General features: G+C 39.4%; 2 protein-coding genes and 2 long non-coding RNA genes across 4 annotated transcripts; all 4 read right to left on the reverse strand.

Moving 5' to 3' along the window:
• Window positions 1–13,257: 13,257 nt before the first annotated feature.
• LOC311289114 (uncharacterized protein) lies at window positions 13,258–105,605 on the reverse strand (the record flags this gene model as incomplete). Its single annotated transcript, XM_084406871.1, is given in 70 exon segments — window positions 13,258–13,379; window positions 13,618–13,707; window positions 13,806–14,006; window positions 14,139–14,453; window positions 14,569–14,640; window positions 14,763–15,065; window positions 15,239–15,556; window positions 15,633–15,956; window positions 16,068–16,382; window positions 16,501–16,812; window positions 16,934–17,242; window positions 23,659–23,754; window positions 23,853–24,023; window positions 24,113–24,427; window positions 31,796–32,098; window positions 32,404–32,721; window positions 32,759–33,121; window positions 33,226–33,540; window positions 33,771–33,957; window positions 33,960–34,087; window positions 34,350–34,610; window positions 34,694–34,993; window positions 36,168–36,482; window positions 36,624–36,926; window positions 37,660–37,974; window positions 38,711–38,890; window positions 47,723–47,782; window positions 48,053–48,148; window positions 48,247–48,447; window positions 48,566–48,880; window positions 49,063–49,134; window positions 49,242–49,544; window positions 58,882–59,199; window positions 59,276–59,599; window positions 59,692–60,006; window positions 60,115–60,429; window positions 60,569–60,883; window positions 61,552–61,851; window positions 62,250–62,564; window positions 62,741–63,037; window positions 63,556–63,870; window positions 63,958–64,260; window positions 64,517–64,831; window positions 81,528–81,587; window positions 83,572–83,727; window positions 83,848–84,150; window positions 84,330–84,407; window positions 84,676–84,822; window positions 85,221–85,538; window positions 85,683–85,997; window positions 86,116–86,427; window positions 86,553–86,861; window positions 90,015–90,080; window positions 90,212–90,271; window positions 93,585–93,680; window positions 93,779–93,979; window positions 94,084–94,398; window positions 94,772–95,068; window positions 95,541–95,858; window positions 95,896–96,258; window positions 96,370–96,684; window positions 97,094–97,408; window positions 97,612–97,926; window positions 98,014–98,310; window positions 99,261–99,425; window positions 99,592–99,894; window positions 101,553–101,867; window positions 101,975–102,277; window positions 102,417–102,746; window positions 105,306–105,605. Coding segments are annotated over 70 exon segments (17,460 nt in total). The 5' UTR covers window positions 105,364–105,605.
• LOC311288817 lies at window positions 47,169–47,618 on the reverse strand. Its single transcript, XR_014627015.1, has 3 exons — window positions 47,558–47,618; window positions 47,387–47,455; window positions 47,169–47,219 (listed from the first exon to the last, which is right to left on the reverse strand). It is a non-coding gene; the product is annotated as an uncharacterized lncRNA (long non-coding RNA).
• On the reverse strand, window positions 87,868–89,915 carry LOC311288816. The gene is made up of 4 exons (XR_014627014.1): window positions 89,845–89,915; window positions 89,646–89,696; window positions 89,448–89,510; window positions 87,868–89,261 (listed from the first exon to the last, which is right to left on the reverse strand). It is a non-coding gene; the product is annotated as an uncharacterized lncRNA (long non-coding RNA).
• Window positions 105,606–112,165: 6,560 nt separating the features above from the next.
• On the reverse strand, window positions 112,166–120,087 carry LOC311288788 (scavenger receptor cysteine-rich type 1 protein M130-like). Its single transcript, XM_084406384.1, has 19 exons — window positions 119,893–120,087; window positions 119,393–119,707; window positions 117,844–118,143; window positions 117,283–117,597; window positions 116,819–117,133; window positions 116,401–116,715; window positions 115,966–116,289; window positions 115,572–115,889; window positions 115,033–115,329; window positions 114,737–114,805; window positions 114,203–114,517; window positions 113,898–114,098; window positions 113,704–113,799; window positions 113,448–113,507; window positions 113,183–113,251; window positions 113,012–113,080; window positions 112,810–112,860; window positions 112,639–112,701; window positions 112,166–112,455 (listed from the first exon to the last, which is right to left on the reverse strand). The coding sequence occupies exons 1-19, from the start codon at window positions 120,008–120,010 to the stop codon at window positions 112,406–112,408; spliced, it is 3,660 nt and encodes a 1,219-aa protein (XP_084262510.1). The 5' UTR covers window positions 120,011–120,087; the 3' UTR covers window positions 112,166–112,405.
• Between the last annotated feature and the right edge of the window lie 21,451 nt (window positions 120,088–141,538).

The raw sequence follows: 141,538 nt of genomic DNA on the forward strand, positions 1-141,538 counted from the left end.
TTTAACTCTGGGGGAGTTGTAAAATGAGCCTATTTCCAAAAAAAGTGGAGTATCCCTTTAAGACAATTGGTGTGTCCGAAATGTCTGAGTAGGTACTACATTTGAATTTGAATTAACTTCAAAACCTTTAAAATAGTACATTCTATAGTATGGGTAGTATAAATGAAATTTGCAAGTCATACATCCACCATGTTGTTTCTGTTATGTGACCTAGTAGAGTCATTAAAGTAATTGCAGTCGCATTGCACACAATGTTTTTTTGTCTGTCTTTTTTGTTTCTTTGAAACGGGCCTCTGAATTGCAAATGTAGAAAGTGGTCCATTAAGAATGATACTGTATCTTCAGAGAGAAGATGGAAAAAGCTCTGTATGCTGCGCTGTACCAATTTTTCAGACAATTTACTTAATGGCGTCACACTGTTCAGATGTAATTAGGCTTTCTCTGATATTTAATAATTAATGACACAGACAGAGTGGGAAAGAGAAAGAGAGCATGAGAAAGAAAGACCTCAAGCCAATTAAGGAGATGAAAGGTAAGATGTTTGTCAAACCGCCTCATATTTGATCAGTTTAAAGTGAAAAATGCTTCGACAATATGATGATACAGACCTATTGTGTTTATGGATTTACTATATTTTTTATATACTATATATAAAATTCTCAACATTTAATGGCTGTGAAGGAGACGTTGTGAACAATTCATGTTCAGATACATGTGTTTGACCCACATCAAGGCCCCATTTAACAAGAGACCAGAGCCAAATGGCTAAAAGAGAAGATAGAAGCACCAGTCAAATGATGCACGTATTGAACAGTACAACACACAAAAGGAGATGCTGCTGAAAGAGGCAATGCTTTCTATCTTACCTTTGAGCCTCGGACTGCTAAAAGGTGCTTCATCAAAAGCCTGGTGCACCTAAGAAAACCTTGATCTGGCTGACAGGCAACTGCCATTTCCTTCATCTCTGTGGATATCAAAGAGTCGTCTGCCTCATCGGTCTGCATCCATTCGGTCTGTTGGAGAAAGAGAAGGTAGAAAAAAACAATTGGACCTAATGTTGAGCTTACATCTTTGTTTCCATGCATGAGCAATTAACTGTGAAGACCCTACAATCCCAAGGCAAATTTATTTAACACATTTAGGCTGTTGATCGGCCTATTAAAATAGAAGGAATGGCATAAAATCAGCCGGTCATTATCGCAAATAAACCCTGACAGAGCAAGCAAGTGGGGTTTATTATGTTATGCGAAATTGTTCTTGATTACACTGTTAAATGGATTTGAGCTTTTTTATACAAGTAGAAAATGGCATGAGATTGACCGCCTGGGTCAAATTTTAGCATCATTATACAACAATTTAAACACAGAATGCCACAACTGACCAATCACAATCAAGTATCCCATTTTACATTCTAAGAAAAGACAGTAAAAAAGGGTCTAATGTAGCGTGTTAATATGAAGACATTTTCAAAATTGTTTTTTCACAGGTATTTTGAAATGTCCATAAACTTAATGTCCTTGCAGAGAATGACCAACCCCTTTTCTGTTATGAAGTTTTTCTTACAGTGTAATAATGCATGATAATCCAGTGTTTTGTATCTTTTGTTACAAGACACCATCAGATTGTGCATTATTTGGTTCCGACTGTATATGCTTTACTATCACTTTGAGCTCATCACTTGTATGACAGAGCCCACATAATGCAAGCTTTTAGCTCAAAAACATCCTAAGCTACAGTACAAAATGTGAGAAATCTCGGTTTTCATTTATTCCTCTATAATACAATGCCTCTCTTCCAGCAGGTTTAGAAAGGTGGTCACATGATATATCTGATTTTGGCCTACAAACTGATTAAAAAAAAAAAAAAAAAAAAAAAAAACATCTCCATTAACTGCTAGACCTCTCCAGACTCAAAATAGCATGATACCGGTCTGCTAAAAAAACAACAACGACAGAAAACCAAGTAATGTTGAATTTGGGACAGCATGCTAGCATTCTACTCGTACTATTTTTGCTATAAGCTATGGTAAAAGTAGTAAGAGTATAGTATACTAGTATGTGATTGCAAAATCAGCATAAGTCTCCATCAATTATTCTAACAGCAATCAAGAATAAAGTATTACAGGAAGAGTTTCAGGGCACTGTCATTACAATGCACTCTTGGCTCCCATTATAGGAATGATTGGACATCTGAGTGGAAAAAGCCTGCATGCTGTTTGCATCTTGTAAAATCTACAGTGCATTTAGTCTCCTAAGATAGAAGCTGCAGGGCCAGCGTGTGTGAATGTGTTCACCTTGTCAGTTTAATTGTTGAACTGTCACTCGACAAGGCAACAAGGCTCCATTTGTATCCCCTTAGGCTGACGTCTGACATGTTCTCCATTCTAGCCATTTCTGGAAACTAATGGAAGACGTAGATGATGATTGTGAACTACTTGTGCCTTGTTGGTGTCTGAGAAACTGGTTTAGAGTGAGAGTGAAAGTGTTAAAATGAAAGTCCTAAACTTTTTTCTCATATTGCTCAATTCTTCAAGGGTTACATAACTCTAAAATGAAAATTTTGTCATCATATACACACACAAAATCTTATAGAATGATAATTATATCATAAAATGTATTAGTATGTTTACCTAGATTTTTATTGTATTATCCGTTTTTATTGTAATTTTAGTTTAAGTTTAGTTTTTGTTTCTATTTCTTTTTAGCTTTAATTTATTTTCTATTTAAATTTCAGTTTGAGCGATTTCAAACATTTATTTTAAGGCATTTGATTTTTTTATTTATTTAACTTTTTTCCATCTAAAATTTAGCTTATGTTATACTTTATTTCAATTACCAGAAATGGTTTTTAATAGTTGTAGTTAACAATAACAACAATGAAGTGGACCCCATTAACTTCAATTTATGGACAGAAACACTTCAGCAAACATTCTTCAAAATATCTTCTTTTGTGTTCAACAGAAGAAACTCAGTCAACAATTCACTGTAAAAATAAAATGGTTTAAACTTAAAAAAAAGTACGTGTTCGTGCTGCCTTCAATTTTTAAGTTTAGTCAACTTGAAATGTGAAGTTGTACTAAGTGACAACTTGCATATTTGAGTTGAGTAAACTCAAAATACTAAGGCAGCACAGACACTTACTTTTAAATGACAGAATTTCCTTTTTTAGGTAAACTATCCCTTTAAACTCGATATAACAATGTTGTTTAGGAGAGAGTCACATATAATAGTTGAATTCACTCTATATCATCAGTCTGAACGGTTTGATTAGTCCACTTAAACACAGAGTGATGACTTTTAGACTTTTGCTTAGGTAGCACTAAAACACAATCAAGATTTAAATGGGTATCGGGCCTGTAATTATGCTTCTATTGCATCTAATAACACATCAGGTGGTGGTAGTCAGCTGCACTGGTTTGGTGTAGGTATGATGAGGACTTCTCACCAATGTCCTTAATACTGAGGTCAAAATAAAGAAAACTTTCTAATGTGCATGTCTGAACAATTTGTTTGTCAGACTGTACATTTTCAGAGCAAGAAAGAACAGCTTCAGTCCTAATTGGTATTTGAGCAGGTCACAAAGACCTCGCAGAAAATTCAACTGCAATGTTTTGTCTCATACGGTTTGAGTTTCTAATGCTTGTTGTCATATTTACACTCCAATTTGCATTTATCCTTTTCACTTTCAAAGTTAAACTTGTAGCCTCTTTCTACAAACATTTAGAGCTCGTTTTTGTTGAGTGAAGTAATCCCTGCACTGGATTTGAGCGGACAGCATTTTAGCTCAGCCAAAAACCTATCCTGTGTTGAATCTGTCACGCTGCCCTGTCTTTGATTTTGCATTAGCGCTGTCCTGATCGGTGTGAGCCAGAGGTTATTCTGTGATATATGAGTGTTGTCATGTTGAGGGGACGTAGTGGACAGGGAGCTCATCTCTCATTAAGAGGATCGTTACAGTCATCCTGTAATGCTTCACAGATATTGTGGTTCATGGATCAATCATGGAGCTACAGATGATTTTAATGCTGAAAACGTGTGGATGGAATAATAAGCGGAAAGATAGGTAGCAATGCTCTACTCATAACACCCCCAGAGAAAATGTGAACACAATGCTTCCATATGCATGTGACTCAAACACCGCATGTCACCTTCTGTAATCGTCAGCTAAGAGCTGTCATGTCATTTGAAGGTTTAATTATTAGAGGGCATCACACTTCTGCTTCGTATATTTCACACATTCTGGTTGAGTATTCACTGTCAACGTGCCTTATCTGACTGCTTGCCTGCACTGACATTCTCCGTAAAAAATGCATTGAATTTCTCAGGATAAACTGCACATCCTATCTATACACTTCAATCTATATTTTCAAAACATACGCTCACATAAGCATGAAATGACTAAAAACAGGCATGAAAATACTATACATTCTGCCAAATAACAGTTTAAAGCAGGTAAAAAGTTTTCTACATAATGTCAGTATATAATACAGTATGTGTATACACACACACACACACACACACACATACATACAGTGGCACAGTATAATTGATATATTCAGCCTTTATTAAAAAATTATTAAAATTGGTTAAAGATTTTGTAATATTGCAGTTGTGCTTGGAGTCAATTGTTTTATTTATAATAATGCAATAAAACATGCCAAATCGATTGTGCTAGTACATTTTTGGCCTCGCTGTCATACAAAGAAATGATGCACACAACTTGAGTAATGCCAAGGAAGGAGAACTCCTTCATGCAAATGTTTGCATAATTAAATAAAACCATTAATTTTGTCAGATAGATACTTTAACAAAGTCCAGTGTTTTGTTCTTCCAAATATAACATACTCATCATATTTTGATGGTTTAATCAAACTTGTAGGGTCATTAAAAACAAATATCTCCTATGGACATCACTTTTTGCCATCTGTATACATACAGTATATATAATATATTGAATATATACTAAGCTAATTTTACAAATGAAGATGTATTTTTGTTTTAATAAAGCTACTAGCCGTTTTTTTAAGTATTATTTTTCACTACAGGTTTTACCACTATAGTGATTGCTCAGAGAATCTCTATGACTGTTCTCAATGGAGATTCTGCTGTTTGTTGTAAACAACTTAATCCATTACTGTCTTTATTTCTAGAAACTCTGGCAGGAGCTCTTGCACACATAAAATGCAGCGCCTACTTTCCAAGCCACTGACAGAGGAGCCGGAGGTGGATGTGTATTGATATGAGGAACCAGAAATAGACATTTTGCCCCTTGGATCAGAGAGCAGAAATCATCTTTCATTAGAGCTCTCTTGGCTGATGTCCTTTGACACACAAACGCACACATACAAACTCATGAATAAACAAGACGGGTTAATTTGTGTGTGTGTGTGCATGCAGGGTGAAAACAGTTCAAATAGGGATCCAGTGCAAACAAAGGGCGTGAATCATCATCTAGCTATTTGAAAATGATCGACATATTAAAATGCAAACTTTTTAAAATCCGTTTAACACTGGCACTAAGGCACATTTTAGAGCAACATAGATCTTAAATAGTTTGTGTAGATTGGGGCAAAGGGTTTAATGTTGAAATGTTCAATATTTTTCTTATCCCTACATAATATGCAAAGTAGCCATTTGTAGGCTGATTTCGCTGCAAAAAAGGGTAAACTGTGGCTCAGTGTTTGCTTGAGCATCCCAACTAGCCTTTATTTTTTATTACATTTAGTGACACACTTCATTTTTAATGATGTTCTAATAAAGCAGGTAGATTTTTCAAGACATCTCCAAATTGATTTAGCATGTGCCCTATCCAGGCTACTTCTCCGGGATTTGTGAAGGCATCCACCGTATGTGTTATGACAGCATCCCTATATCACTTACAGAGCTCCAGCTCTAATTCCCCGGAATTATCCATTTGACTTTGACTCGCAATCACTTCACGTCGGCAGCACTAAAAACGGTTTTTAATCCAAACATGTTGCATTCAGACAGTCAGTATAGTCTTGGATTTAAGCATGGTTGTCTATTCCTGTTACTGAGTCTAATCTGAGAATGCTAGGTCGTAAATTGCTGGCAAGAACAAAGAAACGTGATGGTGAATTTTAATGATGACATTCATTATGTGATCGATGAAGAGTAAGCCATCATGGTAAATACAGCCCAATGTTTCTCTCCTGCTGTCTGCACACACTGTCCTGCTGTCAGAAGCACATAAATGGGCAATTTGTAATACTAAATGGTAGGGGTTTAATGATACCCTCATGTCACGATTCGATACATATCACGATACTGATTACTGAACTCACCATACGATATTATTGTGATACTCCAAGACATATGATAAAAGGTTAATAATTTTTTTTACTGTTGATTAAAATGCTAAATTTGTGGGTGTACATGAATAGGCTTGGACTTGGTGCTGATAACCTAATGCACAGGACAAGGTTGACACCAGAATAAAAATATTCATGATTCTTTAGCTGAAAATACAGAACTATTTTAGACAAATATGCTTGCACTCTGTCACAGACTAGATGTATTTAAAATAATATAGGACACTTTTTACTGGTAACATAAGACATTTGGAATTATCAGGACCCACAGATATTCCCCCATTGCATTATTATACATTATATTCAACATTATACATAGTAGTTTAATGTAGTACTGACACTAAAACTCTGAAAACTTGATTTTTTGATTTTTATGCACAATTTGTCACTATCCACAATATATATTGTTGCATTTTTGTATTGCGATATACAGTATTGTTGTGATATGATATATTGTTACACCCCTACTTTGGATGGATGGATGGATGGATGGATGGATGGATGGATGGATGGATGGATGGATGGATGGATGGATGGATGGATGGATGGATGGATGGATGGATGGATGGATGGATGGATGGATGGATGGATGGATGGATGGATGGATGGATACAGACCGACAGACAGACAGATTCTAATGAAAAAAAACAAAAAAAAACATGTAATAAATATTACAATCTTTTTTTTTTTTCGCATGTCAATTGCCCAGTGGCGCTCAGTAGCTAAGCTCTGACCATAGGCAATGGTATTTCTATGAATGAATGTTCGGACGCCCACTCCACACAACATGAGTCATTGACTGGGACTTGATGTTCTCAGAGTCAGTGTGGGAGCAGTTAGATCACTGTTTGCAAGACATAACCCAAGTTAACTCTCACAGACATTCACACCAAAACACACACACATTAGACAGATGTACCAGAATTTGAAAAAGCTAACATCGATGCTTGAAATTAAAGTAGCATTTCTTCTTGATTAATCTTAACATTTGGCTGTTTAAAAGTCTGAGATTATTCATTACATATGTAACTGTCATATATATATATATATATATGACAGTTACATCCATAGCCTCCTTTCTCATCCATCGGTGCATGTGACCCATTGCAACAACACTACAAGCAATTACTTTTCCTACTCTGCAAACTCCTAATTTTGTCTCTAATCTCATCTAAATAAAAAAAGCTGGTGATTCTGGGGCCTTGAAGTATTTAGCAAATATCTTTAGCATAATATGCCCTAAAGTGAGACTGCTAACCATCTGGCACATAATCATCAGGCTTTTAACAGCATGCAAAACATCTGTGGTCAGAGTTTGATGTCCATTACGGGAAGGCAAAGCTCTACTATTGGCTTGAGTGGTGACAGGCTGGGAATCTGAGAATAAGGACCATCAAGGGGGAGGTAGATTGATGCCCTCATGGTCAGGCTAAAGCTGTTTGATACTGTCGGCTAGACACAGGTCCCATCTCAATTTGGTGAGCAGCGGAGATAAGCCTGCCAGTGGCGTGTGCTGAGCCGGTCCATCCGTAGGTGCCAAATAGAACGATAAGAAGGCCAGTGTGAGCTGGAGGGTTACAGGCATATCTTGCCTGCACTGTAAATTTAGTATTTTAGTATATGGTAGCAATGTGCAAAACAACCTTCCAATATAAGACGGCACAACAAACTCCATTTCCAACTCATACAAACATAGACACATAATTAAGTCTCTCTGCAAATCACTTTGAACTTTGAAAGGTCATAAAATGAACAGCTGTTTATAAATCCTCCATCCATCCATCTATTATTTCATTACAGGCTGGGAAGTTTAATGGAATGTTTAAGCCGCGGGGTGTAAAGATAGTTTTGGAGTTGCTTATTGTGGATTTGGCCTCCTGCGTCTCTATGGAAACCCCCGTCTGCTTCTGCAGTCTCTGTAAGAATTTAATAGGTATACCTGCGTTCCCAGGGTGACCAGACGGCAGACGAAGCTGGTGTCAGTCACAGCTGTTCTTTGAGAACACATCCTTTATTGCCGGAGCGCACTCAAGATTTAATTGCTTGTGAGTAACACTTCACACATTACAATATCATCCAGCTGAATTGCAGTGAACAGACCGTCACTAATGTTGTAATAATTTGAGCACAATATCTGTATTGCTCTGGTCTATTGACCACAGCAGAGCAACAATGCCATAGTTGTGAACTTCTTTGGCTGTTTTATAGGACAGCAATTGGAGGAACGTGTAGAATTCAATATTCATTTTTTAATAAAATTAAGTTTTACTTATACAGCATGATGAAGAATGGATAGAGAGAAAAGGGGACTTAGACATCACAATCACACATTTGTTAGTATTTTGATCTGCTCAGTCAGTCACATGTTTCCACCTTGTGATCAAAACATGAATTGCAGCTGAAATTGTGCTGCTGTAATTTCATCTATTCATCTATAGTCACTTTCAAGCATACAGTACAGGTCTCAAAAAAGTTTTGGGGAAAAAATCTGCTTTTAATGTTTTGAAGGAAGTCTCTTATGCTCATCAAGCCTGAATTTATTTGATCAAAAAAAAAAAAAAAAAAAAAAATTATATTGTGAAATATTATTGAAATTTTAAATAATGGTTTTCTATTTTAATATACTATAAAATATAATTTATTTCTGTGATGCAAAGCTGAATTTTCAGCATCATTACTCCAGTCTTCAGTGTCACATGATCCTTTAGAAATCATTCTAGTGTGTTGATTTGATACTTTTATCAATATTATTTTCTGGAACTTGTTATACTTTTTTCAGGATTCATTGATGAAAAAAAAGCTTAAAAAGAACAGCATTTATTCAAAATAGAGATCTTTTCTAACAATATAAATCTTTACTATCACTTTTTATTAATTTAACACATCCTTGCTTAAAATTTATTTTTAATTTCTTTCAAAAAAGAAAGAAAAATATCTGTCCCCACAAACGGTAGTGTATAGCCTATTATTACAAAACAAAATTTGTTTTTTTAATAAATGCTGTTCTTTTTTTCTTTCTTTTACTTTTTATTCATCAAAGAATCCTGGAAAAAAAGTATCACAGGTTATAAAAAAAAATATTAAGCAGCACAACTTTTTCCAACATTAATAATAAATCAGCCTATTAGAATGATTTCTGAAGGATCATGTGACACTGAAGACTTGAGTAATGATGCTGAAAATTAAGCTTTGCATAACAGAAATAAATTATATTTTAAAGCACATTCAAATAAAAAAGTTGCATTGTTTTAAATTGTAATAATATTTCATAATATTGCTGTTTTTTTTCTGTATTTTTTTATCAAATAAATGCAGGCTTGATGAGCATAAGACACATATTTTTAACAACAAATGGTTCCAAATTTTTGACCGGTACTGTATAATACTTGTAAATTTCATGTTCATTAAAACTAATTATGGTAAGATAAGATGGGGGAGTAAATGTATAATTTATTATTAACAGAACACAAGTAGGCCTACAATAATACAACATTCATTGTGTGATAATGACACAAGACAGGCAACTAATGTTGCAGTTCAACAGCTTAAAACTGAAATCAGAGGAAAAGCAGCATCAATTGAACGGCTTTAACAAACATATCTCCGTAATGACAAAATAAATAAGATCTCAAACCTGTAAGATCCAACCTGTATATTCATATCCGGAACACCTTTCTTCAGACACAATACTTGCGCTGAAACAGGGCAACAAAGGCAGTTATAACCATTTTATTCACAACTCTAGTCACAAAACACAAACATAATTTAGCATGATAAACAAACTCTCAAATCTTAGGCTAGGAAAGTCCTTCCCTCATTCATGTTTACTCTGTTGTAGGTTAGCTAAAAAAGAGCAAAACACTAACACATTTTTTTAACTTAGAATTGATTACTAATAAAACTGTCAAAACAATTACTTATATCAGTGTGGTCACGGTCATATAATACTGTCATTTTGCCTCGTCAACACGTGTTTAGACAGGATATAACTTACATTTTCTTGTATTGAGCATACATGATGTTATAAATCGTACGAATATTTGTATCTTCCTAAACACCTTCATGTCGTCCTCGTCTGCAAACTTAATTCGACCAATCAAACACGCCACATGCGTTTCAGCAATTAAAGGGACCGCAGTCATTTTGATCAAAACCATACACTCGTTAAAAATTAAATATATATTTTTTTAGTTCAAATAAATTCTATTAAAAGTTTGCGGCGTCTGTATTGCGAATATGCTATTGCTAATTCAGACTCAATGTTAGGGTGCAAATGCCAGATGCCCCTTACCCTATTGATCGTAAATATGTTATCATCATTATATATACATTAATAAAATAAAATGATAATGGAAACTCAATCATGGACACACAAAAAATGTTTTAATCAATTATCATTACATTTTAAATATTACAATTGAAGGAATATATTTATTATACATCATGCACTGCAATGTCGTTGTATTGCCAGAAGATGGCAGTAAAGAAAAGAATATAGGCCTACTCGTTATTTTAGTTTGTAGTTTTTTAAGGGGAATTTCTTTAGGAAAGAAGATGCCTAGACCTCAACACACAACATTACAGATATACTGTAATATCCCACTTTACTATTTACTGCACTGCAATCACAAATGACAGAACATGATCAAGATAGAGGTATTCATTTCACAGTTGATACGATACTACTGAGGAAAAGCTCTTGCATTTCATATTTTGTTGTTGTTGTTGTCGTCTAGACGAAGTCTAAATTATGCAATCATATAGCTTTATGGTTTAAGCAATAGCCCATCGTATGACTAACTTTATTGATATAATTTAATTAGTTTTTAGTCGGGGCACTATGCACAACCACATATTGTAATAAAATAAAATAATACATTTTAATGATGGCAGTTGAAATGTAGGCTATTGGATGTGACGTAGCTATTTATACTACACAAAGCTCAACATATTCTCTGGTAGGGTCTTTATTTTTGGTTCGTTGGCCACTTATTTCCACGACATTAATTACCCGCACTACACCGTGACCATAGACAGTCCTCCAGGACCACGGACAGCGACCGCTACAATTTAGCTCCAATGTAAAGCGGATTCCGGGAGGAAACACTGGCCACTGGAAGGTACTTATACGACAGAATTAATAAAATTATATTTCATTAACTTTCGAGACATGAAATCTAGACAGGGAGTTTTTTTGCATTTCTCCTGGTTATATAAAAAGATGAAGGCAATATTTAAAACATGTTGATTATACACTCCTGGGGGGAAAAAAATGGCTAAACACTAAGCTATTAATTGTCTTAACCACAAATCATTGGTCAGGAAATTAGCACAAAATTAAGCAAATGCATTACTGAAAGAGCCATTGCTGTCACAGAAAAAAAAACATCAACGACAGAATTAAGTTTTTTGGCAGAATATGGGAAGTGGTGATGCTCCAGAGGCATTGTCTTCTGAAATCTGGTGAGAAATATAATAATAAATGCATCTCTACCACAGTGAAGCAAGGAGGAAGAGACTGTGTCATTGTGTGGGGAGCCCTTTTAGCTGCTGGTATTGGTGAGCTGCTTTACTTTGAAAAGTAATTAATGCTTTGAAGTACAGGAGAATATTGAAGAATGGCTTGCTTCACACAAATGAAAAGTTGTTATCTAAAGAGGAATGATCGGATGTTATTTTTCAACAAGACAATAATCCTGCCAAAATTGCAAAGACATCCAAGAAGTGGCTTGAGAACAAGTCCCTCAGGCCTGGTCAGAGTCCAGATTTGAACTCTATAGTGAATATTTGGTCTCAAATTAAACTCAAATGAACATGAAGACATTTTCAACTACTCATGAACTGTTCGAAGCCATTAACATCTACATTATTTGTGCAATTTTTGCTAATTTCCTGACCAGTGATTTGTGATTAAAATGGTTAAGACCATTAAAAGACCACTTAATATTTTGCCATTTTTGGCTTGTACCTTTTTTTCTTTCTTTCCAGAAGAGTGTTTATTACCTGATATAAAAAAGCTCCAGGAAGCAAATAATAATAATACAATTATTATAAGAAAAAAACAGTAGAAGCAGTAATTGTAGGCAGTTCACACACAGTCTTTCTGTTCATTTGGCTCCTCTTCAACATTCTCTGTAAAAAAAAAAAAAAAAAAAAAATTTAATCTCTATAAATTTTGCAATATCATCAGATTTTACAGTCTAGACATGCACCAGCTGGTGACTACTTGAGCTGACAGCCATTGAAAATAAGTAAGTTCTCCAAGTTCTTTTAGATGAAGTTGGTTGCTGGAGGTGAACGTTATAAGACACATCTGATTTAAACCCCCTCAGACTCTTCCCTTAAAGCTCCAACATTTTGTTCACAAGAGATGACATCTTCATAATTCTTCAGCGTTTACTCTAAAGATGTACAGCAGATGTAAATATTTGTCATATCAAAACAAACCGTGAAAAACTAGACTGTAAAAATCACCTTCTCTCATGGTTGTGGCATCATCATAGGTCTCATTCGTGCTATCTGTGTCAAAATAAAGAGATAACATCACTGTCTCTAAACAAGCACTAAGTGATATCGGCTCTCCTACTTCATATTTATTTTGAAGTAATAATTTATGGAAAAATTCTCACAATTGAGTATATCAGTGATTGCATCATAGTCCTCTGGAGCTTCTTTATTCATTTCGTCTGCATCAATTAAAAATAAAGCATACCAATAAATCATACACTCAGAAAAGTCCGTTAAAACCGGGCACAATATACTGTGTTAAAATCAGTAAAAAAATTACAGAAAATTCTGAAAATGTCTATTTTTCTAAAATGTTTTATTTATGTATTATTTTTTTATATTTTTCTTACATCGTAGAACCAGTATAACAACCAAAAAGTTGTTAAATGCTAAACTGCATTCAGATTTGCTGCATGCAGTTAAGAAACGCTGACATGGATGTCTCTCCTCACACTAACACCTGTGCGCGCTCTCACTGACTGCAGTACAAACACAGCGCTGTGGTTTTCACTGCTGAATTCAGTGGTTAACGGCAGGAAGCCTAACAGGATTAACATTTCTTAACTTTAACTGTCAAAAAGACCTGTAGAATCATTAAACGTCAGGATGGTAAAATAAAATAGAATTAACAAATACTTTCATCGCTTTGACTATTCACATAAATCAGATAGCTATCCGATCTGAGAAAACGCATGAAGTGGCCAGGTGTAAACAGCCCCCTACAGTATAAATAGTTTTGTCATTATTATTAATAATGGTGATCATTTTAGCAGCCTCACCCTTCTGAGTGATGAGACTGTGTCTGGGCCTGTAATGGACCTCCTCATAAACGGCCTCAGTCGTCGTCGTGTGTCTCCTCTTAGAGAGAGCTGTGAGTGTAGACAGACAAACCTGCTGTCAGTTCACAACACATGACTGATCACACACTGAATAACACACAATATGACAGTCTCTGGATCTCTCCTACCTCTCCTCATCACTCTGTTCTGCTGAATCAGTATAAGCAGTGGCACTAAGAGCAGTAAGAGCAAAACTCCCAGTACAACCACAAGCACAGAGAGAGACACTGGAGGAGTTTGTGGAGGAGTGACTGATGTTGAGCGCACTGTCTGAGAAACTGGAGGAGAAGATGATGTTGTTGTGGCAGGAGTAGTGGACTCTGACAAATCTGGCAAAACAGACAGAAAAAAATCATCCAAGTTCACAAAGTATTTGCAAAGTATTAGTATTAGCATTAAACTTAACAATATTAATAATTATTAAATAATTTGACTAATATTGCACAGTGTGTTGCAGTGACCTGCACATGTGAGTCCAGCGTGCTCTTTGTGGGAGCAGTCAGTGTGGTTCTTCAGGGAGAGAGGACAGTCCCACAGGTGAATCTCATTCCCTCTGCACTCGACTCTGTTCAGCCACACAACACCTTCACCAGCACCAAAGACTGAATTCCCATCAGCCCTCAGTGCTGCTCCACAACCCAGCTGCCTGCAGACCACCTGAGCATCGCTGATGTCCCACAGATCAGCACAGACTGAACCCCACACAGCGTTATGATACACCTCCAGCCTCCCAGAGCACCGGCCCAAACCTCCACTCAGTCTGAGAGGAACATGGTCTAAAATGTACGTATCATACCAGATAGATAATTCACAAGTATACATCTGTTCGAAGATAAAGCAATTAGGCAAGCATATATTAATGCTCTCATTTGCAGAACATAACCTACTCACTTGAACACTGTCTCTGGTGAGGAGATGCTGAACATGTCAGACGACTCTGAGGAGAATCATCACTCTGTTTATCTGAGATTACAAAGATGAAAACTAAAATAACTTTAACAACATATGATTATAGTTTACTGTAAAATAAACACTATAAAATTAACAAAAATTCATCATGATTAAATCATTAAAGTAAGTCTTACCAAAGCAAGTGATATTGGCCACCTCATTATCATAACAGTTGTTCTGGCCCCAGGGTAAAGATGGACACTGCCACAATGATTTGTCATGTTTTCGACATTTAAGATGATCTAACCATTTAGGAGCAGATCTCAGTCCCTCTGAATAACTGGGTTCACTGCCAGATCTTCCACAGTTCAGCTCTTGACAGATCAGACTCGCTGTGTCTCTGTCCATCTGGTTTACACACACATTACCCCAGGATCCATTGTAGAAAACCTCCACATTCCCTTCACAGCCCTCAGTTAACCTGATCTCTTTAAACTCTAGATAGAAGATGTTAAATTCAATTCAGTTATTTTTTATTTTTGTAAATTACGGTAACTAAAAAACGATTTGATTCCAAATACTACATTAAAATTATTTTCTTGTTGTATATTGAAAGTAGCAGCTGCTGGTCAATTTCTTGCAATGATTCCTAAAATGTTTGAGACTTTACCTGAGCACACGACTCCTACGTCCTCCTTGTGTTGACAGTCATGTTTCCCCCAGCCTGGAGAAGAGCAGTTCCACAGGGACGTCTCATTCCCCTCACACTCCACCTCATCCAGCCAAATGGGTCCAGAACCAGGACCAAACCAGGCTGGTACCTGCTGGTTACTGAGGGCCACTCCACACTGCAGCTGTCTGCACACCACATGGGCATCTTTAATATCCCAGGAGTCATCACACACTGTCCCCCATGAGCCGCTGTGAAAAACCTCCAGCCTCCCTGCACAGTCTCCCCCAGAACCCAACAGTCTGATGGACCCGCGACCTGATATTCAGAGAGAGAAAAACACATTATTGATCACTAACAACTGAAGAATCTGCCCAGATGTTGTTGTTCTCACCAAGGCAGGTGATTGACAGCTGTTGTGTGGAGCTGCAGTTGAGAGTTTGTGGAGAGCTGCAGTTCCCCAGATGAGCTTCACTCCCAGAGCACTGGAAGCCCGTCACACACTCATGACTGTGTTCAGGACTGGATGAAGAGGAGCCGGAGAAGTTCAGCACAGAGCCACAGCCCAGCTGTCTGCAGACCACAGAGGATTCAGTGAGACTCCAGGAGTCCAGCAGAACTCTCCTCCAGACCTGATGGATGGAAACTTCCAGCTCCCCCTCACACTGTCTCTCTCCAGACAACCGCACCAGACCGTCATGAACAGCCAGAGAGGAACCTGAGGAGAAGATCTCATGTTTTACTAAAATAAGACTTGTGTTTCAACAATATAAAATAGTGTTTATATATTATATAGAGAGTTTTTCAGTAGTGTGTCAAATAAGTTTACCAGAGCAGACGACTCCAACATCTCGTCTATGAGAACATTCAGCTCGACTCCATGAAGAGACGGAACATTCTGAGAGTTTTGTTTCATTCCCGTCACAATCAAACACATCAGCCCAGATTTCACCACTTCCCTCTCCAAACCAGTCTGATCCCACAACAGACACAGCAATCCCACAATTCAGCTGTCTACAGAGGACACTGGCAGCTCTCATATCCCAGCATGCATCACACACTGTGCCCCATTTACTGAAGTACTGACGTTCAACTCGACCAGAACAAGAGTCTGAGCTGTTTACCAGTCTGAGATCAGTGTAACCTGCACAAAATGTATTGAAACAAAACAAAAGTTTAAGGACACTTACTGCTCTTTAGAAAAGATATTTAATCTCTTTATGTTTGCAATACATGTAAAGAGAGGTCAAATATTACTTAACCAGAGCATATTACTCCTACAGCATTGTCATGGGAACAGTGTGTATTTGAAGAGTTGGATGTAGGACAGAACACAAAGTGTGATTCATTTCCTCTGCACTGAATCTCTTGTGTCCACATCTGAGCGTCTCCTTTGCCAAAAGCATCTTCTCCCAGCACCTGTACAGGAGCCCCACAGTCCAGCTCTCTACACACAACCTCTGCATCCTGCTGGTCAAAGGCAGCGTCACACACTGAAACCCACTTCTTAATTTGAAGTATCTCTAATCTCCCAGCGCACAGATGAGATCCATTAATGAGTCTGGGGAGGCGACCTGTGTTTTTAAATTACATAAATAAACAACATTATAACTTTTTCAAAATTAAGATAAGGAAATTAATTCTGTTCAGTTTCTTTTGGTAACAAAACATTTACAGTAGGAAGAGCAGTCTTACCTGAGCAAATGACTCCAGCATCTTCATTATGACCACAGTTATTTACACCCCATTGTTTTGATTTACACTTCTTCAATGTTGACTCTGATCCAGTACACTTCACTTCATCCATCCATACTGGACCTGATCCTTTTCCAAAGTGAGCATCACCAACTGCACGTAATGCTCTATCACAGTTAATCTCTCTACACACCACTCCAGCAGATTTTATATCCCAGCCATCATCACACACTGTTCCCCACTGACCATCATGAAGAACCTCCACTCTACCAGCACAGGGACGGTTACTACCAACCAACCTCACGTTGCCTGTACACAATATTCGTTTATCTATAAGAGTCCATAAATTTGTTTGAAATTATGCTGCTTTTTTGCAGTTCACTTAAATAGTCCTGTGGTGTGAAAATCTTTTGCATTTTACTCAACATGAAGTCATAAAAACTGCATGTATAATATTAAAACACATCAAACCACAAGGCCATTTAATGCAATTACAAAAAAAGAAAGAAAAAATAATCAGTGAAAATATTCTTCCATGAGCAAATTCTTTAAAATAAAATAAATCAATATCAGTAAGTGAATATAAACAATAATCTATATAAATGAAACTAAGAGAAATTTAACATTACAAAACGTATTGATAGTACACAGGAAGATCCTTGTGTTAAATATAAAACTATTTAATATGTTGAAAAGAACTGTTTGGCCCTTTAATTCAAGGTAAAATACCTGCACTGGTGAGTGTGACGACTGTGGACATCAGAAAGATTGTCAGACAGCTCTTCATCTTCCTCTTCCTCTGCTCTGCTCTTCAGGATTAACTTTTCATCAGCTCTCTTTACAATTCTGAAGAAAAAGAGACTCTTGTCTGCTCTGGTGAGAAAGATAAAGGTAGAGAGAGGGGAGGGGCTTCTGACGACCACCAATCACACTCAGAGTTAAACTTCAAGAGAACAGAGACAACGACAAATCAGCCAATATATCTCCATATATATCAAGAGAAAGCCACTGTTGATGAACGGGACTCCTCCTCCACCTTACAGACACTTTACTGAGGAGACACACACATGATGATAAAGTGCTGACAAAGTCACCCAGCTGTCATGACAGTGAATGTGGGAAACACTTCAGTGTACATACAGCGCCAGAGTCTGACACCTGCAGAGAAGAGATACAAGCACTGATAACTAACTGCTGACCACAAACACTGAGAACACAGAGAGACATACAGTATCAAATCACTATTCCAGAATAACAGTATACAATATTTCATTGAATTTTATTGAAGTTTTGCATTTTGTGTGCAAAAAACATTGAAATAAAATGTTACAACATTCCCCAATTTCACAATAACAATAATAATAATGGCATAATATCCATGCACATATTCCGCCTGATTTTAATTGCTAAACAGAAAACATTAAAATCAATTAAAAATAATAAAATTGGACAGAAATATACAGCAAATGTATGCATGTTGGGTATGACTGATTGTCAAAAAACCCTCTGCGGGACATAAAGTGAACAACATGCTCTTCTGCTCAGTTCAAAGAGTCATTACATTCTTTTGAGGGAAAGATCCTTGATCACAGCTGCTGTTTGTAAACTTACTTCCCAAAGTACATTCCAACGTTCTTTAGCAAAATATACTGTATATGTTCACCATCAGTGGGTCTACATTCAATAGGAATATTATATTTTTATAAGTAGCTGTGAAATGTTAAAGACTGGAGCAGTGGAAGTTAAATGGTGAAGCATCTGAAATCATAACAATTATATACAAAGGAATTGAATGTTGTGATTTTTTCCTTTTTGTTCTCTCAAATTGTCATGTCTACATCATATAAATGTTTCAGTGCAATGGGATCACAAAAACGTAAACGTCTTTTTTTTGTTGCTGTAAAAAACTTCTGGAAAGATGTAATTGTAATTGATTTAGTACATTTCAATACAAAATATTACATGTGCTTACATATGGTGGATAGCAGTTAAAACGTATATGCAGCGCCAGGCGCAACGCAAGTGTTTCGCAGTTATCATTTTTATGTCCTGCACCACAGTGTTTAAATAGCAAATGCATTTGCGCCCAACTGAATTTTGAGGGAACTGAAATAGACTGCGCAATATATTTTTTGTTATTTAAAGAGCGCGTTAGTAGGCTAATGTACATTATACTAGGCGGGTCCACAACACGTCCACTCTGCTTTTTACACACAAAGGGATTCGCAGCAGCACACAAACATGCCAAATATTAAAAATAAAAGGATTACAGTGTAAAAGATTAATATTGTGTACATAAAGATATAGTGGAATCCCGCTTGTCCCGTAGATGGTCTGCTCGTGCGTATAACCTCCGTCATGTAAATAGCAATCCGCCATGGCGCGAGCGCAATTGGCTTTTAAAGGGAATGGGAGATGAGACTCTGGTTGGTTTATTTCACGTTACGCCCAAAACACACCCATTACTCATTAAGAGAATAGTGACAACCCTTTTAGGCCGCGTGCACCGACCATTTTTTCCCCATCCTTAAACTGGCAAAAGTGGATTCAGACACGCCTTAAGTGAACGTGTTAAGATCGTTAAAATAGGGCCCTTAAACTTTGCAGAAAACTTAAAAGCTTTGAAAGGATTTGAGGCAGTGGGTGTGGTTTCAGTTATAAAGTCCCTCCCTGTTTTCCTGGCTCCTCCCCCACATCATCATAGTCTGTTATTATAAAACAAGAGCAAAACAATTTATCAATATATGCTTTAAAAAGTATTATAAATGAACACATCAATATTGCCAATCAAGTTAAATGAGCTATCATAATCACAGATATCGATATTATAAAGCGATTATAAAAAATTAAACGTAAATCCAGTGTAAGGTAAAAAGGTGTCAGTAACATACCAAACATGTCACTCATATATTCCCTGAAATTCTTCACATCATCATACTCCTCCTGAACACCCTCTGATATAAATGTTTCAATTATTAATTACATTTGTAATTTAATAATAAACATAAGTTTATTTGCCACAATAATTTGAAGACAAACAAACAAACAAAAAAAAAAATTTATTTGAGAGAGTGATTTGAATCCCACACCTGCTTTATCATTGGAGAATTGTTGTACAATGATGACATCATCATAGTTTCCTGGCAAGTCAAAATTGACAAATAGACAAAATTAAATTAAATGTATCCATTAAATGTGCACGATTTGGGATTTTGAAACAGTGCATAATTAAAGATGCATATAAATCTATATTGTTAAAACCTGTAGAAATGATAATAAGAAATAAACCTGTATCACGAGATCTCAGTCCAACAGTGATTATATCATCATAATTCTCAGGTGTGATTTGCTGCTCTTCTAAATGAGTTAACAGCAAGGAGGAAATAAACAAAAACTGCTTTAACTATTCAGAGGTCCAATAGTTCATTTAATTTAGTGAAATGAGTTAAAGTCACTGACCTTTATTTGACCCTTCAGTGGTGGTGATGTCATTATAGTAGTCAGGTGCGGCTCCTCCTGCAGAATTTGCTTAAAAAAAAAGAAAAGAAAAAAAGGTTTAATAAATCCTTATCTGAATTATTACGTGCTGAATGGTTTATATAATTTCAACCCAGTTAAGATAACCAGCTAAGTGAGTGTTTTTGTTTGAGTCCTCTAACCTGAAAGAAGCTCATCAGCATCTTCATACCCAGAATGCTGTTCTTCAGAGAGGACACTTCCTATTATGGAGAAGTAGATTCATCAGACACGTTCACAACCGTAAATCAGCCAATATCCCCACTTCCATCGAATCACAACACTGTATCAGTCTTAATTTTGACAGCAAATTTTTATTTCATTTTAGTCATAGTCTAAAAAGGTCATTTGTTTTAGTCATATTTTAGTCATCTGATTTTTTTGTTTTGTTTTAGTTGACTAAATATCAAAATATTTTAGTTGACTAAATCTACAGTAGATTTAATCAACTGAAATCTAATGGGTTTGGTAAAATTGTAATGCATCAATTAAGCATCTCTTAAACTTCCACACTCATTATAATACTCCTGGAGAAAACATTAATCTGTTAAAATAAATGATATTAAGGTTTGAACATGCAATGCAGACACAGATTTAACTGCTGTGACATATAACATGTCTTTATTTGTCTTAGAATGAAATAAAACCACTTCTCATAAAGAAACAAGAACATGGTCTTCTTTTTAATTAATGATGCATTCTTTATAACAACTTGCATACAACATACATTCTTTCAAGCAGACATATTTATTTGTATAAATTAAATATAGATTGATCCTTATTAATGCTAAAGTTATTCAGTCAAGAGCATTGAGTGATTTTCTCTTTTTCTTTTGCTGTTTGATTAACATTAATGACGGACAGCAGCAGCAGGTTATTAGGCTGCTGTCACTTTAAAGGTAGGGTAGGTAATCCTGTTCAGAAACACTTTTTTTTATACTGGGTGAAATGGTCCTTCCATCCTGAGAGTAGTCAATACATTATGTGTTCAGAAAAAGGAATTAAAAAAATCAGACCTCTGTAGCAGCTGCAGGACAGTAAAAACTCTGACCAATCACTGCCATTCGGTGCGAATGTAAAGAACCAATCAGATGCCTTCATGTCTCGTGCCCGAGCCCCACTGCGCGCGCTGCCCTGCGTGCACTCATCACATGTCACCGTTCCCGGAAATATTCAGCTCAAAGCACCTGCATATGCAGTCAGCGAAGGCAAACAAGGCAAAAACTACTTCCTCGGACCCTGCCCGCACTCTTGAACGACCTCCTCTGCTTCGCCCTCAACCCCGGACCTGTCCTCGAACCGACGATGCGGTACTTGTCTCCGGACTACGTTAGTCTTCATTAGAGTCAACAATGTTTTCATCATGGAAACTCTTACATGCAAAACACCGTATATGTTATGAATCTTACACGAAATTCACCTTCATCACAGTGTAACTGATGGTAATGGAAAAACGCGTATCAATGCAACCTGTTTTTAGTTTTGCCTTATAAATATAGCTCGTTACCTATAAATATAGCTCGTTACCGAATCAAACTTTACCAGTCTCGATATGCTAGCTTGATAGTGAGTACTAAAATAAATCTTATTTGTTTATATTCATAGTGATAAAGTTAGGTATTTTATTACATGTGATTCTGACATGATGTCACTGTATGTACTGCGCTCCTTCCTCTCCACTCGTCTCAGGTAATAAATGCGTCTTCCAGCTGAGCCTGAGCGTTTGGCGTCGCGTGTTCATGTGTTTTGGGGGCGTGGCTTTGGAAGGAGCTCAGAAGGGAGGGGGTGGGAGTGAATGGAAATAATGAGCTGTGTTTATTGCAGATTAAAAGGTCTACAGTCACTCGATTTTTATATTTTCTTTTTCAGAGTACTTACATTTTAATTATGTATTGGTATATAAAGACAGTTTAAACAAATTTGGAATGTTTTTTTTTTTAGAAAAATCCTACCTACCCTACCTTTAAGGCTGAATGCATGAATCCAATACACTGAAACACAGCCGGTATTCTCCACATTTTTACGTTCACTTAAGACATACCCAATAGTGTGTACGTGAATTCTCAAAACTGACATTTTAACATAATTTTGTGTGTATTTGTCCGCTCAAGCGCAAAAAGGCGCGAAAGAAAGCACAATTCTCAATACTCGTGGGCTGTGTCTGAGAGACACTTTCGGTGTACGCATAGAAAACCGGACTGAACTGAGCTCACTTTCGCATTGTCACCACTGATCTATTCACTGCTTGCTGCTCCCGCCGGATCAGCACGTTACAATTCAAATGTGTGCATCTACCATACGACATAAGCTCTAACTGGATCTCTTCCCATATTGTCCCTCTGTAACATTTTCGTCTAGTATTTATTAATTGACGAAAATGTCAATAGATTTTCGTAATAGTTTTTGTGATTTTTATTTAGTTATCTAGTTTTCGTCAGAGAAAAAAATCTTGTTGACAAGAATAATGACGAAAATTATTCGTCAACGAAATTAACTCTGCAATTATAATTAACACCTGTATCATTTTAGATAACACAGAAAACTCCCACAAATGGATCTATGTGATTTACTCTACTCACCACTATGCACAGGGCCGCAATAACACAATCAGAGGCTCTGGAGCTTTAACTCTCAGTGATTTTTCCACAACAAAAAACAGTCATCACACCATACATCACAAACCAAATGTATCTAGCTCTGCTGAATATAAAATATGCTATTTAAATATATAGTTTTAAGCAATTATGTATCCATCTGAGCCCATGTGTCCCCTGTTTTTTAAACATAACATACAAATAACAAAGGACATAAGTCTCTCAAGATGATCAAGTCTCCGTCTAAACTGGCATCAAATCATGAATTTTAGTTTTGGTGGTTTAATCCTGCGAGGACTCATTTCACATAGTGTATGTGTTGCTTCATTGAGTTCAGGAGCAAGTAAAACCTGAGTATGTTTGTTTTATTTGCTCGCCTAAGCAGATTTTTTTGTCACATTCGGTACTTGGGCTGTGTTAATTTTGCTGCTCAGTGAAGTTGTTTAAAGAAAAAAATTATGTATATATATATTATTTTTTTTAGCATCACTGGAGTCCTAACCCAGCATGGGGCCCTAAGTTCAGGTAAGCCTGTGCATTAATGTGGCCCTGCCAATGAATAAAGTGATTACACTTTTTGATCTCCACAGATCAGACTCTATGACATTTACTCACCTCTCTGAGTGAAGAAACTCTGTCTATTAGTGGGTCTGTGATGAAGCTCCTCATAAACGGCCTCAGTCGTCGTCCTGTGTCTCCTCTTAGAGAGAGCTGTGAGTGTAGACAGACAAACCTGCTGTCAGTTCACAACACATGACTGATCACACACTGAATAACACACAATATGACAGTCTCTGGATCTCTCCTACCTCTCCTCATCACTCTGTTCTGCTGAATCAGTATAAGCAGTGGCACTAAGAGCAGTAAGAGCAAAACTCCCAGTACAACCACAAGCACAGAGAGAGACACTGGAGGAGTTTGAGAAACTGGAGGAGAAGAAGATGATGATGTTGTGGCAGGAGTAGTGGTAACTAACAAATCTGACAAAACAGATACAAACACATTAAAAATCCTGCAAATAGATTATTAGCATTAAAATGACTAATATTACTCAGTGTTTTGCTGTGACCTGCACAGGTGAGTCCAGCGTGCTCTTTGTGGGAGCAGTCAGTGTGGTTCTTCAGGGAGAGAGGACAGTCCCACAGGTGAATCTCATTCCCTCTGCACTCGACTCTGTTCAGCCACACAACACCTTCACCAGCACCAAAGACTGAATTCCCATCAGCCCTCAGTGCTGCTCCACAACCCAGCTGCCTGCAGACCACCTGAGCATCGCTGATGTCCCACAGATCAGCACAGACTGAACCCCACACAGCGTTATGATACACCTCCAGCCTCCCAGAGCACCAGCCCAAACCTCCACTCAGTCTGAGAGGAACATGATCTAAATCACAGACAAGTAGACACATTATTGGCCAACAGAGTTCTGTTAGAACAGCGACACATACAGTGGGGTATGTTTGTGTTGTGATATTGAATCCTGTTGGCATACCCAGAACAAAATCACATACATACAGTGGGGAGAACAAGTATTTGATACACTGCCGATTTTGCAGGTTTTCCCACTTGCAAAGCATGTAGAAGTCTGTAATTTGTATCACAGGTACTCTTCAACTGTGAGTGATGGAATCTAAAACAAAAATCCAGAAAATCACATTGTATGATTTTTAAGTAATTAATTTGCATTTTATTTAGTGGTGGGCATAGATTCATTTTTTTAATCTAGATTAATCTCACTGTAATCTTGGAATTAATCTAGATTAATCTAGATTAAAATGGCTCATTTGAATGTGTGCTACCCAAATAATGACTAAATAATGACTAAAGGGCATGTGTTTCTTAAATACAAAGTGACATTTAAAAGAACTTGTGAAGAAATGACAGAGATTGTTTTCTTTTTTATTAAAACTAACATAATAAAGTATGAATTATTATTATTTTTTATTTTTTTACTTTGAGCAATGATGGAGCTATAATAGACTCTTCTTAGGAGCATAAAACAAAACAGCTCCTTGGAAAAATTTAATGTAGCCTAATATTGTAGGCTAGTAGTTATAAACAAAGGTCTATTTTTAGTTCAGATTAACATTTGAGGGCAGCAATTTTATTCATAATGTCAAAATAAAACCAACGTAATGTTACTTGAAAGCATTATAGCCTACTATTCCTGCTAAACGTCCATGGTTGCAGTTAGTGTTACTACAGTAAATCCATGGTAAATGTTGCAGATCTGTGGACACTGGATAGTTAATTCATGGCACAATGTTTCTTCCTGGCTTCCACGCACTGTTTGATCCGTTAAAGGGATACTCCACCGTTTTTTCATATTAAACTATGTTATTCCCTTAAAGAGCATCTTGCAGGTTAGAAGACCCAACAAGTCAATGTATAGAAAAATAATGTAGGAACTAGATTTTCTTTAAAAAAAATTATAAATATGCTACAGTGGCTTCTGGAGTCGTTTTTGTGAGAAAATTTTACTGAGCGATTAAGTGCACGCACTGAGATGAGAGTATGTATCAACTCGTCTTAGTTAAGGGAATAACATAGTTTAATATGAAAAAACGGTGGAGTATCCCTTTAATAACGGAGAAATGTGAATGTTTCTAGATCTCGCAGCGATGTTATTACTTCTGTGGCGAATTCAAATGCTTTCTTTACTGGATCTCTTATTAGCGCTGTGTAGTAACAGTGTCGCATGATCACGATCAGCTCGCGCTGCTTTGGTCCAAACTGATAAACAACGGTCTGTCAAGCACACAATAACGAGTAGCTCAGGGTTTCGTTCCACTTACATTACGTTTGCCATTTGATGTCGGACAATGTTGTGGTTGCGCCAGCGTCTCTTACATTATGAGCGCGCGTACCACGCGCAACCCGCCTACTTTTGAAATAACGAAATTTTGGTCGTACAAATTTGTACCGAACCGAATTCGGCTAGGTATACATCCGCGCTAAAATATCAAGGTGAAAGTCATCATAGCTTGCGTAGTATAGACCCAGCTCCCAACCCAACTTTGAGAAGATTAGAGTCTCACGCATACATGCCAACCCTCCCGATTTTTCCGGGAGACTCCCGAATTTCAAAGCCCCTCCCGAAAATCTCCCGGACCGACCTTTCTCCCGAATTTCTCCCGATTTCCACCCGGACAACAATGCTACACCATCCGTCACTGGGCGCCGTTTCAGACCAAACGCTTGCGCTCCCATGGCGTCTGTCGTTGCTATGCAACCAAACTGCGCTCTCCATGATGACGACGAAGAAGTATCAGCAAAGGATTAATTGATTTCTAGCCCTTGCATAGAGAGCCTAAGTCCCGCCCCTCCGCTTCCGGCTCATGGGACCTTATTTCGGAAAAAATATGCATGGAAGTCAATGGCGAGAGACAACTTATCTTTTTATTCCGTCTGAACTGTGCCCTGAACTACACATATGATGTTTGTCAATTTAAAAGATAATTATGAAAGTCAAGAAAGTCGCAGTTTGTCATAAAACAGAAGAGTAACGTTTAGTTTTATGTGAAAATCGCTCAATGAACTACATCTCTCGTCTCGCACTATATGTACGTCACCAACATGGTCTCGTATGTGTGTATTCTGGCTCAAAACACTCAGGCATGACGGCGTTACGTTACGATTATAATGTAAGACTATAGAAAAAAATGACAGATGTTAGCTTCAGTAAAGTTAGCTTCATTCATTGAGAGAAAAGGTATGACGTCACATGTGCGCCTTCTGGGTTTGTAGTCTTTGTAATTACGTATTTTCACAGTCTTATACCTCAACAGTTTTACATCAAGCTGCGACTTTCTTGACTTTAAAATGTATCTTTTAAATTGACAAACATCATATGTGTAAATCAGGGCACAATTCAAACGAGATCAAAATATTTGTTGTCTCTCGCCATTGACTACCATACAATATTTTTCCGAAATAAGGTCCCATGGTGGTCGACCGGAAGGGGAGGGACTTAGGCTCTCTATTAGCTTTACTACTAGATATATTTCTGGAGATGAGAAGGAAAAACCCGCCTGGAAAAACTAGCGCATCACATTGCTTCCATTATGAGCGTGCTCGCCGCGGCCGCGCGCCTACGGTTGAAATAATACGACCTTGAGCGCGAAAAAGATGCGATATGTGAACGGCCCCTAGAAGCTGACGTCTGAAATGAAAGGCAAGAACAGCTATTTATTTAGCTTTAGACTGTTACATGAACATTTTAAAATGAAATGTCATAATTATAATGTTTTGAGAGTTTACTTATGTAATTGTTACATTAGGCTATGAATTAATAAATGTTTATTGATAAGATCTAGCTATTTCATGTCTTTTCATTTACAGTAGCATGAACCACGAGTAGTCGAGTAACTCGAGTATTGTTTTGATAAGAAATCGACTAGCAGAAATCAGTAGTCGTGCAACCCCTAGTAGAGGAGTGTTGTTGTTATTGTACAAATTAGGGTCTAACCTCCTGAGGAGAGAAGACGTTTGTGTGTGTGATATATATGACGACCCCCCCCCCCCCCCCCCCGGTCCTTTTGAATATGTGATATATATGACCCTCCCCTCCCCCCCTTTTGAATATCTCCCTAATTCTGAGGTCTCAAGGTTGGCAAGTATGCGTTAACGCCGATAACGGCCCACCACTAATTTTATTGCATGACAAGTATTTGATAGCCTACATCAGGGGCCATATTCACAAAGCATTTTATCTTACCACTAGGAGTACTCCTAAATCACACTAAAAGATTTTAGCTACGAGTTTTCTCTTAAAAGTTATTCACAACGCCTTTCAGACCTACTCTTAGTAAAGAAAAATGACAACTCCTAAAAGAGGGAAGGCTTGTTCGACTTGAACTGGCGCTGCACAGACCGATCGGTGAATGACATCAAAGTACCGCAAGAGCGAATAGAAAGTAGACGGCTCCTATATGCTTTTGTATTTCTCTCGCGGTACTTTGATGTCATAAACCGATCGGTCTGTGCAGCGCCGGTTCAAGTCGAACAAGCCTTGAGTCTTCGTTGCTATGGATGACGTCATTACTCATGCACTAGCTTGACTGAAGTGATCACCTTGATTGGCTGATGATTGTAACGCGGGAATGATTCCAAACACCTCCCCTACGATGATGAGTGACAGGTGACAGGTCTGAGAATGCGTGCGCTACACAAGTAGTGCGAAGGACGGAAGATGATGAATAACTGAATAGCCTAAATGAATAAAGAGTAAGGCTAAACAAATAGCCTAGTAACCTAATGAAACATATGGATTGATGCAATATCTTTGCAACATTATTGAATTAATCTGTCACTATATGCCTCTGCCTACGTTTGCAAAGAGAAGAATATTTTAATTTGATTCACAATGAAACGTTACAATTAGTTTACATGCAATTAGTAGCCTAGTTTTGGCTGTTGTTGGTGGCGTTATTGCATCCCTAGTTATGCCTACAATACAAAATTGTTCCCTTGCGATTGGAAGCTCCTGTAGCCGCCGCATACGCATTTCAAAACATGCATGTGAAATGCCACAAAAAGCGGTTTGTGAATAGGTCTTAGTGAGTTAGGAGTCCTCTCGACTTCTTTAAAGCTGTCCCAGACTTAGGTGCTACTTTTAGGGCTAAAATGGTTTGTGAATTACTCTTAGTCAAAAAAAATTAGGAGTCCTAAAGTTACGAGTGACACGCCCATTATTTTTAGGAGTTGCTCCTAAATTCGCCAGTTAGGAGCTACTTTTAGCCTTAAAATTCTTTGTGAATACGGCCCCAGAAAAGCAGAACTTAATATTTGGTACAGAAACCTTTGTTTGCAATTACAGAGATCATACGTTTCCTGTAGTTCTTGACCAGGTGTGCACACACTGCTGCAGGGATTTTGGCCCACTCCTCCATACAGACCTTCTCCAGATCCTTCAGGTTTCGGGGCTGTCGCTGGGCAATACAGACTTTCAGCTCCCTCCAAAGATTTTCTATTGGGTTCAGGTCTGGAGACTGGCTAGGCCACTCCAGGACCTTGAGATGCTTCTTACGGAGCCACTCCTTAGTTGCCCTGGCTGTGTGTTTTGGGTCGTTGTCATGCTGGAAGACCCAGCCACGACCCATCTTCAATGCTCTTACGGAGGGAAGGAGGTTGTTGGCCAAGATCTCGCGATACATGGCCCCATCCATCCTCCCCTCAATACGGTGCAGTCGTCCTGTCCCCTTTGCAGAAAAGCATCCCCAAAGAATGATGTTTCCACCTCCATGCTTCACAGTTGGGATGGTGTTCTTGGGGTTGTACTCATCCCTCTTCCTCCAAACACGGCGAGTGGCGTGTAGACCAAAAAGCTCTATTTTTGTCTCATCAGACCACATGACCTTCTCCCATTCCTCCTCTGGATCATCAAGATGGTCATTGGCAAACTTCAGACGGGCCTGGACATGTGCTGGCTTGAGCAGGGGGACCTTGCGTGCACTGCAGGATTTTAATCCATGACGGCGTAGGGTGTTACTAATGGTTTTCTTTGAGACTGTGGTCCCAGCTCTCTTCATGTCATTGACCAGGTCCTTCCGTGTAGTTCTGGGCTGATCCCTCACCTTCCTCATGATCATTGATGCCCCACAAGGTGAGATCTTGCATGGTGCCCCAGACCGAGGGAGATTGACCGTCATCTTGAACTTCTTCCATTTTCTAATAATTGCACCAACAGTTGTTGCCTTCTTACAAAGCTGCTTGCCTATTGTCCTGTAGCCCACCCCAGCCTTGTGCAGGTCTACAATTTTATCCCTGATGTCCTTACACATTGTGGAGAGGTTGGAGTCTGTTTGATTGAGTGTGTGGACAGGTGTCTTTTATACAGGTAACGAGTTCAAACAGGTGCAGTTAATACAGGTAATGAGTGGAGAACAGGAGGGCTTCTTAAAGAAAAAATAACAGGTCTGTGAGAGCCGGAATTCTTACTAGTTGGTAGGTGATCAAATACTTATGTCATGCAATAAAATGCAAATTAATTATTTAAAAATCATACAATGTGATATTCTGGATTTTTGTTTTAGATTCCGTCTCTTACAGTTGAAGTTTACCTATGATAAAAATTACAGACCTCTACACAGGGCTCGAAATTAACTTTTTTACTTGGTAGCACTGGTGCTCCCAACTTCAAAAAGTTAGGAGCACCAGCAAAAATTTAGGAGCACCCACCAAAAATTAAGGAGCACCACAACTACAAATTATATATTAACAGATTTTATTTCATCCTGTGGCCAAGATTTGAAATTTGGTCTTCTGGCTCCATATCATCTCACCCCGATGATATTGGCACATGATTTGTCATTTGACATAAATTTAGTGAAGGCAAGCTCTTCTTTGGCGATGGTGTATGCGGTGTTATATTCATAGACAGTATGGTTATATTTGACGTATCCTGCCGATTAAAAGCCTTAATAATCGAACCTGATGAACCTGATTTGTTTGCCACACACCTGTCCCTGCATTTTTTGCTTGGCACTTGGCACTCTATTGCTATTAATATGCTGTATTAATCTTTGTTAATCTTAGTTAATAAAAATACAGCTGTTCATTGTTCATTAATGTTACTTCACAGTGCATTAACTATGTAAAAAAAAAAAAAAAAAAAAAAAACAACAACAATGTATAGGCTATTAGTAGCCCAAATGTTGAAATTAACATTAACAATAGTTATATTAGTTAACAAATTAACAAAGTGCAGTTTTTTTAATAGTACAACTGTGTTAACTAGAATTTAATAAGTGGAACATTATTGTAAAGTGGTACCGATTTGTTATACACCGATTCAGACGTCTCGTGAGTGTGTTGGACAGATCAGTTGTTTTAACCATTCATTAAAGTGAATCGGTTCAAATGAGTCATTAGTTCGCGAATCGGAGTGTCATTAGTGGAAGTGTAGCATACGGCAAGCCTTGTGTGATTATCCCGGTAGTTTATTTTTTAGCACAATTCACACTCCACGGTAATTTAGGAGAAAAAAAAATCTCCGAATGCTCCACGTGAAACTTCGGTCTTCCGCCCTTTTTCTATCGTGTCAAATGATTTTGATTAATATGCGCGGGGGAGAGAGAGCAAGACAGCGCGCGCGCGGCCGGGGCTTTCTCTCGTCAAGCGCAGCAGTCACTCACGCACCGACCAAAGGCTTTGGCGGCCGCCAAAAAAAATCAATGCAGGAAAAACCCCGGGATTGGTTATATAACGTTGGATAGAATGACGGTCCGGCCATCGCGTATCAGCGCACATAAGGTACACACTGTGAAGTAATTTGCAAACGTTTTTAAGAGAAATGAAAACAGGTCGCATCACAACCATTATTTGCACTCGCACAAATGCTCCCAAATATATTTTTAGGTCGCACAGATTAAATTTCAGGAGCATATGCGACCAAAATGGTCGCAATTTCGAGCCTTGCCTCTACATACTTTGTAAGTGGGAAAACCTGCAAAATTGGCAGTGTATTAAATACTTGTTCTCCCCACTGTACATCACATATTGCTGTTATGATTTTTATGTTCTTGTACATCAAATTAACTTACTTGTTCTTTAACTTAACTGTTAACTTTAAATTAACTTACTGTTCACTACAGTAGGAGCCGTACACTGTCTCTGATGTGGAGATGTGGAGCAAGACAAATGATGGAAATCATGACTCTCCTGTTCTATAATCACAATCACAATATTATATACACAATTCATAAAAAGGATAACTGCTATTTTTTAGTGATGGAAATTGCATCAGTCTTACCTGAGCAGGTGATTTTGGCTACTTCATCTCTGTCACAGTCATTCTGTCCCCAGGGTAAAGATGGACACTGCCACAGATTTGAATCATGTGGTCGACATTTCACTTCATCCAGCCAGTTACGAGCTGATTCCAGTCTTGGTGTAGAATCAGACACAACACCAGATCTTCCACAGTTCAGCTCTTGACAGATCAGACTCGCTGTGTCTCCATCCATCTCATTCCAGCACACATTACCCCAGGATCCATTGTAGAAAACCTCCACATTCCCTTCACAGCCCTCAGTTAACCTGATCTCTTTAAACTCTATACATAAATGGGAAAAAGTACATTTTTAAAAGTGTGGGTATTATGGACACATAAATGTGTTGTTAAAGTTGTTAACAAATACAACCTTTGATTTTAATAATTTATTAGTAGATGTTGAAATTAATATTAACTAAGATTAATAAAAGCTGTAGGAATATTGTTAATTTTAGTTTATGTTAACTAAGGTTAACTGATGTTAACTAATGAAATTGTAAAGTGTTAACTTGAAGTTTCTTAAAATGTTATATTCATTACATGTTTAATTTAAACACATATACTGTATAGAAGCATGCCATGTTTACCTGAGCACACGACTCCTACATCCTCCTTGTGTTGACAGTCATGTTTCCCCCAGCCTGGAGAAGAGCAGTTCCACAGGGACGTCTCATTCCCCTCACACTCCACCTCATCCAGCCATATGGGTCCAGAACCAGGACCAAACCAGGCTGGTACCTGCTGGTTACTGAGGGCCACTCCACACTGCAGCTGTCTGCACACCACATGGGCATCTTTAATATCCCAGGAGTCATCACACACTGTCCCCCATGAGCCGCTGTGAAAAACCTCCAGCCTCCCTGCACAGTCTCCCCCAGAACCCACCAGCCTGATGGACCCGCGACCTGATATTCAAAGAGAGAAAAACACATTATTGATCACTAACAACTGAAGAATCTGCCCAGATGTTGTTGTTCTCACCAAGGCAGGTGATTGACAGCTGTTGTGTGGAGCTGCAGTTGAGAGTTTGTGGAGAGCTGCAGTTCTCCAGATGAGCTTCACTCCCAGAGCACTGGAAGCCCGTCACACACTCATGACTGTGTTCAGGACTGGATGAAGAGGAGCCGGAGAAGTTCAGCACAGAGCCACAGCCCAGCTGTCTGCAGACCACAGAGGATTCAGTGAGACTCCAGGAGTCCAGCAGAACTCTCCTCCAGACCTGATGGATGGAAACTTCCAGCTCCCCCTCACACTGTCTCTCTCCAGACAACCGCACCAGACCGTCATGAACAGCCAGAGAGGAACCTGAGGAGAAGATCTCATGTTTTACTAAAGTAAGACTTGTGTTTGAACAATATAGTGTTTATATATTATATAGAGAGTTTTTCAGTAGTGTCAAATAAGTTTACCAGAGCAAATGACTCCAACATCTCGTCTATGAGAACATTCAGCTCGACTCCATGAAGAGATGGAACATTCTGAGAGTTTTGTTTCATTCCCGTCACAATCAAACACATCAGCCCAGATTTCACCACTTCCCTCTCCAAACCAGTCTGATCCCACAACAGATACAGCAGTCCCACAATTCAGCTGTCTACAGAGGACACTGGCAGCTCTCATATCCCAGCATGCATCGCACACTGTGCCCCATTCATTGAGGAACCGAAGCTCCACTCTTCCAAAACAAGAGTCTGAACCGTTTACCAGTCTGAGATCAGTGTAACCTGTGCAAATAACTTTTGTCATTACAAGGCACATTAAAAAAAAAACTTCTATCCTACAACATATCTTGATAGGGAAAAAAATCATTACTTAACCACAACAATGCAAAAAAAAAAAAAGAGAAAAACTTGGGAGAAGAAAGTTTTGTAATATAATTCATTAAAGATTGCAGTATATCTTGCATTTTAATGATAGAGAATTGATGAAGAGACACTGAATATTGATAATTTACCAGAGCAGATTAGTCCCACATTATTTTCACTGGTGCAGTTGTGTTTGTGTGATGATGATATTGAGCAAAATGATATCTGAGACTCATTTCCTCTGCACTGAATCTCTTGTGTCCACATCTGAGCGTCTCCTTTGCCAAAAGCATCTTCTCCCAGCACCTGTACAGGAACCCCACAGTCCAGCTCTCTATACACACAACCTCTGCATCCTGCTGGTCAAAGGCAGCGTCACACACTGAAACCCACGACTGATCATCAAGTATCTCCAACCTCCCAGAGCAAAGATGAGGCCCACCAGCAAGTCTGGAAGGTTTATGGCCTGTTTATATTACATGAATCACAAAACAAAGTAGACATAAACAAATAGTACACATGTAATGCAAACAAAACATGTAACAATACAGATATGTTAACTTAATACACAAAGTTTTCAACATAAAGCATAATCATTTTTTGCGTAAACATAAACCATTGGTAACAAGTAGAAAACACAAGGGTGAAATGCTTTTAAGTCCAGCATTATTTACCTGAACAGATGACCCCGGCATTTGAATAGTGAGTACAGTCATGTATGCTCCAACCTGATGTCCCACAGTTCTTCAGTGTTGACTCTGATCCAGCACATAACACATAACTCATCCAGATAGGTTCTGATCCTTGTCCAAACTGAGCATCACTCAGAGCATCTACAGGTTCTCCACAGTCCAGCTCTCTACACACCACTGCAGCATCAGGCATATCCCAAAAATCACCACACACTGTTCCCCACTGACCTCTATGAAGAACCTCCACTCTACCAGCACAGCGACTGTTGCCACCCACCAACCTCACATTCTTTTTATCTAAGTGACAGAAGAATAAAGAGAGAATAGACATAAAAGGTAAAAGATTAAAAAGAATAAGAATCTCATATTTTATTTCTTACCAGCACAGATCAGCCCCTGGAAATTATCATGTGAACAGCTGTTTTTATGTAAGGATTTTGCACAGAGGTGAATCTGAGACTCATTTCCTCTGCACTGAATCTCTTGTGTCCACATCTGAGCGTCTCCTTTGCCAAAAGCATCTTCTCCCAGCACCTGTACAGGAGCCCCACAGTCCAGCTCTCTACACACAACCTCTGCATCCTGCTGGTCAAAGGCAGCGTCACACACTGAAACCCACGACTGATCATCAAGTATCTCTAACCTCCCAGAGCAGCGAGAACCTCCAACCAGCCGGACTTCTGAAAGAGCACAGACAATTATAGTTTTTCTCAGTCACCTGATCCAAAGTGAAGTGAGCAAGTCTTTTATATGCTGAAGAAAAAGCTTAAGGGGTCTTGCCCCCGAATCAAGCAGGAGCTGAAGATGGCTACAGTACAGCGTCACACACTGAAACCCACGACTGATTGTGAAGTATCTCTAACCTCCCAGAACAACTGGAGTTTCCGATAAGCCTGACACCTGAAGTAGCAAGAGATAAATAACCGTTTTTTGTTTGTTATCTAAATGTCATGAATTTCTACCACACCGAACCATTTATTAATGTGAAAAGGAAATTAATTAAATGCTTTACACTGTAAAAAATTTGTAACACTCCCAAATCAAAAATTTCAATTGACCGATAACATCTAAATTTTTCAATTGGCCCAAGTGAAAATCTGTACATTTAATTTTAGAATTTACAGAATTTCACTTGGGCCAATTGAAAAATTTAGATGTTATCGGTCAATTGAAATTTTTGATTTGGGAGTGTTACAAATTTTTTACAGTGTATGAAAGATTAATTAAAATGGATAATTCAGTTAGAAAAAAAACACTGTCATCATGTCCTATGTAGGGTTGCAGGGATGCTGGAGCCTATCGCGTCTCAAGGCAAAAGTAGGGAAATACACATGATGAATGGCCAGCCCATCATAGAACTAACACACACAGACATACACATTCACATTCTCACTAATACTGTACCTATGGACAATTTACTGTCTCCAATTTACCTATCCTGCATGTTTGTGAGGGAACTATTAATTCAAATCCAAATGACTTTCTTTTCTTCCAATGAACACAAAAAGCTCATTTTTAAAGAATATCCTGGCCAGTGGCCACTCTTTTGAACATAATGGAAGTGAGTTAAGACATGCTATCAAAGCAAAGAAGAAGAATCAATTTCATTCTGTTACTCACACAAAAACTATTGGATGTAATTTTATTTTAAAAAAATGCACAAACCTCATTTACCACTTCAGGATGTTTCTTATTTTGAATCTTGAAAATAAAACACCTTTGTGCTCCACAGAAAAAAGCAATTCTGATTTGGCCTAACTTGAGAGTGAATTTTCCTTTTTGGGTGAACTATCCCTTTAAGGCAGGTGGATCTTGAATAATATAAAAACAGAATTGAGGTTTGGAGCAGCTTACCTGAACAGATGACTCCCACATCATTAGTATGATCGCACTGATATAAACCCCATTTTACTGATCCACAGTTCTTCAATGTCGATTCTGATCCGGTACATAACCTGCGATTTGGCCAGATTGGTCCTGATCCTGGTCCAAAATGAGCATCACCAAGAACATCTACAGGTTCTCCACAGTTTATCTCTCTACACACCACTGCAGCTTCAGTCATATCAAAGTCAAAACCACACACTGTTCCCCACTCTCCCTTATGAAGAACCTCCACTCTACCAGCACAGCGACTGTGACCACCAACCAGTCTTACTCTCATATTGTCTATATAATGAATAACAAAAATAGAGAGAGATAAGAAAAATATACAGACAAACAGAAAGAAAAATTATCACACAAAGTGAAAAAAAAATGTATAGTTTAGTTAAATACATTTAAAAAAAATATATATATAATAACTCTAACCTGCACACACCAGATCAACACCAGTGTTGTCAGAACAATTGTTTTCATGTGATGGTGATGTTGGACAGAGGTGAATCTGAGACTCGTTTCCTCTGCACTGAATCTCTTGTGTCCACATCTGAGCGTCTCCTTTGCCAAAAGCATCTTCTCCCAGCACCTGTACAGGAGCCCCACAGTCCAGCTCTCTACACACAACCTCTGCATCCTGCTGGTCAAAGGCAGCGTCACACACTGAAACCCACGACTGATCATCAAGTATCTCTAACCTCCCAGAGCAGCGAGAACCTCCAACCAGCCGGACTTCTGAATAAGACAAACAGATCAACAAAATCATGGCTTATTTTAAAGGTATATAGCAGGACAGATTTCCACCCCCAAAGCCCTGTCCCGAATGGAGCATTTAAGGTGCATTTGGGTTCTTGCAGAATAGTAATGGCTGCTGCTTGCGAATATCTGAGAGTTCCACAGGTCCATCTGGGACACAACCTCAGATTTTCATAACTGTACACTGTATTTAGTTTCCCACTTTACCAGCTAAGAATGCGATACAGTAAGTAAAGCTGTAAAATGTTGTGACAGTTATTACAGTCATGTGAAAAAGAAAGGACACCCTTTAGAATTTTATGGTTTTACGTATTAGAAAATTGACAAAAAAAAAATCACCTGGTTGTTAGCTTAGTCGTTAGCAGTAAGGGTGTACTTAGTTTGTCACCCACGTGTCACGTGTTGTTGTTCATCTGATGTTGTATTTACCTAATTTTAAGGACCGGATGATTTTTTTTTATTATGTCCTTATACGTAAAACTATAGAATTCAATAGGGTGTCCTTTCTTTTTCAGATAACTGTGTGTTTAAATGAAAACAAATTCATGAAAGGAAAAAAATATATATAAGATTGTACAATTATTATATACAGTATCTATTTTTATATCACAGTTATTTTAACAGAAGAGAAGGTGGAAATAGTCATGTAAAATAAAAATGATTAATGCTTTTGACAAGTGTTTTGTATAATAATATACAACTTTTATCTTACCTGAGCAAATGACTTGAGCGCTCTTATCAAGACACTCGTCATGAAAACTCAATTCTATGGATCCACATTTCTTAAGAGTAGACTCTGATCCACTACAAATTGCAATTTTCATTAAGACTGGCCTTGATCCCAGTCCAAACTGAGCATCACCCAGAGCATCTACAGGTTCTCCACAGTCCAGCTCTCTACACACCACTGCAGCATCAGCCAAATCCCAGCCAACATCACACACTGTTCCCCACTGACCTCTATGAAGAACCTCCACTCTACCAGCACAGCGACTGCTACCATTTACCAGTCTCACATTTGTTATGTCTGAAATGTAAGAAAGAGAGAAAGGCAATAGAAAAAGTGAGTTGAAATGTAAAATATCAAAATAAAAGACAAAAATGCTCTGCTGCATTTTGAATTCCTACCAGTACACAGCAAAACAATGTTGTGCGCATGTGAACAGTTTTCATGTGATGGTGATGTTGGACAGAAGTGAATCTGAGACTCATTTCCTCTGCACTGAATCTCTTGTGTCCACATCTGAGCGTCTCCTTTGCCAAAAGCATCTTCTCCCAGCACCTGTACAGGAGCCCCACAGTCCAGCTCTCTACACACAACCTCTGCATCCTGCTGGTCAAAGGCAGCGTCACACACTGAAACCCACATCTGATCATCAAGTATCTCTAACCTCCCAGAGCAGCGAGAACCTCCAACCAGCCGGACTTCTAAATAAGACAGCATAGATCAACAAAACATTGGCTTATTAAAAATTATTTGTTGAATTGTTTTTGAATGGCTAAATAATGAAACATTTTAACAATTAACATCAACTCTTAGAAACCAATATGGAAGCACAAAACTTTACACACAGATATGACTTAGAATGTAAAATGTGTAAAATGTACTTTACCTGAGCAGATGACTCCAGCATCTTTACTATGATCACAGTTGTGTTTTTCCCATCCTCCTGATCCACACTTCTCCACTGTTGACTCAGATCCAGCACACCATACATAACTCATCCAGATTGGTCCTGATCCTTGTCCAAAGTAAGCATCACTCAGAGCATCTACAGGTTCTCCACAGTCCAGCTCTCTACACACCACTGCAGCATCAGCCAAATCCCAGTCATTGTGACACACTGTTCCCCACTGACCTCTATGAAGAACCTCCACTCTACCAGCACAGCGACTGTGACCACCAACCAGCCTCACATTTACATGGACTGATGCTGAGAGAGCTGACACAATGAGAGAAAGATAAAGGAGAGTGGAAGAGAGGAAGAGAAAAAAAACATACATTCCGTGAAAAAGTGTGAAGAGTTTTTGATTTTAATATTTCTTCCTGTTTTCTCTGTGTAGTGCAGTGGACCTCTTTAGCTATTGAAATAATATTGTGTAAAAGGATTGTGCAATACGGAAGCCCTAAAGTGCCATGCATTATTCTCTTTTCGGTCTTGTTTTTTTACAAAAATGTTTAATCACAGCTTAATTTTCTTTAGGATTTCTATACTGTATACATACACTGCTTAATCATGGATGAGCAAATAGTTTTATCTTTGAAAGGGGAAATATATTATGTCAATTAAACACCACTTCCAAATTAATGTTTATCAAATCAGAACTTTATCGTTGTAGACACTATAGTGACTATTTCTATTTCATTGCTAAGTGAACTCAAGGGACTGAGATTTCTGTACAGTTATAAAATGATGTTTGACAAATGCAATTGAATAATTTACAGTTGACAAAATAAACTTTGTTGACAATTTTATGTCATGTAAAAATTAAGCAGAGATCTAATAATCCAATGATCTGTAAATAACAAATGCATTTATTATTATTATCATTTGAGACACCACATTACAGTCATACTTAATTTTAAGTATTTGAAGAACACAATACCGAATTTCTGAAGAAACTTCACTTTCATTCCTTGTCTACTTACCAGCTGTGATGAGTATTATAACTAAAGACAGTAAAATGAGTGTCAGGCATCTCTCCATCTCTCCATCTCTTTCTGCTTGATTAATTCAACATCCAGTACAAGATTCTCCGCACTGATGATACAGAAGTACAGGCGTCCTCTCTCAGCCCCCTTAATGAGAGAGAAAGAGGTTTAAAACCCTCCAATCACACTCGCTGTTACCTTATTAGACAGAACAGAGGAAATCATCAAACAACTTCAGTGACAAATCAGATCAGGCTTTAATGATCTTCTCCATATATATCTAACAGTCAGTGCTGATGGGCTCCTCCTCCCCACCCATCAAGACTGAGGGGATGCAGAAACACACACACACATATTTGACTGACTTACAGGATACAGGAAACTCTCCAGTTATTTACAGCATCAAAGCCCAACACCTGCAGAGAAGAGATAAAAGCACTGATAACTAACTGTGAACACTGTCTATTAGATATGTTAGCATGACATTAACCAGTAACAAAAAAGCCATTAAAAATGTAAATGTTAACCAAGAGCACAGTGCTAACTAACTGTGAATGTCCTACACACTGTCTATTAATGTATACATGTTAGCATGATATTAACATGTAATAAACTCAACTCTGTAAAATGGATACTATTGTAAAATGGCATTTAAAAAAATAAGTTAATAAATGCTTGCAAGAGCACATGGCAAAAGTTAGTTCTAATTACACAGAGGGGTGGAAAACATCACAATATTTATTTTGTGACACCCTCCTTCAGTGTATGTTAAATAATTGCTTTGACTAATGTGAAATTGACCTAATTCCACAAAAGTGGTTTCAGATGGCCCACAAAAACCATAACCATAGTAAGGATAAGTATGTTGTTCACATTGTGACCAGTAGAGAGAGCCAGTACTACAGTACTGTACAGTACAGAACTACAGTATCTGCCAAAGCCCTCATATACCCTCATATATTGAGTATTTTACAGTTTGGATGAGAGCTTTTTAGGTAATTTCTCTTGTGAAATGGCAAGTATATAAAAAAGTAAAAAAGTAAAATAAAAAAAAAGTCAGGATTTCTGAAGAAAACACTTTTAACTTTTAATGATATCAATAACCTATAAAAAGTTTGGAAGTAACATGCGAGTGATGCCATAAGATTTATAAGCTGTTTTCCTCATGGGGACCAAAAAATGTCCCCACAAGCACAAGGTTACAAAGGATATTGCATAGATTCATACTTTCATATCCATGTAGCTCCCCATCACAGACCGTTCTAGAGATTTGCATTCGAAGGGGTGGCTTACCAATATACAGTCCCACCATTTGGACTGACCCAAATGACTGCTCCGTGCACCTTCATGATATGCGCCCCTCTCCCCCTGAGACGGATGGGAGTACTCCTCCTGAATTACCTCAATGATTGATTGCTTTTAGCCCAATCGAAGGAGGAACTATGAGCGCACAGATCTATGCTCCTCAGTCACTTGGAGAGTCTGGGGTTCAGGATCAAGCAGAGCAAAAACTTGCTGCCCCGTATCCCAGAGCCAGCGCATCTGGCGCTTTCAGGCGAACGCACCCCGTCCGAGTTCAAGGTATACACGGCAGCTTTCACAGCGTACCACACTCCTATAGCTGGCCAGTCAGTTGTAAAGCCCTGCATTTCACTAGTTCACACTTACAAATAAGTCAGATAGAATAAATGCGTATTTGGCGTGCTGTCCGAGGAGAGGGCTCCGGGCTCGGTATTCGGCCCGAACCCAGAGTACTCCCCCCGTATTCCTGGCTGTGAAAGAACAAGCCAAGGGTGAGGAGTCGGGGTGGTGGAGGGATGCTGAAACTATCAAGGAAGTTAGGTGAGTTGACAGAGTGAATATATATATGCTTCCTCTCATGCTGATAGGGTAGACATGGTAATTGTTTGATGAGATGATTGATAGATTGGTTGATTGATTGATTATTTGAACGTGCTCCTCCCGAACTTTGTTTATAAAACATCATTTCAGTCCGAGCCCGACGGGCCCCGACTTATTTACACCCCTAGGGCCGGGCTTCGGGGCAATTTTCATGTCATAGTTCACACACTGGCCGGGCCTCAGGCCTGTTTTAGGCTTATCCTTCTTTTTATATTTTAGACATTAATTAAAAGAAAATATGAGAAGTTGGCGATGGGAAAACAAACATAGAAAGACATTTTATAACCTATCACACTGACATATGACTGACACATGACAGTCTGCTCACGCAAACGCACACAGAAAGTTTCCTGGCGGCGCGACCCACGATTCACATTAGACTGGCTCGCTCTGTGTTTAGTGTCCCCGCCAGCAGCAGTAGTGAGCTCTTCAGCGCAGATGGAAGAGTTATAGAAGAAAGGAGGACTGGATTAAAACCTTCCACTGTGGATGCTGTGCTTTTTCTCCACGATGCTCTGTAAGCGACTGTTCTTAGCCATGTTAGGAGGCTGTCTTGTTGTTTTTCGTTTGATTGGACTTTATTTTCATTAGTCTAACTGTTGGAAACTATTGGAAATAAGAATGGCCATGTTCTGTAGTGAAGACTTGATTTTTGAGGTAAGATAACCTGCATGTTTGTTTTTTATTTTATTTGTTTAGATTGTATAGCTCATTTCGTTTGCAAGCGCTGTTGTGACTGCGAGCAGCAGAGAAGCCTGCCTCAGCTTTTCAAAAATGTCGTTTTACTGTGGTTGTGATAATAAACGTTTAAACTAACTGTCTGTGTGATATGCTTGAATTGTTGTATATCTATGGATTTTATTGTAGCCAAGTAAAAAGTGTTGATTTGAGAGGCTAAACTGATCAAACATGTTTAACTCGCTGTCGGCTGCTTGGTCGTCATAAATGTATTTATTTTTTAGATAAATCTAGGGCCTAGATTTGAGGCCTGTGCAGGGCTTTAGTCAGTTGAGACCCACGACCTGGTGGTCAGATTTCTCAGAGGGGCCAGGGGGGCTAAATCCGCTTCTAGGACCTGTCCATTGTCTTGAAGGCACTTTGTGGCCCTCCATTTTAGCCACTTCGACCTTCGGCCAGGCTGGTTGGCTCTGGCATCGTTCAAGCGAGTTGGTGAGCTGCAGGCTCTTTCAGTGGACGCCTCCTGTCTCGAGTTTGGGCCCAACGGCAGTAAAGTCGTCCTTAGGCCCAGATGAGGCTAAGTGCCTAAGGTGCTTTTCATGGCCTTTGTACCACAATTGCCCATGTGTCCATTGCTGATATCTGTGGGCCGGCTGGTTGGTCCTAACCGTCCACCTTTGCCAGATTTTATAACCTAAAAGTGCCTGCTCTCCAGGCATGGATTTAGTCTGCCTATTCGCTTCCCACCCTCTGGGGTTTTCTCTAAGTGGCATTATGACCCACGGGCTCAAAACTAAAAAAAAAAAATCAAAAAGAAAACTTAAATAGGCAGTCAGCCCTGCCTGTTTTGCTGGGCTGAAAAGCCATTTGTCTGTAGGTGCACAGACGTGAACCAATCAGGCTTCAGTATTCGGAAAACTCAGTTCCCTTTCAAGGGAACTCGAGCTGCGTCGAGAAGCTGTGGGAACGCCTCTGTGTGATTGCACCATGAAGCACGTATGAAATCAGTACAATGGCGTGACGAAACGTCATGTGACATTAATCGGAAACTATAAAGCATACCTGGAACAAATCTCCCTTCAGTGCCCTCAGGGGCCGTTCTGCCAACCCCACAACCTCGTGTGCTTTGGGACACAGCGGTCTCCAGCAAGTTCTAGTCTCAGTGTCTGACTCGCAGTAGGAGGGTTTAAGAGGGGTCAGTTCGGTTGTTTCCTGCCGGTCATCCGTTTCAGGACACTGGATTGACTTCTCGAGCTATACTAGAGACCAGTCTCGAGAGGCTGGTTCCTTTAGTAGTCTCAGCCGTAGTCATCTTGGGATAAGACAGATCTGAGGACAGTCATTATCTCGAAGAAGGCTTCGACAAAGAAGTCCTGACGGAGAGTCCTCTGGAGATTTCCCTCAGGGGGGACCTTTCTCTCAGGCGAGCGGGTTGATCCTTCACCCCCATCCAGAATTGAGGAAACTTTGGGCTTGGGCTCTGAGGGGGCCCAGCTCATAAGTTCAGGTCTCTCAACCGAGATTGTTGAGACCATCCTCCACTCCAGAGCTCCCTCCACGAGGAAACTCTACGCCTTGAAGTGGTTATTTTTTTTACTTCCTGGTGCGGAGGGCACCAGCCGGACCCAGTTATCTGCCCCGTGGGTGCAGCGTTTCTCCGCAGGTCTATCCCCCTCCACACTAAAGGTGTACATGGCGGCCTTAGCTGCTTACCATGTCCCTTTAAGTGTTGTATCCTTGGGGAGACACCATCTAGTAACGTTTCCTTCGTGGCACATCGTGGCATTGCCAGCAACAGCCATTTTATGATTGTTTGTGGTTTGGTCTTAGTGACTTAGAAGTCCTCTTGACTACCCCTAACTTTTCAAAGATTTAGGAGCTGGTTTAAGTTCTAAAATGCTTTGTGATTTACTCAGAGCAATATTTTGTCCAAAATTTAGGACTAACACGCTAATCATTTTTAAGCGTTTCTCCTAAAAAGTAGGAGCTACTTTTAGCCTAAAGATGTTTTGTGAGTACGGCCCTTGATCTCTTTAAACTCTAGAATTAGATAAAAGTTCAATTCAGTTATTTTTACTTTTGTAAATTAACTATAAAACGATTTGATTACATACACTACATTAATATTAATTTCTTGTTGCATATTGAAAGTTGCAGCTGCTGGTAAATTATTTGCAATGATTCTTAAAATGTGTGTGACATTGCCTGTGATGAACCTCTACCAGCACAAGGACCATCACCTCCAACCAACCTCACTTTGCCTGTACACAAGAGTCGTTTATCTATGAAAGTTAAATTATGAAAAATCAATTATGCTGCTTTTATTTTTTTTTCAGTTAAATCACTTTTGCATTTCACTCAATTGATAAGATCTAAACACTGCATGCGTAATAACACGTCACACCACAAGACCATTTAATGCAATTACAAAAAAAAAAAAAAAAAAAAAAGAAATCAGAGAGAATCTACTTTTTTGCTACCATAAGCTATTTAATAATAATAATAATAATAATAATTATCAGTAGGGAATTACAAACAAAAGTCTATATAAATGAAACTAAGAAAACTGTCATTGATGGTACGCTGTAAGATCCTTATGTTAAATATTAAACTCATTTCATTTAATATGTTGAAAATAACTGTTTGGCCCTTTAACTGAGGAATCAAATACCTGCACTGGTGAGTGTGACGATTGTGGACATCTGAAAGATTGTCAGACAGCTCTTCATCTTCTTCTGCTCTGCACTTCAGCGCAAACTTTTCATCCGCTCTCTTAGCAATTCTGAAGAAAAAGAGACTCTTGTTCTGCTCTGGTGAGAAAGATAACGTAGAGAGGGGAGGGGCTTCTGACGACCACCAATCACACTCAGAGTTAAACTTCAAGAGAACAGAGACAACGACAAATCAGCCAATATATATCAAGAGAACACCACTGTTGATGAACGGGACCCCTCCTCCACCTTACAGAGACACTTTACTGAGGAGACACACACATGATAAACTCACCCAGCTGTCATGAGAGTGAATGTGGGAAACACTTCAGTGTACATAAAGTGCCAGAGTCTGACACCTGCAGAGAAGAGATACAAGCACTGATAACTAACTGCTGACCACAAACACTAAGACAGAGAGACATATCAAAGTACTGCTACAGAATAACAGTAAACAATAATTCATAGAACTTTATTGAATTTTGCATTTTGTGTACAAAAACAAAAAACAAAAAACAGTTTGCTGAAAAAGAAATGTTGCAACATTCCCCAATTACACAATATGATAATGATGATATAATATCCATGCACATTGTCAGTCTGAAACAGAAAACATAAAAATAAATTTGACAGAAATATGAAACAAGTGTATAAAACATGTAAGCATGCTGTGTATGTCTGACTGTAAAAACACCCTCTGCAGGACATAAAGTGAACAACATGCTCTTCTGCTCAGTTCAAAGAGTCATTACATTCTTTTGAGGGAAAGATCCTTGATCACAGCTGCTGCTTGTAAACTTATTTCCCAAAGTACATTCCAACGTTTTTTGGCAAAATATATACTGTACATGTTCACCATCAGTGGGTCTACATTCAATAGGAATATGATATGAAGTGGCTGTGAAATGTTAAAGACTGGAGCAGTGGAAGTTAAATGGTGAAGCATCTGAAATCATAACAATTATATACAAACGGACTGAATGCTGGGATATTTTTTTTTTATTTTTATTTTTTTTAAATTGCCATGTCTACATCATGTTTCAGTGCAATGAGATCACACAAAAACTTTTGTAAAAAAAACTTCTGGAAAGAGAAGTTTAAACTAAGCATTTATTCCTGTAAAACACTGATTAAATATAATTGATTAAGTAGATTTCAGTGCAAACTATTACATGTGGTTACATATGGTGGATAGCAGTTAAAATGTATTTAGTATCTAAGACACTTAAACTGCAGACCACTTAAAGGATTAGTTCACCCCAAAATGAAAATTTCCTAATAATTTACTCACCCCAATGCCATCCAAGATATCCATGTCTTTCTTTCCTCAGTGGGAGAGAAATTATGTTTTTTGAGGAAAACATTTCTGGATTTTTCTTCTAACAATGGACTTCATTGGTTACCATCGTTTTTAAGTCCAAATCAATGCAGTTTCAAAAGTCTTTGAAGTGTTTAAACGGGCTGTACGCGATCACAGCTGACCTTTCAACGTGATGACGTAGTTCCCTGTCCGTTTGTTGATCAGCTCAATCCGAACTATTGAAGGTAAAAAGTCTATAAATTATCTTTTTTTTTTTTTAAATGACCTATCGTTTCGCTAGATAACAACCTCTTCTTCAGCTGTGATCGCGTAAAGCCCGTTCAAAGACTTTTGAAACTGCATTGATTTGGACTTAAAAACGATGGTAACCAATGAAGTCCATTGTTAGAAGAAAAATCCAGAAATGTTTTCCTCAAAAAACATAATTTCTCTCCCACTGAGGAAAGAAAGACATGGATATCTTGGATGGCATTGGGGTGAGTAAATTATTAGGAAATTTTCATTTTGGGGTGAACTAATCCTTTAAAAGCTTTGAAAGGATTTGAGGCATTGGGTGTGGTTTCAGTTATAAAGTCCCTCCCTGTTTTCCTGGCTCCTCTTCCACATCATCATAGTCTGTTATTAGAAAACAAGAGCAAATTAATTTATCAATATATTCTTTAAAAAGTATTATAAATGAACACAACAATATCGACAATCAAGTAAAATGAGCTATCATAATCACAGAACTTGATATTATAAAGCAATTATAAAAATTAAACAAATTCAGTGTAAGGTAAAAAGTTTTCAGTAACATACCAAACATGTCACTCATATATTCCCTGATATTCTTCACATCGTCATACTCCTCCTGAACACCCTCTGATATAAATGTGTCAATTATTAATTACATGCAACTATAATTTGAAGACAAACAAACAAAAAAACATTTTGAGAGAGTAATTTGAATCCCACACCTGCTTTATCCTTGGAGAATTGTCGTACAATGATGACATCATCATAGTTTTCTGGCAAGTCAAAATAGTCAAATGAACAAAATAATGAAAGATTAAATGCATCCATTAAATGTGCAACATTTGGGATTTTGAAACAGTGCCTATGTATAGTTAACTAAACCCTTATTAAATAAAATATAATTAAATAAAACCTGTCGAAATAATAATAAGAAATAAACCTGTATCACGAGATCTCAGTCCAACAGTGATTATATCATCATAATTCTCAGGTGTGATTTGCTGCTCTTCTAAATGAGTTAACAGCAAGGAGGAAATAAACAAAAACTGCTTTAACTATTCAGAGGTCCAAAAGTTCATTTAATTTAGTGAAATGAGTTAAAGTCACTGACCTTTATTTGACCCTTCAGTGGTGGTGATGTCATTATAGTAGTCAGGTGCGGCTCCTCCTGCAAAATTCGCTTTAAAAAAAAAATTCACGAAATCCTTATCTGAATTATTATGTGCTGAAGAGTTTATATAATTTAGTTGATTGATTTATACTTGAGTCCTCTAACCTGAAAGAAGCTCATCAGCATCTTCATACCCAGAATGCTGTTCTTCAGAAAGGACACTTCCTATTATGGAGAAGTAATTTCCATAATTTTGGCTGATTTTGGCTGAATTTTGGCTGATTTACGATTGTGAACGTGTGTGTCTGATGGATCAGACACACATTCACAATCATAAATCAGCCAAAATCTCCACTTCCTTTGAATCACAACACTGTATATCTTTCAGATAACACACAAAAGTCCCACAAATGGATCTATGTGATTTATTCTACTCTCCGATATGAATAAAGTGATTATGATCTCCTCAAATCAGACTCTATGACATTTACTCACCCCTCTGAGTGAAGAAACTCTGTCTATTAGTGGGTCTGTGATGAATCTCCTCATAAACGGCCTCAGTCGTCGTCCTGTGTCTCCTCTTAGAGAGAGCTGTGAGTGTAGACAGGCAAACCTGCTGTCAGTTCACAACACATGACTGATCACACACTGAATAAGACACAATATGACAGTCTCTGGATCTCTCCTACCTCTCCTCATCACTCTGTTCTGCTGAATCAGTATAAACAGTGGCACTACGAGCAGTAAGGGCAAAACTCCGAGTACAACCACAAGCACAGAAAGAGACACTGGAGGAGTTTGTGGAGGAGTGACTGATGTTGAGTGCACTGTCTGAGAAACTGGAGGAGAAGCTGATGTTGTTGTGGCAGGAGTAGTGGACACTGACAAATCTGGCAAAACAGACAGAAAAAAATCATGCAAGTTCACAAAGTATTTGCAAAGTATTAGTATTAGCATTAAACTTATGTAAAATAATTTGACTAATATTGCTCAGTGTGTTGCTCTGACCTGCACAGGTGAGTCCAGCGTGCTCTTTGTGGTAGCAGTCAGTGTGGTTCTTCAGGGAGAGAGGACAGTCCCACAGGTGAATCTCATTCCCTCTGCACTCGACTCTGTTCAGCCACACAACACCTTCACCAGCACCAAAGACTGAATTCCCATCAGCCCTCAGTGCTGCTCCACAACCCAGCTGCCTGCAGACCACCTGAGCATCGCTGATGTCCCACAGATCAGCACAGACTGAACCCCACACAGCGTTATGATACACCTCCAGCCTCCCAGAGCACCGGCCCAAACCTCCACTCAGTCTGAGAGGAACATGATCTAAATCACAGACAAGTGAATACATTATTGGCCAACAGAGTTTTGTCAGAACTGAAACACCTACAGTGGGGCATGTCTGTGAGGTGAGATTAAATTCTCTTGGTTCCCCAGAACTAAATCACATACATATATCACATATGGCTGTTATGGTTTTTATGTTCTTCTAAATCAAATTAACTTACCTGAACATTGTCTCTGATGTGGAGATGTGGAGCATGACAAATAGCTTCTAGGGGACTCATGACTCTCCTGTTCTGTAATCACAAGTTGATTTAATATTATATAGACACATTTTGTTTATATACTCAATAATGTCAACTGATTACTGTAGTTTTAGAGATGGAAATTGCATCAGTCTTACCTGAGCAGGTGACTTTGGCCACTTCATCATTATTACAGTAGTTCTGTCCCCAGGGTGAAGATGGACACTGCCACAGATTTGAATCATGTGGTCGACATTTCACTTCATCCAGCCAGTTACGAGCTGATTCCAGTCTTGGTGTAGAATCAGACAAAGCACCAGATCTTCCACAGTTCAGCTCTTGACAGATCAGACTCACTGTGTCTCTGTCCATCTGGTTCCAGCACACATTTCCCCAGGATCCATTGTAGAAAACCTCAACATTCCCTTCACAGCCCTCAGTTAACCTGATCTCTTTAAACTCTTGATAGAAACATGAACACAACCTCAGATTTGATCCAACACCATTCATTTCAACCACAAACACATTACATAACATATACTACACATATATATATATATATATATATATATATATATATATATATATATATATATTAGGGCTGTCAAAGTTAGCGCGTTAATAACGCGTTAACGCAAAATCATATTAACGGCACTATTTTTTTTAACGCTCGATTAACGCAGCGCGTATTTTCTGTTTGACCCGTGGCCCAAAACCTAGTTGGAGAAATGGAGATACACAGTGTTGCCAACTTAGCGACATTGCAGACCCATTTAGCGATTTTTTTCCCTTCAACAAAGCGCCCAAACCTTATTTAGTTTCTGAGAATCTACCGGTACCGCCGGTACTGCTCTCCCAGCACGCGCGCGCGCCTCTCTCTCTCTCGCTCTCTCTCTGCGTCTCGCGCTGGAGAGAGGAGCACCGCTTTAATTCAGTTAAACACAGATATGATGTTGCTTCTCTAATTTTACATGCAAGTATAGCCGAAATCGCAAAACAGATATTGTGTTTATCTTATGTGTATTTGATTTCATCAGACGACGGCTCGATTATCAGGATTTTTGTGCAGATTAACGTCTTGGAAGGGAGAGCTGGTTATGTCTTAATGGGTCGCGTTTCAGTCACCATTTCATATTCATTCCGTTGTTTGACAACAGAAACAGTAAAATATACCAATGAAAACCGTTTTATTGAGAATTTAGCTTCATCAAAATGGGCACAGAGAGAGACAAACTATAATGTAGCCTAATAAAAAATGTACATTTAGCATTTTCAGAAGAGCTGCCCTGTCATGCAAAAATCTAAACATGTTTGTGTTAATTGCTCAGTGCAAAGAAAGAGAAGTAATGGGAACCTGGTATTTCTTTGTTCTTTCTACATGTGTCTAATAGACATGAACAAGTTCTTTGAAAAACATCTATGACCTTTGAAACATGTCTCGTCTTCATGCTCTATGTTGACTATGGTTTCAATAATAAACATACATTTGCATAAAGCATCCATATTTATCCATGCCCACGTTGATTAGAGTATTACTAACTTGAAAAGTATTAATTTAAGGTACATTTAGAACAAATAAAAAAATGTGCGATTAATCACGAGTTAACTCATGACAATCATGTGATTAATCGATTAAAATTTTTAATCGATTGACAGCCCTAATATATATATATATATATATATATATATATATATATATATATATATATATATAACCAGAATAACTATGCTATGCCTTTAAGTGGGCAGGTGAGGTGATAGGGCCGGCTGCATTTAAAGTCTCGCGGGTGTCAATGAAACAGCGTTGTGGACGGTTTTCCGGTCTTTGATCTCCAGGGCAACGGGACGCTCAGTCAGACAGCAGCTTTAGCTGGTTAGCGAAGGGTGCAGCGAGGTCCGCTTGTGGCTTTTGAAGATTATTCTCGAGAGAAATTAATGAGTGGGGAGAAGAAGAGGCTGGTGTTGCTGTTGTGCAGTCATGGAGGAAGATTCTGAGGAATCGATAATGGAGGACAGGGAAGGATTTACGGAGATATATTTGGGGAAATAAAAGTAATAGAATAAGAATGCAAAACGTAATAAATCTAAGGATCAGGAGGATAGCGAGGATATGATAGAATCAATGCAGGATAAAAAAAAATAAAAGACAAAAGAAAACCAAGAAATAATAAGAGAACAAAATTTACAAAATGTTAAGGAGAATGGACACAAAATTATGCTGACATTTGAAAAGAGTACAGGAACACATTTGCATCCAATAGGACTATCCAAGGCGATCGATAAAATCATTGGGCCAGTTGATTTGGCTAAGTGTTTGGGGCAAGGGAGAGTTCTGATCATAGTGAAAAATATTGGCCAGAAAAACAAACTACTCAAGATAAAAGAAATGAACAGAGAAAAGGTCACAACCAAAGAGATTGGAGTAGAAAAGGTGTAATGTATGGAATTCCAACATATATCTCCACTGATGAAATGCATGAAAATATAAGAGGAGGTAAGATTAGTAATGTGAGAGGACTATAAGACGATAGAAGGACAACGACAGGAAAGCTTGAGTGTCTTGTTGACATTTGAAGGGAAAATGCCTGAAAAGGTACAAATGGGATACATAAGTTACCCAGTAAGAGTGCATGTGCCAATGCCATTGAGATGTTTTAAATGTCAACGAATAGGACATGTGGCTGCAGTGTGTCGGGGGAAGGTAAGATGTGCAAAATGCGGAGGTGAGCATGATTATGATAAATGCACAGAGGTGAATGGATTAAAATGCTGCAACTGTGGAGGTGCTCACAGTGCAGCATATGGAGGATGTGAGGTACAAATTAAAGCAAGAGAAGTCCAAAAATACAAGACTGAGCATTATGCGGAAGCAGTGAAGGTCTGTAAAGGTAAGGAGGACAGGAGGGATGAGATGAGGGATAATCTCAACCAAGACGCAAGGGACATGAGAAATGTTCAAACTAAAGAATCAGAACAACAGTGTGATTTAAAAGAAAATACTTTAATAATGACTAAAGAGAACTTTCTAGCCTTTATTGTTAAGGTAATTAATGTCACTGCTATGTTGCCAAGCAGATCGGCAAAGATTAAAACAATTCTTGAAGCTGCATCAGAATTCCTAGGGATATCTGGGATTTCAGTAAACGCAATACATGAAATTCTAACTAGAGCCACAACAGTAGAAGGTTCACAGGGATCGGAGTAGATCAATGGTGATAAATGTAATGCAATGGAACGCAAGGAGCCTTGTGGCAAATGGTCAAGAATTAAAAAAATATGTACTCGATTTGGAACATAAACCAAGTGTAATTTGTGTTCAAGAGTCTTGGCTCAAGCCAAATCTGCAATTTGCATTACCAGGATATAAGTCTGTTCGAAAGGATAGGGTTGGGAAACAAGGGGGAGGGGTGGTAACTTTTATAAAAGAAGGAACTATATATAGGGAATTAAGCGAGGTTAAAGATATGGAATGTGTTGTAGTTGAAATATATTTTAGAGAAGAATCAATTGTAATATGTCATTTTTATAACCCATGTAAGAAGATTTCAATAAAGTTGTTTGAAAAGATTAGGAAAGAGACAGGGAGTGGGAGTGATCATTTTCCAATTATTTGTAAAATAAATGTAAATAATAATCCAGAATGTTTACTGCAAAAGAAATGGTTGTATGAGAAGGCAGACTGGAATTCCTTTAGTAAGCATTGTGAAGATAATAAAGACTCAGTGGCTGAAGATTCAGTACAAACTTTTTGTGATTCAATTACAAATCTAATAATGGAAGCAGCAACATTATTTATACCACAAAGAATAGCAGGTCAGAAAAACAGAAATATTCCATGGTGGAAGGAAGAATGCAGTAATGCAATTAAAGAAAGAAATAAAGCATTTAAACAACTCAGGGAAAATATGAGTATGAGAAATTTGGTAGAGTATAAGAAAGCAAGAGCTAAAACAAGAGGAATAATTAAGAATGCGAAGAGAGAAGGATGGCGAGAATTTTGTTCTACCATAGGAAAAGATACTCCTATGGATAAAATATGGAATATGTTAAGGAATATGAGTGGGAAAGGAAAGAAGTCGGCTCTAATACCAGTTTTAATTGAAGAAGATAAAGTTGCAGTAATAGATATAGATAAAGCAAACATGTTAGGTAAGGTTTTAGAAAGAGCACATAGAATAGAATTGGGAGAAGAATATGAGCTAAGGAAAAAGGAAATTTTAGACAAAAATCCAGATATAATGAAGAAAAGAAATAGCAATAGTAGCTGTATGGATATAGAGTTTACACTTACAGAATTGAAAGTTGCATTACAAAAATGTGCCAATACCGCTCCTGGGGTGGATAGGGTAAGTTATAAAACGATAAAGCATTTGTCAGATAGTATATTGTTAAAGATACTTGAGTCATATAATAAAATATGGATGGAAGGAAGTATGCCTGGAAGAAAGCTGTAGTAATCCCTATTGTAAAGCCAGGAAAAAATTCAACAAACCCAGGAAGTTATCGACCAATTGCTCTGATTTCAAACTTATGTAAATTAATGGAAAAGATTATAGTTCAGAGGTTAACATATGAACTAGAGAAAAAGGGTAAATTTAGTAAGTATCAATGTGGATTTAGAGGTAAAAGATCAACTATGGATGCATTAATCAAGGTTAGTAATGAAGTAGAGAAGACAATAGCTATGAAAGAAATCATGGCAGTCATGTATTTTGATATAGAAAAAGCGTATGACACGGTATGGAGAGAAGGGCTATTAATTAAAGCATCAAGGATAGGAATAGATGGAAATATGTATAATTGGTTATCTCGATTTTTGTTTGAAAGAACATTTGTAGTTCAAGTGGGAATGTGTCAGTCATTAATTTATAAGGCAGAAAATGGTATTCCTCAAGGGAGTGTTATAAGACCAATTCTTTTTAATATTATGATTAATGATATCTTTGACAATGTAGGATTTGGTGTGGGATGTGCATTATATGCTGATGACGGGGCTATTTGGAAGAGAGGGCGAAATATAAAGCAAGTGATTTCAGGTATACAAACAGCTATTAAAAATGTGGAAGAATGGAGTATAGAATGGAGTTTTAAAATGTCAACTAGTAAATCAAGTTATATGATATTCAGTAGGAAAAAGGAAGATTTCAAGGATACTGAATTATTATTATATGGAAAACCTTTAGAACAAGTTAAAAGTTTCAAATATTTAGGAATGTGGTTAGATGGGAGATATACCTGGAAAAAACATATTGAGGAAATAGATAAAAAATGCAGGAGGGTCTTAAATGTGATGAGGGCAATAGCTGGGAAAGAATGGGGAGCAGAAAGAGACTCAATGATAACAATTTATCAAGCCTTGATAAGATCGACAGTTGATTATGGATGCATGATTTATGGGTCAGCGTCAGAATCATTGTTAAAAAAGCTAGATAGAATTCAATATAGAGCTCTTAGAATGTGCTTAGGAGCAGTTAAAACAACACCAGTCAATGCATTATTAGTAGAGGCGAATGAAATGCCATTGAAATTACGGAGAGTTAAATTGTCTTTGGTATTTTGGACATCTTTAAAGAGTTACACTGGAGAAAGTATAGCTAAAGATGTTTCAAATAATTGTTGGGAATACTTAAGTAACGAGAGAGGATATGGATGGAAGATAAATCAGTTAGCAGAGAAATATCAGATTGCAAATATTGAATGTAGTGTGTCACCTGTATGGGGAGAGGTTCCGAAATGGATTATTTCTGAGGTTAAAATTGATTTAGGAATATTAGATAAGAAACGGGAATGGGAGGAAATGGGTATGATTAAGTAGTCATTATTTTTATATTTTTATTATAATTACAATTATTACAATTGGAGTTATTTTTATTTTGATATGATCCCAGCAAACTCTTTGGCCAATCAACTTAAATACGATACTATCTTTTCACATGGCCTTTGATGAGTTGAATTATGATGGAGAGGATGTAAAACATTGTATTGATTATTGTATTTGGAACGAGCTTGAGGAAAATCTTAAATTGTTGCATTCTGTCTCCGTTTTCAAGAAAAATCTTAAGGAAAAATTGCTTTTTGAACACTCTGTAAGTGTTATACTTGTGCTGTGATCGTCTGTTTGTTTGTAGTGTTTGTGTCTTGTTGTATTTATATATTTGTTTTATTTGTGTCTATGGATTGAGTTTTTTGTTCTTGTATATTATATGTTGTATGTTGTTATGGGGGGGGGAAGAAAAAGAAAAAAAAAAGGAAAAAGGAAAAACTGATCATAAGAAATCATGACTGCATAACAGCAAAGGTAGGTGGCGGTATGCACTGAGAATGCAATGCGCCAAAAAACGAAAGAAGAAGAATGAAATTGTTCCCGTTCTCCGCTTGAAGAACGAGTGTGTGGTCTCTCCTATTCTGGCGCGTTGGAAGAACTGCTTGTGTGTTAATGCTGTGCCTGAAAATTCAGTGTGAGTAAACGAGTTTTTTATAGGAGTTGATCTTAATAGGAGATAGACTCACCTAAAGGATTATTAGGAACACCTGTTCAATTTCTCATTAATGCAATTATCTAATCAACCAATCACATGACATGGCAGTTGCTTCAATGCATTTAGGGGTGTGGTCCTGGTCAAGACAATCTCCTGAACTCCAAACTGAATGTCAGAATGGGAAAGAAAGGTGATTTAAGCAATTTTGAACGTGGCATGGCTGTTGGTGCCAGACGGGCCGGTCTGAGTATTTCACAATCTGCTCAGTTACTGGGATTTTCACGCACAACCATTTCTAGGGTTTACAAAGAATGGTGTGAAAAGGGAAAAACATCCAGTATGCGGCAGTCCTGTGGGCGAAAAAGCCTTGTTGATGCTAGAGGTCAGAGGAGAATGGGCCGACTGATTCAAGCTGATAGAAGAGCAACTTTGACTGAAATAACCACTCGTTACAACCGAGGTATGCAGCAAAGCATTTGTGAAGCCACAACACGCACAACCTTGAGGTGGATGGGCTACAACAGCAGAAGACCCCACCGGGTACCACTCATCTCCACTACAAATAGGAAAAAGAGGCTACAATTTGCACGAGCTCACCAAAATTGCACAGTTGAAGACTGGAAAAATGTTGCCTGGTCTGATGAGTCTCGATTTCTGTTGAGACATTCAGATGGTAGAGTTAGAATTTGGCGTAAACAGAATGAGAACATGGATCCATCATGCCTTGTTACCACTGTGCAGGCTGGTGGTGGTGGTGTAATGGTGTGGGGGATGTTTTCTTGGCACACTTTAGGCCCCTTAGTGGCAATTGGGCATCGTTTAAATGCCACGGCCTACCTGAGCATTGTTTCTGACCATGTCCATCCCTTTATGACCACCATGTACCCATCCTCTGATGGCTACTTCCAGCAGGATAATGCACCATGTCACAAAGCTCGAATCATTTCAAATTGGTTTCTTGAACATGACAATGAGTTCACTGTACTAAAATGGCCCCCACAGTCACCAGATCTCAACCCAATAGAGCATCTTTGGGATGTGGTGGAACGGGAGCTTCGTGCCCTGGATGTGCATCCCACAAATCTCCATCAACTGCAAGATGCTATCCTATCAATATGGGCCAACATTTCTAAAGAATGCTTTCAGCACCTTGTTGAATCAATGCCACGTAGAATTAAGGCAGTTCTGAAGGCGAAAGGGGGTCAAACACAGTATTAGTATGGTGTTCCTAATAATCCTTTAGGTGAGTGTATGTTAGTATAATATGTCCGCAAATGTGTTTTAGGATTAGTCCTGCGCTGATGACCTGTTGATCGGAGAACGTAGCGTGTGTCACTCTGCGTTTGGGCTCGGCTACCTGTGAATGTGTTTTAGGATTATTCCTGTGCTGATGACTTGTTGATCTGAGAACGCCTGATGTGAGTGCATGGTCAAGTTTATTTATGATTAATGTAAAAAGTGGTGCTAAAGACCTAGAATGTGTGTTTTTAGGATCACTCGTGTCTCGAGTTACAAGTGCCAGCATTTACGGACGGTTGTACGGAATAGACTGCGTTACAACTCACTTTTGCCTTTCATTGAGACTGTTATGTCTCAGTCAACCAAGTGAAACATAGCGTATTGAGTAGGCTATGTGAGTATTTTACATGTTTGTTTTAAGGTAGAATATGTTGATTCTTATGTGTAATAAAAGTGTGAATTGGTTCTAATTACAGGTTTCAAAACCTTCTTTGGGTAGCGGTCATCGTTTCTTTTCCCACTGAAATTGAGATTAATGTGTGTTGTTTATCTTTCGTTGATTGGATAATCATGTCATCCTTTTCTGTGTTTGTTTTTGGTATTCATTTTGTGAAATCTTTCTGTCTTATTTACTGGTGTACCACTGTAGGCCTATGGGAGGTCTTATTGGTTTGTGTGTTTGACATATGGTTTGATTGGTTTTGATTTTGATTTGGTTTTGATTTGTGTTTCCTCCCATGTGGCGTGTTCTCCAGTTTATGATTCTAGTTTGATTTGTTTTATTTTGAATGCCATATTTATTATTGTCTTTTATATAAGTTAATTTACATTTATAATTGGTCATCTTAATTAATCTGAATTCCAGCTTCACTATTTCTTTTTCTTTAATTTATCATATTTCTTTAATTTAATTCTGATTGTTTGGTGCATTGTTTTCACCTTTTTGCCTTTTGTTTTGTTTGCCTTTAAATTGAGTTGTGTATGTTTTTGGTTCTCTTTGGGGTTTTTGGTTTGTTCTATTTTCTTAAGTTTGTGAAATATTTTTTGAACAGCATTGCTACCAATCAGGTTATTTCAACAACCATATCTGTGACGGATTGTATCTGTCATTTTAATACAGTATCAACTTTTTGTACTCCGGCTTCTAGTTCATTTATTTGAACCGCCTGTGTTAAAATTATCATTGTTAGGGTCCCCCATCCCAGAAAAGTGGGGGTGGCGTAGTCAATTTGGTCGACATTTCTAACTGCCATTTGACCGAGGTCACTATCTATATATATATATATATATATAATGTAAGAGGAATGGCTTGTGTATATATATGATGGCCAATCTTCACTGATTTTACATTCCATCAGTAAGAGCAGAATGTGAGAAGGTTGAATTAGCAGAGACATAAACATAAAACCACAGCTGCCCAACTCACTGCAGAATTAAATGTGCACCTCAACTCTACTGTTTCCACCAAAACTGTTAATCAGGAACAGTTTTCCTGGGGACAATGTCCTGTGGACATTCCCTACTGTGCTTGATGGGCACGTCACTGCCAAAGACAACGGAACCATTCTGGAGAACTATGTGCACCGAAGGGTTCAAGCATTGTACCCTGAAGCACATTGTGCCATGTTTTAGCATAATAACGCTACAACAGAAAGACTTGAGACAGAATAAATTGATGAACATGAAAGTGAAGTTGAACACTGCCTGAACAGCCACCAGATCTAAATATTTTTGAGCCACTTTGGGGTATTTTGGAGGAGCAAGTCAGAAAACGTTTTCCTCCACCAGCATCACATAGTGACCTGGCCACTGTTCTGGAAGAGGAATGGCTCAAAATCCCTCTGGCCACTATGAAGGACTAATATATGTCATTCCCAAGATGAATTGATGCTCCAAAAGGAGTCCCTACACCATACTAATAAATTATTGTGGTCTCAAACCAGGTGTTTCAGTTCCACTGTAGAACCCCTGTACTGTATCGTGTAACTGAAAAATGTTAGATATTCCCAAAAGATATTTTAGATTTAAATGAATAACTGAATAACAATTTTTCACAAGTTCACAACACTGAAATGTTTACCTGAGCACACGACTCCTACATCCTCCTTGTGTCGACAGTCATGTTTCCCCCAGCCTGGAGAAGAGCAGTTCCACAGGGACGTCTCATTCCCCTCACACTCCACCTCATCCAGCCATATGGGTCCAGAACCAGGACCAAACCAGGCTGGTACCTGCTGGTTACTGAGGGCCACTCCACACTGCAGCTGTCTGCACACCACATGGGCATCTTTAATATCCCAGGAGTCATCACACACTGTCCCCCATGAGCCGCTGTGAAAAACCTCCAGCCTCCCTGCACAGTCTCCCCCAGAACCCACCAGCCTGATGGACCCGCGACCTGATATTCAGAGAGAGAAAAACACATTATTGATCACTAACAACTGAAGAATCTGCCCAGATGTTGTTGTTCTCACCAAGGCAGGTGATTGACAGCTGTTGTGTGGAGCTGCAGTTGAGAGTTTGTGGAGAGCTGCAGTTCCCCAGATGAGCTTCACTCCCAGAGCACTGGAAGCCCGTCACACACTCATGACTGTGTTCAGGACTGGATGAAGAGGAGCCGGAGAAGTTCAGCACAGAGCCACAGCCCAGCTGTCTGCAGACCACAGAGGATTCAGTGAGACTCCAGGAGTCCAGCAGAACTCTCCTCCAGACCTGATGGATGGAAACTTCCAGCTCCCCCTCACACTGTCTCTCTCCAGACAACCGCACCAGACCATCATGAACAGCCAGAGAGGAACCTGAGGAGAAGATCTCATGTTTTACTAAAATAAGAATTATGGTATAACATGGTAAAAAAGAGCATAATTCTCTCAGTGTCAAATAACTTCACCAGAGCAGATGACTCCAACATCTCGTCTATGAGAACATTCAGCTCGACTCCATGAAGAGACGGAACATTCTGAGAGTTTTGTTTCATTCCCGTCACAATCAAACACATCAGCCCAGATTTCACCACTTCCCTCTCCAAACCAGTCTGATCCCACAACAGACACAGCAATCCCACAATTCAGCTGTCTACAGAGGACACTGGCAGCTCTCATATCCCAGCATGCATCACACACTGAGCCCCACTCATTAAGGAACCGAAGCTCCACTCTTCCAGAACAGGAGTCTGAACCGTTCATCAGTTTAGCCTCTGTGTAACCTGAATAAAGAACATACAGTAGAGGTTAAAATAAAGTATAATGCAGCTAACAGAGAATATATACTGTTTTAAATACAAACAAAGACACACTGAATATTTATAATTTACCAGAACAGATCAGGCCCACATTATAGTCACTGGTACAGCTTTGTTTGTGTGATAATGAAATTGAGCAAAATGAGATCTGAGACTCATTTCCTCTGCACTGAATCTCTTGTGTCCACATCGGAGCGTCTCCTTTGCCAAAAGCATCTTCTCCCAGCACCTGTACAGGAGCCCCACAGTCCAGCTCTCTACACACAACCTCTGCATCCTGCTGGTCAAAGGCAGCGTCACACACTGAAACCCACGACTGATCATCAAGTATTTCTAACCTCCCAGAGCACAGGTGAGATCCATTAACGAGTCTGGAAGGTTGATGACCTGTTAATATTACAGGAATGACAGTGCACAGTAGACAAAAAAAAATGCTTGATAGTTAAATACAATAAACATACAAACAGTTTTCCAAACAAAATATTATGTCACAACAAATTAATGCGCAATCAGTTAAATTATTCACCCGAACAGATGACACCGGCATCATTACTGTGAGTACAGGCATGTACGCCCCATCCTGATGACCCACAGTTCTTCAGTGTTGACTCTGATCCAGTACATACTACAAAATTCATCCAGGTTGGCCCTGATCCTGGTCCGAAATGAGCATCACCCAGAGCATCTACAGGTTCTCCACAGTCCAGCTCTCTACACACCACTGCAGCTTCAGTCATATCCCAGAAAAGACCACACACTGTTCCCCACTGACCTCTATGAAGAACCTCCACTCTACCAGCACAGCGACTGTTGCCACCAACCAACCTCACATTCTTTTTGTCTACGTGACAGAAAAATACAGAGAGAGACTGTGGGTGCATCTCCATAAGCACATTAGTTTGTGTATCAGTATATTGTGTACACAAATTCAGCACTGGTAAAGCACACTGGCTCACTACACATTTGGACACTGATTTTTCAATTCCCGGTGATATGACTAGGTGCTTGTGTCATTAAACGTCACCACTGGTATTTATTAACAACACACATAACCATTTTCTGAAATTTTTTATGCTGTTTAAAGTATGTAATGAAATATACTTTGTTTGTTGTTATATATATCTGAAACATTTTAGCCAAATTATAAATATTTACTACACTGTTCACTACCTATATACTGATGTTTATACTGACATATAATTAAATAACGATTTGTCTTTTCAAATGTTCCATCTCATCTCATGATGATATTGTGTAGATATTGTGTTGGTTTGTGTGATTTGTTTTGTACCAAACAGAATTCATTAAGGGGAACGTATTTGAGCATCTAGTTTTTGAAGTGCATTGTGGGATTTTTAGGGAGCGAACATTCCAGTGAACTTGAAGGATTTTGTGATTGAGACAGACCTTAAAATGGCCTTGGTCCGTGTTCTGACTGTGAAATATGAAGCTGACTGAGATGCACCTTATTAGTAAAAGGTATGATATTACTATATTCTTTTAACTCACCAGCACAGATCAGTCCCTGGTATTTATCATGTGAACAGCTGTTTTTGTGTAAGGATGTTGGACAGAGGTGAATCTGAGACTCATTTCCTCTGCACTGAATCTCTTGTGTCCACATCTGAGCGTCTCCTTTGCCAAAAGCATCTTCTCCCAGCACCTGTACAGGAGCCCCACAGTCCAGCTCTCTACACACAACCTCTGCATCCTGCTGGTCAAAGGCAGTGTCACACACTGAAACCCACGACTGATCATCAAGCATCTCTAACCTCCCAGAGCAACTGGAGTTTCCAATAAGCCTGACACCTGAAGTAGCAAGAGACAAGAAACATTTCAATTTTGTTTATCTAAAGGTGTGTGATTCTTGCCATTATTGTTCTACCATAAAGCACCACTTATTAATGTGAAATGAGTAAAATCGTCAAATTACTCAATCTCTCATGTCAATCCATATCATCTGACTTTCTTTTTTATGGAACATAAAAGGAGAATTTTACAGAATATCCTGGTACTCTTTTCAATATAATGAGAGTAAAAAAAACAAACAAAAAAAAAACATTGTGTGCTCTACAGAACAAAGTCATAGAGGTTTGAAAAGACACAAAGTAAATGATGACAGATTCTTCATTTTTGGTTGAACTTTCCCTTTAAGGCAGTTGAATTATCAGTGATGTAAAAACAGTGCAGGGTTTGGAGCAGTTTACCTGAGCAGATTACTCCTGCATCTTTAGTATGATCACAGTTATGAAACGCCCAATTTACTGTTCCACAGTTCTTCAGTGTAGATTCTGATCCCAAACATGAGGTGAAATTTGACCAGATTGGTCCTGATCCTGGTCCAAAATTAGCATCACCAAGAGTATCTACAGGTTCTCCACAGTCCAGCTCTCTACACACCACTGCAGCTTCAGTCATATCCCAGTCCCAATGACACACTGTTCCCCACTGACCTCTATGAAGAACCTCCACTCTACCAGCACAGCGACTGGGACCACCAACCAGCCTTATTCTCAATTGGTCTATAAAATAAATAAATAAATAAATAGGGAGTAGAGACATAGAAAAAAGGAAAGAATGAGGAAAAAAGTATCACAATAAGAGAAAAAAACTATGATAAAATTTACTAATATTTAGTGTAGATTTTAGGAACATTAAATTTAATTTCAGTTTATTTAAAAAAGGCTCAAACCTGCACACACCAGTCCAACATCATTTTCATATGAACAGTTGTTTTCATGTGATGGTGATGTTGGACAGAAGTGAATCTGAGACTCATTTCCTCTGCACTGAATCTCTTGTGTCCACATCTGAGCGTCTCCTTTGCCAGAAGCATCTTCTCCCAGCACCTGTACAGGAGCCCCACAGTCCAGCTCTCTACACACAACCTCTGCATCCTGCTGGTCAAAGGCAGCGTCACACACTGAGACCCACGACTGACCATCAAGTATCTCTAACCTCCCAGAGCAGCGAGAACCTCCAACCAGCCGGACTTCTGAAAGAACAATACAGGAAAAAAACAAATTTAAAGTTAGAGACCTTCAATAATGAGTCAGTCATATAATTAATATATTAATCAACGAGAAATCATATTTTCCTTTATCTTCTGAAATAAAAGATATTTATTATGAAAACATATTATATGTCAGCAAAACTTTTTCCCAGTCCAAAAGGACTTGAAAGTAACCTAAAAAACCCCCAGCTCATATACAAAACAGTGTATAGTTATTTTTACTGTAAAAATCTAAATGCATTACATGACTGCCCACATTTCAACATTTTCATGTCAACAATGTCTATGAATGAATCCTATCAGGGAATTACATTAGAATGTAGAGTTAGAAACAAGCGTCTAAATTTTATTTTTAACAAGGTCTCTGATTATTACAGTCTGACCTTAAAAGTTTGTGCTGTCAAAAACAACCTGGAAAATGGTCACAAAAAAATGAAATTATGACTGCTTTTGGTGCAATTGTTTTGTACATTAAGACAGGATTTTTAGCTTTAGCTTACCTGAACAAATGACTTGAGCGCTCTTATCAAGACACACATCAAGATCAGTTGGTGGTATGAATCCACATTTCTTAAGTGTAGATTCTGATCCATGACACATTGCATTTTTCATCCAAACCGGTTTTGATCCCAGTCCAAATTGAGCATCACCCAGAGCATCTACAGGTTCTCCACAGTCCAGCTCTCTACACACCACTGCAGCATCAGCCAAATCCCAGCCATCACCACACACTGTTCCCCACTGACCTCTATGAAGAACCTCCACTCGACCAGCACAGCGACTGCTGCCATTTACCAGTCTCACATTTCTTATGTCTAAATGTAAGAGAAAAGACTATTGTAAATTTTAATTGTTATAATAAAATGAAATGAAATGTGCTTTGTTGTACTTTGAACTGTTACCAGCACACAGCAAACCAATGTTGTGCTCATGTGAACAGTTGTTTTCATCTAACGGTGGTGTTGGACAGAGGTGAATCTGAGACTCATTTCCTCTGCACTGAATCTCTTGTGTCCACATCTGAGCGTCTCCTTTGCCAAAAGCATCTTCTCCCAGCACCTGTACAGGAGCCCCACAGTCCAGCTCTCTACACACAACCTCTGCATCCTGCTGGTCAAAGGCAGCGTCACACACTGAAACCCACGACTGATCATCAAGTATCTCTAACCTCCCAGAGCAGCGAGAACCTCCAACCAGCCGGACTTCTGAATAAGACAACACAGATCAACAGAAGCATGGCTTATTTATGGGGCTTCAAGATAATGATTTGTACATCAAAGCCATTTTATTTTTAGTCTTACAATGAATAAAGTAAAAACACAAAAGAAAACCACAACAAATATAAATATAAATATAAAATGTATTTATTATTGAAGTCTATTATTGAATTATTGAAGTATTTTTAAAAATTAGAAGCCAATCTAGAAGCGCATATGAATTTTAATTTGTAAAATACTTTACCTGAGCAGATGACTCCAGCATCTCTACTATGATCATAGTTGCTTTTACCCCATCCTGATGACCCACAGTTCTTCAGTGTAGACTCTGATCCAGTACACATGACTCTACTCATCCAGATTGGTCCTGATCCTGGTCCAAAATGAGCATCACCCAGAGCATCTACAGGTTCTCCACAGTCCAGCTCTCTACACACCACTGCAGCATCAGGCATATCCCAGAAATCATCACACACTGTTCCCCACTGACCTCTATGAAGAACCTCCACTCTACCAGCACAGCGACTGTTGCCACCAACCAACCGCACATTCACACTGTCTAAATATTAAGCAGTAACAATGAGAGATGAAAGATGAAGGGATGAGAGTTCAATTTATAGCATTACAAAGTGCGACAACTGGGAAAATAGGACATATATGTCTGAGTAATTAAAATGAATATTCAGAGTTCAATGAATTGATTAACAAAAAAATAATTATGCTGACTCCCTCCTTTTATTGAAAAAAATTTGGGTTTCAATTATCCTAAAATGTATTATTGTTTCAGTTTATACCATTATGTTGTCATGGAAACAAAGTTTAATACTGGAAATAACTTTGCACAGAAAAGATTAGTGAGTATTTGTTTCCACACTATAATCACGTTAACACATATTTGTTTACGTCTTGACATTACTGAGATGGTGTATTTTAAAGTTTACAGAAAACACTTTTTTTAAAGGGGGGACAAGTAGAATTTTTTTATTTAGGTAAAAAAAAAAAAATTGCCACAAATTATGTTGATTGAGCTTAAAAACTATATATTAAACCTGCTGTATTCTTTTAAAATATATATTTTCCCTCTATATAGTTCTTCTGTAGCTGAGGTCTTGGCATTGTTTAAGACACTAACATTGTAACCCGATAAAAGGCCTTTAGGTTTTTTTAGTGCTGGGCAACGATGACATTTTTTTACCGCGATTAATCGCATGATTTTCTTGCGATTAATCGCATTGTTACAAGCAAAATTGAATAATGAATTCTAAAGTAGTGTATTGCGCACTTTTAATTTAAATGTACTGCTATACACAAAAGTGCAATAACATGTGGTTTGCAAAAACTTTAAACAAATAGCCTAATGTGCTTTTTACCAGCACAGTAATAAAATATTTCTTGTAGATCTCAACTTAAACATTAATGTAATCAAATCAAATATTAAACCAAAGCTATTATCTAGCTTGTTAAAACAAGTTACCATCAGAGTCCCATTTTCTTGTTTTTTTTTCTGAACAGGTATCAACAGGTATCTTTTATCAGGGAGCATCAGAAACAGTCTGTGTTCTCTACGAGAGGTTCTCTCGTATTGCGTAAGTTGCTTACGCTACGGGTAAAGTCATCTCTTCTCGAGATATGAAGCCAAAAAATTATCCTTAATTTTTATAATCTTGTCAACGCAGTGCAGCAGCAGGCAGACCTAGAGCAGGCTATAGAGTGTTCATTGGCTGCCCTGCGGCAGGCTACCACTGAGCCTGGCGTGACGTCATGCCCAATCGCGTCACAGCCCGCCAGAAGGGGCGTGGTTAAGCGTATAAAAGGAAGGCTCGGAGGCTGGTTCACTGATTTCCGTCTCTTCAGCGAAGCTCTCTGCATCGCTGGACTCTGAGTGAAGCCGCCGCCGAAACAAGCGATCAGCGATCTCCCTCTGTTCGAGCCGCGCAAACTGCGCCGTTCACAAGGGATGGCAGAAGCGGACGGTCTGAGCTAGCTTCCTCGCGCTCCCCCTCTGTTCAAGCTGCGCAAACGGCGCGGCTCACAAGGGATGTCAGAAACGGACGGTCACGGGCTATAGCTTCCTTTTACGTTACAAGAAAGCTACAACCTCCCCTCCCCTCCTCCCCCCTCCTCTCCCCTCCCCTCCCCTCGGGTTTCCAGAATCTAAATAGTTATCAGGACATCAACAGGAGGGAATTCACATGGCAGAGCATCCCCGCTAAACTGAACGCAGGCCTATCAGGTAAAGTTATGTATAATTTCAATTCAAGTTAAAAAAGCTGCAGCCGTTGCAGCCGAGCGCCTGCCGTCACTCGCGGAGCGCTGTCTCCCTTTCTGTTCACCTGAGAGAACCTGCCGAAGCCTCCCTCCACTGCTGGTTTGGGAGGGTTATTTGCTGGCTGACCAACATCCCACCCCTCCTGTGACCCATTGTTTGACTGTAGGCCTATGTGTATTCAGAGCCAGTGAGCAACGGACTTTCAAAATAATAATAATAATAAAAAAAACTGCGTTAACGTGCGATAAAAAAAATTGTCGGCGTTAATTAATAAATGCGTTAACGCGACAATAACGCGTTAACGTGCCCAGCCCTAGTTTTTTTTTTGTTGTTGTCTTGTTTGTCATGATCACAACTTCTTGACATAACATAATACAGCATTTATCCTGCTGGGTTATGAATGAGTGATTATTTTTCTTTATGTTCAGACTTGCTCAAGCTTACATGTCTGTCACTAATATTTCCAATCAATGTTTATCAAATCAGAACTCCAAATGTGTGATCAATTTTACGGCCACCCAACTCGAGGGACAGAGATGCCAGCATGGTTATAGAATAATGTTTGACACATGGCAATTAAATCGTTTTCAACCAGAGAAAAGGTGATCCACGCATGATTTTTTATTTTTTTAGATGACAAAAGATTGAGACAACATTTACAATGTTGATATCACATGAAAAATGTCATTGCGATCACAAGACAACAAGACAAAAAAAACTACAATAATGACCTCTTAGGGTTTCAATTAATACATATTAATATTATTTTGATAACAATATATTATAATGAATAAAAAGAAGACACTTATGTAAAACTTATTTGTAGCTCTTTATAAATTGAAAGGACAGAGAGAAAGAGAAAGAGATAAACTGCCTGTTAAACAGGAGAACATTCAATATAGTGACAATGCGATTACAATGGCATCTAAAAAAAACACATTACAGTATAGTTTAATTTTAAGATCTTAAATAACATAGCTTTTCATTTAAAAAAAAAAAAAAAAAATCTCTTTAATTTCATGTGTACTTACCAGATGTGATGAGTATTATAACTGAAGACAGTAAAATGAGTGTCAGGCATCTCTCCATCTCTCTCTGCTTGATTAATTCAACATCCAGTACAAGCTTCTCCGCACTGATGATACAGAAGTACAGGCGTCCTCTCTCAGCCCCCTTAATGAGAGAGAAAGAGGTTCAAAACCCTCCAATCACACTCGCTGTTACCTTATTAGACAGAACAGAGGAAATCATCAAACAACTTCAGTGACAAATCAGACGAGGCTTTTATGACTTTCTCCATATATATCTAACAGTCAGTGCTGATGACAGTGCAGTCAGTCCTCCCCACCCATCAAGACTGAGGGGATGCAGACACACACACACAAACACACACACACACGGCTTACAGGAGACAGGAAACTCTCCAGTTTATTTACAGCATCAAAGCCCAACACCTGCAGAGAAGAGATAGAAACACTGATAGCTAACTCTGAACACTGTCTATTAGATATGTTAGCATGACATTAACAAGGAACAAAAAAGCCATTCAAAATGTAAATGTTTACCAAGAGCACAGTGCACAAGCCTTAACGAAAGGCAGAAAAGACCCTTAAACTACTTCCCCTTAAAGCAGTTTTGTGAAAGCTTTCATGTATGTATCAAAAACATTTTTGTAACTATTGTGAAATTTACCTAATTTAACCAAAAGTGGTTTCTTTCAGGTGGCCCACAAAAACCATAATTATCAGTGAAGATAAGCATGCTTTTCACCTTGTGACCAGCAGAGAGAGCCAGTGAACTGCATTTCTGCTAGTTTTGCAAAATCATACTTCCACAGAAGTGTCAGGCGTTGTATATTTGATATGGGGTGGGTATGGATCCATATCGAGACAATTCAGTAAGAATGCACACACACACACCTGCCAGGGGCGGGCTGCTTCTCAATCAGGACGGATTTTTGACGGATTTATCACATTAGCATTCAACCACAGATTTACGTTAGCCGTCACTGTTGTTATGCCTCTGGATATAGTCCAATCAGCGTGCGTGATAATATTTTTATAGTCAATGGTGATAATTTATCAAACTTTAAAACACATGAAGTTTCCAGCTATGCACACATAACTAATGCAGCAGTAAAATGGTTAAAACTTTTTAATGAGTTACTACATACTAACTCATTAAAAAGTTTTAACCATTTTGGCATATTTTTAAAACATGTTCACTATGGGGCGGTTTCCCAGACCGAGATTAGGCCTAATCCTAGACTAAAATTGCCCTTTAAACCAGATTAACATAAATCTGCTTTCTCAGTCAAGGCTTTAAATAGTCCTAGATTTAGTTTAGTCCAGAGTTTAATAAGATGATTTCCTGGAGGAAGACTAGAGTTACTCCAGGACTAAATCGAGGCTTAAATTAAACCTACCAGGAGGCAGGTTGAACTTCAGATTAACATTGTGTTTCAAAGTGGACACGTGTATTACTTGGATACACACACACACACACACAAACACACAATTTAATGTATTTGTGTGTGTGTGTATATATATATATATATATATATATATATATGAAGAGTTCAGATGCAAAAGCCTCTAAGTGCCATCTGAAATTTTCTTTTAGAATGATAATTTTTATCAAGCTTGTATATTAAGTTCAGTAATTTCACCTAAATGGCAATGAAAATTACCTATTAAATGTAATTTAAGTGAAATTACTGAAATTAAACATACAAGCTTGATAAAAATTATCATTCTAGAAGAAAATTTCAGATGGCACTTAGAGGCTTTTGCATTTGAACTCTTCATATATATACTTTTATTCATCAAGGATGAGTTAAACTGATCAAAAGTTACAGTAAAGACATTTATAATGTTAGAAAATATTCTATTTTAAATAAATGCTGTTCTTTTGAACTTTCTACTTTCTGTTTCTTGAGCATCAAATCATCATATTAGAATGATTTTTGAAGGATCATGTGACACTGAAGACTGGAGTAATGATGCTGAAAATTCAGCTTTGTTCACAGGAATAAATTACAGTTTAAATATATATTAAAGTAGAAAACAGTAATTTTAAATTGTCATAATATTTCACAATATTACTGTTTTTTTTGTTTTGTTTTTTTATCAAATAAATGCAGCCTTGGTGAGCAGAAGATACTTCTTTTAAAAACATTAACAATCTTACTGACCCCAAACTTTTGAACGGTATAGTTTGTATATATTACAAACAGACTTCCAGCATTTATTTTCTTTTATTCCATAGCTGGTGTGTGCAGTTTATTTAGCTTGCTTAAAATAATTTTCTCTTGTTTAGTACTTTTTTTTTTTATTGCAGTCTTTTTCTGATTCCATTGTTTCCTTGGATTTGCTTCTCAGTTCCTTTTTTTGGTTCATTCCATGTTTTACAGGCAACCTCTATCATGCTAATTCAGATTAGCACAGTTGGTTTTAAATTAATCTGGTTTATTTTAGTTCAGGACTCCATAGTCCAGGTGTAACTAATCCGTACTTAATCTGTGTAACAGAAAGCCATTTTTTAAGACACGATTAACTATTCTTGATTAAGGCCTACTCCTGGCTTAATTTAAACCACCCCTATATCATATACTATCATTCACGGATAGGCCTACAGCAGCAGCCATGGGCATGTGCGTTAAATGTGGCAATGCGTTACTCACACACAAGATGGCAGCAAAACACTTCTTATTCTAAAGACAGGCGGACTAGGGCTGCAATGTGTTAAGCTACGTTCACACCACACGCGACCAAGCGACGCGATACCATTCATTTTCAATGGGGAGCGGGCGACTTCCGGTGACACGCGCAGTCGCGACCGTTGGCGACTGGATGGGGCGTGTCTGGCGACGCGACAAAGTTGAGAAATGTTTAACTTTATGCAAATGAAGAGCGACTTTCGGGAGCGACAACCAATAGGAGTGAAGTCAGTGGAGCACACGTGATCTGTCACTCTTCAGTGCTGCGTCAGACCGAGGCAAGATGAATGAGAAGTTTATTTTAGCAGTCCGAAACTGTCCAATAATGTATGATATGTCTCCGTGTACATACAGTGGTACTCGCCGTGCTGACTCCGAGCCTGAATGGTTTCGTGAACTCAGAAAGACCAGTATTTGCCCATTTGCTGCAGTTAAATAGCCGCGATAGCACAGGGCACTCGCTGTTTCTCATTCATCTTTAATATTATGCATTTAATGTACTGATTCCATTTATATTTAGACTTTTCCTTCCAAAATGTTAGCTTGTAGAGGCAAGAAAACAGATTTGTTGTCTACAACATGGAGCAACATCCGTGAATGTCACTCACAAACATTACTAGGCAACCAGTAGTGGGAACGCCCACTAACGACCTCACCGCCAGCCACTAGCGACATGCAGCGACAAAGTCGCTTGTAGTGTGAACGGGGCTTTAGTCTTGTCTTTCAATAAAATGGCAGCAAAACACATATTCCGGAAACGAGATGATAAGTGGCTTGTTCTTGTTTTACGACAGGAGAGATGCGTGCTTCTCAATATCCCTCCCCGTCTCCTCTCTCCTCCGTCCTCCATCCTATGACCCGGAAACCGATCGAGCACATCCATCTTGAAGGGCTTGGGTGCCGCGTTGCATTCTGGGACGTTGCGGCCATGTTGATGGCCTCGCGAATGTAAACATACAGCAAGTCGAACGAGGAGAAGCAGCAGAGTTGGGAGAAAGAAAAGAAAGAAAAAATATTTTAAAATCCCTAAAAGGATGTGGAATTTACCGGGATACGTTAAATAGTGAAGCCAGGGACCGGTATGTGGACAAAATCGGCACTATTGATGGTTTGGATCCATATGAAATTCCCAACAAAGAGTGGAGCACCGACGACGACTTGCTGCCGCAGTTTTGCATAACAGACATCTTCGGCTATTGTTTGTGGTGTGAGCGCCTACACTTCAGAACAGTTCAAAGTTAGAAGTCATTGGAGTCTCATGTGCAGTTCACAAATGGAATTTAATACTCTCATGACATTAACGTTAGCCCTTCCATCGGACCTGTCAGTCTCTGTACTGTTGTCCCTGTTGCTACCCCTTCCAGCGAAACAGATGTTTTCAAAGCATTGTTTTGCGTTTTAAACGTGATGTTGGCCTTTTTAAGATAACAGCGTGGTTGTTGTGAGAGCACGATTTCACGCCAATCTGTGAGTTAAACAAAGTCACGTTAGACCTAAGTTAGCTTCACAACTCGCTTAGTTAATGCAGCAGTTTTGTAGTAAGTTACGATTTTTCGCTGTCAGCAGAGGGATAGCAACAGAAAGATGAATGTTGAAATTTTCATTTTCGGGATATTTTACAGGAAAATACTAAAACGGGAAGACAGTGGGAAAAGAGCTAAAATACGTGACGTGAAAAACCCGGAAAAAAAGGGAGGGTTGACAGCTACTAACTAAACTTTTTTGCCGATTTTGTCCACAAACCAGTCCCTGGCTTCCCTATTTAACGTATCCCGGTAAATTCCACATCCTTTTCGGGATTTTAACATCTTTTTTCTTTCTTTTCTCTCTCCCAACTCTGCTTCTCCTCGTTCGACTTCCTGTATGTTTACATTCGCGAGGCCATCAACATGGCGGCCACGCCAAGTAATGACGTCACGACGCCCAAGCCCTATTCTCTAATTGCACCGTGAGGAGTCGAGGAGTGAGGAGGCTTCCTGAGGAATCTTGAGAGAGGATACACAGGTGTATCCTGGAAGAGTTTTATCGACTAAAACGTGACGTACGTATAAATTCTCCTCCCCCTTAATATCGGTCACAATAATTTAGATTTATACTTTACCTTTGCAGTTTATATAAACCATGCATCTTATATATTTCAACAGGGTACCTTGCTTTATTATTATTTATTATGAATTTCTTAAATAAACAAACTTCAACAACATAAGGGCAGTTTCTCTGAGTGCTGCTGATGACGAGGTGAAGACGCTCGAGTGATCACGTATTCCAATGTATAAAAAAAAGCTTTCATTCGATCCCTCCGTCCCTCCGTCGCGAGGAAAGGAAACGAGGATGCACAAATAAGAATTGAGAAGCACCCAGTGTCTCCTGGAACCAGAATTGTTCGGTTCTTTCTCATAATGAAAATTCTGTATAATTGTTTCTGGTCGAACAGACATTTTTATTGTGGTTAAATATTTTGGTAAAAAGCCTAATATTAAACAATTTAAGCCCTACATCAACAATCATCAATATATTAATGATTGATTGAGGGCTGAATGATGGGAAGATTGATCATTTAATTTAACAACCATTATAAATGACAAAACGTGGATTTATCAATAAATTAAGAGAAGGCAATAATGACAATTTGCTGGTACAAGAGACATGTTTAGCCTTCTGTTTTTATACGGCAATTATGCGAATGATGAAACAAGTGGAGTCCACCTGAAACAAAAGTTTTAGATGTAGCATGTGAATGTTTGACACACACATATGAGGTGCCCCTAGGCACATTATTCAGAATTACCATGCATGTACATGTACTTTTCCTCTCACATACACATATGAAACCAAATTCATTCACATACTATAATGAAATGCTCACACACATACAAGTGAAATGTGTAAGAATTGAGAAATTAGGAAATGGCGGATAGTCTGGGTGAAGACAAAGGACCTCTCTGGAAATTAGCATTTGAACTAGCCTCGTGCACTATCGAGACTAAAGTCTCACCTCCGAATCATCCTAATCTACATCTCTGTCCCTCATCCCTCTCCCCCTCTTCCCCTCTCCCCCACTCTCATGTAAATCACTCAAATCCATATGGTTTAATGTCAATTATTATCATCCAGTGTTATTCATGTTTGATATCATTTAAAATGTCACAGTGTGACTGGTACGAATGTCTCATTTTCCAAGTAAGTAAAACAAAAGGTAATGAGGTTTTAAGAGTTTAAAGATAATTGCCACACAAGGAGGCTTTGGTCTCTAGACAAATGGGGTCTCCCTTACCCCCAACCAAGATGTAACTTCTGAATGCAAATTTCATTGTCTGTCTATATAATGGAATGCACCATTATCTCAGTTGGGGGCAATTGCCTCTATTGTCTTTAGATGATTAGATTTAGTGGTTACCTCTAAGGCTGTGTGTATGTTTAGCACCTTTAAGGACAGCCCACTGAAAGGCCTATAAAGAAACCATGTGAAGTATGTTAGCCAGACTGTTTTGGAAGAACTGCAGCACGCTCAATAAAGAATAACTTCTACTTGAACGAGATCCCAAACGTCTCCTGGTTTTCGGCTTCGACGAAGAAAAAGGTTTTCAACAATTTGGTGCCGTGACCCGGATGGAGAAGAAGGAAACTCAAAGAACTGAATCTTAAAACTTCAAGCTTCCTTCAGATTGAAAACTTCAAGCTCAAAGATCTCAACAAAGCTGACTGAGTTCCAGACGAATGTTTTCTGTACAACCAAAGACTCGGTGAGTTTTCACTCCATTCAAAGAACCAATGCAGACCAGTACAAATGTTTTCCTCTGCGCCGTTCAGAGAAGTAGTTAACAAACAGCTGTAGAGTTTGGTTAACTAAAGATAAGCCTCTAAAAAGTTTTCTTTTAGAGATGAAATTGATCCTCTGTTGTTGGCAGGGAAGATTAACAGTTACATGTTAATATTGTTTGTACCTTTGTAAGCTAGAGAAGATTTAGCCTCATGTACTAATAAGATTGTACCCTCTGTTTGCAAGACAGTAGAGAGAAGTTTTTTTTTTTGTGTTTGTTTGTGGTAACAGAAATTCACAAAATGTTTAGGAAAAGTACTAGACAGATTACACCTTTTTGGACAGATAGTGAATTCAAGTCTTTGTTATCAGAGCACATGGACTCCATCGTGACTGAGCCAGTCAGATTGAATTTAACAAAGAAATTTGGCATTGATCCAGAGAAAGTGTGGTCAATTGAAGATTGCAAGAAAGTGTTGAGTGCATGTATCAGGAAGAAAAACCTGAAAGGCATAGTCTGTTGTCACCGAGAATTTAGCTTATCCATTGCACAAGAACAAGCTCGTTGTATTGCTGCTTTAAACGATCAGAACAAACAATTGCAGACTCACATGTCCTGTCTCAAGACAAAGGTGGGCCATAACAAAGCCTCAACCAAATGTGATTTAGAAGACCAACAGTCAGATGAAAGCTATCCTGATTTACAGTCTTTTGATAGTATAGAGGACAATGTCAATGCAGATGTAAATGCAGTTGAAGTGTGCGTAGCTAGACAAAAGTCTCAGGGAAAAGGTGTTGATACAGTTCCATTTGCAACCCCCATATTGCAGCCACAAGCAGTCAAAACATCTTTACGTCCGAAAGATATTGAGAGAATTGCTGAAAGTTTGCCATCAGTGCAAAGAAATTTTTCTGAGTTTAGGAGAGCATTGTTCAATAAAATGCATCTTTACGACATGTCGTTGCCGGAAGTTACACAGCTGATGTCACAAATTCTAACTGAATCTGAATTCAACAATTTTGAGTCTGCTGTTACTTCCGAACTGCAACCTGTCAGTAAAGGCGATTTGAGAGAAGGTGTTTTGAAAATCCTAAAGAATATCTTAGGACCGAAAATCGATTGGTCAAGAGTTACTAGCTGTGTACAAGAGAAAGAAGAAACTGTGAGTGAATATACTGAGAGGTTCTGTCAGGTAGCTGCAGTGTACAGTGGAATAGTGGATGATTCCGAAAGTGTGTTAGCTGACAAAGGAGCTCTAATCCGAATTTGGGCAGATGGTCTTGTAGCTGAGTACAGAACAGCCTTGCCATTCCTAGATATTACGTGGGCTAAAAGAACTCTCAGAAGTAACCTAGAAAGTTTAGCTATTTGGGAAAGAGATTCTGATGTCAAAGAGAGAGTAAGAATTGCAGCAGTTTCTGTTAAGGTCAACTCAGAGAAGCCAAAGAAACGCAAAAGTCCTAGAGAAGCCAGTTGTTCTTACTGTGGCAAGCATGGACATTTTGGAAAAGAATGTAGAAAAAACAAAAATAACTTAAGACAAGTTAACAATGTTATGCAGATTTTACTACATTTGTTTGCTACTTTGAAGCAACCCCTCCCCTCGTCATTGGACTCGTGGGTAAGCTTTTTGAGGTGTTAACCATTTGGGCTGTGATTGATTAATCTCCCCAGTAAATTACAACAAAGATGAAAGACTTATTGACTGTCACAGCCTTTGTTTGGGGGACATTCAGTATACTCACAGCCTTAAAATGTTATACCACAGAATATTGCAGTTAGACAACCATCCTCTGTTAATGATGTTTATTAGGACTGATGTTTCACTGGAGAATGGAAATGTGCCAATTTTTCTCACACACTGTACAGTGTGCACACAACAGGGACAGAATAGGACACACAGACCAGGGCGGAGCCAATGGAAGAACCGATGTGCAACAGGCCTCGGGGGTCAGCCATGTGGTGAAGATTTCCTCATCCCCCCTCTTATCCCCACCTCACTGGTCCATAGGTGTCAAATCAATTAAGAAATAGGAAAAGAATGAAACAACCGCAGCAGACGCTACAACCCTAGTGTTTGGACAAATACTGCTACAACCCTAGTGTTTGGACAAATACTGCTCTGTCGTCTTTTGTTTTCTTTCTTCCTCTGTGCAGATAAACACTTGATGGCTGTTCCAAAAATCCATATGCAACGACGTCTCACCTGCATATGAAGCCACAACCTCAAGAAGACAACTACACCCACTGCTGAACGAGCCAATCACAAAAGAAAAAAGAAGAAAAAAATACACAACGCAGAGATACAAAACCTTCAGTCATCCATCGATATGATCAAGACTACAAGCCTGCACCATTATCTGAGTGCTGCACCTGGTTAATATGACTGAAGATAACTTTTCATGGTTCGGAAACCTGTTAGTATCAAGTGTGTCAACCAACAAATGACTCACGTCCAGCACACCCGTAAGATTTCACGGACCCTAAGTGCATGTTTGTTTCTGTGTCAACATGCAATTACAGATGAACAACACAGAGCAAGTTATATGTGCCTGTAACTTACACAAGTTACAAGAATGAACATATGCGATGTGCCTGTAACTTACACCAGTTACAAGAATTAACTTTCAGTTCCTCTGAAAAGTAAACCTCTAAAGTATTTGATATATCTAGTCAAAAATTTTGCTTGGTTATCACTGTTAGGTGGTTGGGGATATGGCGAGACTGTAAAAACGATGGCAGAGTAATCTCTAAAATATATCCAACACAACTGACAGGAGCTGTTAAATGTGGCGAGTCTGTAAACATGATGGCAGAATAAACTCTAAAACATTGTAACACGCTGGGGTAATATATAAAAAGGCGCCGTTATAACTACGCATCCTGATTTTGACCGTCAAGCTGTTCAAATATTTGAGGATACTATTCTGAGCGATGAATAATTATGTGTTTAAATTTGTATTTTGTGAGAGTTTTTAAGAACTCTCAAACGGGGGACTGAAGGATCCAAATTTAAGAATATGTTTAAGATCTGCTGATCTTACTTCCTTACATAACATCACATGAAAAACTAAGGTGAATTACACTGTATTGGGCATTCAAGGTGACCATGATGGCATCAATTTACTGATCAGAAGTCAGCTTTAAGTCAGCTGTCTAAACGTTGTAATAGTTTGTCTTTGATCTTCCAACTAAGAGTTGGACTGTGTGTGAATGTTACCTAGTCTAAGGTCTCGTGACCATTTGTTGTGTATACCATTTGGGGGGGGGGGGGGGTACCATTATCTCAGTTGGGGGCAATTGCCTCTATTGTCTTTAGATGATTAGATTTAGTGGTTACCTCTAAGGCTGTGTGTATGTTTAGCACCTTTAAGGACAGCCCACTGAAAGGCCTATAAAGAAACCATGTGAAGTATGTTAGCCAGACTGTTTTGGAAGAACTGCAGCACGCTCAATAAAGAATAACTTCTACTTGAACGAGATCCCAAACGTCTCCTGGTTTTCGGCTTCGACGAAGAAAAAGGTTTTCAACACAGTCTTCCTGTCAGTTCCATAGAGGCTATGCTGTCAGTACCAGAAAGAGAAATGATTCTAACGCTATTTTGGCCGTTTTTGAGTATTTAATTTTTTTTTATTTTGCAACATAAACAAATGTTTACCATACCAATGTTTGGAATCATTTTTTCAGCACAACATCATTTATATGAACAGACAATTAGTTTTTCACTTTGATGTACTGTATCAACATATTGGACCCAAAATCACACACAAAAAAACACAAAATCCAAATAGAAGAATTATAGGTTTTTTTTACTACAAAAAACACAAACATGCTCAATGAAGCATTTTAAAATGTTTAAAATGTAAACACAAGTTGTAAATGTCAACATACAGGTACAATTCAGATATAATCAAGCTATATACAAAAAAAATATGATTTACAAAAATAAGCGGGTGTTGCAATATGCTTTTTTTTTCTTTTAGCTTTGCCACTTTTTAAAACAGTTCATGCACACAATTATACAGAGAGCTATATTTAAGGCCTTGCATTCCCAGAGTATGAGGGTTCCCAAATAGTGTAAATACAACATAAAAAAGGTAAAATTTAGATAAAATCAAACTATATACAGCAAAAAGCAGGTGTGGCAATAGGCGCTTTTTCTTTTCTTTTTTGCTTAGAAAATCTACAAAACACTTAATGTACAATTACACAGACAGCTACATTACAGGGCTTTCATTCCTTGAGTAAGTGGGGTTCCTAAAAAGTGCAAATATACCATACAAAAGGTAAAATGAACACAAAATCGAACTATACATACAACTATTTACAACAAATATCAGGGTTTTTTTTTTAAATAAAAAAAATAAACAAAATGATCTGTGCCACTCCTCAAAACAGTTTCTGTCAACAATGAGACAGAGGGCTACATCACAGGCCTTGCATTTCCATGGTGTGAGGTTCTCTACTCCAACACTTCCAAAAACTAGCAATAATATCTCTCTCTCTACATATATATATATATATATATATATGTCTCTCTGTCTACTCCGCAAATTTCCTGCCGGCGCCTTTCAATTTCGCTTCTTTGCTCAATTGGCTCCTCCTCCACTCCCTAAAATGTGCAGCCTGAAGAGCAGAGTCAGCAGATTCACACATTTTTCTCTGTTTTGTTTACTGACAAAAACCAACAAAGTTATTAGAATAAATTCAACGCCTGTCGCATCCCATCTTGCTTTCTTTTACGAACGCGTCAATATTTAAAAAAAAATTTTAATATAAAGGGCCCTATCTTGCACCCAGCGCAATTGACTTTGTACACGGACGCATGTATCATTCCTATTTTGCACCCGCGCAAAGCGGACTTTTCCCTCCACAGACACACGTCGGTTAACTAAGAAATACACTTGCGCTCCCCGGGGCGGTTCAGCGCAAAGAGGAGGCGTGTTCCGGCGCAAACGTTCCCTCATGCTATTTTACAGGTTTAGAAAACAATTGCGCCACTAACCGAAAAAAAAACAGTTTAAAGTCAGTGGCGCGTTGCGCATGTTATTCATATGCTATTTTAAGGGCGCATGCTTGGCCTTAATCAACGTAGCGTGTGCACAACGCGCATACACTTTGATTCTCTCATCTACACAGAGATGCAGCAGTTATCATTTTTGCAAATCATACATTATTACGATAGATAGATAGATAGATAGATAGTTTATTATAAAAGCATACATCTAGCTTATACATTTACCCAAATTATCATACGCCTGTTTAACCAAAGTTAATTTGGGTGTGTTTCTCCATCCCCAACGTCCCTGAAGGGAACGTCGGTCTCCTCGGCTGTGAAGCGCTCCTCGCGTGCGCCTGGCAAATCCGCCGTTTATAATAGGAATTCGCTTTAGAACAAGCGTGCCTGCTCTTAAAGGGAATATGAGATGTCGCTCTGATTGGTTTATTTCACGTTACGCTCAAACCACACCTATGAATAATGAAGCTACTTCAGACCAACCCCTTTTAGATTTGCGCCAGGCGCAGGAGTCATTTATCCCGCCGGGAAAATAGCAACAGCGCCAAGACCCGCCCACAAAGTTACTTGCGCTTTGCGCTTTGACACTTGCGTTTCAGATCGTTAAAATAGGGCCCAAAGTCTAAATGATCATATCTCCGTTTTTACTTGGTCTATCAACACAAAACAAAAAGGAGAATAGAGTTTTAAGCCATCACTTTCGACAGAAGTGGACGGCAGCACTCAACGTGACTTTGTTTTTATGCTTCGACGTCTTAAACTGGTCATGTGACTTGATAACGCCGGCGTGATCGGCCACCCGGAAGAGTTAATAGCTCTAGCCCAAAATTCACGAACACGCTAAATGCAACACAGGCACCTCCCCCCTAATGAGTGCATACGCCCCTTACTGCTGATTGGCCACAAGTGTATTTTGGCACTTGGACTCCAATGCACTTTCAACAGTGTTTCTCAGAAATTGCTTACAGCACCTTTAATGTACATGACTCTGGTACACTTCATCCCTCTATATAAGTCCCGATCATTGTCCAAAGTGAGCAAAACCAACTGCATGTAATGCTTTACCACAGTCCAGCTCTCTATACACCACCCCAGCAGCTTTTGTATCCTAGCCATCTGATTGGTTGCTCAAGGATCATCAAAGATGTTGATCCAAGAACATGTACTTGGTGAAATCAGGTTCACCAGCACTTGTTACTGATGTGACTGGCTTGTCGGGCACTTCTCACTCACCTTACAGTCTAGCTGATCCCACAAAAGTGCAGTGGGGTTAGGATCAGGTGTATCGGCCAGTCCATCCTGTCAGTCCTCCTGATGACTGCTTTGTCCCAAAAATTCAAAAAATGTTGCTGACCACCCATTGCCCCAATGACTGAATCCAACAGGGTGGGCGAAGGTATAATGCATTTAGGTCTTTTACATGCGCTTCTGTAAAGTTTACTTAATGTATTAGAATTAAGTTTCAATTTTACTTCAGCTCCATTCTTAATCTAACTCCAGTTCCATATCACTATAAAGTTTAGACTGAGATTATTACTAATTTTAGTTTTGTTTCTAGTATCCCCTTACTCTTCAATTATTCATTTATTAGGGACCCGAACACCGGCCGGGTTACGTGGATCTTCACGGACACAAACACACCAGTCTGACCTTAGTCATTAGTCTTAGTTAGGGTTAACTATTACCTTTTTAGTCGGTTGCCTACTTCTCGCTTGTACAAAAAAAGTGTCGTTTATTTATGTAGTTATTATTAACTTTATTAACGTTGATAGACAGAAATTAAAAGGTCTTCAGATGATGTGCCTACGGCCTACTACTCCATTCATTCATGAGCCTTTAGTTTGACCTATCCTGGACACGTATTTGAGAAAACACCAGACTCCACCTATACTGATTTCAGAAGAATACAGAATCAATCAAATATAACAACAATTTATTTGTCAGGTAAAAATGTATCATGCCTACGACACAATTAAACAATTAGAAGCCAATTCAGAAATGATAAATACACAACATCACTTGCTCAAAGATATCTAAGAGTGAGAAACATTCCTTAACATTCCATGATATGCTCTATAACCATGTTATTTTAATCATATGTTGGTAGATAATGCTGTCAAAATGCTGTCTAAAATGATTTCGCTTTCTCTGACTTTTTTTAAAATGTGGTAAATATAGGATGAATAGGAAAGATTCATCCAAAACCATAAGGCACTGGATCTTTAATAGCAATATAAGAAACTCCCAGTAGCTCCCATGATTTCATGAAAAGATGATGTGGGTGTGGTCAGTGAGTCATATGGCCCCACCCTCTTTATTTGACTCCTCCCCCACATCATCATCATAGCCTGTTATTAAAAACAAAAGCAAATTCACATTCTCTGTTGTTTTAATTGCATTTAGGCTTAGTTTAGTTGAGCAACATACAAATTTTAATTTATCTGGTTATGAAAACAGATAAACCTGTTTATAACAGATTAACAGATTACCTAACTGTTTTTTCCCATCTTCATTGCTCTTCTTCACATCATCATACTCCTCCTGATCTCCTGATGTAAAATAAAACCACATTATAACTTGTAATACACTTTTAATACCATAGATCCCTCAGATTCTCCTCATGACAGTCTGGGTCTATTAGATTATGATGCAGTGAGATCCAGGCAGACGAGATTATGTCTTGAATTATTAAGGAATACCACATTTTATTAAAATGTAGCAAATAAGTTTTAAATATAAGACAGAAAGATAAATACAAGTATTAATATCCAAAAGAATTGTATCTAAAGGATAAGATCAGAGTATAGAGAAAGAAGGACCCAAAAGAAGTATAATATTTGCAGAATGAAAGGAGAAAAAATAAAGCTCAGGAGAGAAAAGAAAGAAGAGGCAGAAGAAGAAGCCCAGAGTCTTCCTGAAACGAAACATTTTATTTGCAGTGCCCACGTAACAGGAAAGGACTAGGGAAAGTACCTATTGAAGTTCTTCTCTTCAAACCATTTAATGATGGACTCAAGACAAAATGTACTCTAGCAGGTCTGATTAGGTCATAGTCTAAAGGGACATGGAATAATTTAATAAGCAATTGTGGTTTTGCACCTTTAAGAGAATATTGCAGATTTTGCATTATCTCATGTCTGCAGAGATGGAAAGAGACTTATTTTGATACCATGTTACATCACGTAATCAATCCTGATGGAAAATACAGACAGTTAACAGGATGAACTAATCAAGTGACGAAAATGTATGAAAATCAATGAACATGTAAAATAATAATCATGCAACACAAGGAATATAATGGTTAGGCTAATAATGGTTAAATGAATATAGCAATCAATGACTAGAATTCATAAAGAAAAGATTAATAAGATGCATAGAAAGGAAAAAAAAAAAATATAAAAAAATAATAATAAAATACATAAGTAAAAATCTCTGGTCTCGGTGCATGGGCTTTTTTTTTTTCTCAACACTGTGAAAACACATCTTGAGTAACAACACTAATTCACACCGCAGTAACAGATGTAGGAGACAATCATCACATCACAGTTTTTTGAGAAATCATACCATACTGCTCAGACATTCCCCGACCCGACAAATGCAGATGGAAGATGTTCAGTCCGTGGAAAAAAACAGTGACCAGCGGCATCAGACAGTGACAATAACACACTGATCCAGTATGTACACTGAAGTATGTCTGTTGCTCAGCATCTGTCAGTAGCCAAATGTTTGAACTAAACTATTTCTGTTTCAATAAACTCATTTATTCAAAGAGCTGATGTTATCATTCATATCATATTTTTACTTATTTGAAAATTAATTGGGTTTGGGAAGCTAAGTACGCTCTTTATCTCTTCCAAATCTAAAATTAAACCAAATATAACCCCCTGCTTAGTGCTTAACACTCTCTAAAAATTCACACAAGATCTTCACTGACACATGACATAAACATGCAGCTTTGAGGTTTGGTGGCTGGTAAAGTCTTATCTACAGATTCATCTGATTACACATCAACAACCCAGAAACAAAAATAGTCACACCGATCTGACATTCTCAGTGGAGAGACTTTCATGAAAATAGAAAACTTTTTATATGATTAAAATTGATAAGGAAAATGTGAATGAAAGAAAAAGCTTTAGTTCTAGAGTGGATCAGATCTGGATCACTGATGTCTCTCCTTATTTCAGGATAAAGTCATATTCATCAGTTCACACTTACATATAATCAAATAGAGTAAAGAGTATGTGTATTTGTCATTCTGTCCGAGGGGAGGATACAGGGGATCTCTAAACATAAATTGTAACATAATTAAAGCTTTTAACATTTTCCCATGATGACTCACCCCTCTGAGTGAAGTGATATTGTCTGTGATGAATCTCTTGATAAACGGCCTCAGTCGGAGTCCTGTTAAGTCCTGTGTACCAGTCAGAGAGAGCTGTGAGTGTAGTAGACAGACAAACCTGCTGTCAGTTCACAACACATGACTGATCACACACTGAATAACACACAATATGACAGTCTCTGGATCTCTCCTACCTCTCCTCATCACTCTGTTCTGCTGAATCAGTATAAGCAGTGGCACTAAGAGCAGTAAGAGCAAAACTCCCAGTACAACCACAAGCACAGAGAGAGACACTGGAGGAGTTTGTGGAGGAGTGACTGATGTTGATGTAGTTGTGGACACAGATAAATCTGTCCTTGTAAAAACAGACAGACACAAATATTAAAAATAATGCAAATTATCTTTTAAATAAAAATATTATTAGCTCTAAATGTAAAAAAAATAAAAAATTCTCAGTGTGTTGCTGTGACCTGCACAGGTGAGTCCAGCGTGCTCTTTGTGGGAGCAGTCAGTGTGGTTCTTCAGGGAGAGAGGACAGTCCCACAGGTGAATCTCATTCCCTCTGCACTCGACTCTGTTCAGCCACACAACACCTTCACCAGCACCAAATGTTGCCCTCAGTGCTGCTCCACAACCCAGCTGCCTGCAGACCACCTGAGCATCGCTGATGTCCCACAGATCAGCACAGACTGAACCCCACACAGCGTTATGATACACCTCCAGCCTCCCAGAGCACCGGCCCAAACCTCCACTCAGTCTGAGAGGAACATGATCTAAATCATACACAGCAACATCACTGACCAGAAATACAGTACATTTACAATGCATTTTATGACTATTTAAAGTTGTGACAAATTATGAATGTGGAATGTGGATTCAGTGTACAAGTGCTCAGATATTAATAATTCAAGATACTGTGAATAAAGAAAATACATCATTTTAATTATCTTACTTGAACACTGTCTCTGGTGAGGAGATTCTGAGGTAGAACAAGTCAGACGACTCCGAGGAGATTCACCAGTCTGCTCCTCTAAAATTAAAACATTAAAATTTATTTAAATGCTGAATAGAAAAATTATTAATAATAATCATACTGAAACAAACATAATGTTTTCCAACTATCTTAAATCAGTTAAATATCATCTTTCCTGAGCAGATGATCTTGGCCACTTCATTATCACAGTCATTCTGTCCCCAGGGTGAAGATGGACACTGCCATAGAGTGGAATCATGACGTCGACATTTAAGTTTATCAAGCCAATTATGAGACTTCAGTCCCTCTGAATAATTGGGTTCACTGCCAGATCTTCCACAGTTCAGCTCTTGACAGATCAGACTCGCTGTGTCTCTGTCCATCTTGTTGTAGCATATATTTCCCCAGGATCCATTGTAGAAAACCTCCACATTCCCTTCACAGCCCTCAGTTAACCTGATCTCTTTAAACTCTAGATGGAAAGGGATGTGCATTAAAAATATTTGAATTTAGGTTGTGCTAAACCTAAAATTTCACCAAAATAACTGGTTAATACAAGGCTAATGCATGCTGCTAGCACTGGTAGCATATGAAAAAGATACTTAATTATATTTGTATAATATATTATGAATATTATGTATTACTTGATTCTGCTTGGTCAATATAAAAAAATATTTAAAAAGTAGCGGCATCCATGGCAGCGCTGTCTATCATACCATCATACAGTAAGATGGACTTTGTTGTAAAATATGAGCCAATCACTCCTGATTATTCTGGTGTTTATTTTGCAAAAATTACCAGCTGCACATTATTCTTTTAAACATTTGAAATTATATATTTAAAAATAGATCACATTACTTTACTGTTTACCTGAGCACACGACTCCTACATCATCCTTGTGTTGACAGTCATGTTTCCCCCAGCCTGGAGAAGAGCAGTTCCACAGGGACGTCTCATTCCCCTCACACTCCACCTCATCCAGCCATATGGGTCCAGAACCAGGACCAAACCAGGCTGGTACCTGCTGGTTACTGAGGGCCACTCCACACTGCAGCTGTCTGCACACCACATGGGCATCTTTAATATCCCAGGAGTCATCACACACTGTCCCCCATGAGCCGCTGTGAAAAACCTCCAGCCTCCCTGCACAGTCTCCCCCAGAACCCACCAGCCTGATGGACCCGCGACCTGATATTCACCAAGGCAGGTGATTGACAGTCATGAACAGCCAGAGAGGAACCTGAGGAGAAGATCTCATGTTTTACTAAAATAAGAATTGTGTTATAACATGATGAAAAAGAGAATAATGCTCTCAATGTCAGATAAGTTTACCAGAGCAGATGACTCCAACATCTCGTCTATGAGAACATTCAGCTCGACTCCATGAAGAGACGGAACATTCTGAGAGTTTTGTTTCATTCCCGTCACAATCAAACACATCAGCCCAGATTTCACCACTTCCCACTCCAAACCAGTCTGATCCCACAACAGACACAGCAATCCCACAATTCAGCTGTCTACAGAGGACACTGGCAGCTCTCATATCCCAGCATGCATCACACACTGAGCCCCATTTACTGAAGTACTGACGTTCAACTCGACCAGAACAAGAGTCTGAGCCGTTTACCAGTCTGAGATCAGTGTAACCTGCACAAAATGTATTGAAACAAAACAAAAGTTTAAGGACACTTACTGCTCTTTAGAAAAGATATTTAATCTCTTTATGTTTGCAATACATGTAAAGAGAGGTCAAATATTACTTAACCAGAGCATATTACTCCTACAGCATTGTCATGGGAACAGTGTGTATTTGAAGAGTTGGATGTAGGACAGAACACAAAGTGTGATTCATTTCCTCTGCACTGAATCTCTTGTGTCCACATCTGAGCGTCTCCTTTGCCAAAAGCATCTTCTCCCAGCACCTGTACAGGAGCCCCACAGTCCAGCTCTCTACACACAACCTCTGCATCCTGCTGGTCAAACGCAGCGTCACACACTGAAACCCACTTCTTAATTTGAAGTATCTCTAATCTCCCAGCGCACAGATTAGATCCATTAATGAGTCTGGGGAGGCGACCTGTGTGTTTAAATTATATAAATAAACAACATTATAACTTTTTCAAAATTAAGATAAGGAAATTAGTTCTGTTCAGTTTCTTTTGGTAACAAAACATTTACAGTAGGAAGATTGGACAGTCTTACCTGAGCAAATGACTCCAGCATCTTCATCATGACCACAGTCATTTACACTCCATCGTTTTGATTTACACTTCTTCAATGTTGACTCTGATCCAGTACACTTCACTTCATCCATCCATACTGGACCTGATCCTTTTCCAAAGTGAGCATCACCAACTGCACGTAATGCTCTATCACAGTTCATCTCTCTACACACCACTCCAGCAGATTTTATATCCCAGCCATCATCACACACTGTTCCCCACTGACCATCATGAAGAACCTCTACTCTACCAGCACAGGGACGGTTACTACCAACCAACCTCACGTTGCCTGTACACAAGAGTCGTTTATCTATGAAAGTCCATAAATTTGTTTTAAATTATGCTGCTTTTTTGCAGTTCACTTAAATAGTCCTGTGGTGTGAAAATCTTTTGCATTTTACTCAATATGAAGTCATAAAAACTGCATGTATAATATTAAAACACATCAAACCACAAGGCCATTTAATGCAATTACAAAAAAAGAAAGAAAAAATAATCAGTGAAAATATCATTTATTTCTTCCATGAGCAAATTCTTTAAAATAAAATAAATCAATATCAGTAAGCGAATATAAACAATAATCTATATAAATTAAACTAAGAGAAATTAAACATTACAAAACGTATTGATAGTACACAGGAAGATCCTTGTGTTAAATATAAAACTATTTAATATGTTGAAAAGAACTGTTTGGCCCTTTAATTCAAGGTAAAATACCTGCACTGGTGAGTGTGACGACTGTGGACATCAGAAAGATTGTCAGACAGCTCTTCATCTTCCTCTTCCTCTGCTCTGCTCTTCAGGATTAACTTTTCATCAGCTCTCTTTACAATTCTGGAGAAAAAGAGACTCTTGTCTGCTCTGGTGAGAAAGATAAAGGTAGAGAGAGGGGAGGGGCTTCTGACGACCACCAATCACACTCAGAGTTAAACTTCAAGAGAACAGAGACAAGACAAATCAGCCAATATATCTCCATATATATCAAGAGAAAGCCACTGTTGATGAACGGGACTCATCCTCCACCTTACAGACACTTTACTGAGGAGACACACACATGATAAAGTGCTGACAAAGTCACCCAGCTGTCATGAGAGTGAATGTGGGAAACACTTCAGTGTACATACAGCGCCAGAGTCTGACACCTGCAGAGAAAAGATACAAGCACTGATAACTAACTGCTGACAACAAACACTGAGAACACAGAGAGACATACAGTATCAAATCACTATTCCAGAATAACAGTATACAATATTTCATTTAATTTTATTGAAGGTTTGCATTTTGTGTGCAAAAAACATTGAAACAAAATGTGTTACAACATTCCCCAATATCCCAATAACAACAATAATAATAATGACATAATATCCATGCACATATTCCGCCTGATTTTAATTGCTAAACAGAAAACATTAAAATCAATTAAAAATAATAAAATTGGACAGAAATATACAGCAAATGTATGCATGCTGGGTATGAGTGATTGTCAAAAAAACCCTCTGCGGGACATAAAGTGAACAACATGCTCTTCTGCTCAGTTCAAAGAGTCATTACATTCTTTTGAGGGAAAGATCCTTGATCAACGTTCTTTCACCATCAGTGGGTCTACATTCAATAGGAATATTATATTTTTATAAGTAGCTGTGAAATGTTTAAGACTGGAGCAGTGGAAGTTAAATGGTGAAGCATCTGAAATCATAACAATTATATACAAAGGGAGTGAATGTTGTGATTTTTTCCTTTTTGTTCTCTCAAATTGTCATGTCTACATCATATAAATGTTTCAGTGCAATGGGATCACAAAAACGTAAACGTCTTTTTTTTGTTGCTGTAAAAAACTTCTGGAAAGAGAAGTTTAAACTAAGCATTTTATCCTGACAAACACTGATTACATGTAATTGATTTAGTACATTTCAATACAAAATATTACATGTGCTTACATATGGTGGATAGCAGTTAAAACGTATATGCAGCGCCAGGCGCAACGCAAGTGTTTCGCAGTTATCATTTTTACGTCCTGCACCACAGTGTTTAAATAGCAAATGCATTTGCGCCCAACTGAATTTTGAGGGAACTGAAATAGACTGTGCAATATATTTTTTGTTATTTAAAGAGCGCGTTAGTAGGCTAATGTACATTATAGGCGGGTCCACAACACGTCCACTCTGCTTTTTACACACAAAGGGATGCGCAGCAGCACACAAACATGCCAAATATTAAAAATAAAAGGATTACAGTGTAAAAGATTAATATTGTGTACATAAAGATATAGTGGAATCCCACTTGTCCCGTAGATGGTCTGCTCGCGCGTATAACCTCGCTAAATTCCGTCATGTAAATAGCAATCCGCCATGGCATGAGCGCAATTGGCTTTTAAAAGGAATGGGAGATGAGACTCTGGTTGGTTTATTTCACGTTACGCCCAAAACACACCCATTACTCGTTAAGAGAATAGTGACAACCCTTTTAGGCCGCGTGCACCGACCATTTTTTCCCGATCCTTAAACTAGCAAAAGTGGATTCAGACACGCCTTAAGTGAACGTGTGCCTTGTGCTTTAGACCATGAACTAAGATCGTTAAAATAGGGCCCTTAAACTTTGCAGAAAACAGAAAGGATTTGAGGCAGTGGGTGTGGTTTCAGTTATAAAGTCCCTCCCTGTTTTCCTGGCTCCTCCCCCACATCGTCATAGTCTGTTATTATAAAACAAAAGCAAAATAATTTATCAATATATGCTTTAAAAAGTATTATAAATGAACACATCAATATTGCCAATCAAGTTAAATGAGCTATCATAATCACAGATATCGATATTATAAAGCGATTATAAAAAATTAAACGTAAATCCAGTGTAAGGTAAAAAGGTGTCAGTAACATACCAAACATGTCACTCATATATTCCCTGAAATTCTTCACATCATCATACTCCTCCTGAACACCCTCTAATATAAATGTTTCAATTATTAATTACATTTGTAATTTAATAATAAACATAAGTTTATTTGCCACAATAATTTGAAGACAAACAAACAAACCAAAAAAAAAATTTATTTGAGAGAGTGATTTGAATCCCACACCTGCTTTATCATTGGAGAATTGTCGTACAATGATGACATCATCATAGTTTCCTGGCAAGTCAAAATTGACAAATAGACAAAATTCAATTAAATATATCCATTAAATGTGCACGATTTTGGATTTTGAAACAGTGCATAATTAAAGATGCATATAAATCTATATTGTTAAAACCTGTAGAAATGATAATAAGAAATAAACCTGTATCACGAGATCTCAGTCCAACAGCGATTATATCATCATAATTCTCAGGTGTGATTTGCTGCTCTTCTAAATGAGTTAACAGCAAGGAGGAAATAAACAAAAACTGCTTTAACTATTCCAGGTCCAATAGTTAATTTAATTTAGTGAAATCAGTTAAAGACACTGACCTTTATTTGACCCTTCAGTGGTGGTGATGTCATTATAGTCAGGTGCGGCTCCTCCTGCAAAATTTGCTTAAAAAAAAAGAAAAGAAAAAAAGGTTTAATAAATCCTTATCTGAATTATTACGTGCTGAATGGTTTATATAATTTCAACCCAGTTAAGATAACCAGCTAAGTGAGTGTTTTTGTTTGAGTCCTCTAACCTGAAAGAAGCTCATCAGCATCTTCATACCCAGAATGCTGTTCTTCAGAGAGGACACTTCCTATTATGGAGAAGTAGATTCATCAGACACGTTCACAACCGTAAATCAGCCAATATCCCCACTTCCATCGAATCACAACACTGTATCAGTCTTAATTTTGACAGCAAATTTTTATTTCATTTTAGTTTCATTTGTTTTAGTCATATTTTAGTAACCTGTTTTTGTTTTTAGTTTTAGTCGAATAAGTATCAAAATATTTTAGTTGACTAAATCTACAGTAGATTTAATCAACTAAAATCTAATGGGTTTGGTAAAATTGTAATGCATCAATTAAGCATCTCTTAAACTTCCACACTCATTATAATACTCCTGGAGAAAACATTAATCTGTTAAAATAAATTATATTAAGGTTTGAACATGCAATGCAGACACAGATTTAACTGCTGTGACATATAACGTCTTTATTTGTCTTAGAATTAAATAAAAGCACTTCTCATAAAGAAACAAGAACATGGTCTTCTTTTTAATTAATGATGCATTCTTTATAACAACTTGCATACAACATACATTCTTTCAAGCAGACATATTTATTTGTATAAATTAAATATAGATTAATCCTTGTTAATGCTAAAGTTATTCAGTCAAGAGCATTGAGTGATTTTCTGTTTTTCTTTTGCTGTTTTATTAACATTAATGACGGACAGCAGCAGCAGGTTATTAGGCTGCTGTCACTTTAAGGCTGAATGCATGAATCCAATACACTGAAACACAGCCGGTATTCTCCAAACTTTTTACGTTCACTTAAGACATACCCAATAGTGTGTACGTGAATTCTCAAAACGGACATTTTAACATAATTTTGTGTGTATTTGTCCGCTCAAGCGCAAAAAGGCACGAAAGAAAGCACAATTCTCAATACTCGTGCGCTGTGTCTGAGAGGCACGTTCGGTGTACGCATAGAAAACCGGACTGAACTGAGCTCACTTTCGCATTGTCACCACTGATCTATTCACTGCTTGCTGTGAGTTTAGAATGCAATGAGCAATCCAGTCATTTATATAGATCAGTGGTCATCACGCTTTTTTTAGATTTATCCATATGTCTGGCCTGCTCTTTCTCTAAAAAGTTTACATTTTTGAACGTTTTATGAGATGTTTAAGTGTATGCCACTGCCAACTTATGTCCCGCCGGATCAGCACGTTACAATTCAAATGTGCGCATCTACCACACGACATAAGTTCTGTCTGGATCTCTTCCCATATTGTCCCTCTGTAACATTTTTGTCTAATATTTATTCATTGACGAAAATGTCAATAGATTTTCGTAATGGTTTTTGTGATTCAGAACTGAATTTTATTTAATAATGACGAAAATTATTCGTCAACAAAATTAACTCTGCAATTAAAATTAGCACCTGTATCATTTTAGATAACACACAAAACTCCCACAAATGGATCCACAAATTATTTACTCTACTGACCACTGTCACATTCACCGTCTGTCATCGTCCTGTCTTCACTACAGTTCCCAGAATCCTCCTTGTCTCCACACCTGAACTCACTCCCTCTATTACCCACCTGTTCATCGTCATCATCACCTGCATCACCTGTCTTGTGTTCATCTGTGTGTGTATTTAAGTTCCTGGTCTTCACTCGTCTTTTGTCGGTTATTGTTTGTGCACTTGCACACTGTTTCGTGTTTGTTTGGATTTTGCCTATGGAATAAATATTGAGTATTTTGTATCTTCGCTTGACCTTCGTCTTCTTCTTCAACCCGTTGACGTTACAACCACTATGCACAGGGCCGCATTAACACAATCAGAGGCCCTGAAGCTTTAACTCTCAGGAGCCCCACACTGCATGCACACCCATGCATTCCTCAAAAATGCATAATATTATCTGTATATAGACCCATGAGTGTGGATCATTTTTACCTTGAAATTAACAGTGGTTTGGAGCAAAAATGGATAAAAATGCCCTCAAAACTGGATGAGTTTTCTTGTTTTTTATATTTTTTAGTTATGCAATATCACATCAGCAAGAATGCTGTTTTATCAAATATCAGCATGATTACAAATGTGATATTGACTTTATACAGCAGTTATGCAGTTTTGCTCGCAAATGAACATAGTTCCGAACAAAGCCACAGCAGAACCTTTGTGCATTTCCGAGCAACACAAAGTGGTGTTTTGTTCCTGAAAGAATTCACGTTTCGTAAGATTCGGTTGAGTGATTGATTCAATGACCCATACATAAAGTCAGTCACTTGCTTCGTTCATGAATAAATAAGCCGTTTTGAACTAATCGATTTATAAAGGATTCAATGCTGCCCCCTACTGGCGGTTTTATTTTTATTTTTATACTTTAGTTTTAGTTTAAAAATATAATTTCTATTTTTCCATCATTTCATATTTCTATGTTCAAAATTGACTACATGTTTATGAATATGTATACATTCTTTTAAACTTTTATACACGTGATTTTTTATTGTTTTGGCTCACACATTTTTTTTTTAAGACCATGAATTATTCAGCAAAACAGAGACGGATTAATTTTACTGTCAGTCTTTTATCTTCTTGCATGATTTTTCCACAACAAAACAAAGTCATCACACCATACATCACAAACCAAATGTATCTAGCTCTGCTGAATATTAAATATGCTATTTAAATATTATAGTTTTAAGCCATTATGTATCCCAATGAGCCCATGTGTCCCCTGTTTTTTCTTGTATAATTGAGAAAAATAACAAAGGACATAAGTCTCTCAAGATGATCAAGTCTCCGTCTAAACTGGCATCAAATCATGAATTTTAGTTTTGGAGGTTTAATCCTGCGAGGACTCATTTCACATAGTGTATGTGTTGCTTCTTTGAGGTCTGGAGCAAGAAAAACCTGAGTATGTTTGTTTTATTTGCTCGCCAAAGCAGATTTTTTGTCACAGTCGGTACATGGGCTGTGTTAACTTTGCTGCTCAGTCAAATAGTTTAAAGAAAAAACGTAGATTTGTTGTGTTATCTCCTCCCCGCTAATGTCTCTGACTGTGTTGTTGACTCTCTACTCTGAGGATGCTGAGGAGATAACGGTAGCATAGCGTGGAAGAGTTTAATGCACAACTTCACAAGCCCGCATCTTCTAGTCACGCACACTCAAAGCAAAGCATCAATAACAAAACTATAACAGCATAGTCAAAACTTTTTAAAATGGGTAAATAAATGTAAAATTTAAATGGTCAATTATATATTTTTTTCCAGCATTACTTGGGCCCTCCCCCAGCCTGGGCCCAGGTAAGCCCATGCATTAATGTGGCCCTGCCAATAAATAAAGTGATTACACTTTTTGATCTCCACAAAACAGACACACACATTTACTCACCCCTCTGAGTGAAGAAACTCTGTCTATTAGTGGGTCTGTGAAGAAGCTCCTCATAAACGGCCTCAGTCTTCGTCCTGTGTCTCCTCTTAGAGAGAGCTGTGAGTGTAGACAGACAAACCTGCTGTCAGTTCACAACACATGACTGATCACACACTGAATAACACACAATATGACAGTCTCTGGATCTCTCCTACCTCTCCTCATCACTCTGTTCTGCTGAATCAGTATAAGCAGTGGCACTAAGAGCAGTAAGAGCAAAACTCCCAGTACAACCACAAGCACAGAGAGAGACACTGGAGGAGTTTGTGGAGGAGTGACTGATGTTGAGCGCACTGTCTGAGAAACTGGAGGAGAAGCTGATGTTGTTGTGGCAGGAGTAGTGGACACTGACAAATCTGGTAAAACAGACAAAAACACATTGGAAAAAGCCAATACACAAATAATATTACCACTTAAACAATTTAAAAATGAATAATATTGGTCAGTGTGTTGCTCTGACCTGCACAGGTGAGTCCAGCGTGCTCTTTGTGGGAGCAGTCAGTGTGGTTCTTCAGGGAGAGAGGACAGTCCCACAGGTGAATCTCATTCCCTCTGCACTCGACTCTGTTCAGCCACACAACACCTTCACCAGCACCAAAGACTGAATTCCCATCAGCCCTCAGTGCTGCTCCACAACCCAGCTGCCTGCAGACCACCTGAGCATCGCTGATGTCCCACAGATCAGCACAGACTGAACCCCACACAGCGTTATGATACACCTCCAGCCTCCCAGAGCACCGGCCCAAACCTCCACTCAGTCTGAGAGGAACATGATCTAAATCACACACAGCAACATCACTGACCAGCTTCAACACATTTATAATGCATTTTATGACTATTCAAGGTTGTGACAAATTATGAATGTGGAATGTGGATTCAGTGTACAAGTGCGCAGATATTAATAATTCAAGATACTGTGAATAAAGAAAATACATCCTTTTAATTATCTTACTTGAACACTGTCTCTGGTGAGGAGATTCTGAGGTAGAACAAGTCAGACGACTCCGAGGAGATTCACCAGTCTGCTCCTCTAAAATTAAAACATTAAAATTTAATTAAATGCTGAATAGAAAAAATATTAATAATAATCATACTGAAACAAACATAATGTTTTCCAACTATCTTAAATCAGTTAAATATCTTCTTACCTGAGCAGGTGATCTTGGCCACTTCATTATCACAGTCATTCTGTCCCCAGGGTGAAGATGGACACTGCCATAGAGTGGAATCATGACGTCGACATTTAAGTTTATCAAGCCAATTATGAGACTTCAGTCCCTCTGAATAACTGAGTTCACTGCCAGATCTTCCACAGTTCAACTCTTGACAGATCAGACTCGCTGTGTCTCTGTCCATCTGGTTTACACACACATTACCCCAGGATCCATTGTAGAAAACCTCCACATTCCCTTCACAGCCCTCAGTTAACCTGATCTCTTTAAACTCTAGATAGAAGTGGAAAATGAGTACATTTTAAAAGTGTGGGTATTATGGATGCATAAATGTGTTTTTAAAGTTAGTAACACTTTACAATAGGGTTCATTAGTTAAAATGAGTTAATGTATTAACTAACATGAACTAACAATAAGCAATACATGTGTTACAGTATTTATTAATCTTTGTTAATGTTGGTTAATAAACACAGCTGTTCGTTTGTTGTTTGTTCATGTTAGTTCACAGTGCATTAACTAATGTTAACAAATGCAACCTTTGATTTTAATAATGTATTAGTAGATTTTGAAATTAATAAATTAATGAATTAATTAATAAATGCTGTAGAAGTATAGTTCATTCTTAGTTTAGGTTAACTAAGGTAGTTAACTAATGTACCTTATTGTAAAGTGTTAACTTGAAGTTTCTTAAAATGTTATATTCATTATAAGTTTAATTTAAAAACATATATAGAAGCATGTTTACCTGAGCACAGGACTCCTACATCCTCCTTGTGTTGACAGTCATGTTTCCCCCAGCCTGGAGAAGAGCAGTTCCACAGGGACGTCTCATTCCCCTCACACTCCACCTCATCCAGCCATATGGGTCCAGAACCAGGACCAAACCAGGCTGGTACCTGCTGGTTACTGAGGGCCACTCCACACTGCAGCTGTCTGCACACCACATGGGCATCTTTAATATCCCAGGAGTCATCACACACTGTCCCCCATGAGCCACTGTGAAAAACCTCCAGCCTCCCTGCACAGCCTCCCCCAGAACCCACCAGCCTGATGGACCCCCGACCTGATATTCAGAGAGAGAAAAACACATTATTGATCACTAACAACTGAAGAATCTGCCCAGATGTTGTTGTTCTCACCAAGGCAGGTGATTGACAGCTGTTGTGTGGAGCTGCAGTTGAGAGTTTGTGGAGAGCTGCAGTTCCCCAGATGAGCTTCACTCCCAGAGCACTGGAAGCCCGTCACACACTCATGACTGTGTTCAGGACTGGATGAACAGGAGCCGGAGAAGTTCAGCACAGAGCCACAGCCCAGCTGTCTGCAGACCACAGAGGATTCAGTGAGACTCCAGGAGTCCAGCAGAACTCTCCTCCAGACCTGATGGATGGAAACTTCCAGCTCCCCCTCACACTGTCTCTCTCCAGACAACCGCACCAGACCATCATGAACAGCCAGAGAGGAACCTGAGGAGAAGATCTCATGTTTTACTAAAATAAGACTTGTGTTTCAACAATATAAAATAGTGTTTATATATTATATAGAGAGTTTTTCAGTAGTGTGTCAAATAAGTTTACCAGAGCAGACGACTCCAACATCTCGTCTATGAGAACATTCAGCTCGACTCCATGAAGAGACGTAACATTCTGAGAGTTTTGTTTCATTCCCGTCACAATCAAACACATCAGCCCAGATTTCACCACTTCCCTCTCCAAACCAGTCTGATCCCACAACAGACACAGCAATCCCACAATTCAGATGTCTACAGAGGACACTGGCAGCTCTCATATCCCAGCATGCATCACACACTGAGCCCCATTCATTGAGAAACCGAAGCTCCACTCTTCCAGAACAAGAGTCTGAGCCGTTTACCAGTCTGAGATCTGTGTAACCTGTGCAAAAAACTTTTGTCATTACAAGACCCAATAAAAAAAATATATAAAAAACAACATATCTTGAATGAGAAAAATCTTCTCTTTATGTGTGTGATGTAAAGAGGTCAAATAATTCTTAAAGACGCACTATGTAGCTTTTGGCCCATAGCAGTTTGTAGCTGTATGCATTTGTTTAGGTGGGCACCCACAGGCAGAAACATTAATCGGTGCCAATGAATCAGGGTGAGACAAAAACCCTGTTTGGAAGATGGATTTATGATGTAATCATCACTCATTATTTAAATTTAGTTAATTCTGAACAAAAAGTTACATAGTGTATTTTAACTATTCAGTAACAATACAAAAAATAACCAACTTGGGGGAATACATTTTTGTAATATAGACACAGTGAATATTGATTCTTTACCAGAACAGATCAGGCCAACATTATTGTCACTGGTGCAGTTGTGTTTCTGTGATGATGATATTGAACAGAATGAAATCTGAATCTCATTTCCTCTGCACTGAATCTCTCGTGTCCACATGTGAGCGTCTCCTTTGCCAAAAGCATCTTCTCCCAGCACCTGTACAGGAGCCCCACAGTCCAGCTCTCTACACACAACCTCTGCATCCTGCTGGTCAAAGGCAGCGTCACACACTGAAACCCACGACTGATCATCAAGTATCTCTAACCTCCCAGAGCAGAGGTGAGGCCCAGCAGCAAGTCTGGAAGGTTTATGACCTGTTTGTGTTACATGAACAGTAGAAAAAACATACAATACAGAACAAATATATATTACAGACGTAATGCAGACAAAAAGTGTAACAATACAGATTTGTTAAAGTTTTCCACATAAAACAAAATCATTACTTGAGTAAACATAAATCCATTGGCAAAAAGTAGAAAAGCAAGAGTGGAATGCTTTTAAGTCCAGCATTATTTACCTGAACAGATGACCCCGGCATTTGAATGCTGACTACAGACATTTATGCTCCATCCTGACGCCCCGCAGTTCTTCAGTGTAGACTCTGATCCAACACATAACACAGCACTCATCCATATTGGTTCTGATCCTTGTCCAAACTGAGAATCACTCAAAGAATCTACAGGTTCTCCACAGTCCAGCTCTCTACACACCACTGCAGCATCAGCCATATCCCAAAAATTGCCACACACTGTTCCCCACTGACCTCTATGAAGAACCTCCACTCTACCAGCACAGCGACTTCTACCACCTACCAGTCTCACATTCTTTCTATCTAAGTGACAGAAGAACAAAGAGAGAGACTAGGCGTAAAAGGTAAATAAATAAATAAACAATAATAATCTCATATTTTATTTCTTACCAGCACAGATCAGCCCCTGGTAATTATGTGAACAACTGTTTTTATGAAAAGATGTTGGACAGAGGTGAATCTGAGACTCATTTCCTCTGCACTGAATCTCTTGTGTCCACATCTGAGCGTCTCCTTTGCCAAAAGCATCTTCTCCCAGCACCTGTACAGGAGCCCCACAGTCCAGCTCTCTACACACAACCTCTGCATCCTGCTGGTCAAAGGCAGCGTCACACACTGAAACCCACGACTGATCATCAAGTATCTCTAACCTCCCAGAGCAACTGGAGTTTCCAATAAGCCTGACACCTGAAGTAGCAAGAGATAAATAACCGTTTTTTGTTTGTTATCTAAATGTCATTCATTTCTACCACACAGAAACATTCATTAATGTAAAAAGGAATCAATGGAAATTAATGAAAAGCTTTATGAAAGGTTCATTTAAATGGATAGTTCATTCAAAAATGAAAACTCTGCATTTATTTACTAATCCATCCATCTGCCAAACTGCTTGTCCTGTGTAGGGTTGCAGGGATGCTGGAGCCTATCGCGTCTCAAGGCAAAGGTAGGGAAATACCCACGATGAATGGCCAGCCCATCACAGAACTAACACACACAGACATACACATTCACATGCTCACTAATACCTACAGACAATTTACTGTCTCCAATTTACCTATCCTGCATGTCAATCCAAATTCATATGACCTTCTTTTCTTCCATGGAACACAAAAAACAAATTTTTGAAGAATATCCTGGCCAGTGGCCACTGCTTTGAACATAATGGAAGCGAGTTAAGACAGGCTATCGAAGCACCAACATGACAAAGATAAATAATAAAGTTTGTTCTGTTGCTCACAAAAAAGCTACTGAATTGAATTTTATAAAACACTGCACAAACCTCATTTACCACTTTATGGTGTTTCTTATTTTGGATCCTGAAAAAAAAAAACTTCTTTTGTGCTCCACAGAAGAAAGTGATTCTGATTAGGCCTGACTTGAGGGTGAGTAAAATAATGAAATAATTTTCCTTTTTTTGTGAACTATCCCTTTAAGGCAGGTGGATCTTGAGTAATACAAAAACAGAATTGAGGTTTGGAGCAGCTTACCTGAACAAATGACTCCCGCATCATAAGTATGATCACACTGATATAAACCCCATTGTACTGATCCACAGTTCTTCAGAGTAGATTCTGATCCAGTACATAACTTGCGATTTGGCCAGATTGGCCCTGATCCGGATCCAAAATAAGCATCACCCAGAACATCTACAGGTTCTCCACAGTCCAGCTCTCTACACACCACTGCAGCATCAGTCATATCAAAGTCAATACCACACACTGTTCCCCACTGACCTCTATGAAGAACCTCCACTCTACCAGCACAGTGACTGTGACCATCAACCAGTCTTACTCTCACAATGTCTATAAATGATTAATGAGAATAGTGAGAGATAAGATAAAGATACAAACAAATAGAAAGAAAAAAGTATCACAAAAATAGATAAAATATATTATGGAACTAATATGTATTCTAGATTTAGTGGACATTCAATTTAATTTCAGTTTATTAAAAAAACAGTCCTCTAACCTGCACACACCAAATTAACACCGGTGTTATCAGAACAGTTGTTTTCAAGTGATAGTGATGTTGGACAGTTGTGAATCTGAGACTCATTTCCTCTGCACTGAATCTCTTGTGTCCACATCTGAGTGTCTCCTTTGCCAAAAGCATCTTCTCCCAGCACCTGTACAGGAGCCCCACAGTCCAGCTCTCTACACACAACCTCTGCATCCTGCTGGTCAAAGGCAGCGTCACACACTGAAACCCACGACTGATCATCAAGTATCTCTAACCTCCCAGAGCAGCGAGAACCTCCAACCAGCCTGACTTCTAAATAAAACAACACAGATCAACAAAATTATGGCTTATTTTAAAGGTATATAGCAGGACAGATTTCCACCTACAAGGCCCTGTCCCGAATGGAGCACTTGAGGTGCATTTGAGGTCTTGCAGAATAGTAATGGCTGCTGCTTGCGAATGCCTGTGAGTTCCACAGGTCTATCTGGGACACAACCTCAGATTTTCATAACTGTACACTGTATTTAGTTTCCTCTTTAACTGTGTACAGTACGTACACTCACCTAAAGGATTATTAGGAACACCATACTAATACTGTGTTTGACCCCCTTTCGCCTTCAGAACTGCCTTAATTCTACGTGGCATTGATTCAACAAGGTGCTGAAAGCATTATTTAGAAATGTTGGCCCATATTGATAGGATAGCATCTTGCAGTTGATGGAGATTTGTGGGATGCACATCCAGGGCATGAAGCTCCCGTTCCACCACATCCCAAAGATGCTCTATTGGGTTGAGATCTGGTGACTGTGGGGGCCATTTTAGTACAGTGAACTCATTGTCATGTTCAAGAAACCAATTTGAAATGATTCAAGCTTTGTGACATGGTACATTATCCTGCTGGAAGTAGCCATCAGAGGATGGGTACATGGTGGTCATAAAAGGGATGGACATGGTCAGAAACAATGCTCAGGTAGGCCGTGGCATTTAAACGATGCCCAATTGGCACTAAGGGGCCTAAAGTGTGCCAAGAAAACATCCCCCACACCATTACACCACCACCACCAGCCTGCACAGTGGTAACAAGACATGATGGATCCATGTTCTCATTCTGTTTACACCAAATTCTGACTCTACCATCTGAATGTCCAGGCAAGACCAGGCAACATTTTTCCAGTCTTCAACTGTCCAATTTTGATGAGCTTGTGCAAATTGTAGCCTCTTTTTCCTATTTTTAGTGGAGATGAGTGGTACCCGGTGGGGTTTTCTGCTGTTGTAGCCCATCCGCCTCAAGGTTGTGCGTGTTGTGGCTTCACAAATGCTTTGCTGCATACCTCGGTTGTAACGAGTGGTTATTTCAGTCAAAGTTGCTCTTCTATCAGCTTGAATCAGTCGGCCCATTCTCCTCTGACCTCTAGCATCAACAAAGCATTTTTGCCCACAGGACTGCCGCATACTGGATGTTTTTCCCTATTCACACCATTCTTTGTAAACCCTAGAAATGGTTGTGCGTGAAAATCCCAGTAACTGAGCAGATTGTGAAATACTCAGACTGGCCCGTCTGGCACCAACAACCATGCCACGCTCAAAATTGCTTAAATCACCTTTCTTTCCCATTCTGACATTCAGTTTGGAGTTCAGGAGATTGTCTTGACCAGGACCACACCCCTAAATGCATTGAAGCAACTGCCATGTGATTGGTTGATTATATAATTGCATTAATGAGAAATTGAACAGGTGTTCCTAGTAATCCTTTAGGTGAGTGTATATGTAAGTATGTGCTTCAGTAAGCAAATCTAGGAAATGTTGTGACAGTTCAAATTAAAATTGTACAATTATAATTAATAGAATATATCTATTTTATATAAAATTAATTCTAACAGAAGAGAAAGGTAGAAAATAATCATGGAAAATAAAAATGATGACTGCTTCTGACAAGTGTTTTGTATAATAATATGAAACTTTTAACTTACCTGAACAAATGACTTGAGCTCTCTTATGAAGGCACTCGTCAGGAGCATTCAAATTTAAGGATCCACATTTCTTAAGTGTAGACTCTGATCCAGTACAAATTGCAATATTCATTAAGACTGGTCCTGATCCCAGTCCAAACTGAGCATCACCCAGAGCATCTACAGGTTCTCCACAGTCCAGCTCTCTACACACCACTGCAGCATCAGCCAAATCCCAGCCAACACCACACACTGTTCCCCACTGACCTCTATGAAGAACCTCCACTCTACCAGCACACCGACTGCTACCATTTACCAGTCTCACATTTCTTATGTCTTGGAATGAAAGAAAGAGAGAAAGGCAGTAGAAAAAAAGGGAGTTGACATGTAAAATGTCAAAATAAAATGAAATAAAACTGCTCTGTTACATTTTGAACTCTTACCAGTACACAGCAAACCAATGTTGTGCTCATGTGAACAGTTGTTTTCATCTAATGGTGATGTTGGACAGAGGTGAATCTGAGACTCATTTCCTCTGCACTGAATCTCTTGTGTCCACATCTGAGCGTCTCCTTTGCCAAAAGCATCTTCTCCCAGCACCTGTACAGGAGCCCCACAGTCCAGCTCTCTACACACAACCTCTGCATCCTGCTGGTCAAAGGCAGCGTCACACACTGAAACCCACGACTGATCATCAAGTATCTCTAATCTCCCAGAGCAGCGAGAACCTCCAACCAGCCGGACTTCTAAATAGGACAACATAGATCAACAAAAATGATTTTTTGATTTGCTTTTGAATGACTGAATAATTAAACATTTTAACAATTAAAATCAATGAGAAACCAATAAGGAAGTACAAAACGTTATACACATACTGTATATTACCTGAGCAGATGACTCCAACATCTTTACTATGATCACAGTTGTGTTTTTCCCATCCTCCTGATGGACATTTCCCCACTGTTGACTCTGATCCATTACACATGACATAATTTATCCAGATTGGTCCTGATCCTGGTCCAAAATGAGCATCACCCAGAGCATCTACAGGTTCTCCACAGTCCAGCTCTCTACACACCACTGCAGCATCAGGCAAACCCCAGTCATAGTGACACACTGTTCCCCACTGACCTCTATGAAGAACCTCCACTCTACCAGCACAGCGACTGTGACCACCAACCAACCTCACATTCACATGGACTGATGCTGAGAGAGCTGACACAATGAGAGAAAGATAAAGGGATTAGAAAGGGTGGAAGAGAGGAAACGAGGAAGAGAAAAATACATACACAGGGTAAAAAAAGTTGTGTAAATTAATATTTCTTCCTTTTTTTCTCTGTATGGTGCAGTGGACCTGTTTAGCTATTTAAATGATAATGGTGCAATATGGAAGCCAAGGTGCCATGTATTATTCTTTTTCTTTCTTGTTTTCTCACAAAAATGTTTGATCACAGCTTAATTTTCTTTAGGATCTCAAACTAACAAAAGTTAAAAAAAAAATTGGTATGGATGTAACAAAAGCCATTTCTATACTGTATATAGGCTATATGAAGAGTTCAGATGCAAAAGCCTCTAAGTGCCATTTGAAATTTCCTTCTAGAATGATCATTTTTATCAAGCTCGTATATTTAAGTTCAATAATTTCACTTTAATGGCAATGCAAATGACCTATTAATTGTCATTTAAGTGAAATTACTTAACTTAAATATACAAGCTTTACAAAAATGATCATTCTAGAAGAAAATTTCAGATAGCACTTAGAGGCTTTTGTATCTGAACTCTTCATATATATATATATATATATATATATATATATATATACATACATATATATATATACATACATATATATTAGTGGTGGGCATAGATAAAAAAAAATTAATCTAGATTAATCTCACTGTAATCTTGGAATTAATCTAGATTAATCTAGATTAAAATGGCTCATTTGAATTCTGCCGAAGGCATTCAGAATATGTGTGTGCTACCCAAATAATGACTAAAGGGCACGTTTCTTAAATACAAAGTGACATTTAAAAGAACTTGAGAAGAAATGCCAGAGATTTTTTTTTTTTTTTTTAATTAAAACTAACATAATAAAGTATGATTTTTATTTATTTTTTTACTTTGAGCAATGATGGAGCTATAATAGACTCTTCTTATGAGCATAAAACAAAACAGCTCCTTGGAAAAAATGAAATGTAGCCTAATATTGTAGTAGTTGTAAACAAGGTCTATTTTTAGTTCAGATTAACATTTGAGGGCAGCAATTTTATTCATATTGTCAAAATAAAACCAACGTAATGTTACTTGAAAGCATTATAGCCTACTATTCCTGCCAAACTTCCATGGTTGCAGTTAGTGTTACTACAGTTGCAGATCTGTGGACACTGTATAGTTCGTTCATGGCACAATGTTTCTTCCTGGCTTCCACGCACTGTTTGATCCGTTAATAACGGAGAAATGTGAATGTTTCTCACTAGATCTCGCAGCAATGTTATCACTTAAGTAGCGAATTCAAATGATTTATTTAGGCTACTGGATCTCTTGATCAAGATCGGCTCGCGCTGCTTTGGTCCAAACTAATAAACAACGGTCCGTCATAGCCTACACAATAACGAGTAGCTCAGTTTCGTTCCGCTTGCATTACGTTTGCACATTTGATGTTGGACAATGTTGTGGTCGCGCCAGGGTCTTTATGAGCGCGGCAGCGCGCTTACCACGCCTGAAATAACGAAATTTTGGTCGGCAGGAAAAATGGTCCAACGAACCGTTCGGTTTGAAAATGTGTACCGAACACCGAACCGAATCCGCGCTAAAATATCAAGGTCAAAGTCATCATAGCTTGCGTGGTATAGACCCAGCTCCCAACCCAACTTTGAGAATAGACGGCGATATTTTTTTTATCGCCCGATATGCACACTGAGTCCGAAATTTTCGCATGCGTTTTTTCGTATTCGTGAATATTCGTGATTCGGTGGCTCTGAATTTTCAAAACACCATTCAAAATGCTTGCTACGGACACGAAAAACGCAGAAAATCGAACCTAATTCGAATTATTATTTTTTTGACGGACGAAAGTTTCGGAGGCAGTGTGCAAGCGTGATTAACATAACGTGAGGTCGTATTTATTTTTTAACGTGCGGAAATTTCTGATGCGAATTTCGGACTCAGTGTGCAAGGGCGCAGCACGTTAACGCCGATAACGGCCCACCACTAATATATATGAAGAGTTCAGATGCAAAAGCCTAGTGTCATCTGAAATTTTCTTCTAGAATGATAATTTTGATCAAGCTTGTATGTTTATGTTCAGTTATTTCACTTTAATGGCAATGAAAATGACCTATTAATTGTCATTTAAGTGAAATTGCTGAACTATATACAAGCTTGAAAAAAATGCTCATTTTAGAAGAACATTTCAGATGGCACTTAGAGGCTTTTGCATCTGAAGTCTTCATATAGGCCTATATACACACTGCTCAATAATGGATAAGTAAATAGTTTTAACTTTTGTAAAATTATGTTTGACAAATGCGATTAAATAATTTGCAGCTTACAAGAGAAATTGTGCACAGTTTTTTTTGTCATGTGAAAATTAAGCAGAGATCTAATAATCTGATGATCTGTAAATAACAAATGCATTAATTATTATTATTATCATTATTATTATATTATCATCTGAGGCACCATATTACAGTCAAACTTAATTTTGAGTTTTTGAACAATACAATACTGAATTTCTGAAAATAACATTACTTTCATTCATTGTGTACTTACCAGCTGTGATGAGTATTATAATTGAAGACAGTAAAATGAGTGTCAGGCATCTCTCCATCTCTCTCTGCTTGATTAATTCAACATCCAGTACAAGCTTCTCCGCACTGATGATACAGAAGTACAGGCGTCCTCTCTCAGCCCCCTTAATGAGAGAGAAAGAGGTTCAAAACCCTCCAATCACACTCGCTGTTACCTTATTAGACAGAACAGAGGAAGTCATCAAACAACTTCAGTGACAAATCAGACCAGGCTTTTATGACTTTCTCCATATATATCTAACAGTCAGTGCTGATGAGCTCCTCCTCCCCACCCATCAAGACGGGATGCAGAAACACACACACACACACATGTATTTCAATGACTTACAGGAGACAGGAAACTCTCCAGTTTATTTACAGCATCAAAGCCCAACACCTGCAGAGAAGAGATAAAAGCACTGATAACCAACTGTGAATGTCCTACACACTGTCTATTAATGTATACATTATGTTAGCATGATATTAACACATAATAAACTCAACTCTGCAAAATGGATACTATTGTAAAATGGCATTAAAAGAAAATATGAGAAGTTGGCGATGGGAAAACAAACATAGAAAGACATTTTATAACCTATCACACTGACATATGACTGACACATGACAGTCTGCTCACGCAAACGCACACAGAAAGTTTCCCGGTGGCGCGACCCACGATTCACATTAGACTGGCTCGCTCTGTGTTTAGTGTCGCCGCCAGCAGCAGTAGTGAGCTCTTCAGCGCAGATGGAAGAGTTATAGAAGAAAGGAGGACTGGATAAAACCTTCCACTGTGGATGCTGTGCTTTTTCTCAACGATGCTCTGTAAGCGACTGTTCTTAGCCATGTCAGGAGGCTGTCTTGTTTTTCGTTTGATTGGACTTTATTTTCATTAGTCTAACTGTTGGAAACTATTGGAAATAAGAATGGCCATGTTCTGTAGTGAAGACTTGATTTTTGAGGTAAGATAACCTGCATGTTTGTTTTTTATTTTATTTATGTTATTTTATTTGTTTAGATTGTATAGCTCATTTCGTTTGCAAGCGCTGTTGCGACTGCGAGCAGCAGAGAAGCCTGCCTAAGCTTTTCAAAAATGTCGTTTTACTGTGGTTGTGATAATAAACGTTTAAACTAACTGTCTGTGTGATCTGCTTGAATTGTTTTATATCTATGGATTCTATTGTAGCCAAGTAAAAGTGTTGATTTGAGAGGCTAAACTGATCAAACATGTTTAACTCGCTGTCGGCTGCTTGGTCGTCATACAATTTTTTTTTTTTTTGATAAATCTAGGGCCTTAGTGTCACGCTGAGGCAAGGATGAAGCAGAGAGAGAATCCATATGCAAGCACACATTTAATAAAACAAACAGGTAATCCAGGCGGAACACGGAACTCAGGACAAGAACAGGTAACAGCTACATTAAACAACGACCGACAACCAACAACTGAAGCACAGAGGTTTAAATACACAGGCAAACAAGCTAAACAAGATAACAAGGGGGTGTGGCTAATTAGAAACACCTGGGAGAACTAATAAGCAAGAAAAACTACAAAGGACTACAAAACATGACACAGAACAGGAAATAACTAAAGTCCACACAAGACGAGGGAAACACAAGACAAGAAACATTACATAGCCCCCCACTTAAGGAGTGGATTCCAGACACTCCTCAGAAAAGAAAAGTCCAGGAGGGTGGTGGGTAGGAGGCGGACCTGGGGGCGGGATGGAGGGCCAGGCCCGTGGAGTGGAAGAGGACCTGGAGACTGCGGCAAGACGGGAGGCCAAGGCGGATCAGGCTGTGCAGGCGACCAGAGCGGATCAGGCTGTGCAGGCGACCAGGGCGGATCAGGCTGTGCAGGCGACCAGGGCGGAGCAGGCAGTGCAGGCGACCAGGGCGGAGCAGGCAGTGCAGGCGAAGACGACCATTCAGGCGGCCAGGGCCGAGGCGACCCTTCGGGCGGCCAGGGCGGAGACGATCCTTCGGGCGGCCAGGGCGGAGACGATCCTTCGGGCGGCCAGGGCGGTGACGACCCTTCGGGCGGCCAGGGCGGTGAAGACCCCTCGGACGGCCACGGCGGTGAAGACCCCTCGGGCGGCCACGGCGGTGAAGACCCCTCGGGCGGCCACGGCGGTGAAGACCTCTCGGGCGGCCACGGCTGTGAAGACCCTTTGGGAGACCATGGCGTGGCGGCCCTCATGGTCCCATCGCGGGACCTACTGCCCCCCCCCCCCCAAAATCTTCTTGGGGGCAGCTACGGGGTCATAGGCTGGAGACACCGGCTCAGGAACAGACACCGGCTCAGGAACAGACACCGGCTCAGGAACAGACACCGGCTCAGGAACAGACACCGGCTCAGGAACAGACACCGGCTCAGGAACAGACACCGGCTCAGGAACAGACACCGGCTCAGGAACAGACACCGGCTCAGGAACAGACACCGGCTCGGCGGCGGCCATCTTGTCAGGGGACACAGGCTCGGCGGCGGCCATCTTGTCAGGGGACACAGGCTCGGCGGCGGCTATCTGGTTTGGAAACGCTGGCTCGGCAGACGTGACGTGCACAGGCTCTGGATCGGCAGACGTGACGTGCACAGGCTCTGTATCGACAGGTGTGACGTGCACAGGCTCTGGATCAGCAGAAGCGACGTGAACGGTCTCTGGATCGGCAGAAGCGACGTGAAGCTCTGGCTCTGGCTCGGCAGGACTGACGTGAAGCTCTGGCTCTGGCTCTGGCTCGGCAGGACTGACGTGAAGCTCTGGCTCTGGCTCGGAAGGACTGACGTGAAGCTCTGGCTCTGGCTCGGCAGGACTGACGTGAAGCTCTGGCTCTGGCTCGGCAGGACTGACGTGAAGCTCTGGCTCGTCAGGCCCAATGAGAGGAGGAAGATCGCTGAAGTCATCAACCTCGAACATAGGCTTGGCGGGCACGACGCTGTCAGTCTCAGGGGCGGCGGGCACGACGCATACTGCCTTGGCCTCGGCAGCTCTGGCGTGAAGTGCGGGCTCGGCTGGACTGGGGTGAAGTGGGGGCTCGGCTGGACTGATGATGGAGAGTTCTGGGACCACCGGAACAGGGACCACCGGACTCGGGACCACCGGACTCGGGACCACTGGAACTGGGACCACCGGACTCGGGACCACCGGAAACCAGCATGGCTCTGTGCTGGACGGAACCAGTGGCGAATAGGGCCCTGGGCTGGACATCACCAACCCAGGGTCGAAGAGGGGCCAGAATGGAGAGTGCTGGCGGGACTCCTCTCGACCACCTCCTCTACTGCGGCCTCCACGGGACCCACGAAATATGACCAACCGGGTCCCCTCAAAAGATTGTCCTTTCTCTGGTGGCTGGGGAAGAGACACTGGCAAAAATGCTGCTGGATTCATCATTAGGTCGGTCGTTCTGTCACGCTGAGGCAAGGATGAAGCAGAGAGAGAATCCATATGCAAGCACACATTTAATAAAACAAACAGGTAATCCAGGCGGAACACGGAACTCAGGACAAGAAAAGGTAACAGCTACATTAAACAACGACCGACAACCAACAACTGAAGCACAGAGGTTTAAATACACAGGCAAACAAGCTAAACAAGATAACAAGGGGGTGTGGCTAATTAGAAACACCTGGGAGAACTAATAAGCAAGAAAAACTACAAAGGAATACAAAACATGACACAGAACAGGAAATAACTAAAGTCCACACAAGACGAGGGAAACACAAGACAGGAAACATTACACTTAGTCAGTTGAGAACCACGACCTGGTGGTCAGATTTCTCAGAGGGGCCAGGGGGGCTAAATCCACTTCTGGGACCTGTCCATTGTCTTGAAGGCACTTTGTGGCCCTCCATTTTAGCCACTTCGACCTTCGGCCAGGCTGGTTGGCTCTGGCATCGTTCAAGTGAGTTGGTGAGCTGCAGGCTCTTTCAGTGGACGCCTCCTGTCTCGAGTTTGGGCCCAACAGCAGTAAAGTCATCCTTAGGCCCAGATGAGGCTAAGTGCCTAAGGTGCTTTCCATGGCCTTTGTACCACAATTGTCCATGTGTCCATTGCTGATATCTGTGCGCCGGCTGGTTGGTCCTAACCGTACACCTTTGCCAGATTTAATAACCTAAAAGTCCCTGCTCTCCAGGCATGGATTTTGTCTGCCTATTCGCTTCCCACCCTCTGGGGTTTTCTCTAAGTGGCATTATGACCCACGGGCTCAAAACTAAAAAAAATTCAAAAAGAAAACTTAAATAGGCAGTCAGCCCTGCCTGTTTTGCTGGGCTGAAAAGCCATTTGTCTGTAGGTGCACAGACGTGAACCAATCAGGCTTCAGTATTCGGAGAAAAACTCAGTTCCCTTTCAAGGGAACTCGAGCTGCGTCGAGAAGCTGTGGGAACGCCTCTGTGTGATTGCACCATGAAGCACGTATGAAGTCAGTCCAATGGCGTGACGGAATGTCATGTGACGTTAATCGGAAACTATAAAGCATACCTGAAACAAATCTCTCTTCAGTGCCCTCAGGGGCCGTTCTGCCAACCCCACAACCTTGTGTGCTTTGGGACGCAGCGGTCTCCAGCAAGTTCTAGTCTCAGTGTCTGACTCGCAGTAGGAGGGTTTAAGAGGGGTCAGTTCGGTTGTTTCCTGCCGGTCATCCGTTTCAGGACACTGGATTGACTTCTCGAGCTATACTAGAGACCAGTCTCGAGAGGCTGGTTCCTTTAGTCTCAGCCGTAGTCATCTTGGGATAAGACAGATCTGAGGACAGTCATTATCTCGAAGAAGGCTTCGACAAAGAAGTCCTGACGGAGAGTCCTCTGGAGATTTCCCTCAGGGGGGACCTTTTCTCTCAGGCGAGCGGGTTGATCCTTCACCCCTGCCCAGAATTGAGGAAACTTTGGGCTTGGGCTCTGAGGGGGCCCAGCTCATAAGTTCAGGTCTCTCAACCGAGATTGTTGAGACCATCCTCCACTCCAGAGCTCCCTCCACGAGGAAACTCTACGCCTTGAAGTGGATATTTTTTTCACTTCCTGGTGCGGAGAGCACCAGCCGGACCAGTTATCTGCCCCGTGGGTGCAGCGTTTCTCCGCAGGTCTATCCCCCTCCACACTAAAGGTGTACATGGCGGCCTTAGCTGCTTACCATGTCCCTTTAAGTGTTGTATCCTTGGGGAGACACCATCTAGTAACGTTTCCTTCGTGGCACAGTGGCACTTTGTGGCATTGCCAGCAACAGCCATTTTATGATTGTTTGTGGTTTGGTCTTAGTGACTTAGAAGTCCTCTTGACTACCCCTAACTTTTCAAAGATTTAGGAGCTGGTTTAAGTTCTAAAATGCTTTGTGATTTACTCTCAGAGCAATATTTTGGGACCATTTTGGGACCATCACCTCCAACCAACCTCACTTTGCCTGTACACAAGAGTCGTTTATCTATGAAAGTTAAATTATGAAAGATCAATTATGCTGCTTTTTTTTTGCAGTTAAATCACTTTTGCATTTCACTCTAAACTCTAAGATCTAAACACTGCATGCGTAATAACACGTCAAACCACAAGACCATTTAATGCAATTACAAAAAAAATAATAATAAGAAATCAGAGAGAATCTACTTTTTTGCTACCATAAGCCATTTTTAAAAATAAAAATAAATAGCCTAATTAGGAATTAATTAGTAGGGAATTACAAACTAAAGTCTATATAAATGAAACTAAGAGAACTGTCATTGATGGTACGCTGTAAGATCCTTATTTTAAATATTAAACTACTTTCATTTAATATGTTGAAAAGAACTGTTTGGCCCTTTAATAGAATAAAATACCTGCACTGGTGAGTTTGACGACTGTGGACATCAGAAAGATTGTCAGACAGCTCTTCACTTCAGCGCAAACTTTTCATCAGCTCTCTTAGCAATTCTGAAGAAAAAGAGACTCTTGTTCTGCTCTGGTGAGAAAGATAAAGGTAGAGAGAGGGGAGGGGCTTCTGATGACCACCAATCACACTCAGAGTTAAACTTCAAGAGAACAGAGACAACGACAAATCAGCCAATAAATCTCCATATATATCAAGAGAACACCACTGTTGATGAACGGGAGTCCTCCTCCACCTTACAGACACTTTACGGAGGAGACCCACACACGATAAACTCACCCAGCTGTCATGAGTGAATGTGGGAAACACTTCAGTGTGCACAGTGGCAAATTCTGACACCTGCAGAGAAGAGATACAAGCACTGATAACTAACTGCTGTCAAAAAACACTAAGACAGAGACATATCAAAGTACTACTACAGAATAACAGTATACAATAATTCATAGAACTTTATTGAATTTTGCATATTGTGTAAAAAAAAAAAAAAAAAAAACAGTTTGTTGAAAAGGAAATGTTGCAACATTCCCCAATTACACAATATGATAATGATGACATAATATCCATGCACATTGTCACTCTGAAACAGAAAACATAAAAATAAATTTGACAGAAATATGAAACAAGTATATAAAACATGTAAGCATGCTGTGTATGTCTGACTGTAAAAACACCCTCTGCGGGATATAAAGTGAACATGCTCTTCTGCTCAGTTCAAAGAGTCATTACATTATTTTGAGGGAAAGATCCTTGATCACAGCTGCTGTTTGTAAACTTACTTCCCAAAGTACATTCCAACGTTCTTTAGCAAAATATATACTGTACATGTTCACCATCAGTGGGTCTACATTCAATAGGAATATTATATTTTTATAAGTGGCTGTGAAATGTTAAAGATGTTAAAGACTGGAGCAGTGGAAGTTAAATGGTGAAGCATCTGAAATCATAACAATTATATACAAACGGATTGAATGTTGGGAATTTATTTTATTTTTTTCTCAAATTGCCATGTCTACATCATGTTTCAGTGCAATGAGAACAGTGCAACAAAAAACTTCTGGAAAGAGAAGTTTAAACTAAGCATTTTTTCCTGTTAAACACTGATTAAATGTAATTAAGTAGATTTCAATGCAAACTATTACATGTGGTAACATATGGTGGATAGCAGTTAAAACATATTTAGTATCTAAGACACTTAAAACTTTGAAAGGATTTGAGGCAGTGGGTGTGGTTTCAGTTATAAAGTCCCTCCCTGTTTTCCTGGCTCCTCCCCCACATCATCATAGTCTGTTATTATAAAACAAGAGCAAATTAATGTATCAAAATATGCTTTAAAAAGTATTATAAATGAACACATCAATATTGACAATCAAGTTAAATGAGCTATCATAATCACAGAAATTGATATTATAAAGCAATTATAAAAATTAAACAAATTCAGTGTAAGGTAAAAAGGTGTCAGTAACATACCAAACATGTCACTCATATATTCCCTGATATTCTTCACATCGTCATACTCCTCCTGAACACCCTCTATTATAAATGTGTCCATTTTTAATTACATGAGTTTAAATGCAACTATAATTTGAAGACAAACAAACAAACAACATGAAATTTAAGAGAGTAATCTGAATCCCACACCTGCTTTATCATTGGAGAATTGTCGTACAATGATGACATCATCATAGTTTTCTGGCAAGTCAAAAGAGACAAATAGACAAAATAATGAAAAATTAAATGCATCCATTAAATTTTGAAACAGTGCCCATGTATAATTAACTAAACCCTTATTAAATAAAATATAATTAAATAAAACCTGTAGAAATGATAATAAGAAATAAACCTGTATCACGAGATCTCAGTCCAACAGTGATTATATCATCACAATTCTCAGGTGTGATTTGCTGCTCTTCTAAATGAGTTAACAGCAAGGAGGAAATAAACAAAAACTGCTTTTACTATTCAGAGGTCCAATAGTTCATTTAATTTAGTGAAATGAGTTAAAGTCACTGACCTTTATTTGACCCTTCAGTGGTGGTGATGTCATTATAGTAGTCAGGTGCGAATCCTCCTGCAGAATTTGCTTTAAAAAGAGTAGATGAAAGAAAAAGAAAAAAAATCAATAAATCCTTATCTGAATTATTATGTGCAGAAGAGTTTATATAATTTAAACTCCGTAACCTGCTGAGTGAATGTTTTTAATTAATTTAACATCCATTCATTTCTGTATATAGAAGATAAGATTTGAGTTATATTGATTTATATTTGAGTCCTCTAACCTGAAAGAAGCTCATCAGCATCTTCATACCCAGAATGCTGTTCTTCTGAAAGGACACTTCCTATTATGGAGAAGTAGATTCATCAGACACACGTTCACAGGTGTAAATCAACCAAAATCCCCAATTCCTTTGAATCACAACACTAACCCTGTATCATTTCAGATAACACAAATGGATATATGTGATTAACTCTACTCTCCGCTATGAATAAAGTGATTATGATCTCCTCAAATCAGACTCTATGACATTTACTCACCCCTCTGAGTGAAGAAACTCTGTCTATTAGTGGGTCTGTGATGAAGCTCCTCATAAACGGCCTCAGTCGTCGTCTTGTGTCTCCTCTTAGAGAGAGCTGTGAGTGTAGACAGACAAACCTGCTGTCAGTTCACAACACATGACTGATCACACACTGAATAAGACACAATATGACAGTCTCTGGATCTCTCCTACCTCTCCTCATCACTCTGTTCTGCTGAATCAGTATAAGCAGTGGCACTAAGAGCAGTAAGAGCAAAACTCCCAGTACAACCACAAGCACAGAGAGAGACACTGGAGGAGTTTGTGGAGGAGTGACTGATGTTGAGCGCACTGTCTGAGAAACTGGAGGAGAAGCTGATGTTGTTGTGGCAGGAGTAGTGGACACTGACAAATCTGGAAAAACACACACAAACACATTGGAAAAAGCCAATACAGAAATATTATTACCACTTACACGATTTAAAAATGACTAATATTGCTCAGTGTTTTGCTGTGACCTGCACAGGTGAGTCCAGCGTGCTCTTTGTGGGAGCAGTCAGTGTGGTTCTTCAGGGAGAGAGGACAGTCCCACAGGTGAATCTCATTCCCTCTGCACTCGACTCTGTTCAGCCACACAACACCTTCACCAGCACCAAAGACTGAATTCCCATCAGCCCTCAGTGCTGCTCCACAACCCAGCTGCCTGCAGACCACCTGAGCATCGCTGATGTCCCACAGATCAGCACAGACTGAACCCCACACAGCGTTATGATACACCTCCAGCCTCCCAGAGCACCGGCCCAAACCTCCACTCAGTCTGAGAGGAACATGATCTAAATCACACACAGAAACATCACTGATCAGCTTCAACACAACATTTACAACAAAACACATTATGGGCAATTAAAACTATGATTCATTCATGATTCAAAATTTGTCATTTAAATAATTAAAATGAAGACCTTGATAATAATATTGAAAACAGTAAATACAGGCTTGAAATAATTAACATACATATTTACGATAACCTGTTTGTTGTCAAATGTACTAACTTGAACACTGTCTCTGAAGAAACGTTGAACATGTCAGACGACTCTGAGGAGACTCGTGACTCTCCTCCTCTAGATAAAAACAATTTCATTTACCGTTTAACAAAACATACAATATCAGATTTATGAAATCTCTCAGTGCATGTCTATCATTTTATGTTTTTAAAAATAGCTCATTAAATTTTTAAAAATCATTAATCTACGTACTTCTTTGCACATGCAAATTATACAGTATTTATAGAAACATGATCACTAAATAGCATCTTAAATAGTTACTAATTACCAAGTTAAAAACTTACCAAAGCAGGTGATTTTAGCCACAACATTATCACAATCATTTTGCCCCCAGGGTGAAGATGGACACTGCCATAAAGCAGAGTCATGTTGCCGACATTTTAAAAAATCAAGCCAGTTATGAGACTTCAGTCCCTCTGAATAACTGGGTTCACTGCCAGATCTTCCACAGTTCAGCTCTTGACAGATCAGACTCGCTGTGTCTCTGTTCATCTGGTTGTAACACACATTACCCCAGGATCCATTGTAGAAAACCTCCACATTCCCTTCACAGCCCTCAGTTAACCTGATCTCTTTAAACTCTAGATGGAAAAGTGTTAAATTCAGTTGTATTTATTTAAAATTGTAAATTAGTTAAAACTACAATTAAAAATTTTTTTTTGTGTATAATATAAAATAATAATAAAAAAACTATTTTATCCCAATGGCACAAACAATAATTTGTAATATTTTAATATTTAAAATTTGCTTTGCAGAAAAAAATAGTGGTTGCTGACAAATTACTTGCAATGGTTACTTAAAATGTGAGTGAAAACCAATTTACCTGAGCACACGACTCCTACATCTTCCTTGTGTTGACAGTCATGTTTCCCCCAGCCTGGAGAAGAGCAGTTCCACAGGGACGTCTCATTCCCCTCACACTCCACCTCATCCAGCCATATGGGTCCAGAACCAGGACCAAACCAGGCTGGTACCTGCTGGTTACTGAGGGCCACTCCACACTGCAGCTGTCTGCACACCACATGGGCATCTTTAATATCCCAGGAGTCATCACACACTGTCCCCCATGAGCCGCTGTGAAAAACCTCCAGCCTCCCTGCACAGTCTCCCCCAGAACCCACCAGCCTGATGGACCCGCGACCTGATATTCAGAGAGAGAAAAACACATTATTGATCACTAACAACTGAAGAATCTGCCCAGATGTTGTTGTTCTCACCAAGGCAGGTGATTGACAGCTGTTGTGTGGAGCTGCAGTTGAGAGTTTGTGGAGAGCTGCAGTTCCCCAGATGAGCTTCACTCCCAGAGCACTGGAAGCCCGTCACACACTCATAACTGTGTTCAGGACTGGATGAAGAGGAGCCGGAGAAGTTCAGCACAGAGCCACAGCCCAGCTGTCTGCAGACCACAGAGGATTCAGTGAGACTCCAGGAGTCCAGCAGAACTCTCCTCCAGACCTGATGGATGGAAACTTCCAGCTCCCCCTCACACTGTCTCTCTCCAGACAACCGCGCCAGACCGTCATGAACAGCCAGAGAGGAACCTGAGGAGAAGATCTCATGTTTTACTAAAGTAAGACTTGTGTTTCAACAATATAAAATAGTGTTTATATATTATATAGAGAGTTTTTCAGTAGTGTGTCAAATAAGTTTACCAGCGCAGACGACTCCAACATCTCGTCTATGAGAACATTCAGCTCGACTCCATGAAGATTTGGAACATTCTGAGAGTTTTGTTTCATTCCCGTCACAATCAAACACATCAGCCCAGATTTCACCACTTCCCTCTCCAAACCAGTCTGATCCTACAACAGACACAGCAATCCCACAATTCAGCTGTCTACAGAGGACACTGGCAGCTCTCATATCCCAGCATGCATCACACACTGTGCCCCATTTACTGAGGAACCGAAGTTCCACTCTTCCAGAACAGGAGTCTGAACCATTAATCAGTTTAGCATCTGTGTAACCTGAATAAAGAACATAGAGGTTAAAATAAAGCATAATGCAGCTGACAGAGAACATATACTGTTTTAAATACAAACAAAGAGACACTGAGTATTTATAATTTACCAGAACAGATCAGGCCCACATTATTGTTACTGGTGCAGTTGTGTTTGTGTGATGATGATACTGAGCAAAATGAAATCAGAGACTCATTTCCTCTGCACTGAATCTCTTGTGTCCACATCTGAGCGTCTCCTTTGCCAAAAGCATCTTCTCCCAGCACCTGTACAGGAGCCCCACAGTCCAGCTCTCTACACACAACCTCTGCATCCTGCTGGTCAAAGGCAGCGTCACACACTGAAACCCACGACTGATCATCAAGTATCTCTAACCTCCCAGAGCACAGGTGAGATCCATTAACGAGTCTGGAAGCTTGATGACCTGTTAATATTACAGGAATGAGAGTGCACAGTAGACAAAAACAAATGCTTGATAGTTAAATACAATAACCATGCAAACATTTACAGTTTTCCAAACAAAAAATTCTTTATGTCACAACAAATGAATGGGCAATCAGTAAAATTACTCACCCGAACAGATGACACCGGCATCATAAATGTGAGAATATGAATGTACGTTCCATCCTGCTGACCCACAGTTCTTCAGTGTTGACTCTGATCCAGTACATAACACACTACCCATCCAGACTGGGCCTGATCCTTGACCAAACTGAGCATCACCCAGAGCATCTACAGGTTCTCCACAGTCCAGCTCTCTACACACCACTGCAGCATCAGCCAAATCCCAGGCATGATGACACACTGTTCCCCACTGACCTCTATGATGAACCTCCACTCTACCAGCACAGCGACTGCTACCACCAACCAACCTCACATTCTTTTTATCTAAGTGGCAGAAAAATACAGATAGAGACAGTGATTGCATCTCCGTAAGCACACTAGTTCGTGTATCAGTATATTGTGTACACAAATTTGGCACTGGTAAAGCACACTGGCCCGAACGGTACGCGTGCTACACACTGCCTGTCACGTCTACGGCGTGAGTTCGACGCAGAAGTATAAATTGGGCTTGACTGAGATACACCCTTTAAGTAAAAGGTATGATATTAATATCATATTCTTTTAACTCACCAGCACAGATCAGCCCCTGGTGAATATCATGTGAACAGCTGTTTTTGTGTAAGGATGTTGGACAGAGGTGAATCTGAGACTCATTTCCTCTGCACTGAATCTCTTGTGTCCACATCTGAGCGTCTCCTTTGCCAAAAGCATCTTCTCCCAGCACCTGTACAGGAGCCCCACAGTCCAGCTCTCTACACACAACCTCTGCATCCTGCTGGTCAAAGGCAGCATCACACACTGAAACCCACGTCTGATCATGAAGAACTTCAATTCTCCCAGAGCAACTGGAGTTTCCAATAAGCCTGACACCTGAAGTACCAAGAGATAAGAAACGTTTAAATTTTGTTTCTAAATGTGTAATTCTTTTCATTATTGGTCTACCACAATGCACCACTTATATGGAAGTAAAATAATGCCAAATGTTCTTGAAACAAAAAAGCCTGTTGAATTGCACTACTTGTAAAAATATGCATTGCATTAACCATGCTTGCATTTTAACGCTACGCTTGATATAGTAGCCTACAGCCTACATCCCCAATAAGGTGCGAGTTTGGTATTTTATATCACTGTATTAGTACATTAAGCTACGTTAAGCGTTTTGTCCCGACGGAAGGGGAATTCTTGAGTATGAGGTATTGAGGGAAACCGATTATAATCCCGGTTATGGTAGAGAAAGCTGATAACATGTAGGCTACACAGGGAAAGTAACAATGAAGTTATTGAATGAAACATAAACACAGCTTTTGTGTCTTTATCATCTTTTCCACATATATACTGACACAGATAATCATTTTCATTTTATGAATGAATGGCTTGCTCTAACAGACTGTTGCTGGTCTTCGTCAACAACACGCGTTTTTGCAGCACCTGCTGGTGAGGTTAACTAACAGCAGATGAAGAGAATGCTCGGCAATCTACTGCTTTTCCTGCAGTTCCTGGATGTCAAAGTTGAATTTACTGTGGAATTTGAACCACTGAATTTGTGGAAGCGAATTTGCAAAGCGAAATAAAATTGCCTGTTGAATATTATAGGTTGTATTTTTAAACAGTTTCAATATTTTGGAAATGAAATATGAAAGGTGAATATGGATTATTGCATTTTTAAAAATGAAAATGTGTTTGCAATGTTTTTAATTGAAATATTCACAGCTTAAATATTCAACCATGTTGAATTTCATCCCATAAAAATGCAAGCCCTAAATGCAAGCATGGTTAATGCAATGCCTATTTTTTTTTCAAGTAGTGCAATTCAACAGGCTTTTTTGTTTCAAAAATATTTGGCATTATTTTACTTCCATACTCTTATTAATGTGAAAGCAGTAAAATAATCAAATTACTCAATCTCATGTCAATCCAAACTCATCTGACTTTCTTTCATGGAACATAAAAGGGGAATTTTACAGAATATGAAATAATGAAAGTAAAATAAAAAACATTTTCTGCTCCACAGAACAAAGTCACAGAGGTTTTGAAAAGACAAAAAGGTTCATTTTTGGTTGAATTTTCCCTTTAAGTCAGTTGAATTATCAGTGATAGTGCAGGGTTTGGAGCAGTTTACCTGAGCAGATTACTCCTGCATCTTTAGTATGATCACAGCCATGAACCACCCAATGTATTGTTCCACAGTTCTTCAGTGTAGATTCTGATCCCGAACATAATGTGCGATTTGTCCAGATTGTTCCTATTCCTGGTCCAAAATGAGCATCACCAAGAGCATCTACAGGTTCTCCACAGTCCAGCTCTCTACACACCACTGCAGCTTCAGTCATATCCCAGAGATCTCCACACACTGTTCCCCACTGACCTCTATGAAGAACCTCCACTCTACCAGCACAGCGACTGCTACCATTAACCAACCTCACTTTCAAATTGCCTATAAAATAAATAAAGAGGGAGTAAAGACAAAAGGACAAAAATGGGACAAAATGGACCAAAGGAAAGAATGAGGAAAAAAGTATTACACAAAGAGAAAAAAACTATGAAAAAAATTAACTTAGTGTAGATTTTTGAGAACATTAAATTTGATTTCAGTTTATATATAAAAAAAAAAACTCAAACCTTCACACTCCAAATCAACAACATTTTCATATGAACAGTTGTTTTCATGTGATGGTGATGTTGGACAGAGGTGAATCTGAGACTCATTTCCTCTGCACTGAATCTCTTGTGTCCACATCTGAGCGTCTCCTTTGCCAAAAGCATCTTCTCCCAGCACCTGTACAGGAGCCCCACAGTCCAGCTCTCTACACACAACCTCTGCATCCTGCTGGTCAAAGGCAGCGTCACACACTGAAACCCACGACTGATCATCAAGTATCTCTAACCTCCCAGAGCAGCGAGAACCTCCAACCAGCCGGACTTCTGAAAGGACAACACAGAAAAGTACAAAATGTAAAGTAAGAGAACTTCAATAATGAGTTAGTCATAATCAATTTATCAATCATATAATGAGAAATCATATTTTCCTTTATCTTCTGAAATAAAATATATTTAATAAGAAAACATATAATACATGACAACAAAGCTTTTTCCCAGTCCAAAAAGGCCTTGAAAGGAAGATACAAAATGGCTTATAGAAAACAATGTACAGTTATTGTTACTGTAAAAATCTGAATACATTACATGACCGCCCACATTTTCATGTCAACAGTGTCTATGAATTAATCCTTTCAGAGCATCACATTAGAATGTAGAGTTAGAAACAAGCTTGAACTACAGTCTGAACTTGAACTGGTCAAGTCATGAACTGGATTATTTTATTATTTTATAATGTTTCCTGGGGTGCCCTTATAATGTTAGTATGATTTTTACATCAAAAATGGTCATAATTTAGAAATAAAAGGCATTTTTCCTAGCTTGATTTTAGCCTCTGATTTGAACGCTCTGTTTGAAGGGGCGTGTCTGCTGTGAGACTTCAGTGTAAATGCCCACTGCTGTGATTGGCTGACATGTTTGCATATGAAATAGCTAGCATTACATCTGTCTTTTCAGCGCTCCAGTGAAGTTCACTTAATTTATTAGAATTTAGTGTCACTATTACTTTAGCTCTATGCTTAATCTGACTCCAATTTCAAATGATAATCAAATGTAGATCATGTTTCTTATTAGAAAAGAATCGTAAATATTGATTATGAATTAATTTAGATCTTTGAATATTCTGGGTATCGCTTATTTCCTATTATTCATTCATTATGGACCCGGTATCGCTTTGAGACGTCACGTCGCGAATGTGCGCTCACGATCACAAACGTAACCAGTTCTGAAATAGTCAGAGGATGCAGTGCAAATTATTTTACCCTTAAGCGGTCGCCCTATGCTTCCCAAAAGGTGTAATGTTTTGTAATAGTCGCAAGATGCAACGTGCTAAGTCAGTGATATTCAGACATCGTAAGGTCACCTTAATGACGTGCTCCATGCTCCATTCATTAGTGCCTTCGGTTTGATCTACCCTGGAGTAGCTTTGCGGAAACACCAGATTACACATTAATCTACTAGGCGAATAATGATTTCAGAATACTTCAGAATAAATCAAGATGTAACATTTATTTGTCAGGTAAAAATGTATCATGCCAATTACACAAGGAAATTGTTAAAAGCCAATTCAGAAATAATAAATACATGACATCAATTACTCAAAGATGACTCTAAAAGTAAGCATGCATTTGTAAGCTGCTCATCCCAAATAAGGGGAGTGGAGATACTAACGTCCACCGTGATTTCCTCATAACGTGGTGGGAGAGAGAAACCCCCAGAGATAATCAGAGATTAAAACTATAAAGGTATATGATGTATGTGTGACATACACATATAAATACGCATATAAATAATAGGCTATACAATTCATTAATAGCCTAATATAAAAATTACAGTAGTCCATGTTTGTACTGGATTTTAACCCGTGACATCTAAATGATCGAAGCGTATAAGTTCTACCACTCGGCCACTTGGTTTGTGCACAAAAAGTATTCTTGTCGCTTGATAAACTTAAGGTTGAGCCACTGTAGTCACTTGGACTACTTTAACGATGTCTTTACTAACTTTTCTGGGATGGCAGATATCGATTACCTAGCAGCCTATGAAGGGGTGAGCCAGCTCTCAGATTTCATCAAAAATATCTTAATTTGTGTTCCGAAGATGAACGAAAGTCTTACAGGGATGCAACAACATGAGGGTGAGTAATTATTACTGACAGAATTTTCATTTCTGGGTGAACTACGTTAACCCTTTAAGTGAAGTATGAAATATGTTAAAGAAAATGGGTGGTAAGTATAATGGACACATTAACTAAATTTAGTAATGATATAGAAAAGGCATTTGTCCTAAAAGAGAATATGATAACAGTATACTTCGACATTGAAAAAGCTTATGATACAGTGTGGAAAGAAGGATTATTAATCAAGTTACAAAAAATGCGGCTACAAGGAAGGATGTTTAAATGGCTACAGCAGTTTTTTTACTAAGAGATCATTTAAAGTTAAGGTGGGAAATGAAGTGTCAGAATCATACAAAATAGAGTGTGGTGTAGGCTATTTAGTCCAATACTTTTTAACATTATGATTAATGATATTTTTAATGTCACCTACTGTTTTTATTCGTACGAATGGATGATAGTCACGTCTCTATTCATATTCTTTCTTTCTTTATATAAATAAATACAAATAAATATACACATATTATTATTATTATTTTATTAATTAATTTATTTTCTTTTTTTTTCTGTATTTCTAAGCTGTAGGCTAATTCTGGCTGAAAAAAGAAAGTTGGCTTCTTTCTGTGGCCACAAAAAATATCCTTTCTGAAGAGTTGAATACTATCAATACTGAGTGTTCGCTGGACGAACAGATTAATTGATGGTAATATTAAGTAAGTTACATGAATTTAATTCAATTAACTGATCCAAATATTTATAATGATTACGAGTTATGATTAATTATTCATATTTCCCTTGTTGAGCTAATTTGCTACACTGCTACACTGCACTCTCTCAAATGCTTTTACCAAATAACAATGCAAACACGATGTAAATACAGTAAGAGCTTCATTGTGCAGTGTAAAAGCGTCATTAGTGTTAGCAAGTGTCCAGATAAACTCGCACTGTGTGATTGACAGCTTGGGCGATTGGAATAAACATGGTTACTTACATGCTTGTGGCATTGCTGGCAGATCCATATCGTAAAAGTCTGTTTGCAAAATCTAAATTGGTTTACCAAATAATCCACAGTGAAATGCATCAAATACAAACAAATAACGCACTGCTGAGACATTCACATTGCTGAAAAAAAGAAAAAAAAGAAAGAAAAAACACTTTCCTAGCATTAGGATTGCTTGGAAGGTAACAGTATTGATCAGGTGTCGATCTTTTCTCGTTCTCATGTAATGATTCACTAATGCGCCAGTGGGCGGGGGCAAAGACCCGGTGATATAGGCTGCAAAGGCGGTCTTTCGCTGCTATGTGGTCATAAGTCTCCACTTTTTAGATCCTGTCGTTTCCTGGTCTTGGATTTTAATAAAAGCTGTTTTCGGAATAACGAGGAAGTTTTGAGTTTAGTATAACAACCTCTTAACTGTCAAAAGATCTCAGTTCATGACCCCTTTATCAATTTGTGTGGTCACAAAGAAGGTGGAAAATGGTCACGAAAATGAAATTATGACTGATTTTGGTGCAATTGTTTTGTAAATTAAGACATAATTTTTTATCTTTAGCTTACCTGAACAAATGACTTGAGCATTCTTATCAAGACACACATCAAGATCAGTTGGTTGTATGAATCCACATTTCTTAAGTGTAGACTCTGATCCAGTACACATCACATCTTTCATCCAAATCTGTTTTGATCCCAGTCCAAAATGAGCATCACGCAGAGCATCTACAGGTTCTCCACAGTCCAGCTCTCTACACACCACTGCAGCATCAGCCAAATCCCAACCAGCTCCACACACCGTTCCCCACTGACCTCTATGAAGAACCTCCACTCTACCAGCACAGCGACTGTGACCACCAACCAGCCTCACATTTATTATGTCTGTGATTGTAAGAGAGTGAAAAAGCTAGTGTAAATTAAAAATTTTATAATAAAATGTTCTTTATTGTACTTTGAACTCTTACCAGTACACAGCAAACCAATGTTGTGCTCATGTGAACAGTTGTTGTCATCTAACGGTGATGTTGGGCAGAAGTGAATCTGAGACTCATTTCCTCTGCACTGAATCTCTTGTGTCCACATCTGAGCGTCTCCTTTGCCAAAAGCATCTTCTCCCAGCACCTGTACAGGAGCCCCACAGTCCAGCTCTCTACACACAACCTCTGCATCCTGCTGGTCAAAGGCAGCGTCACACACTGAAACCCACGACTGATCATCAAGTATCTCTAACCTCCCAGAGCAGCGAGAACCTCCAACCAGCCGGACTTCTAAATAAGACAACACAGATCAACAAATGCATGGCTTATTAATGGGGCTTCAAGATAATGATTTGTACACAGTCAGAAGCCATTTTATTTTTGGTCTTAATGAATAAATAAATAACAAATATAAAATTTACATTTATTTATTATTAAAGTCAACATTTTAAAATCAACTTCTTTAAAAGGAAGCACAAAAAAAATCTTACAAAGATATTAATTTGAATATGTAAAATACTTCACCTGAGCAGATGACTCCAGCATCTCTACTATGATCACAATTGCTTTGACCCCATCCTGATGATCCACAGTTCTTCAGTGTTGACTCTGATCCAGTGCACAAGACAAAACTCAACCAGTTTGGTCCTGATCCAGGTCCAAAATGAGCATCACCCAGAGCATCTACAGGTTCTCCACAGTCCAGCTCTCTACACACCACTGCAGCATCAGCCAAATCCCAGAAATCATCACACACTGTTCCCCACTGACCTCTATGAAGAACCTCCACTCTACCAGCACAGCGACTGTGACTACCAACCAGCCTCACATTCACACGTTCTATATTTTAAACGGAGTGAGAGATGAAAAAATATTAAAGAAACATTGAGTAAAGAAAGAAACAATGAGAGATGAAGGGATGATAGTTTAATTTAAAGGGATAGTTCACTTTGAAATAAAATGTTGGTATGTTTTAGCTTACCTCAAGGGCATCCAAGATGTAGGTGTCTTTTTTTCCGCAGTAGTTTCAATTTTGATATTTTTAGGTCAAACCGTTCTTGTCTGTCAGTCATTTCATGCAGGTCTATGGTCACTGTCTCAAAGAGCATGCACAAAGTCCAAATTAAAACAATTCCCCATCGTAAGTACACATTGATGGCCTAAGACACGAAACGAGCGGTTTGTGTGAGAAAACGAACAGTATTTATATCGTTGTTACCTCTTGAACACAGCCGCGTCCAAATGATCTGAGGGCGCGGGAGGGTATAGATATATACACTAGAAGTCGCCTTGGCTACGGTTTCATTCTAATGAACTGCAGTAGCGAAGGCGACTTCTAGTGTATATATCTATACCCTCCCGCGCCCTCAGATCATTTGGACGCGGCTGTGTTCAAGAGGTAACAACGATATAAATACTGTTCGTTTTCTCACACAAACCGCTCGTTTCGTGTCTTAGGCCATCAATGTGTACTTACGATGGGGAATTGTTTAATTTGGACGATGGGGAATTGTTTTAATCTGGACTTTGTGCATGCTCTTTGAGACAGTGACCATAGACCTGCATGAAATGACTGACAGACAAGAACGGTTTGACCTAAAAATATCAAAATTGAAACTACTGCGGAAAAAAAGACACCGACATCTTGGATGCCCTTGAGGTAAGCTAAAACATACCAAAATTTTATTTCAAAGTGAACTATCCCTTTAAAGCATTACAAAGTGGGACAACTGGCAAAATGGGACATGCGTTCTATTATTCATCCGTGTCGGAGTTCCGACTAGGAAGACAGACGTTGCCTAGCATCACGCACCAACACGCCCCCTTTCCTCGGATTTTGCCGCTCGGAAGTTTGGACAACCGTGAGGACACCGAGCAAGAATTCCGATACGGAATCCAAGATGGCTGCGCCCTGTGTGACTTGTTTTCATTGTTTTTGTACCACTTTGGTTGTTTAAATGACGTTGTTTAAATTTTAATCACTCGTCGTATTACTGCAATACCTTACTGCGTCCGTATCACTGCCTGTGGGTATGGGAATCGGTCTTGTTGTGAGTGCAATATTGAATGAAGCCTTGTTTCAAACGGGTGTTACTAACGTGGCTAGCGTTGCTAACAGAAGGTAAACTAGTTACTAGGTGAAGCACATAGGGGAGAGTGGGGTAAAATGAGCCAGTGGGTAAGTTGACCCACCCCCTGTTTCTAGGCAACTATGCACATTTGGTGTCATGGGACCATACATTTTGAAGGACTCCATCATTTATATATTGCTGTGAAGAGGAGAAGCACATGGGACAAGAGGGAAGTTGTCTTTTCCACAAAAACACCTTTTTTGCTTGTTAAAGTAAATTTTCTGCATTTCAGGTATATTAGCCGTTTTGTCAAAGCAAACTGATCTAAGTCTAACGTTGTGTATGGTACATGTTGGTGATTTGTCAACATTTAAAACCATGTGAATCATTAAGCTAAAGGTTATCCTGAATTGCTAAGCTAGGCCGTTTATACCAAAATGGTGGCTATGGGGCAAAGTGAGCCAGATGATGTGGGGTAAATTGAACCAGTGGTTCAACCTTTTTGAAATGGAGAAAATCGACTAAATTGTGTTGAAATAAAATGTCTTTGTATAAGCAACATATTAAACTGCAATTAACATTTATATGCCCTAATATTTCATAAAAACGATACATTCGGCCGAAATATGAAAGACAATATTTTGTTGACTAGTTTTGGATAAAATATAAAGTTTTTTTAAAATAGACTACTGCCACATCAAATAAGCTTTTGTTTAGCAATTTCTGCTCATATGTTGTAATATATATATATATATATATATATATATATATATATATATATATATATTTAACCCTCAGACGGTCTTCGTTTTGGAGTCACATCCTGGGCCTTCCCGGTCAGAAGTGACCGGAGGCCTAAAAATGAAACTTCCTCCATCCCAGTAAAACCAATGCAATTTATTTTTGTTCTATAATATTTATTCTTTTTAATTTAGTATTTTGAGATCATTTTATTGAATTTATTAATATTTATGCAATATTTATGGTCTATTTTTGCCATTGAAAATAATAAAAAAATGTATATAAATATATGTATAAAAAAAAAAAAAATTATACAGTATTTTAGTTTAATATAGAGTCTAGGCCTTCAAAAAAAAAATGTTTGAAGCAGATTAGCACCATCTGGTGAGAGTATGGAGAGAAAGCGTAGGAGCATGGTGTAACCACTAGATGGCATCTACAGTTCTCTATGGAGAGGCATGTGAATTCCCCAGCTGTTTATGGACACATTTACTTTTTTTTTTTTACAGAATTTGTAACAAAAAATGCAATTCATTCAATTATAACACTTTTTGTAAAATAATATACATTTTTTCAATTTTTTTAATTTTTTCAATTTTTTTTTTCAATTTCCCATTCATTTTCTATGGGGGTCATTTTTGACCGAAGACCACAAGTGTGACTATTTTTTTTACGACCACTTAGCATGCTCGAATCATGACCTCAATTTTTTTGTGCGTGCACATACCTAATGCCATACAAGTCACCAAGTTTCGGAACATTCCAATGAAGCTGTGATTTTTAAAAATTCAAAACAGATTTTTTGTAATCAAAATTTATTGGTGTTTATGTGTATAAAAGTGTGTGTGTATGTGTGTGTGTGTGGGTGGGTGTGTCTTTTTTGTACTCTTGATGTTGTAGAGTGTCACCCCTTTACAACGGTGTACTTTTTTTTAGGATTGAGGCCGATTTGTAGATTGTACACACAAAAATTCTGAGAATTTTTTTTTTTTTGTCAATTTCCCATTCATTTCCTATGGGTCGGTCATTTTTGACCGAAGACCAAAATCGTCACTATTTTTTTTACGACCACTTAGCATGCTCGGATCATGACCTCAATTTTTTTTTGTATTCACATACCTAATGCCATAAAAGTCACCAAGTTTCATAACATTCCGATGAAGCTGTGATTTTTAGAAATTCAAAACAGAAAATTTATCGGTCAGAAATGACCGAGGACCGTCTGAGGGATATATATATATATATATATATGTGCACAGTATTTATTTATTTTTTTGTCAAAAATAAAGTCATCAACTAAGATGTTACTATAGTATTTGTTCCAATGTAGGCTATATTCAAATAAATGAATACATATAGTAAAATGTAGGCCTATAATTTATTTTTTACAAAGAAAGAGTACACTTGAAATATTGTTGAAATTGTAATTGTTGTTGTAATTGTAACCTTTTTAATAAAATAGCAAAACATATATTTACAAGGTAGATGTAAGCTAAATCTTAAAAGGTCAATATAAGCCTTCTCTTTAAATTATTTGTATTGTGCTTTATATTAGTGACACATTTGGGGAGAAGATTTTGTTTTTTTCATAACCATGCATAAACATTATTCTCTCAAAAATACAAACATGTACATACATGTTGCTCACATATTATGGTAGCCCTGTTTTGTGCTAAATAGTGCATTTACACCTTTGCCATTAATATGTGTATAAGCAACTGAAAAAAGCACAAATGTCAGGGCATTTCAAAACATCCCAAGGGCCCCAAAAACACCTCAGACCCCAGAGGGTTAACATTGTTTAGAAAGGTAAGTGTGTTATTAAATTATTATTTTAAAGAGGCAAGTTTTTTTATTATTATGCTTGCATAAAAAAGTGAAAGATAGGATGGTCAATTTACCCCCAGATGGCTCAATTTACCCACTGACTGGGATCAACTTACCCCTAGCCTGGGGTAAGTTGAGTCACATGAACACTTTTTTTTCTGAGGTCATATTTTCAAGGCTCTTTGTCATAGGTGCATTTTTTAATTTTCAGTTTATAGGCAACATCCCAAATTAACAGTGGATGTCTTCATTGTACTTCTGTCTCAATTTCCCTTGCCTTGAGATCCACATAAGTAAAAACTGGCTCATCTTACCCCACTCTCCCCTACTAGGTGCGTTGCACATACTATAGTTAGGTGAAGCACATACTTATTTCACATACTACGGCCAGTGCTACCATAGCAACAGCTTTCTGGGTTGCGTCCATGTTTTTCTCCGACTCGGACGCGCAAAACATACCAGAACGCTTGAAGTGTGGAAGTGTGGACATATCCGAGGTCCGAGTCGGTTCGTTGACAATAATAGAACGCACCATTACGTCTCTTTTTTTTTTTTTTTTTTCATTTTCACATCAAAAACATTAAAAAAACCAAACAAACAAACAAATACAAAAACAAGAAAAAAAAACAGTATTATACATTTCACAAAAGGAATGTGATGGACAATTGCCGAAAAACCCTCAAGGGGCTTAATTAGTGGCAATCTCCATAGAAACAATTATATTTAACAAATTAAAAACATATTGTAATACAATTTAAAATTGGATTTAAAGCACAAACCCATATGGAAAATTCAAACAACTTAGTAACAATAATTTTACTCTCTAACTCTCTTACTCGTCTACCATTACGTCTCTATATTTAAAATAAATATTCAGAGTTCAATACAAGTTGAGCTCAATCAACCTCATAGGTATGTTGATTAACAAAAAAAAAAAAAAATCATGCTGACTCCCTCCTTTTTATAAAATAATTGAGGGTTTAAAAACAGAAATGTGAAGCTTATAATTTTATAAAAGCACTTAAATCAATTATGCAAAAATGCATGTATTATTTCAGCTGTAAATGGTTTAAAACATTTAAAGTTTACGGACTGGCCCCATTTTCTTCCATTGTAAATGTCTCACTGTAACCCAGATTTTTTTTTTTTCTTTTTTTTTTTAAATGAGGGACAAGTAGAAATGTATTTTTGTGGTAAACAAATTATGCAACAAATGATGTCAATTGAACTTAAACTAAACTTAAATCTGGTTTGTTCCTTTTATATTTATTTTTTCCCCGTCTATAAGGCCTTTAGGGTTTTTTTTTTTTTTTTTTTTTTGTTTTTTTTTTTCATGATCACAAAACATACACGTAATATAGCATTTATGCTGCTGGATTGTGAATGAGCGATTCATTTTTCCTTTTTTTGTCAAGTCAAGTCACCTTTATTTATATAGCGCTTTTAACAATACAGATTGTTTCAAAGTAGTTGTACAGTGATAATAGGAAATGAATGGAACAGAGATTGTTTTGGTTTTACAGCAGCTCTAGAAAGAAGTTCTTGTCTAAGTTAGTTTTTTGATTGATTCACTTGGAAAAATTATTAGTTATTAATTTAGGGGCCGCTTACACGCCACAGTTTTAAAGAAAACAGAAAACTTTTAATGCGTTCTGGCTGTTCATTTGCATGACAACAGTGTTTGGTGGCTCGAGAACGCAAACTTTGAAATAGGTTCCAAGGTGCAAGTTTTAAAAAATTTGAAAACATCATCATCTCCGTGTTAACTTCAAAAACGTGAATCTGTGAAAACGGTGACGGCGTACACGGGCATATTACGCGTTTTTATATAGGTATGCGTGTTTGAATATATATGTGCACAGGCACCTAGTCTTTCTTTACAAAGTGACATCGCCAAATTACTTGTCTGGCCTGCATAATAGAGAATTTTTTGTCGTTTCCGCGGATCCATGCGAACTAGAAATAATTTTTATAACGTTTTATCTGTGCAGAGGTAAAGGGAAGGGAAGGAGGCCTTCGCAAGGGAGAGTCTAGTTGACACTTCAGGGCTGCTTTTTCGTCTTGTCTATGTGCAGGTCCTTCATCAGGTCTGAATACGGCCTGGATTACGGCGGACTACGGTAAACCTCGGGATAAACAGAGAGGCTAATGTTGCCGTACCCATAGATGCCATTCTTCTTATGATGTAACCAGTACATCAGGATTTATGGGAAGTGTTCCCGGTTCAGGCTGACCTAATTTATGCAGCCTAACATTTTACATGATTTGAATTATAGAAGTTGATACTGTGTTATGTGTATGGTAGGTTAAAGATATGTGTTTTTATGTGTTTTAAGAGATGTGTTAGCCAGCTTAAAAGTTTTCGGTATGTATCCTAATGACAAAGATGAATTAATGATATTTAGAAGAGGATCTATGACCTCTGCAAGCATCTTTCAATAACTTAGTCGGCATATAGGGTCTAATATACATGTTGATTTAGATGATTTAGTTTAGACAATTCTTCCTCTCCTATAGCAATGAATGAATGGAATTGTTCCTCAGAGAGTCTACAATGCATTGCCTGATGCGATACTGTAGCAGACGGTTGCATAGTTTTAATTTTCTCTCTAATATTACCAATCTTGTAAGTAAAGAAGTTCATAAAGACATTACTGCTGTGCTATTTGGAAACACTGGGGTTGAAGCTTTATTGCCTCATTAACATACTATTCATACAGTAAAGACTATGCCGTTTGATTTGATTATTATTTAATTACATTTCTTACTTGAATGCTGCTGTTAAACCTTTACTGTATACCTGAAAAAATTAAAGCAGGTTTTTAATTTGGATCTTTCTTATGTTGTATTTGTCCATGTTTTTTCTATGCTGATGTCGTCATTGCCTTGTACAATAAATACACATGATTCAAGGAAAACAATTCAAAATTGTTCATTTAAAATCAGTACTCAGTCAACAGAAGTAATGTTGTTTTATGAAATATTATTAATAATGTTCTTTACAAATAAAAATCTTGGTTACAGTGAGACCAAATCTAAGTGGGGAAAAAAAAACCTAGAAAACCTCTGACCCCTTCATTTCTAAAAACAACTTAATCTCTTTCATTTCATGTGTACTTACCAGCTGTGATGAGTATTATAACTGAAGACAGTAAAATGAGTGTCAGGCATCTCTCCATCTCTCTCTGCTTGATTAATTCAACATCCAGTACAAGCTTCTCCGCACTGATGATACAGAAGTACAGGCGTCCTCTCTCAGCCCCCTTAATGAGAGAGAAAGAGGTTCAAAACCCTCCAATCACACTCACTGTTACCTTATTAGACAGAACAGAGGAAATCATCAAACAACTTCAGTGACAAATCAGATCAGGCTTTTATGATTTTCTCCATATATATATATATATATAACTGTCAGTGCTTATGAACTCCTCCTCCCCACCCATCAAGACTGAGGGGATGCAGAAACACACACACACACACACACACACACACACACACACACACACACACACACACACACACACACACACACACACACACACACACACACACACTCTCTCACACACTCTTGAGTCTTGACTTACAGGAGACAGGAAACTCTCCAGTTTATTTACAGCATCAAAGCCCAACACCTGCAGAGAAGAGATAAAAGCTCTCATAACTAACTGTGATATTAGTGTATAGGCTACATACGTTAGCATGATATTAACACGTAATAAACTCAACTCTTTAAATTAAATACTATTGCAATTTTAAAAAAAAATAAAAAGGAGGCAGAAAAGACATTCTCCTTAAAATGTATTGTGTGAAACATTTCATCACTTTCTCAAGATAATTCTCATATTGCACAAAAGTGGTTTGTTTCAAATGGCCCACAAAAACCATAATCGTCAAAGTGAAGGTGAGCTTGTTGTTCATCTTGTTTCCAGCAGAGTGAGCCTGTGTGCTTCTTTTCTGCTAAGCACCCTTGTATAGAGTGGTGCAGGGATGATGTAGACTGGGTAAACCCATAGACATAATAGAGAGTAGATGCCGCATCGACCACTACTGCCTACTGGCGCTGACGCGCCATGGGGCCGCCATCTTGGACTGGTCACCCTCTCCATTCAGTGTAATCTGTTTGGCAGGTGCAATGAGCTGTCAGCGCATTTAATTAATCATACCTCACTGAATACCGAACTGATTTTCACCGGCCGGTGCAGTAAACATAGCCTAGCTAGCTGGCTACAATTTCAGTACAGTAATATCAAAGATCCTTGCTCCTTCTCAACTCTCTGGTAATATTCTATTCACAAAATACAACCAATAGTAAGTTAAATCTTACTTGTGAAAAGTAATCCCCAGAGCCCTGTTTGCGATGGTCGGCCGATTTGAGCAGGAATATGCTGCACAGTGCTCGGCATCTTGTTTCTTCTGCTGCTAAGCAACTAGGAGTATGACCAGTTCAAGATGGCGACCGCATTTCTTGCGCCCAGCGGCCAATAGGGCGTCTACTCTCTATTATGTCTATGGTTGAAAATACATAGCAGACTCCCCAGACCAATGTTCAATCTTAAAAGATTGAGCTTGGTCTGGTGATAGCCAGACTAGGGATGATGTATTTTTGTAGGCCAAACAGGTAGACACAGAAACATATGAGCATTTTAGCACTTTCGGTTCCATCAGCCTGTCAGTCATCAGTCAATGAGTTTTTTGTATAGGTTTTTGGTTAAATGCTTGAAATAAGGCCTGTGGTTAACACAAGCTCAATATTTTTTTTAAGTTTCATTCAACAATATAAAATACATCAGTAATACGCTCTTGTGATCTTTTAAAAGCTTTTACTTGTCTTTTAAAATGCTGTTGCTAACAAGTGGCTAAATGGGACTACAGAGGTTGTCAGGGACATTAAAGACTTAAAGGACGCACTATGTCAGGAGCCAATTCTTCAGAGTCCTGATTTTGGGAAACTGTCCACAGTACAGACTGATGCCTCACAACATGGCATTGGTGCTGTAGCCTACTCCTTCAAGAGGAACAAGGTCAACTCAAGCCAGTTGTATACATCAGTAGGAAACTCCTGCCCAGAGAGGTAAACTATTCCACTGTTGAAAAGGAGTGCCCTGGACTCTTTAAGGTATTATTTGCTTGGATGAAAATTCCGGTTGGAAACTGATCACTGAGCATTGGCCTGGTTAGGCCGCATGAAAGACACAAATGCTCGCAGTGGTTTCTGGCCATGCAACCGTTTGACTTTGAGGTGCTGCATAAGTCAGGGTCACAAAATTACTCTGCAAACTTTCTCTCGTGGACACCACACAAGCGGTGTCTGGAGAGGGAGGGGGAAATGTCACAGTGAGGCTCTGTGACTAGAGACTCTTATTTTGTAAAAGGACTCTTATTTTGACCGTGGTCTGAGAAGATACATGCATACATACAGTTTTCATACTAACATAACACATTATCTGTTTTGCGCAAATTTTAACACCAGTTAACACAGATATGTGTGTGTGACTGATTATGTATTTAGTGTTGTTCCTGTCCTCACCATGCCCTTTTTCTTTAGTTTAACATTTACTGAGTCATTAATTTCACTATGTTGATTTATGTATTGTGTTAAGAAATCAAACAAGACCGGTAACCATGTTAAATGTTTGTTGTTTTCAATTAACCACTTGCATAATATAAATTGTCATACTTACGTACTGGAACATTTTCCCATACCAGCAGACAAAACCCGGTCACAGTAACTGCCACCATTTTTGAAGATCTCTTTCCCGCCAATTTTGTGTTCTGTTTGATCCTTCGTTAAACATTGTTAAACATTAATAATTAATTGAGTTTGTTTTGTTTCCAATGTTTATATATTTTTGTATTATTCTAACAGTTTATCTCTTTGTTACTGTTAAATCTATTTTTTGTCTTTCTTAAATTTCTTTATTACCTTTAATCATTATGGTTTAGTCCAAGTAAGAGGGGCTTAGCCTTTTTAAGAGGGCCTCTCAGTGTTGTTAGTGCGAGTTGGTTTTGGGTCAATTTATTGGCATAGCCAAAAGTTTGTTTGCAAATAACTTTAAACAGTTTATTTTATTTTTGTTTTGTCTTTTTTGGATTTTCACTGTAAATACCACTTGCACTCTATTGGAAAACCTTTATTTTTTTTCACTTATTGGAATAAACACCGAACTTTTGACTTTGTCACTTCATTTTTACGCCTCTATCTGCCGGTACATTCAGAGCAGTGGTGCTGCTACTGTTTGAAACATCTTTGGGGCCTCTTTGTGGCAGTTGGCACACACCCGTCTCTGTTACAAGGTCTGTAGCTATTGACTCTGCAGAAAGTTAGCGACTTCTGCGCACTGTACGTCTCAGCATGCGCTGACCTCGCTCTGATTTTATTTGGCCTACCACTTGAGTTGCTGTTGTTCCCAATTGCTTCTACTTTGTTATAATAACACTAACAGTTGACCATGGAATATTTAGTAGTGATGAAATTTCATAAATGGACTTATTGCACAGGTGGAAAGCTACCACGGTACCATGCTTGAATTCACTGAGCTCCTGAGAGCGACCCATTCTTTCACAAATGTTTGTAGAAGCAGTCTGGATGCCTAGGTGCTTGATTTTATACAACTGTGGCCATGGAAGTGATTGGAACACCTGAATTCAATGATTTGGAGGGGTGCCCCAATACTTTTGGCAATATAGTGTAACCCCACTGTTGATGAACGGGACTCCTCCTCCACCTTACAGAGACACTTTACTGAGGAGACACACACATGATAAACTCACCCAGCTGTCATGAGAGTGAATGTGGGAAACACTTCAGTGTACATACAGCGCCAGAGTCTGACACCTGCAGAGAAGAGATACAAGCACTGATAACTAACTGCTGACCACAAACACTAAGACAGAGAGACATATCAAAGTACTGCTACAGAATAACAGTTTACAATATTTCATAGAACTTTATTGAATTTAGCATTTTGTGTACAAAAAAAGTTTGCAACATTCCCCAATTTCACAATACAATAATAATGACATAATATCCATGCACATAGCCAGTCTGATTTTAATTGCTAATTAGAAAACATTAAAATTAATAAATAAAATAAAAACATTAAAATTGGATTCAAATATAAAACAAGTACATAAAACAAATGAACAAGTACAAATGTACATGCTGTGTATGTCTGACTGTAAAAAACCCTCTGCGGGACATAAAGTGAACAACATGCTCTTCTGCTCAGTTCAAAGAGTCATTACATTCTTTTGAGGGAAAGATCCTTGATCACAGCTGCTTGTAAACTTACTTCCCAAAGTACATTCCAACGTTCTTTAGCTAATATAAATTTCCACCATCAGTGGGTCATTGAACTACATTCAAAAGAAATACGATAATTTTTATAGGTTGAAGATGCTGTGTGAAATATTAAAGACTGGAGCAGTGGAAGTTAAAGCATCCAAAATGTTACATAAAAGATTGGTGGACAGCAGTGGAAACTTGTATCTAAGACACTTAAACTCTGCAGAAAACGTACTCGGTTACTAACGTAACCTCGGTTCTCTCTAGAGAGGTTCTCTCGTATTGCGTAAGCTAGCTTACGCTGCGGGAAAGTCTCCTTTCACGAGATACTGAAGCCAAAAATTATCCTAATTTTTTAAAACTTGTCAACGCAGTGCGGCAGCCTGCAGACCTAGGGCAAGCGAATCGCGTGCCCATTGGCTGCTCTGCGGCAACTGCAGCAGCCTATGGCTGAGCCTTGCGCGTGACGTCACGTCCAATGAGCGCGCTTGGCGCGCTTAGTGCGTCACAGCCCGTCATTAGGGGTGTGGCTTAGCGTATATAAGCAAGGAACAGAGGCTGCTTCGCTGGTTTCTGTCGCATGAAGCGAAAATGAGCTCGTGGCGAGAGCACGGCGGGTTACGCAATACTCGTTCCCTCTCTAGAGAGAACCGAGGTTACGTTAGTAACCGAGTACGTTCTCTTACGAGAGGTTCTCTCGTATTGCGTAAGCTAGCTTACGCTGCGGGAACACCTTGTCAACGCCGTGCGCGCGCCCAGCATCCTGAATGAGTCCCATGGGGAGCCCAGGGAACGCGAAGCGGAGCTGGGCGGCCAAGATACCACAGTACACAAGCACATAATATGGGGCAGGGAGCGGCACAGCCGGTCCAACTAACACTTCCATATAGTGCAGCTCAACCAGTAGAGCTAAATCAGCAGCGTAGCCCGCGCACAGACAGTGGGCTGGCTTACGCGAGACTTAGACTGATAGCACTTTGGCCTGCAAGGCGGGAACTTCCAGGTTGTAAAACCTAACAAATGTGGAGGGGGAGGCCCAGCCTGCCGCTGCACAAATGTCATGAATGGGAATCCCACTGGACCACGCCCACGATGAGGCCATGCCTCTGGTGGAGTGTGCCCGAATGCCCAAGGGGCACTGCAGGTTTTTAGATGCGTAAGCAGCTGCGATAGCATCGACTATCCATCTGGACAGAGTGTGTTTCGAGGCGGCGAGACCCTTGGTGCGCCCACCAAACGAAACAAAAAGCTGCTCTGAACGCCTGAAGGCGGCGGAGCGCGAAATATAGCTTCTCAGCGCCCTAACTGGGCAGAGGAGGTGACTATCTGCCTCGCAGCCAGTATTCGGCAGGGCTGAAAGGGAAATGACCCTGAAGGGAGTGCCCAAAGTTTTTGGGACGTACCCATGCCTCGGTCTGAGAATAACTTTAGAGTCATTGGGTCCGAACTCGAGGCACGCAGCGTTAGTGGATAACGCGTGAAGGTCTCCCACACGTTTTACTGAAGACAGAGCTATCAGAAAAACGGTTTTGAGCGTGAGGTATTTCATATCCACAGTTTCTAAGGGTTCAAAGGGATGTGCTTTCAGTGCGTCTAAGACCAGTGAAAGATCCCACATAGGAACCGAAGGGGGTCGCGGGGGGTTCATCCTCCTCGCTCCTCTAAGGAAGCGGATGACAAACTCGTTCCTTCCTAATGCGCGGCCCGGCTCTGAAACAGAGAGCGCTGAAATGGCCGCGACATAGACTTTGAGCGTGGAGGGGGACCTGCCCGCGTCCAGTAGCTCTTGAAGGAAGCACAATACTTGCGAGACCCCACATGTCTGTGGATTGAGCCCTTTGGTAGTGCACCATTTGTTAAACACAGACCATTTAGACGTGTAGAGCCGCCTCGTGGAGGGGGCTCTAGATTGTATGATCGTGTTCATCACCCCTTCTGGTAGATCAGCATGTAATTGTTGAGGCTCCACGCATGCAGAGACCAGTGCTCTGGGTGGGGATGCCAAATCGAGCCGCGGGCTTGAGAGAGAAGGTCTCTCCGCACCGGAATCGGCCAAGGGGCTGAGTCTGCCAATTGTATGAGTTCCGGGAACCAAGCTTGGTTCTCCCAGAACGGGGCTATGAGGAGCACTGTGTGGCGCGCTTTCCTGACTCTCTCGATAACCTGAGGCAGCAGAGAGACTGGTGGAAAGGCATATAGCGGGCCGCTGGGCCAAGACTGGGCCAGCGCGTCCTCGCTCTTTGAAAAGAACGCTGGGCAGTGCGCGTTGTCTTTTGACGCAAAGAGGTCGACTTTCGCTCTGCCAAAGCGGCGCCACAGCGACTGGACTGTTTGGGGGTGTAGAGACCACTCCCCAGGGGGAACATTGTCCCTGGACAGTCTGTCGGGGCCCTCGTTCAGATGGCCAGGCACATGCGATGCTCTCAGAGAGCGCAGAGAGTGCTGAGCCCATACGAGGAGGCGTTCCGTCAGGGCGCAGAGTTGCTTTGATCTGACACCGCCCTGGCGGTTCAAATAGGCCACTACTGAAGTGTTGTCCGTGCGGACTAGAACATGGTGACCATGGAGGAAAGGGAGGAAGTGCATGAGCGCTTTCTCGACCGCGAGCATCTCTAGACAGTTTATGTGTAGGAGATTCTCCTGGTCTGACCAGTGGCCAAAGACCGGTCTGCCTTCGAAGAGCGCTCCCCAACCTAGGTTGGACGCGTCTGTCGAGACAACTTTCCGGTGTGAAACCACTCCCATATTCACTCCTGTGTGATACCATTCGGCTGCTAGCCAGGGCTGCAGGGCTGAGACACAGACCTGAGTCACTCTGATTAGCGAGCCGCCGGTCGCCCAGGCTCGATGGGATACGCGCGTTCTCAGCCAGCGTTGAAGCGGGCGCATGCGCAGTAAACCCAGCTGAAGAACCGCTGCAGCTGAGGCCATATGCCCCAGAATGCGCTGGAATGCCTTCAGGGGAACCCGGTTGCCTTCTTTGAAGGATGCAGCGAGGCGCTGGATGCGGCGTGCGCGCTGCTCCGACAATCTGGCCGTCATCGCCACCGAGTCCAGTTCTATTCCGAGAAAGGAAATCGACTGCCGGGGCGAGAGCGAGCTCTTGGTCCAGTTGACCGCTAGACCCAGACCCTCCAGGTGGTCGAGTAACGCTGTTCTGTGAGACACAAGTTCTGTCTCTGACTGCGCTAGAACGAGCCAATCGTCCAAGTAGTTCAGAATTCGCATTCCCTGACTCCTCCGTAAATGTACGGGGTGCTAAAGACAGGCCGAACGGCAGGACTGTGTATTGATAAGCTCGACCGTCGAAGGCGAATCTCAAAAATGGCCTGTGACGGGGAGTTATCTGGATCTGGAAATAAGCGTCTTTCAGATCGAGAGAGATAAACCAGTCTCCTGGGCGAATTTGCGCGAGGATCTATCTGGTTGTAATCATCCTGAACGGCCGTCTCATGAGAGCCTTGTTCAGATGTCTCAGATCTAAAATAGGTCTTAATGCTCCGTCCTTCTTGGGAACGAGGAAGTAACGGCTGTAAAAGCCTGACTCGCTCAGGGAAGGATGTACCTGTTCTATGGCCCCTTTTCGCAGCAGCTTTGTTATCTCTGCTTGAAGCAGATGTGCTGTTTCCAAACTCACTTTCGTTTCCGTCTGCGCTAGAAAGCGCGGAGGGCGACGAGCAAATTGGAGCGAATAACCGTGTCTTATGGTGTTGAGCACCCATTCTGACGCGCCCTGAATAGCCTCCCATGCTTTTGCATGCATGGCTAGGGGTCGAATGGTCTCTGGGTTCAGATCGCCGCGTTGCGCGGGATGGGGAACCTGTATCAGAGAAGACGGGGCGGCGCGCGCGCCGCCGATGCTCGGACACGAGGGCAGAAGAACAGGGCTGGCCGACTGTGCAGAATTTAGTAGCTCGATCTCGGACGATGGAGCGTGAACTGCTGTCAAACATCCCAGGCGCGAGAGCGGCGTGGGGATTACGGTGTCTGAAAGTGGGCGCGCGTGCTCGTGAGCTGGCGCGGGATTTGCACTAATGACACGGCCAGTGTTTGGGGGCTTTATGAGGTTTGCAACCTGTCTGGCAGAGCGGGCAGTGGGCAGGTGTGAGCACAGGGCTGTGGGCACATTTCCTACACTTGATGCTCGAGCGGAAAGTTTCCGCTTTAAGAGATAGCGCTCTGGACGCGTTGCCATGGGAACCTGGTCTGTGTGAGGCATTGAGCACACGGGAGTGGGCACTTTTTCTATACTTAATACCCCTGCGGCTTGAGCCGTGGCAAATTGAGGTAACTGAGTGACAGAGCGAGCAGCGAGTAGTTGTGAGCACGGAAGTGTGGGCACATTTACTACATTTAGAACTCGAGCGGTGTGTGGCCGCTTTATGAGAGAGCGCTCTGGGCGCGTTACCATGGGGATTGTACTTGTGTGAAGCAGTGAGCACATGGGTGTGGGCACATTTTCTACACTTAAAGCACTTATACTCTTTTTGAGATTTATCTGGGTCGCCGTGAAAACGGCGTTTGTGTGCAGGCGAGCGAGTGTTAATACTGGCTCGTTGGCTGCGGTGTGTGCTGCTGCAGTAGCCTGAACATAGGGGACTGACAGAGCTGTGCGTTTTGATGGCGGTCCGGCCGTAGCGGGACTCAACCATCTTTTCCTCCTTGCGGATGCTAGGAGGACTTCGCGGGCTCGGGCTTCAACACGATCTTGGACCGCGGGCCCCGTGGGGGCGGCGGTCTGTGACGGCTGGTCGAGCGCGACCTGGGGCGATTGCCCTGGCGTCGCTGCGAAGCGCTGGGAGGCTTGGAAGAGCGCTGGTTAGAGCTGCGCACAGGAGGCTGAGTTTGAGGGCGGCCTGTGGCTGAGCTCGAACGGCGGGGCAGGAAGAGGTCCATCGCCTGCGAAGCCTTCTGTACTTCAGAGAACCGATCCACAATTCCGCTGACCGCAGGGCCAAAGAGGCCGGTGGGCGAGAGTGGTGCGTTGAGAAACACAGCGCGCTCTGACTCACTCATGTCCGCGAGCGTCAACCAGAGATGTCTGTCGATGACGGTGAGCGCGGCCATGGATCTGCCGATGGCTTGAGCAGCGGTCTTGGTAGCGCGCAGCGCGAGATCCGTAGCGCTGCGCAGATCGGTAAAGGCAGACTGATCCGAGCCCTTCTCGTCCAGTTCACGGAGGAGGTCGGCTTGAAGGATCTGAAGAATAGCCATTGAGTGCAGGGCGGAAGCAGCCTGGCCGGAGGCGGCGAAAGCGCGGCCGGCGAGAGCTGAGGTGGTCCTGCAGGCTTTAGACGGCAGGGCAGACTTTGAGCGCCATCTAGCAGACGGCGGGCAAAGGTGCGTTGCCACAGCATCCTCAACGGCGGGGATGCCGTTATAGCCGTTCTCGGCGGCTCCGTCCACCTGGGAGAGAGCCGAGGAGACTGGCGAGCGGAGTCTGGTGGAGAACGGAGCGTTCCAGGACTTAGAGAGCTCGGCGTGGAGCTCAGGCAGGAAGGGTGCTGACCTAGAGGCAGGCGCAGGGCGGCGGCTAGGCAGAAAAAACCCGTCGAGGCGATTGGGCTCCGGCTCCTTAGGTGGGGACCAATCCAGTCCCATTCTCTCGACCGCTAAAGTGAGGAGGCGGAGAAGCTCTGCGTCAACACTAGCGCGGGTTCG

Source organism: Rutilus rutilus (assembly GCF_951802725.1).
Source record: "Rutilus rutilus genome assembly, chromosome: 4".
In the NCBI taxonomy this organism is placed as follows: domain Eukaryota; kingdom Metazoa; phylum Chordata; class Actinopteri; order Cypriniformes; family Leuciscidae; genus Rutilus; species Rutilus rutilus.

Bases quoted from the DNA above. Each gene is read 5' to 3' on its own strand.
- LOC311288788 (XM_084406384.1), bottom strand. From the start codon at position 120,010: ATGTGGACACAAGAGATTCAGTGCAGAGGAAATGAGTCTCAGATTCAC. The intron at 119,708-119,892 runs GTTTGAGTTTTT...TTTATTTTATAG, and splicing joins TGTTGATTTGGAGTGTGAAG to GCAATTTGAAAGTGAGGTTG. The intron at 114,518-114,736 runs GTTAGTACATTT...TGTGTGATTTAG, and splicing joins TCTTCAGAGACAGTGTTCAA to ATCATGTTCCTCTCAGACTG.